The sequence below is a fragment of the Scomber japonicus genome, chromosome 14 (assembly GCF_027409825.1).
Source record: "Scomber japonicus isolate fScoJap1 chromosome 14, fScoJap1.pri, whole genome shotgun sequence".
Classification (NCBI taxonomy): Eukaryota; Metazoa; Chordata; class Actinopteri; order Scombriformes; family Scombridae; genus Scomber; species Scomber japonicus.
The window spans coordinates 9,259,051-9,366,864 of NC_070591.1; the positions used below are offsets into that span (position 1 = coordinate 9,259,051).

A 107,814-nucleotide genomic window follows, 5' to 3' on the forward strand; every position below is an offset into this window, starting at 1 on the left:
GACAGAGAAGGCCGAACACCCGAAAGTACAACAATGCAGCCCCCTCTAAAAGTGTTATGTTTCCTAAGAGTGGAATCAGCCTCAAAATCACCTGTCTGTTTTAGTTTTCATACACCGGGAAGCATTAAACACCTGGAAGCATCATTCTTCTATTCAAGCATTAGATCACATTCGTTGAAGCTGCATGGTATATAGTAGGAGGAGGAGGGGGGTTGGAGGGGTGGAGGGGAGCAGGCTTACCACTCCATTCACCCCCTTCTGTCTATCCGCTCATTGATTTACATGTGGACGGGATATGAAATCAATAGAAATGTGGCGATCATCACTCTATCGCCAGTCTCTCTTTGTATGTGGTCAGCTGCGACAGGTGGAGACACACACACACACACAATCATACAGACACACAGGCTGCCTTTTTTTTTCTTCATTTGAGGCTGTTGCGGATTTCAAAGTGTGCGCGAGCAGAGGAGAGATTGAAGTATTCATAATCACATTATATCGTGGGAAAGGGGAGGCTTTAAAGTGGCCAATTGACAGAAGGGCTGATTATTAGCCCCTTTCTGTTCTCTCTTTGTGGAGGCGAAAGAGAGAAAAAGGCGCCTGTGAAGGACAAATTCTATTAGGGACCGAATTAGCTCATTTTTTAATATGGCTGAAAGAGGAAAGAATTTAATTTGCTCCTGCATACACACACACACACACACACACACCCCATATGTAGTCATACATACGCACACACTCGTTGCATGTCCATAAATGCACACACACACACATATACACATTTATTTAGTTTTTCTTTTGCACATCCTTTATATACATCTCTTTATATTCCCTTTTTCTTTTCTCGCACACACACACACACACACACACACACACACACACGTACGTTCACCCAGGGCTGTGTGTGTATCAGTTATGTGCAGTAGATTAATGCAAAGCCGGAGAAGGTTCGGGCTAGTAGCTGAATCAATGTTTATTGCAGGTTTCTTTAAGTGCTTAATGATTTAGTCATTAACATATTGATGAACTTTGTTGTCTCTGTGTGTGTGTGTGTGTGTGTGTGTGTGTGTGTGTGTGTGTGTGTGTGTGTGTGTGTGTGTGTGTGTGTGTGTGTGTGTGTGTGTGTGTGTGTGTGTGTGTGTTCTTTTTTTTCTCTTTCTCTCTCTAACTTGCCACAGGGAGAAAGAGCACGATCTGGAGAGACGCTTCGAACTGCTGAACAGAGAGCTGAGAGCCATGCTGGCCATTGAGGGTAAGACACACACACATACACACACAAAGGTCAGGGGATTTAGTATATGGTGTCTGCAGGTATCAGGAAGCACAGATGTGTCATTTCTTCTCTATTTTACTTCACAACAGCATCTCACTTACACTTTGTGAGGTACATTTAAATGTGAGACTCAACTTTATGATGCAAATACTTTTTAAATGAACCAGGTCTCACCACAGAGTCAAAATAATCTACTTTATGGCAGATTTAAAAAAATCTCTGCAAAATAAACTAGTCTGATCTCAACATCTGGATAAAGTTTATTTATCTACTAAACAACACAAACAGTTAAAGTTTTATTTTCTGCTTTGTGATGACGTAGGAGAAGCTGAAAGTTTTGGGCTGTTTTTGCAGGTTGATTATCTCTCCTCACGTGAATGATTTTTTTTCTTTTCTTATATTTGGCGTCCAGCCTTCATTGAAAATCCTTGAAGCAGGGGGTTGATTTGAATTCTGCGTCGGCGGCTCCTTGATGAGGATTAAGATGCGAGCTTTGCAAGGGATTTCACTCACTGATACTTGATCAATGCTATCTGTTTCCTAGCTAGACCCGACTAGCCGATGCCTGATTTGAAATCTAGCCGTGGACGCATTGAGAGAGAGAGAGAGGGAGGAGGGAAAAAATGCAGTTATATTATTGAAAGCTTGTTAACTATACCGCAGCCAGAAAAGCAGCCATTGTGTCGTATCAAAGTTGTCAGGAGGCCAGGGAAGTTTAATCCCTTTCGACTGCGTCCTCTTTGGCAAAATGAACCTTTTGCCAATCAATGCTAATTGATTTTGCCATTCGACATTGACCACCACCACCCCTCTACACCCCCAACACCCCCCCCCCCCTTCTCCTCACAGCCCTCGGACACCCATTGTAATTTCAGCGGGCACCTGATAAGCTACCTGGTCCATAATAAATCAATTGTAATTAGCAAGAAAGGAGGTGGGCCAGGCAGGAGGGGTAGGGAGGGAGGGGGAAATCTGAGTGTGGGGGGGGGTGCAGACATGCGTAGCCAAGCAGGAATACTGCAGACAGCACCGCGCTGCCTGCGTCCAGGTTGATTTCCTCTGTCTTCGCCCGGTCATTTTATTTATTTATCTTTATCGAGCTGCCGTGTGTCCACAGCTCCAGTCAAAAAACTGAATTTCACTTTCTCTGGTTCGTGTGTGTGTGTGTGTGTGTGTGTGGTGTGTGTGTGTAAGTCTGCTTTTGTCTTTTTTTGTGTGGCTGTGGGTTTCCTGGTGCTTCTGTGAGTGCATATTTATATCTGATGTGTATCATGTGTCTACCTGTTAGTCTGTGTGTGTGTGTGTGTGTGTGTGTGTGTGTGTGTGTGTGTGTGTGTGTGTGTGTGTAAAAGAGTGAAAAAGCGGAGATAGTGTGGTGCGAGGTGAGGTGGAGAGGTGGTGTGTGTCGTGTCACCGCTCCTCTCTGCCTTCATGTGGACTTGTTGGATTTGCAGCTGACTAACTTATCAGCCGGCCTTATTTTCCTCCCTAAGGGAGGCACTTAACATTCACAGACTCTACCTTTCTGTAGCAGCCACAGATAGTTCTGAGCTGCTGGGAAGAGAGCCGACTGTGTGTGTGTGTGTGTGTGTGTGTGTATATATGTGTGTGTGAGAGAGAGAGAGAGAGAGAAAGAGGATCTGTTGGTCTGTTTTTCTGCATCTGTGTGTTTACCTCTCACAGGTGTGTTTGTGTGTCCACCTGTGTGTCTATCTTTCCGTGTGTGTGTGTGTGTGTGTGTGTGTGTGTGTGCGTTCAGTGCCCATCTTTCCAGCTCTTATTTGGTGCTTGGGCAGGTCCATTGAGCGATGGTCGGGCGTGCGAGTAATTGCTGATTTGGTTGGCCAGTCGATGACACAGAGAGAGAGAGAGAGAGAGATGCAGTGTGACTCAGAGCAGAGAAAGAAACACACATCACTGCGATACACACACACACACACACACACACACACACACACACCCTGCTGAGAAAAATATATACCTGCACTGATAGACACACACCAGTCTATCTTTACTCCTCATTCGGCCTCCATAGTCACATATTGAACCAGAGTCTTCCTCATGTCTGTCCAGGTCAATATACGCCACAGCTAACTGGCTAAGCATGCTAACAGCTGATTCTGTGCATACAATTTGGACAATTCGTGTCTATAATCATTTAAACATTTCAGATTTTGATGTGAATTAAAAGCAGAAGACAAATTAAACAGTTTTAGCTGTTTGGCCGTGTCTCCGGACACGCTGCAGACCAGAAAAGAGAGAGGGAGAGAGAGAGAGAGAGAAACAAGTATGACTGGTGACGTTTTACTCCACAGTCGTATTTCTGACGTGAAGCACAGACACTGCGGGACACACGAGAGAGAGGATGAGAGGAGTGCTTTGAGGTGGAAAAAGAGGAGTCAGTAAGGAGGAGGAGAAGATTCTTCCTCTCAAAAATCAACTTAAAGCTGCTTTTCCTACTTAAGGACACTTAAAAACATGACAAGATAATTTAATTTGGACCTTTGCTACAAACCTCAAAATCACTTTATGTGGTGATTCTTGGACTTGTTAAACATTTAAAACACATAATTTAGTGCAGCTTTGGTCTCAGAAGTTTATTCATTAACCACAGAAGCTCCAATCTTGACATAATGAAGCAGCAGTAACTTATTTATCGAGCTGATTTGTGACGTTACGAGCAGCCTGACGTTAAAACAGTTTTGATTAACGGTGCAGCTGCTGCAGAATAAAACAGTCGGGGGACACGCTGAGGCTGTCGGGCCCCAGCGTTGATGTAGTTTATGAGCGTGCCCGATGATAACCACCTCCGTGTACCTTCTTGGTGTGATGCCAGGCAGGAAAATGCCATCTGTATGCCACACTCTCATCTCCCTGCCACAAAATTGATCCACTATGCCCTCTTTATCTGCTTACCGATTCACACCTATGTACGCACACACACTAAACTGTGTCTTGGCTCACTTTGAGGGCCCGTGTGTGTGTGCGAGCAAGTGTTGTGTGTGTGTTTTAAGGTGGACGCCCTCTCGCCATCTAAAAGGGATTTATGCATAGCCGGGTCCCAGAGTTTTTCCTGTTACGGTTTGATATGATAAGCTTTTTTATATGTTTAAAATCAATATGTAATCCTATGCAGGAGCTTATCCCCTCTCCACACCCCCGACACACACACACAGACGCACGCACACACACACACTCGCTTCCCATTTGTAAATCTATTTGGGCTTTGTAACACATCAGGGCGGCGTGCGCAGACCCTGATTGATTAGGTGCACTGTGCAATCCTATCACATGGGCGACTTTTGATGATGTCGCCAACTCTTTCAGTGTTGCTAGTTGACTGGAACCGACGATAACGAGACGAGTTGTCGGACTCGAGTTTTTGGGAGAATTCGGGGAACCAAGTGTGTTGTTACATTGAAGGTTTTAAAGCTGTTCCTCATTCAGGTTACATAGAAACTGCAGATAAAGTTTATCCTCATGTACTTTTAAAATAGACAAAATATTCTCATCACATCCTCTCTGCTTGAAAGATGTAAATTTTCCAGGATCTGGGTACAAGTAGTGTAGCTAACGTGATATTAAATGCAGGTTATTGTAACATATGGAGGAACAGATGCTGAAACTGTGCATTTTTGTTTACATTGATGCTTCAATTTGTGGATGATTTGATGCTGTCTGTGTTTAAAAAAGTTAGATCTTAGTTTCCAGCTTAGTGGTTTAAACACCAACTTTTTCAGAGCTGCAGTCTCATTAATATTTAGATTTGAAGCAGTGTGTGAGTCAGGAAGGTGGATCAACAAGATTGTTACTTAAACAACATTTTTTCCGCAAATATTAAGCGTGTTCTCTTGTGAAATAGAAACTTTTGTGTGAAGAGTAATGTTTAGTTATATTCTTTTTTCTTTTATAATCAGCATATTCACTGAAAAGGCCAAAAACATCAATGCATTAGCCAGTCTTTCAGTGTGTTCCCAGCATGCCTTGTCTTAAAAATCAGCTCACAAACCTACTTTTTCATATTTTAAAGACCTACATAATATCCTAAAACAGCTGGGTGCTTGAATTTTTAGACATCATGACAAAAACAGGAGTAAATAGTGTATGTGATGCTCCAATGAGTATTCATAACAGCAGGATGATGTGTGTAGGTTTGACTCTAAATAAACTACAGTGTGTGTCTTCATTGTGACTAAGGGAGTGTCACTTAGTGTAGCTGTGTGACTCATTAATGTGTTTTTAATAGTTTTACAGCACAGAGGAGTAAGATGCATGAACAATACTTAAAGATAGTTTTTTATTAGCTGATAAATAATCAAAATATAGAATATCGGCTGATTGTTCAAATATAGTCGTAATTAATTTGATTTTCTCCTGCAGCCCTGAGTGATTATTTCCACTTTTTAACACTTTTCTTTAACCATGAATGAAATCAAGCAAACTTTTTGTGCGTTGCAGTTTTTCCAACATTTGCATGTGACTGAAGAATCCGGCTACGCGTCGCTGTCAAAGACGTTTATCTGTCGACCGTTTTCACCGCCTGTCGACTTTCTTCTCCTCCAGTGACACTTTTTGTCTCTTGACTCCACTTGGACCTCGGCCAAAACCAGCTTTTGGGAGGCCTTTTTTTTTACACGAGAACAAGAGGTTAGAGCGAGCAGAGCGGAGGAGAAGGGAGAAAAAAAACCAACAAAGAAACCAAAGAGGAATATAGATCGGTGTTGATAATCGTTAATTCACGCGGACTTTTAGGTGAATATGTTTAACTTTATGAAGATGTGGATGAGATCTTTTGGATGTGTGTGTGTGTGTGTGTGTGTGTGTGTGAGATAGAGACGGATAGAAAGATGCGTGTAAGTCGGCCCTCTTCTCGTTTTTTTTTTTAGAGAATGAAGCTTTTGGGACCAGTTTTGCTGTCTTGAATAAATTTAGCGATGTAGAGAGAGAGAGAGGAGGGGAGAGAGGAGAGATGGGGAGGGGGGTTGGGGGGGTTCATGGGGATTTGAACCAGCGCATTCTTGTGTGCCTTGTGCAGACTCACATGGTTACCGTTGGCGTGCACGGCGAGGGTTATCTGAATATGCACCCACCATGTGAGTTGTACACACTCCTCAAAGTCTTTCCCCTCTCTTTAACCTCTCTCTCTCATAGAGGAGGCGGGGCTTTTTTTTTTGGGGGGGGGGGGGGGGGGGGTTCTCTGAGTGGCTGCAGGGTGTTTTGTTTGTTCCTGGGTGTCTGGTTACCCAGCCTGCCCCGCTCTGGTGTTGCCTGGTCACGTCTCTCATCGTCTCTCTTTATTGTTTACCTTCCTAATGAGGGGGGCGGGGCTCTGAGACGTGTGATTGACAGCAGCGAGCTTGCCCCCTTACACCCCCCCCCCCTCCCCTTCACCCCTTCACCTCCTATCCCACCCCTCCCTCCTTACCCTCCCTGGGACGACCAGGATTTTGGCTTTTTGGCTGAGATGTGCTCTGAAGGAGAAGGAGGGCAGGATTTTTTCATACCTCTCTCTCTCTGTGTTTTTGTGGGAAGTTTTTTTTTTTCTTCTTCTTCCTCCTTTTTTGGTGAACCCTCCTCTTGTGGGCCGGTCCTTATCACAAAAAAAAAGGAAAAAGGGATTGTGGGATTGTGGAGTTATGGCGGATACACACATTCCTATCCTGCAATTATCTGAGGAAGATGACTCACATGATGACTCATCTTTCTTTTTCTACACTTGACACAGTTTTTTTTTTCATCCTCCTGTTAAAAAAAAAGAGGAAATTAAAACAAAAACGACACACAGACACTCTTCACACACTTCACACACACACGGCTGGACATATTTGGCAGTTTTTGAAGTATTTTGTCGACTCCCGCCGCAGAAGCAGAGGAGAGTAAATTTGCTTCCTTGAAAGAGAGGAAGAGAGAGAGAGAAAAAAAAAAGAAGAAAAGAGGGGAACGTAGAGAGAGCCAAATATTGGGACTGTGTTCATTTCGCTCTGTGGTCGACTTCAAAGGGACGAGCGGGGCCAATGAAGAGAGAGCGCAGACCTTTCAGGACAAACACACTGGGCCCAGCGTGACACACACACACACACACACACACACATAGACACACTGCTGCAATTTGACTCAATGAGGAGGAGGGAGGGGGGGAGAATATTTATTTTTAATAAAGCCACACTTATTTTGGGGACTGACATTTTACAACATGCCTTTTATTCTGAAATCAATAGGCGGTTAAATATTGATAGAGGGGTGAAGTTGCCTACGCGCCACAGAAGTTGCACGCGGCTCAGCTGTGTTTGAATTCTCGCTGGGATTTATTTTCTTTCGCTAATATGAAACGATGGAGGGGCTTTTTTTTTCGGAGGGGGGGACACGTCCTCGCTCTTTGCTGAAGAGATTTCCTGCCTTCTTTTTAGCTGCGGAGGAAATCTTTCTAGTTAGTTTTAAGATGCTAAACTGAATTTTGTTTCACTGATAAAAGAAAAAGTGAAATCTGATTGAATCTGATCTGTAAACAGCTTCAGTTTGAATGATGCTCAGATGAAAGATTGATGTTTCGCTGCTGGTTGTAATGATATCGTTAAAGCACCCTTCAGTGTTCGGGGGTGAGTTTTGTGGGTGATGGAGGAAGGAGGAGGAAGGGGGGTGGGTGGGAGGGGTGCTGCCCCGGTGTTGGGTGTATGTGGAGCCAAGGGCGCCAGGCGGATATTTGAGCCCCAGGGGGAGTGAGTGCTCTCCTGTGGGCAGCCCCCTCCTCCAGGGAGAGGCTGAGGGGATTTGGATCGGGGTCCCACCTGGACCCTGTGGGGCCCTGTGGGGCCCCTTCCTGCAAAGACCCTGGAGAACTGAGACAAGAGTCGAGGGCTCACCTGTTTGTTTGTTTATTTAGCCGAGGATCAAGCAGAGTGATCAGCTGAGAGGTGATATTTATTTTATATGGAAAATACTGAATCTATTAAATTATTAAAATAAAGATAAACTTATAACTTATTTACCAAAATAATACCTGACTCTTTCAAACTGGACCCAAAACAGGACCAAACAGGTGTCTCAAGTTATCATTCTGTCTTTAAAATGTCTGAAAATTGTGCAAAAAAATAGGAAGAAGGTTTCCCAAAAGTGCCACTAAAACCTTTTGTTTACTCCCAACACAAAAAGTGAGAAAAAAAGCTCCATAGCTTCATGTCTGTGTTGTGTTTCATGAAGCTGCACATCAACATCCTTCAGATGTTGGGGGCGACACATCATCACGCACACACACTGGTCCGTACGTGGATCCAGACTCATCTCCAAGAGTCCAGCAGGTTCATAAAAAGATGAACTTTTATCAAACTGTCCTGAATGATCTGAACGAGCAACATGTGTCTTAGTTTATAGCTCAGATGAACGTCCGTCATGTTGAGGCTGAGTCGTCTCTGGTCTGTCCTTTAATGAGACTCAGTTCAATGATGAAGCGCTAAAGACTTAAACAGGTGACGTCAGGTCCGGTGTTTCTATTCCAGGAGGATCGAGGGTGATTCTGTAGAAAAGTTGAACCTGGTGAGGAAGTTCAGACTCTTCTCTCCTCACAGGACAGAAAAACTAAAGTGTTCATCTGGAAGGTTTTCAGAATAAAAAGGTCAGTGTGTCTCCTGGTCTGAAGGAGTCTGTTCTTCTGGTGTCGTTGCAGACTGGCAGAAGACGGAGGCCCAGAAGAGACGAGAGCAGCTGCTGCTGGATGAGCTGGTCATACTGGTCAACAAACGAGACGCGCTGGTCAGGGACCTGGACGCTCAGGAGAAACAGTAAGTTACCCACAATCCTCCATAACCACACACACACAACAGGTATGAAACACAGATGTAAAAACTACCAAAAAAAAACACTCAGTCCTGCTGGAGGGTTTTTCTCTCAGTCACTCTTTGGTAAGTCTGCGAGGGCGGTTTGCTGCCTATCTTTAGATTTCCAGAAGTCCCTGAGAAAGCGCAGACGTAGTGAAAACACATTTCAGGGCGCGCTGCGTTCCAGCAGGCCTGCAGTCGTCCTGCAGCACCTGCAGGGGCGGGTTCTCTTCCAGATCGGCGGCACCGTCCGCCAACAGGGTGCCAGGCGCAGGTGAAAGGTCAGAGCCCGGCCCCTGGTGCTAGGCCACTCCACAGGTGGCATGGCGACGGTTGCCGTGGCACCGACTGCATTACCTGTATATTTGTTTATGTGTGTGTGTGTGTGTGTGTATGTGTGCATGTGTGTGTGCATCCCTCCCCTCTTCCTGCTCCCCCTGCCGACACATCTGACCTTTTGACCTTTGCCCTCCGCAGGGCCGAGGAGGAGGACGAGCACCTGGAGAGAACGCTGGAGCAGAACAAAGGCAAGATGGCCAAGAAAGAAGAGAAGTGTGTCCTTCAATGATTGTCATTTCAGAAAAAAAAAAAAACACAACCAACAAATGTAGCCGATAAAAGAAATGTATCGTTATGATTATTATTGATTATTGATATATTATTATAATTATTATTTGATAGTGGCTTTCCTAGACATTTCCTGACCTGGTTGTTGTTTTGGTGAAACTAACAGCAGAGACTCGGCTGGATTAAAGAGGCCCTGCGATGCTTTTGCACCAACTTTATACTGACTCGAACTGTCCCACTTATATACAATATTTTTTATGTTAATTTGCTTTAAGATCGGTACTTGTATGTGATATGAATATGTATGAGACTAAAAGCAGTTGCAAACCCCTGTCGGACAGATGGGATATTTGTATGTAACGATGCAGCAGCACAGCCTCCTCTGTCTGAATGTGGAGACCAGTCGGATTGAGGTACAGCACAACTGGGTTTTAATGGGGGATTTTTTTTCTCCCTTCCTCTTCTTCTTCTTCTTCTTCTTCTTTTCATGAGGTTGAGAAGACAAGTCGGACTTTTAAAAACAAACACACACACACACAAAAAAAAGAGTCGTTATAATATCAGTCTTTTCAAAGCTACTTCATTACTTGACTGTGTATCTTTTAATTATTTCACTTTAAAGTTTTTACTTGTAAAATATCTTAAAAAAGGGGGAGGGGGGTTGGGGGGGGGGTGCACACCGTTCATAAATCTTGCATAAATCTTAACTTTTCCTATTGCTTTTTTATTGTCTTGGCTTGAAAGCAGTTTACCAAAAGAAAGATCATGTTTTAAAAAATAATAATAATAATCTCATGTTGTATATTTTCATCACTGCTCTGACCAATAGCTTCCAAAATCCTCTTTTTTTTTCAGGATCCATGCAGTCGAAAGTAAAATATATATATATTATTTATTGCCGTTTGTCCTATAAGCTGCTTGTAAGTGAAACTACCATCACATTTCATTTCATGTGCATTTTTTTTTTTTTTTTTTTTTGCTCAACAAACTTTTTTTTTGATTTCTATTTATTGTATTCTGAAGAGGAGAAAATATGCTTAAACACACAAACACACATATACACACACACACACACACACACACACACACACACACATGCATCTCTTAGAGCTCCACATCTGGTGCAGTTGTCCTTTTTAAGTGTGAACATTTATCTGTTTATTTATTCCAGTGTCATAACCCAAGAAGTCTTCAATAAAGTCCTTTATGATTTCATACTCCACAAAGCAGCGTGTGACTTTTTCTTTTTTTTACTTTATTTTTAACCTCCTCTGGAAACAAATAGAAAAAATATATTAAAGGTTTATTAAAGCTGCTGGTATTTAATTTACAAACATCTGGACGAGTTGTTTTTTGTTGTAATTTTCATAATATTTGAGTGATGATTTTTTAATAAAACGGTGGCACAAAAGTCTCAATTATTATGTTTAATTTATATTTTCACTATTTGTCTATTTTACCTCCATATTGTGCTTGTTTTCTTTTTTTTCTTCTTTTCACACAACTTAAAGTTATTGAAATGTAAACACGACCTGCACATGAGTGGCCCATATCACTGCATCCACCAGCGAGCGCAGCGTTCAGCAATGCTTTCTTATTATTCTGCGCTCTGTTCAATTCCCTCTGCGCCTCGTGCGTGTTTATAAATTAAAATTGGCGTTTCTTTGTATGTGTGTGTGTGTGTGTGTGTGTGTGTGTGTGTGTGTTTGAGGTCGGTGCTGAGCAGGTTCCTCTGAGGAAGATTAGAGAAATCACTTTGTACCGAGCAGATGTTTTTTTTTCTCTTCTCTCCTTTTTTTTTTTTTTTTTTTTTTTTAAACCCTGGGCCTGCAGACGGGGGGCAGAGCTGGAGAGGCTCGGTCACCCGCAGCCATGCCAGGGATGGATGGATGGTTGGATGGATGGAGGAAGGAATAAAAAAAACTGGAAGGTCGGAGAAAAACTGTCGATATTCCTTTTTTTTTTTTTTTTTTTTTTTTTTTAAAGATGGCTAAAAATCCCCCCCTTCCTTTAATTACACTTATTTATCTTCCACCGGCTTCCTGACGCGCGTACTGAAATAAACAACAAAAACGTGTCCGTGTAATAAAAATGAGAGAGTCTGTGGTTTAACCCTCCGCTCCATCCCCGCAGGCAGCCTCCCATCCCCGATTAAAGCAGGAAAATAGGTTGTGACAGCAGACGTCCTCCCCGGCCTTTCTAATACTTTGAAATTAATTTGCTGATTCGTTTCTTCTCTGCTTGGGACCGACTGTACGTGCACATTACGCACGGCGCGTCCCCCCCGTCTCCCCCCTGAGGCGCTTTTGTTTTAGTTTGTATTACACTGCGTTTATCACGGGAGGCTGTAATGTTGGAGAATAAAGCCAAGAGCCAAAAAAACGGTGGTGGACGTTTTAGCTCGGTGCCGTCAGATGGCTGCATGTGTGTGTTTGAGTGTGTGAGAGGAAAAGTTAAAAAATGATGGAGCGCCTCTCACTTCTACTTGTATTTAAACTTAGTTTAAATACAGATAGTTGATGTTGAAATGTTTTAAAAAGCTTTAACTTTTACTCCTCAATTTGACTCAAGTGTAAATTATCTTCTGTTAATATCAGTTTAAAATCCATCAGCGCAGCTTTACAGTAAATACAAATAAAATATCAGCTATTAAATCCAACATATTAACATTTTTAACGCATTTTTTAAAAAGAATTAAGAGGAAATAAAATGCCATAAACAGCCCTGTCTTACCTCTGCAGCGTCACTCGGGTCTTTAATGCTCCTGTGGAAGTAGAAGTGAGTGAAAAACATTTGTTAGTTTCCTTCTTTTTTCTTTTCTTTTCTTTTTTTTTTTTTACAGAGAATAAAAGCGAAGCGCTGCGTAAAAAGCGGCGGTGGCTCGGTGCTGCTGTGCAGCTGAGGATCCTTCAGCTGAATGGATTATCTCCTGAGCTTTGATGTCTCCTGGCCTCACCTCACAGGTGCTGGGAGCCGCTCGGCCTTTGCGTTACTTCCTTCCCCGCCGCCGTCCAAAAAACTGCACCTGAGGGAGCCCGGGTCTCCGCGTGCAGCACCCGGTGCTCCTGCAACACTGTGTTTTATGCATCATCGTTTTAATAAGCACCGACAACATCCCCGCAGATCCCCGCTCCCAATCCTGCCGGCTGAAGGGACAAAACTTTTCCCCCTCCTCTCCTCGCCGCCTAATCCCAGGCTTTACCAGCTCAGCATTAAGAAAATTCAACTGCAATTTGGGATTAGACAAAATACTCTTATTACAAAAGGTTGGTGCAACTTGATAACTTGATACTTGTTCAGGGGGTTTATCTCGGGGTCTTACATCGAGAGAAGAAGAGGAGGGAGAAGAAAAAAAAACAAGAAATGGAAGGGGAATATCAGAATAACCCGTCTCTTTTGTGTTGTGAGGGCCATATTTGTTGAATGGCCTTTTTGCATAATTTAACGGGGCCTGTGTGTGTTTGTGTGTGTGTGTGTGTGTGTGTGTTGAGAGGAGGGGTGATGGTATTTCGGTCAGACCCTCCACGGGCCCTCTGACTGCTCGGACTTCAGATGTGGTGGAAATAAAACGGTGCGTAAAAGTGTTTGACCTTCCAGTCAGCAGCCACGCAGCACAAATAAAAACCCTGCATTAATTATCCCCCTCCCACAAAAAAAGAAAAACCTTCAGAAAAACGTAACTTTACGTCGTCTTTTCCTTAATCACCTCCCATTCACACATTTAACTTAACTTCTGCGTTTGATTTTGCGCGTAAAAACAAAGATTTTCCTCATTTCTGTTACCATTAAGGTGCGTTTACGTGCGTTATTTGGTGCGTTCAAGTGCCCTTAACCTCCGAGCTGCATCACCACAGGCCTCCAGACACAACCTCAAACATACTTGTTCTCTTTTTTTTTTTGCTCCGCAGACTATTGATGTCTAAGTTTCTCTGTCAAAGTGCTCTCGTCGATGACTTTTAAGTCCCATCGGCCTCCTCTTTGATACCTCCTCCTCCACACACACACATAAAAATGTAATTTCCATCCCTCCAGTCTCTCTCTTTCTCTCTCTCTCCCTTTCTCTCCCTCCCTCTCTCTCTCTCTCTCTCTCTCTCTCCCTCCCTCTCTCTCTCTCTCTCTCTGTCTGAACATTAGCTCGCTTTCAGCTCAGGCCTCATTTACAGAAGTTGATGTTTTTTTTAGTTTTTTCTAGTTATTTATTTATTTGCAGAGATCCACAAAGAGAAGTGGAGCCGAGCTGCATCCTCTCGACCCTCACTGACACACAAGGCAGAAATGAGAAGACGAAGAAGAAGGAAAAAAAGCAGTTTGTTGTGTGTGATGAGTTAAAAACACATTAAAAACATCCGCATAAAGTGCAGATTTCATTCAGTGACCGCAGCTTCTTTTTTTCCTTTTTTTTTTTTTTTTTTTTGCTGTTGATGATTTTTTTCTTCTTCTTCTGTGGATTCTTTTTCTTCCGCAGTGAGTTGGAGGTCTATCCCTATTAAACTTTACGTCAACCATCCTCAAATGTAATTCTAAATGGGGATTAGACCTCATTAATATTCATGAGACTGGTGTGTGTGTGTGTGTGTGTGTGTGTGTGTAGTGAGAGAGAGAGAGAGGAGAGGAGAGGGGGGGGCGTATCACAATAAAAATCAAAATGTATAAATTTAACTTCTTTTTATTTTCTTTTTTTTTGAATGCATCACAGAGAGAAAGTGTCCGGATAAAACGCAGCTGAGTCTTCCTGTCAGGAGATGTTTGTTCTGTTTGTTTCTTCATAAACTATCATTCAGTTTTCAGCTTTCTGTCAAATTAAACTTAAAAGATTTTTTTTTTATATCCTCGGAACAAATGTGTTGTTTGATTTTTCTACATATTATTTCTCCTGAAACATTCTGGCATTATGATTTTTATTTTTATTGTATTTATAACAAACAATTCAATGTTTAAGATGAAATAGGACGAGATAAGAAGAGGGACAAAAAGCAGAAACACAAAAAATGAGTTTTTGCTTCTGCAGCTGAAAGAAAAACCCGTAGATTTAGTTTGACTTCTTCTTGTTAGTCGCTCCAAAAATACAACCAATGCTTCCTTTTCTTCTCTGCATTCAAACAGCAAAACAAATAATCAATTATTCCTGTAAAAAAATATGAATATATATCTTCTAAAGTCAATTTCTGCCTTTGCGCACTGAAGCACTTTCCTCCAGCAGGCCTGTGTGAAACATTTCCATCTTTTTAAAAAACCTCTCTGTGGTTTCGTCTAGGTCTCGGGACTGGGACCTGAGAGGAGGGAAGGAAGGAGGGAGGGAAGGAGGGAAGGAGGGAGTGAGGAGGGAGGGGGGGAGAATTGAGTGGGAGTGGGCTCTCCTGGATGCCACTGTGCGCCTATAGGCCGCCGCTGCCGTCCGTCAGCCGGGAGAGACGCACGGATTGGCTGCAGGAGGCGGATCCGCAGGTGTCCTCCGCTCATAGAGGCTTGGGGCGGAGAGAAGGTGATCAATCCCCCATCCGTCTCCATTAGAAATCACCTTAACACTCTGACAGACAACGACAAGCCCCCTGAAAGCAAATGAGTTTGATTTATTTGGCTGTAAAAACACCCGGAACCGCACCGAGGACTGTTTTCCTACCGCTGGATAATTTTACTGCTGCGCTCCTCTTGTGGGCCGAGAGCTCAGGAGAAGAAGGGAAGGAGGAAAAAACAAGGTAGCGTCGCTTTTTTTTTCTTTTCTCTTTTCTCTCTCTCTCTCTCTCACACACACACTCTTTCTCTCTCTCTCACACACACTAAACTAAACAATTCACGCGTTTTTGTTTTGGTGTTAATGCGCGTTTCTTTAGACCTACTTCCAGTCTCAGTTTGAAAGCGAGAAACTAAAACTATATGCATCAGTGAGACGAGAGCAGATGAGATAGAAAACTCACTTTTTTATAATTCAATCGTTGCATTCATCTTCTTTTTTTTTTAAACTGATACGTGGTGTGAATGATATCAATTCTCACCGCTGCACGTTTTGTGTGAATTGTGTATTTTTCAATTAATCCGCTTCAGCTTGAACTGGATAAAATGAAGTCAACTTCCTCCCACAGTAGATAATTTTCATATTTCTATTCCGATTCATCCATGTGTGGGTTTCTCTCACTCTCTCACTCTCTCTCTTTTTCTTTTTTTCTTTTTTTTTTTGGAGAGCAATTGGCCATTAAAACGTTTGAACCACTTAGTAGATAATTGGAGAGGCGTGTTTTTGGTTTTTTGTTAATTTATTTTGCTGATAAGAGCCCTTCTGAAACGCTCTCTCTCCCCGGAGGTCTAATCTAAATTCTAATTGAGTTCATTTGCACCGAGATCTCGTCTTTTCTCTCTCCGGCCTGGCAGAGCTGCTGCTTGCAGACGTCGGTGCTGGAGCCGCTGCAGCAATACACGTTTGGCTGGTTCAGGTTTGGTTTTTGGTCAGTTAGGAAACTCATTGTTAAAAATAATCTCCTCTTCACGTTGACTAATTGAATTCAAACTGCAGGGCTGTAACTCTGCACCGAGGAGTCACAATTAAAGATATGATCCAACTTTTTTTTTATCTTAAAACCTTGACCAAAAGACTCAAATCTCCTTTTTAATAAATGTCAGATGAATGTGTTAAATGTTAAATTAAGATATTAGTTTTAAATGTGATATTTTTCATCTTAAATTCAGTCTCTCTCTTATACTGAGAGAACCAAACACACATAAATGGATACTGCTTATAATTAAATAAGCTACTTAAAGGCACAGAGAGGCATTAAAAACCATAGTTGTACTTATATAGAAATAATAATTCACTGCTGATGTTATAATCTGTAGAAAATAAAGTAAAATTTGACCTTTTTTCCCCAGTAGTTTGGTTACTTTAACTCTGAGCGTCAAAATAACGAAGAGAAATGACACTAATTCTGATTTCTGCAGGAATAAAACTATTCAAACTAACTCCTCAGATCTTTATTTGACTTATTTAAAAAAAGAGGAATGATGTTAAATGTCTGCCGCTGGATTTTCTTTTTTCTCTCTCTCTCTCTATTAGAATGTGGGTTGAGTTAATTTGAGCAGAGAGCTGCAGGAGTCTTGTTGTGGTCAGAAAAACACACAAAGTTTGACGACCCGAAACAAACAGAATGAGCCAGAAGAGAAAAGACTTCACACCGGTGCAGCTGTGATTTTATACTTTATCAAATCACATCCATAATCCAGCTTTTTACGCACTGTGTGTGTGTGTGTGTGAGAGTGTATTAGTGTGTTAGTGTGTGTGCATAGGCCTACACACTCACATTCATATTGAACTCAGCTTTTATTCATGTTTCAACTTGCCTTTATTTCTTACCATTAACAACAATAATTCTGCTCTTTTTTACAACACAATGTCAAATTATTTTTCCTTTTTTTGACTTTTAATTGGTGAAATTTGCACCGTTTAAAAGCTTTTTTTTAAAAATACCAGAATTAATGATCTTATGGACATTCAAAGCTTTTACATGACATAATAGATGTAATTGATTTCAGTTTGAATTATTAATCACTGTATGAGGGGTCAAAGTGTTAGTGTGGTGTTAAAGAGAAGCTCAGACTGACTTTTGCATCTATTTATAACAAATGTTGGCAGCAGGAGGGAAAAAGTGAATGATAAATATAAAACAGAGACAGCACACAGGTAAATAAAAATATATATATATATATACCTTCAAGTAAATCAACACAAACAGTTTATTTTTACCAAAGCAGTGATTTATTGCAAATATTCAGGCATCATGAATCAGCTTTTTATACATTGTCTTCCCATTATCAGTAGTTTAATGTATATATTATGGATGTCTGTCAGTTTAAACAGGTGAATAAAATCCTGTTTGATAAATAGAAAAGCTTTCAGTGTGACTTCACTTTGCGGTTTGTTTTCTCCGCTGGAGGTTTTGAGTTGAAGCGGATTTGGCAGCCGGTTGACCCCCTAAAAGAAATCCATCATTTCTGAAGCGATTAAAATGTGCGTCTCTGTCTGTGGTTTTAATATCCAAGTGAAGTGCCAGTAAATTATCACCAGGATTTGTCAGCTTTAGTGTAATAACAGCTGTTCAATTTATAGTGTTTTCCTCACTTTGAATAAAGCTGGAATTTAGCTGGAAAGTGTCATTTTAACAGCTTAACATATAGAAATGGAATAAAACAGATCAGATAATTGGGGGATTTGGTGTTAAAGTCATTTAGATAGTTTTAAATGAGTTTCTTTTTTTAAATGTTGGTTGACAAAAATCATCTTCAGGCCTGTTTTCATGTTTTTAAGGATGCAAACTTTTTCGCAGTGACAGCTTGCTTTTGATATTCTGCGTGTTTTAAGACATTTCTCTCTCTCTCTGTGTGTGTGTGTGTGTGTGCAGTAACTTGGATCGGCCCCCTGTCCCGTCAAGCTGCAGCATCGGGGGAAACCGAACCACTGGCCTGAGCTGGGTGGAGCAGTGACCGCCTGTAGCATGATGTCCTACCTCAAACAGCCCCCCTACGGCGTCAATGGCCTGGGGCTGAGCGGCGCTGCCATGGACCTGCTGCACCCCTCAGTGGGCTACCCAGGTACACACACACACTAATACACACTAACACACACACTAATACAGCCTACACACACTTTTATAGCAGACACACACTTCTTAAAACGTAAATGCAGTTGCACAAAAACAGGAATAAAGTGGTCTGCATGAAGAGAATTAAGCTACTAAAAACTGAATGAATGTGTAATAATGATAATAGTAGTAATAATAATAATAGCCGTATAATAATAATATTCATAATCATAATCATAATAATAATAATAATAATGAGATTGTACAAGTGTGTTATTGGCTTATGTGCGAGTTTATCATAGTATAAAACTAAACTAGGTGTGACAAACATTTTTATTTAACTGAAATCTTAATAAAAGCTAGACTTCAGAATAAAAAAACTAACTATAATAAAAAATGAAATAATAATCTGCAGAAAATGTCATTTTAGTTTTTGTCTGTTTCGTTAAATGTATCAACAAGCATGAGGAAGTATACTGGTGTATGTTTATTGACAGTCGGATGTCTTATAAATATACAGACATTTATTATATATTTATATAATAAGTAAATAACTGTTTGTATTGTAGCCTAATAACTATTCTGAACTTGTTAAATATCGGCCCTGATAAATGTTATAATAAAACTGAAACGAGCAGTAAAATAAAATAGTCATGAAAAATACAAAACTACAATAACTCTGCTTATACGGACAAAAATAATGCTGCACATTTTTCAGAACAATACCAAAAAATACACTTTTAGGAAAAGCAAACGTGTTTGGTTTTTTGTTACGCAATTAAAGTGTGACGTTATTATATGTGCACATTCATGACAGCTTATTATGTGACTTGAAATGTCTGGGGCTTCTTTTTTTTTATTACATGCACTTTGCCTAATTTTAAAAAGTGAACATTTTAAAAGACATGTAGTTAATTAAACATTGGTAAAATAAAAGTGTAGGTTAAAAGTCAATCTGTATTCCTCCACGTCTGCAGGATAAGTTCAGTGATCACAAACATAGGCTAAATAATGAGGAAACGCGCTTTAATTTCACATAACTCCCTTTCATGTTTCAGTCTAGTTTTATATTTATTAACTAAAGATACATTGAAGTGTTTTTATTATGTTCCACCATGCACTGTAATGTTTCAGCAGACCTCACAGGCTGAGCAGAAACCTTTATAAACATCATATAAGCTGTTTCATTGTGTTTGGTCTCGCTTTGCTCCGCAGCGACTCCCAGGAAGCAGCGCAGGGAGCGGACCACCTTCACCCGCTCTCAGCTCGACGTGCTGGAGTCTCTGTTCGCTAAAACCCGCTACCCGGACATCTTCATGCGGGAGGAGGTGGCGCTGAAAATCAACCTGCCCGAGTCCAGAGTTCAGGCAAGGAATTAAAACATGTCTCCTTTTCTCATTTTCTCCTCCGTGTGTTCAGTTAAAGTGAGGAGACGTCCCCAAAACACACAAACCTACCGGGACCGACGGTCGACACTAACGTTAACCGGTAATACTGACGTTAATGGTTAACACTAACCGGTAACACTAACGTTAACCGGTAATACTAACGTTACTGGTCAACACTAACCGGTAATAGGCTACTAACGTTTTAAACCGGTAGCCTAATACTGACGTTAATGGTTAACACTAACCGGTAATACAAACGTTACTGGTCAACACTAACCGGTAATACCTTGACGTTAACCGGTAATACTGACGTTACTGGTCAACACTAACCTGTAATACTGACGTTAACCGGTAATACTCACCGTTAACATAAAAGTTAATTGTCAACACTAACGTTAACCAGTAATACTGACGTTACTGGTAATACTGACGTTACTGGTTAACACTAACCGTTAACTTAAACTAATGGGCAACACTAACCGGTAACACTGACGGTCCTAACCGTTAATATTAGTTAACGTCAACAGTCAACTCTTAAATGTTAACGTCAACGGTCGACATGTTTACCTACCGTGCACTCTGTGGACCAGAGAGGGGCAAACAGCGGCCCGGGGGCCAGATTCGGCCCTGCAGGCTAAACTATTTGTCTCTCTCTGATGAAAACTCTGACTTTTATAGCTTATGTCTAAACTTTTTACATATTTTTTCACAAATCTACAAAAAACAAAATAAACACAAGGCTCCTGTAAATCCCAGTTACTATATCTTTATCTAATCTTCCACACCAGCAGAGACGCTTAAACTGTCGTGCTATCTTAAATAAACCTTCCAGAAAATAAAGTTTTAATACTTAAATTCAGCAACTTTTGGCAGTAGAAGTGTTGATGCCATTCACCTTTTTAGATACAAACTTAACATAGCCTACATTTGTGTAATTTTAACACCAGTTTAAAAAACAACAACAACTGGCCCATCGTTGAAACTAACTGCTATAGAAGTTGGCAACTGTTGGTATTAAATGTATGCTATTAGCTAACAAACAGGCCTTTTTTGATACAAACATAACTTTACCATTAGAAGTTATAGTTATCCTGCTAAATGTAGCTTTCCATTAACATTATAATGCTATAATATTAATAACAAAACAGCATATTTAAAGCCAAGTTATAAATATTTAAACCAGCATATCAACTGTATAACTCCTTGCTAACATTAGCATTGATTAAGCTGATTTACAGGAAATTAATTAACATAGCATTATTGATTTACTTATTTTAAAAGTATACTAGTTAAGTTATTTCTTTGTTTATCACTCTCTAGAAGCAGATTTGTGTTTAAAATGATTTAAATCTTTGTCTGTGTCCTTGAAATCGATGGTTTATGTCCTAATTTGTGTATTGTGAGTGTCCTATCATGACCAAACCTGGACCATTTGTGTCATTTTAATACCAGTAATTACTCAAAACACTACTTTCTCCTTTTAATTTGACATAATTAAGCTGTTGTGATAATTTCAGGCCTGGCAGCTCCTGATTTCAGCCTTTTAAACCCCTTTTTAAGTGGATAAGAACGGGTGTATTTATTGATTAAGTGATCAATAACTGAAGCTTTGACAGGAGTGTTAAAATGATTACACTGGTTTGTTAATTATGATATTGGTAAAGTAGCTTTAATGTGTTGGGGGAAGCTGGATGTTGACTTATATAAGCTCTGTTTCTGGTTTATTTTGTACAACAATTCATTTTGGTGGCAAACGAGCACCCAACAGACCCCAGTGCATGTGAATTTAGTGTAAACAGAAATAAGTGGCACAATTATAGGCCTAAAGATACACCTTTTTTTTGAGAGTCTATTGAAAACAGTAGATTCTTTCATTATTATTTAATGCAATATAACTGAAGGCTGTGTAATCTGATCTGAAATATGGTAGCGAGGGTAATGAAGAGAGGCCAAGACTACTCCAGGAAATACTCCACAAACTCACTCACTGGTGTACTACCATGTTGAACAAATACTACTCTTCAGAGGCATTAGGGGGAAAACCAAGGCAAGCCTCTCTCTCTCTCTCTCTCTCTCTCTGACAATTTGAGTTATTCTCTGAATGTGTGTGTGAAACAAAATGCTCTACATGATCCTACCCTCTCGGTGCTCTAGAGTTACCCTACTGTGTGGTGAAACCCAATAGCCTGTTATCTTAGAGCCGTCTACCAGGTATGAAATTGGACCCCTGGCTGGTCCGAGCCAAGGGGCCGGGGTGGAAATGAACCTTGATGCCTAATAACCCACACTTTTCCTCCATAATGTACTCCCAGCATGACCCAGGAGTATTTTTTTCCTTTCTTTTTTTGGATGAAATGCTGTTATTTGTGTGTGTATGGTTGCTAACTGCTGGCTGTTGTTCTTGGTTTTTTAGGTGTGGTTCAAGAACCGGAGGGCCAAGTGTCGCCAGCAGCAGCAGAGCGGCAGCAGCGCCAAAGCCAGGCCGCCTAAGAAGAAGTCTTCTCCGGCCAGAGAGAGCACCGGATCGGAGAGCAGCGGCCAGTTCACGCCTCCCGCCGTCTCCAGCACGGGTTCGTCCTCGTCCTCGTCCTCCTCCACCAACCACACGGGCCCGGCGGCACTCAGCAGCACCTCTACCTCCATCAGCACAGTCTCCTCCATCTGGAGCCCCGCCATCTCCCCCGGAAACGCTCCCGCTCCAGCCGCGGCCCCTCTCCCAGAGCCCGGACCCCCTTCTAACGCCTCCTGTATGCAGCGCTCAATGTCAGGCACCGCCGCCGCCGCCACCTCCTACCCCATGTCCTACAACCAGACGCCGGGCTACGGCCAGGGCTACCCGACCCCCTCCAGCTCCTACTTCAGCGGCGTGGACTGTGGCTCCTACCTGGCTCCCATGCACTCCCACCACCACCCCCACCAGCTCAGCCCCATGACGGCCTCCTCCATGTCAGGCCACCCGCACCACCACATCAGCCAGTCGTCGGGCCACCACCACCATCACCACCACCACCAGGCCTACGGCGGCTCCGGCCTGGCCTTCAACTCCTCCGACTGCCTGGATTACAAAGAGCAGACTGCGGCCTCCTCGTGGAAGCTCAACTTTAACACCACAGACTGCTTGGACTACAAAGACCAGGCCTCCTGGAGGTTCCAAGTCTTGTGATCAGGCTTTTTTTCCCCCCTCCTCCTCCCTGCTTGTCTGCTCCCCTCATCTTTTTGTTTTCCCAGATTAGGTATTGCTTGTTTTTTGTTTTTGTTTTTTTGTTTTTTTTTAAAAAGACAAAAAGAGTTTATGAACCATAAGATAACAAGATAGCAGCAGGAATGCTTCGCAGCCTGACATTGTTTTTCCTCCTTCCCCTCTCTCTCGTCCTCCTTTTTAAAAATTTTAAATTAAGAAAAGAAAAAAAAGAAGAGAAACAGTCCCTCAAAGTCCTGTGAAGAGAACATGAAATCAGGAGCAGAAGAAGAATGGGTTTTTTAAACAACGCGCCCCCCCCTCCCTTCTTGGATGACCTTAAAGAAAACCAAACTGTTTTTTTTTCTTTCTTTTTTTTTTTAAATTTTCAACCAAACTCCTTTGACCACCAGCTCTCTGGCTCTCTGGATGGGAGGAATATTTTCCCCTCTGATGTACCGACAGGAACTGCCTGCATTGCCCCTCTTTACCTCCAACCCAATCAAAAAAAAAAAACACACAAAAAAACAAAAACAAACCCTGTATAGTTTTTATTTCTCAAAATTTGTTATTTTAGGATGACAGAGATTTTTAGTCAGCTACATCGAGGAGCTGAAATATGTAAATATGTATTTGGGTCAGTTACAGTGACCATGTTTAGTTGGTGTTTTTTCTGAATTTGAAATTGTTTATTACCACTTTGGGAGAAAAAAAAGAAGTTAAAAAAAAAGTGTATGTAAATCTTTCCAAATATTCCAAAGATAACAAAATTGGCCATAAAGTTCAGCTTTTATATTCATTGTTTTACTCAGCAATTTGAAATGTCTTTGGGGGGGAAATCTAAATCTAAAAATATAGATGCAGAAATATTCTGGCTACATTTTTTTTTGTTTTTCCGGATGATATATAGCCTATACATTTTCAAAGCAGACCTCCTCCTCTTCCTCCTCCTCCTCCTCCTCCTCTTGGGCATTGTCGTGATTATTGGACATGTTTGAACCGCAGCACTTGGCTTGATTATTGGAGTCAACATTTTTATTTTTTTCTGGAGAAAGAGAGGAAATGTGGATTTATAGCTCCAAAATGACAGTGAGATGTTGAATGTATCTTTAAGGCGACCACCCTTACATACATGTTCATCCAATAAAGATCCGTTAAGTCATATTTATCCTCCACAGTGGATTTCTGTCTGTTTTCAGTCCTAACAGGGAGTCAAATTGTTCTGTTTTTTCTTTCTTTCTTCCTTTTATTTATTTTTTTGTAGATACGTGTACACCAGCAAGTACAAACTCCTGTTTTCTCTCATTTGAACTAGTCACACTTTTATTTAAAAGCTTGTTTTTTTCTCTCTCTCCTAATTATAACAGGGGTAAATGCAAATTAGCCCATAATTAAAACAACCCGTGAACAGCGTGTAGGCCCCGCATTTCCATTTTAGAAGAGCAGACCAGTTTAATCCTCTCTGTCTCTCTCTCTGTCTTTAAATTGAAACACTAACATCTCTCCCCTCGCTTTAGGGGAGACCAAGTGTCTTATTTTAAACTGCGGCGTTAAAAAGCCTTAAATATTGAGCCGGGAGACATTTGATCGAGGCGTAATTGAATGCAGCGCTGTAATGGCGTGATAATTACTCCTGCGCCCTGAGTTGGTTTCTCCAAAAAATAACCTGCAGGAATTTCTCTGCCTCTGATGCGGTAATTACGTAGGTGGGGCAGGTTAGGGGGTCAGATGTAAGTGTGTGTGTGTGTGTGTGTGTGTGTGTGTGATGCTCGCAGGCATACAAGAAAGGGGGGGGAAGTTTTTTTTTTTTTTTTTTTAAATCGCGTCAGTTTTCTGGCAAGGTTGTTTTTGGACTGACAGTGAAGGCCACGCAGAAAGCAAAGGAGCCAATAGAATAAAAAAAAAAAAAAAAAAAAAAAAAAAAAAAAAAACAGGTTTCATGTTCATTAATTGGTGCAATCAAACACTGCCCTCGTGCAAATAAATTACGCCCCAAAAGAGCAGATTGTGCGCATTTTTTAAAAATGACGAAAGTGCAGTTTAGAGTGCATATTTAGATTAAGACACCACAAGAAAAGCTCATTTAACTTCTGCTTTAATTCTCTTCTGTTTTTTAATTAGGGCTGCAGAAATTATTTTCATTATTGATTAATCTGCTGGTCATTATCTGCATTTAATTTATTCATATTTTGTCAGGTTAACAATCCAAAACCCAAAGATGCGCAGTTTACTTAAAATGAGACGCATAAAAAAGTGGTACTAACAGGAAATAATCTAGTATTTTGTTGTTGTTTTTTGCTTGAAAAGTGACATAATAGCAGGGGATTAATTTCCTGTCTATTGTCCAATCGATTAATTGTTTCATCTCTGGCTCTATTATGAAATTATGATTAAAGCAGATTAAAGCATCCGTCCATCCACAAAAGGATTAACAGGTTAGGAAAGAAAGAGGCAAAGAAGGAAAGAAAGAAAGAAGGGGACATTTCTGCTGCGTTAAAGTTATCTTATCTTGTAGTTCATTTATATTCACATTAAATAATCTTAAAGTAAAATGTGTCAATTTGAACTAAAGGTGGTGGATTATTGTGATTTGTTTTGGGGTCAGAAGCCATAAATTTGAACGCTCACAAATACATTCACACTCACACAGTATATTTAGTGTATTGTTTTCTAACTTGTGTTCAATATTTGCTCTTTTTCTTGTGTAATATTACAGTTTAGCTTCTAAAAATCATCCAAACGAGACAGTCTAAGAGAAAGGAAACACTGCCATAGATCTCCCAAATCAAACTGATCAGATAATCACCCTGATCGATACATATTGGAGGAACCTCGCTGCCTGTTGGAGATCGTGTTTCAGCTGCAGCCGTCTCTCTCTCTCTCTCTCTCTCTCTCTCTCTCTCTCTCTCTCTCTCTCTATGTAAATGATGCTCGCAGCAGCTGAATAAATATCTGCAGACATTAAACATGTTTGCGCCAAGACTCGCAAACAGCGCAGCGAGCAGCGGCGGATTTGTTCGGATTTGCATCAAACAAACATTTGCGACCAATCTTGTGTGGATTGTTTAAGGAGTTTTTTTTTTTTTTTGTGGGGAGCCACAGGTCTCACACATGAGACAGCTGCTCACCTTCAAACACCGACTGAAACACACACACACACACACACAAAAAGAAGGAGAAAATGGGAAGAAAAAAAAGCGATGTAAGCGTTTCTGACAAAAGAGGAGATTATTAAATGTTTCCTGTGAGGATGTGAAGCTGCAGCTAACATGTCAGACACACATGCAGGAAATGTTTCTCTGCAGGCTTCAGGTTAGTTAACTGTACCTGCACAACAAACCCAAACAAATAAATAAAAGTTAGCTTTCACCAACAAATGTCTTGATTTAAGGATAAATGAAATAAGGATAAATGGAAAGCTGGAGAGGAGAGGAGAGAAGTAAAGGCCTTCAACCCTAGTCACAAGTAAAAGGAAAGTCTAATGTGAGAGATGTGGCTGATTAACATGCAGGAAGAAAACAAAAGACACATTTATGATCATCAGCCTCAAATATAGCTTTAAAATCTGAGTTATTTATAGTAAATGTTGTATCTGCTGCTCAGAATAAGTGAATAAATAAACTCTGATTTATATGTTTTGTTGCTTCTGCTGCTGTTTAGATTGAGGAGTTACAATTTTTCCAGATGTTAATGAAATGCTTAATAAAAAATACAATAACTCTGATTGATTAAGATGAATATGATCAAGACAGAGATCACTAATTAAGAGCTGAAATTCACTTTTCAACAAGGAGTTACATTACAAAAACACATTTCAACTATTAAACTAAGTAAATACTGTCTTATAGCTACTTTATCACATTCATGTCAACAGGCTGATGATATAGACTAATACAGCTTTATTTCTGATCAATTAAATGCTGAATTTTAACATTACAGCCAAACAAATTTAGCTTAATTTACTTCTAACTGCGTATTTCATTGCCACAAGAACTAAAACGACCCTAAACTTTAATCAGCGTACATCTCACTGTTAAATCCGACCCAATCTTCACCTGATCTCAGACACAAATGCTGACAGATAAACCATCTCGAACATACTGTATAGAAGTAATCATCGACTTTCTGTCAAGATGAAAACGATTATAAAAACAAAGACAGAGGTTAGAAAAGCTTTAAATCCAAATTCATCTTTTCCATCAGACTCCACGTTGTCTCAGACCCAACAAGTGCAAACGAGTAAATGTAAAATGTGACACAATATTCAGGATTTGTTTCATTTATCAGATAAAGCAGAAGAGTTTAAACATGTGGTGTTCGTCATCACGGCCTCGTCTGAACTGAACTGGAAGTTCAAGAGAAGAAGCAAGAACCGAGAAAAAGCTTCACGAGTGACTAAAACTAAGCATATAATCCTGTCAAATAGTTTATATGTTTGTTTAAAACACCTTATTTATGTGTAAGATTTTAGGTTAACAATGTGGAACCAGGATATAGCAGATATATTTTAGATAGTAAGTTAAAATAATGACATAATGACAGATAATACAATGTTTCTCCACTCAAAAATGTTACAATATATTATAGCAACTGACTAGCAATCAATATTTTGTTATATTGAGCAACTTAAAATGACCAAAAGCTACATTTAATCACTATTCTAATGTAAATTGTATTATTGCAAGTGTAGAAATGGTTAAAAGAGTCACTTATGGATACTTTAAGCTTTAAAATTAGGAGCTCAGATTGAACAATTATACAAAATCAGGATTTCAGCCTGTTTGTCTGATGCTGCATTCAGAGTCACGTCTGACATTTGACATTTAATTTAAAAAAAAAAGAAGGACACTGTTGGAGCAGTTCATCACTCTGACCTTGTGTGTGTGACGAGTGTTGTTTCAACCTGAGCTCGGGGGTCCGACGCCTTCATAGTTTGTTCAATAGGTCGATTGATTGCACCACTGTTGTCGACTGTTGACCTTTTGGCCTCTCGCCTTGCTCCAGTGAAAGGTGTCTGAATGTGGGTGGACTGGAAACTGTTGACATTTTGTTCACACTTGTCCAGGAAATGAACTGGAACCAGCGGCTGGACCGTTTTTGCATGAGCGGTTTGCGATTTCTATCTAGGAGAGACAGAGACAGACAGACAGATAGATAAAGAAGACAGAAACCGGAGTGATCCCTTCAGTATTTGATTTGTGTTTGTGAGGCCTCGATACGTCAAAAGTATGTGTGTGTGTGTGTGTGTGTGTGTGTGTGTGTGAGAGAGAGAGAGACACACAGAGAGAGAGAGAGATTCGAAGGACCAGCAGATGCACTGATAGCCTGCATGCTGGGACTGCTTTCTTGTCTTCTGTTTCCATGCAGGACAAGAAAAAAAAAAGAACAACACACACTCACACTTGTCTTTCATTGGCTGTCGACTGTCGCCAGACCTTGGCATCCTAGTGTGTTCATAGGCCGGTATGAGGAGTGAGAGGTGATACAGAGGAGGATTATATTTACCTGCGAGGTTAATCTGGGGTCAGCTGTACATGGGTGTAGTCCGGGCCATCGTCTCAAGTTTCATCACTTTTGTCTTTTTGGTTTTCTCTTTTTTTCTTCTTCTTCTTCTTCTTCTTCTTGCATCTTGTGTTGTTTACTGTCAAGTCTGGGCACATATAACTAGTGGGTTTATACAGGTACACACAATCTTAAAAAAGAAAAACACACACAACAAAGCCACCACCAAAAACCTCTTGAATCCGTCATCCAGACTCAAAAAAGAAGGTGAAGGTACCTTTGGTTCCTATGAGGGGATTTCACAGTTGAGTCCAGGCGACCAATACAGCCGAGCTGGTGGAGTGAAAGCAGCTTAGTCACCCCTGTGACACCAGGCGCTGAGAGCATTCATGAAATTCCTCGTGGGGTTTGCATACTGTAGGTTTAACTGAGCACACGGAGTCTCTCTGTAACATCGAGCTTCATCCATCCATCTTTGATTAGCACTGTCAGTTTGGATTGATTGACAATTAAATGTAGACTCTTAGAGTATAGTGATGTGGGGTTCATATAGAGAGATCTGTTCACTGTGGATGCGAACACGTACATACATCGTTCTCCTAAAAATGAGGCAATAAGACGCTCTGCTCTCTACACTCTGCCACACTGTGCAGAGTTTAGCACGTTAGCATCTTAGCATTTGCTAATTAGCACCAAACACAAACTAGTTTAGTTAAAAGCAAAGTATTGGGACACATTTAAACTTTGAAACTTATAATGGGAATCTTCAAAGTTATTCTAAATCATCCCATAATCTTTGAGATATTTAACTCTGGAGCAAAGTGGTCGACCAACTGGCGCTGCCATCCCTCGAGCCCTGTGAGTGTGGCTAAAAACAACACAAACAGGGGAGCACTAAAAGCCAATAATTTAGGTTATGCTACTCACTCACTCAAATATAAGTATGCTCCCTACGTGAGACTCAAAGATAGTTTTGGTGCCGACTGTCTCTTAAACCACTCAATTAACTGATCAGAGGGCCAAACTCCCAAAATCCAATATAGCTTTTTTTTAAACAGTGTATCAGTAAATTAAAGGATCTGAGACTTTTCTTTATCAGTGAAAACTTTTCTGAGGTCAGTGCAGCAGTCAAACACTTCCTTCCTTCGTTCTTTCCTTCTTTGAAGTAGCTGATGGGAAATCAGACAAGACTGGACCGGTGAAAGCGGTTCAGTCTGGACTTTGCCTCACCCTGTTTTTCCCGGACTGAACGACCCCCTTCTAAATCTAACTTTAGGTGATCGTTCTGTGTTTTCTGCACTCCTGATGATATCCTCACTTCCCTTTTCCCACTCCTTGAGAACCAGTTGTGTTGGGATAAGGAGGGATGCAGTGGAAAGGTATTTGAAGAGGGTTTGTATTATCTCATTTGGAAACGATGCGGAGGACCCTCGTCCCAAGTCACAACTTGTCTTTCCCTGCAGCCCTCTAGCACAAGGGAAGCTTAATGGAGACTTGTTGGCCTTCAGGCTTTAGTGTTTCCCCATCGAGGACGTCGTCTCCGTGTGTCAACAAATAACTGTCTGACGTGTTGGCTGCGTTTCCTCGTTCATTTAGTTTGCTCTTCATTGACGAAATCTTTCTCTCCGCATATGAAGCCAGAAGGAAGCAACTGAAAAAACGACGCCAATAAACTGACTGTCTGTGATGCTCTTTGTGGTTAATTTAAACCAAATCTAAACCCTATTCATGACCTTTGACCTTTAAAACATGCAGAAATAATCACAGCTGTTGACCTCTGCGGGGGAAAGAAAACATGACTTAACCAAACTCTGAAAAGTTAGTTAAGTTTCAAATAATAAAACTAGATTACGTTGTGCTGGCATTGGCTTTATGCCTCATTATTTATGTGTAAAAATAAACCATTTTCCTACTTTAAATAAAAATGTTAATGACTGTTTCCTCTGCCACAACCGGGACACATTTGATGGAGGTGACAAAACACTGATTTTACCATAAAGCATCATTATTACCACAAAATAAGGAAATATTAGTTTATATATTAGTAGTTTAGGTAATTGGGAAATGCATGGACAAATATATTGAACCCTTTTCTTTGTCATAAAGTCATTCACAGATGGAAAAATGTACAGTAGTGATGTTACCTATTTGGGGATCACTTACATAACTCCAATAACAGAAATAATAAGCATTATTTGGGCTTAAGGAAGGGAAAGTACTGAATAAAAAGTGCAATTAACATCAATTACAGATACAGAGCAAATAAAAATATATTGTATTGTTTTCTAAACGACGTTTCTGAGACCCACAGATCATCTGTGGCGGACGTCTGAAATCTGGTGTCAGTCCAAAATCAGAAGGAGAAAGGTGATAAAACAAAGATAAGTATGTTTTCTTTTAGCTGTTAGAGAGACTGAACAGAACATTATGCACATTTGACCGAAAGTCGACCGCAAATATAACATTTATCTTAACTTTTAGCCTCAGCTGAGTCATGATGTTTCTCTCTGATGGCAATCTGAGGCAAACAAATCTGGTTGTTGTGATCATAGAGAATCAAAATATATGTTTTGTCTCAGAGGCTTTTTCAAGAAGCAAAAACAGATTCAATACAGCAACACTGCACCATAATTAAGTACTTTTTCTTGATGAAACAATTGAGCTGTGATCCTTATGCAAAGTATTCACTGACATTGGAAACCATAACTCCACCATTCTGTAATTTTTCCTGGGAATAAGATCCTTCCAGTTACTCTCAGTTGTGAGTAAATGTGTCTCTTTGATGTATTTAACGGTACTGACATATGTGTCTATAATGTTTTAGGGATCTGACTCGTGGAGATGAGAGAAACAAACCTATAAAACATACAACCTCGCCCTGAGGGTGGAAGCAGTATCAGTCCAATCAGTGCCATCATTAGATGTGATAAGGCCTTCGCAGAAACACTGCACAGCTGTTGCACAGAGGAGAAAAAAAAGATAACCTGGATAATAGCAAGTGCTGGAGGCTTGATTCATTTCCAAATGTTAACAAGGCCGTTTCACAGCTCCAGCACGCCGCGCAGTATGTTAATACCACTAATAAGCCTATCTCTGCGAGTCATCTCGGATGGAAAAGATTTGAGCGTGAGGCGGTGTCTTACAATAAAGCTGCTGGCCACATTTTAAATGAAGCATAACTATTTATGATTTTACAAAGCTGACATAATTGCTTAAAGGGTAACTGAGGAGAGCATTTGGTCTCGTACTTTGTTTTCTGTTTTATGAAAGAAGAGATTTCACTGTTTGCATGTCAAAAAGGCTACTGTGTAGGCCATCAGAGAGATGGGAGGGACTCCTGCTCGGCTGTTAAGCAATTTTGCAGTTTTTTATTCAAGCTGTCAAGTCAAACAATCAGTAGATAATGCAGCCTTGGTTTGTAAATTATGAACGTGTCAAGAGATGCACTAAAGGCAACGACAGATGCCACTTATCTCCAGCAGCCTCTGCAGTGTGACTGTATCATCAGAAGGGAAATATAACATTTTGATGTTTACATAAGAGAAGTATTAGTATCAGTCAGAAATGTAATTCCTTTCACCCATCCCTCTCGCTGGGGATTGACTCCCAAAAAACATACAATGATTTTTTATTTTTTTTTAAAGCTAACAAAACAAAAAAAAAAGGAGCAGAAAAGCATCCTCGCTGATCTTCTGTCCATTTCCAACATCGCTTCTTGTATATTTTTTGGTGGAAATCCTCTTAGAATGCAAAGTAAATAGATTACGATACAGTGAGGGATTAGGGCTCGCACGGCGCTGTCAGATTAGTCGGTGAGCGCAGCGCGTCGACAGCTCTGACATGGCTATGGCTGCTGTTCAGGAAAAGGGCTCCGCGCGATGCTTTAAAGTCGCTGGTTGGCTCCTATTCATGAATAAAACTGTGGCCCGTAATCTCGGCCAACACGCACACACACACACAAGCACACACACACACACACACAGAGAGAGAGAGGAAGCCTGGAACATTCAATATCAGTGGTGATGGAAGTATAATACAAGTCTTTATTTTTTCAGGCTGATTAATGGCAAGGTTTAAAACATTTTCTGTCATGTTTTTTTTTTTTAAGGCAACTAACTGTTTTTTCTTTTAAGGTTCATTTGGTTCAGACTTAACTAAGACAGCAAATAACCTGAATTCACATCCACAGAGCCATTCAGTGTTTTTGACTGGGCTAAAATTTCATGTATATACCATGACAGGTGTAAATAAATAAAGGCTTCCAGCTTCTGTTTTTCAATAGAAAACTAATTTATTAATAATACTCATGTGTGATTTTACTCTGATCAGACATCCATACAGACATGTGCAGTTCTGTACAGTGATAAGAGTATAGAAATAAAGACAAAGTGAGCCTGTTACTGGTAAGGATTTAGTCTTTTTAAACCATTCCTAAATGGACCACATGGAGCGTCCCGAGGTTGTCGTCATCCTGAGAGAAAATAAACAGAAACATCATGTTTATTAAACCTGAACAGCGTGTTAATATAAAGACAATAGAGTCAAATGTGTCTGGATTTGTACTTATAGATCATTTTACTTTTAAAAGCACCTTCAGTTGCTTCATATCAATTGGCTGATAATGATTTAAATCTTCTTTTTAAACTACACTGAACTATATTCTTTAATCTGATATATTTTAAACATTACATTTGACTAGTTTTACATATTGATTTGACTGACTGCAGCTGCTCCTGTTCTGTTTTGGATAGTCGGGCCTGAAAGATAAGGTATTAACTTTAAAGCTGAACTGATTTGATCATTTCAATCAAAAGTCTTCAACTCTTCAGTATTTGTAGGTAATATGGAAACCACACACTACCGTACATTATAATATCCTATAAGCTATTTATCTCTCTTAATATAGAGAATGTAGTGCAGCAGTGGTTCCCAACCTGTTTTCAATGTGAACTCATGACTCCTCATCAAAGTTTGCATGTCTATAAATTGTAAGCAGTTCATTTCACTTACTGATAAATATACCTGTGCAGGAATAAAAGCTTATATTAGATAATAAACAAAAGAAAAATTTAGATTTTTCTTGTACGTGCAGGTTGGGAAGCACTGTAGTAGGAGTATAGTAAGCTGCTAAAACTACACAACTGCCTATAACATGCTTCTAGACGCTTTTGATCGACACACTGTAGGAAGACGTGATAAATCCTCATGAATCCTGTCAACAGGAGTGGAAATGTAGATCAAATTTCAAATCAATCAATCAACTTACATTCCTGCCGTCTCTGTCACCTTCGCTGCTGCTTCCTGCAAGAACCAAAAAAAAGAAGAGAAGAACAGATGACGTTGGAAGATGTCGGACGTTCCTGTAAAGCAGCCGTGACAGTTTAAACAAGTACAACAACCAAAACATTATCCATGCATAATCACACACGACAGCCCTACAGCACATAAACACACACACACACACACACACACACACATGTGCGCTCCACAGAATGCCTGAACAGGTTACATGCTCACTCAGTACGTCGGACACGTCGCCTTTTCTGGGTTTTAACGAATGTAAACCGTTGTCACTCATGGCGATCTCTCTCGCTCTGAGCCCTGCGTTAATAAGGTTATGATTGACATTAAAACCCCGGCGTGCCTTATACAGATATTTAAAACGGTGATGCAAATTCCCTCCAATAGCCTACAGTCCGGATTATCAAATGACAGAGCGATTTGGTAGCGAGACAATTGCTAATCACCCGAAAAAAATGGAATTATTAAAACGGAGAGAGCAGGAAGGAAAGGAAAGGAAAAGAAGGAGGGAGAGGAGGAAGAAGCGAATAAGGAGCGGTGATGTTTTCTTAATGGGTGTTTTTTTGTCCTAAATGACCAGTTAGTCATTTCAGACATCTGAGACCGGGCGGAGACGAGCACTCAGGCTACATTTAGAGAATGAGATAGGCTGAATTGTTGCAGGGCTTAAAAAACGCGGCCCTGAAACCGACGTGCTGAACGTGACCAGCTGTGAGTCAACATAACGAGGGCTGAGACTCTCTCCATCAGCTGTTACTGATGACTGGGATATACGAGGAGGTTGGAGGTAGTTTGAGAGAATTAAGAGCAACATTGAGGGTTTCGATTAAAGGAGAAGGGAAGGAAAGATGTGGATGTAATTTAAAGTTGGGGCGAGATACGAGACAAAACAGGATTGATTGAAAATTCTGGTATAAGGATGAACCCATGTGCCTGACTAAAAATCAAACAGTTTTTTCACAGGTATAAGTGGCTTTGGGTATATTATAATCTATCTATCTATCTATCTATCTATCTATCTATCTATCTATCTATCTATCTATCTATCTATCTATCTATCTATCTATCAATCAATCATCATGTGGAAATTACTTTTTTCAAATGAGTGACTTCTTCAACAAAATAAGAAGGATCCCACAAATTGTCAATCTTCTACAACTAAAACAACCAGTGCAGCAGCTGTAAAAGGACCCAATGTTTCGGCTCGTTGAAAATGACGTTTCATGAATACGTTTCAGGAGGACATTAACTAGTTGCTTAATTATATTCTCAACAAAGGTCAAACCCCAGTCTTTGATCACTCTTCTGTCTTAGACATGACAGAGATACAGATGTTTTAAGCCTGACAGACAGACAGACAGACAGACAGACAGACAGACACACACACACACACACACACACACACACACACACCTGTTTGCCTCCATGACCTGAAGATATCCGGGTTCACGGTCACACGTATGTTCTCTGCCGGTGGCCTCCTCTGATCGGCTCTTCCGTCAGCACTAAAACACAAAAAGACAACTGAGCAACATCTGTCTCTTTTTTTCTTCTTCTTCTTACAGATCACACGTGAAGCTGCATTCATGAAACACAAAACTGGATTCAATTAGCAGTGAAGCAGCTGCACATTCACATTGTAGCTTATCTTTAACCAACAATACAAACTTTTACAGTTTCAGGCATCATCAGTTTGCTGTTTTGAGCTTAACAGGAGTGATTTTTTAAAATATTTTTTGATTCAATTATTCTCTCTTGTCTGCTCGTGTGTCTTATGTGAATTGGTTGAATTTAGCTGCAACATAAACTGCATGTTGCCACAGACAGAAATGGGAACATCAAATGTCTTTCCATTGAAGTAACGGTGTGTGTCAATCAAACCTCAGATTGCACTGCTTACTGATGTACGAGGGCTACATCCAGTTCATTATTTGGTTTGTGTACCTCCTCTCTCACTGACTAACATGAATATATATGTATCGCATACACTCCACATTATGATAGGAATAATCTATTGACCACTGTGCACCCAGTACAACCTTTATCTTTCTTTTTCTAAACATCAGACACAGAAACTCAAGAGCACATTGTGTACAGGAGTAACATCACACCAATGAAACACGCTTATGATATTGCCACCATGCGACTTCATTTCTGGTCAGTTTCTTGCAGTAACACTGGATAGAGAAGCTTGAGAGACAAAAACTTGAAAGATGTCATGTAGACCATCTTTGGGGATCAGTGACTCTTCAACCAGGTGCATTAAATGATCTGTACTGCAGTCTGTACTTGAGCATCATGAATATGTCAACCAGATAAACACGGACACATGAACATCGCTCACGTGTGTCTCAATCAAAAATCACTGTCAGTGCATGTTTGACATGACCTTTGGCTAGTATCATGATCCATGACTATAATCACTATGACTAAGGGTGAGTTTAAGTTAGAAGTAATTCATTCAATTATTAAACTCTTAAATCTCATCCAACTGGTTGTCCTTGATAATCTCTCCTACATATTATTAATACATCATTACAGGCAGATATTAGATTCTTCTCATGGCTCATTACTTTGATACTGTTTATTGGTAAACTATTACAAAACCTCAGCGCTTCTGGTTTTTTCTGGCTCTAGGATCAGGTTCAATCATCTGTCCTTTCACTAGCAAACACAGCGTGATACTGAAGCCATTCCTGCTTACACATTCTGGACATTAATATCAAATAAATATGTAAAAAAAAATTGGAACTTTCATAGTCACATTTAAAAAGGGTTGGCTCCCCGCTGCTCTTGATTTGCCTAACCTTTACCTCGGCCTCGATAAGCAAAAGTAAAAATAGCCTCCATTCTCCTTACGCCGCTGACAGAGGAGAACGTGATAAGCGAGAGAGGCCAGCAGCCATCAAAGGAACGTTGGGATGCGTCCCAGATTCCCGTCTCGTTCTCTCTCACTTCTCCACACACACACACACACAGAGTCGGATTTGGGGAATGCTGCAGGAATCGGCGAGGAGCCCCCAAACTGCCATTGTGCTCGCCTCTCTCTCTGTTTCTGCTCTTTTCTCAGCGAGCCAAACGGGAGAACGCCCGCGCTATAATGCCTCCCCTACTCCATCTCGGCTAAGCTGTCATTGGCTTCACATGAGAAACAATGAAACTTCATCGGAGACCAGATTACAAAGGGAGGGGGGGGGGTGTGTTTCAATATATAAAATTGTTGTAAAGGAGGGGGGGAAATTGTGCAATAAAAAAACAGAGGCTTTTGTTTCTTTCTCTCTGTGGCTATTATCTTTGGGGAGGTTTGGGGATCTGCTTTCTTAGCCTCTGTCAGCGGTGCAGGGGAAGACCTGGGGTAGTACAACCGGGCTTTTGGCTGCCAAATCGCCCTAACCCTCTTTACCACTCTTTTTTTCTTCTTCTCGCTCCTTTTTACTGTTTTTAAAAAGAGCTTAGGACAGAGTATTTCTCTCTGTCTCTTCCCCTCTCTCTCTCTCTGGACCCAGCTTGTTTAAATTGGCCGATAGGAAGGGATTTGGGATGGATGGAGGGGGCTTAGAGAAACGCAGAGTGGAGGGGTGGAGGTGGTGGTGGTACTGGTGGTAGGGGTAGAGAGGGGGGGTACAGAGAGTCATCAGTGTTACAGTCAAACAGCCATGAAAAGCCTATGAGGATGAAAAGAACAAGAGCGCCTTTTTATCTAATGCACACAAATCCCATATAAATACTCCAATATGTTAGTTGGGGTATGACAAGGAATGCCCCTCCATCACCCCCTCCCCTATCCCCTGCACCCATACCCTCCCTCCTCCTCCATCCCACTATAATAGAGATGTGGATGGCTATATTTGTAAGTATCTGTTTGTGTGTGTGTGTGTGTGTGTGAGAGGCAGGGACAAAGAGTGGGATGCTTTCAGTGTGTCTTTAGTCACACTGCTTCAACATGTCATTCAGACAAGTGTATTAAACAATCACTCTGAAACACTGAGTTTGTCAGCACTCTGGAGACTGAACCGTGGGTTGAAAAATGGACTCCGGTGGCGTTTTTAAATGTGGCTAAACAGCTCCGGTTTCAGTGCTGGGACGTGCTCGAAGCGTAAGACCCGGAACTGATGTGGCTTTGACATTTGAAATGTCGCTGGGAGCGAAGGGCTTTTTTTTTTTTAGGCTGCAAGCTGGGTCATTTGGCCACATTTGACACTCTCGTACAATTTATACACAGACAATGGTGAGTCGCTGTGGGAGAGGACATGAAAAAAGTGTAACTGTGACATCCTACGCACACAAAATGAGTCTGGGGGCTTCTTTTATAACAAGTTGAACTAAATATTTTAAGTAATAATGTTTACTGTGACAAAATGAGATACATTTGTATTGTTTGTAATGCTATCAAGTGGGTTTTATTTTCCATCTAATGCACATTTATAGTTTTTAATGTTCATTTTATGACTTTTTTTGAATGTTTTTGATAATTTATTTTGTTGTAAAGCACTTTGAGCTGCTAGGAAAACTTCAGCATAACATGAAAAGTGACACATGGTGTAATATGAGAGCACGGAGAGTACACACACACACACACACACACACACACACACACACACACACATACATATACAGGATGTGTAACTCACTGTGTTGTCAGAGTGCTTGGGTACGAAGGTCCTGCTGCACTCTGGTTCCTCTCCACCTGTCTGTCCCCAAAACTGGAACCACACACACCATTTCTGCCTCTCAGAGGGTCTACACACACACGAAGGGATAAGAGTAAAAAAAGTCATGTCAAATGAGAAATCAGTATTTAATCAGCTGCGAATAGAATAAAGGAACATTAGATACATTAGATGTTTGTAAATGTCACCAACGAAGCTGATTCCAGTTATATTTCAAACAACCTGAGGGACAAAAGTAAATAAACAGCAAGTCGACCTTAGATTATCACAGTCATGTTATTGTTTATTTTGCCTAAATCATTTCTACTTCCTTTCTATGATTATAGCTTCCTTTCTGGACCATTAATGTAACTTATGTAGTAGATTCAATGTAGTTAGTCATCTCCTGTTTTCTGACTGTTTCTAATGTAAAGTATATAAAAAAATGAAGGGGTCTGAGTACTTTGTGAAGCCACTGTAAGGACCGTAATCCTTGTGTTTGTGTACAGACCGTATGTACCAGATGGGTGACAGATTAAAGGAAAAGCCGACATTAAAGTATTTTTGCTAGGGGCTGCTCAACCACAAGCTGCCAATAGATAGCAAAGATTCTTCAGGTCTCCGAGCAGCACTTTTCCAATAGATATTCCCTCATTTGATGCGTTGTTGTTGATGGTGGTGGAGAACGGCGTAAAGCTACATTCAGACTGAAAACAGCCGTGCGTTGGCGGCGTTACAGATACAGATGAATGCATTTAAAAAGGTTTATCAGGCGCCGAAACACCACACAGCAGTTTGTAATACTCTACAACTCCAGATAGTTATCACGGCGGCAACTGTTTTATCTTCAGTCAGCTGAACACATTCAAATGAATAAAAATGGCTGCGTTTCTAGGCGCTGCGTCGGCCAATCGCACATACAATCGCACATTCCTGGTGAACGCCGTGTTTCTACTGGTTTACATTGTTACCAAAGATAAAACAACTTTCCAGAGTTTTAAAATCCTGTCAAACTGTTTTGGAGTCTTATATGCCTTCAAACGCATTAATCCGTTACTTCAACTGGATTTTATGGATCGCTCTGTCTCACTGGTACTCCCACCAACGCAGCCCTCTGCATTGTTTAACACATGGTGGGTTTCAGTCGCTCCAAAATCTCACTTAGGTGTTCAAACTGGGTTCTGAGGACAATGAAAGCCATACTGTATGTATATTTATGCAGGTTTTCTCTGTTAATTTGTCATCCGTCGTGTATATCCCATGTTCTACTTTGTTTACCCAACAAAGGCAGACATCAATCTCTCAATCTGTGAGATTGAAATGTTGCTCTTCTACATTTATTGGCAGTGATTAATACAGGGTGTGGAGATTTCTGTCTGATTTCTGCATGTTTCTAAACCTCATAATTTATCATCTTTCTTTTATTTATTTTGTAAACTACTTTACATATGTGAGTGGAGGTTTTTGCTGATTCGGATTTCACGCCTCGAAAATATCGTTTCATGCCACTGACGTTTCTGAAATGAGACGAGAAGTCGAAACAGTAACGGAGGTTGTGCGAAACAGAGGAACCGACACAGCTGAGAGGGGAGCGGAGGACAAATGCAGCTTTCCTTCAACACACACCGGAGCTAACAGGCTTTCACTATAACGACCAAGAAAAAGAGAGGCAGAGAGAGTGAGAGGAGGTGGAGAAGTGGATCGTCAGATAAAGCTCTTGTCTCTTTGCCCATTGAAAGGCCCAGCAGTCACATCAGCCTTTGTGAGGGGGAGACAGAACGATCAGGCAACACAACTTGGCTTCTCCTCTTGGCAAAAACGCTACTCAAAAGAAAAGAGATAGAGAGGGAGAGAAAAGAAGCCTTCCCTCGCACTTGTTCGCTACTCTGCCTCTCACAATGCCGTATCTATCCAAATCAAAACACTTGTCAGCCAGACAGCTATAAGCGATTTCCAATGCTGTTATAAAAAGGGACCATTTCTAAGCTGAGATGTGTGTCCTCTATTGTGCGCTTTTGTGTACTTGTGAGTACAAGCGAAGGCAGAATCTCCTGTTCATCTGGCTTTACAAAAGATGCAACATGAATATGAGAAGATGTGCATAGAAATCCGGTGTCTCTGCCCAATCTGATTCCAAGTCCAGGACTGATGTCGGTGTGCCGCATAAGACATCCACCTTAAAAAAAAAAAAAGAATCAGTTGATGTGGTATTGAGTCATTTCTCAGAGAAAAAGTGAGAAATCGTGCGGACAATAGCGTGAGATACGTTTATTCCAATGCAAATCAACTTGTTTTGACGTTTTCTTTAAAGGGAAATGAAATAATCTGGGGTGCCGATGGCCTAGATCAGCTGTTTTCACTACCGCTCCCGGAGAAAAAGCACAGCGGGTTGCTTTTCTGTCCTACCGGGCAGCTAATTGCAGTTAATTCCAGGTGTAAAGCAGCTGCAGATTAAATGCTCCGAGTCCCGAGGACATTAACTAAAACCCCCTGACCTCAAGTTTAGAGACGTGGACTTTGCCGTCTGACTACTAAACTGGCAAATGATGTTCCTCAATTAGTGCTGTCAAATTGCCTTTGAGCGAGCAAGGTGTTTAATCCCCATGTGTGAATGTGTAAAACTGTGAGGCAGACATCCATCCATCTATTCCTCCATCCATCCATCCATCCATCTCTTGCTTGCCACAACTGGGTCGTGATGGCAGCAGGATTAGCAAAGCAGCCCAAACATCCACAGTCCCATCCTCCTGCTCTTCCTGGTGGATATCAGGCCAGGTGGGATATATAATCCCTCCAGTGTGCTCTGGTTCTGACCCGGGTTCTGGACGTGCCTGGAATACCTCCACAGGGAGGCAACCGGGAGGTATCCTGATCAGACGCCCAAATCAACCGACTCCTTTCAACGCAAAGAAGCAGAAGCTCCTCATCCTCCTGATGAAGTAGAAGATCGCTGGAAATGAAATCATTTCCTTAGAGGGGCTAAAACAAAAAAATACCTACTTTATTCTATATGCTAAATTTAAATCAATCAGTCTACTGGAAGAATTTTTTCACCCCTTTTTTACAAAATGACTGACTGAATTTAAAACTAACCACAGACAAACGACTACTTCTTGTTCTTTTATTGTATATAATGCTTAAAGAAAGTTTTTTGGTAAATATATAAGTGTTATGCACAACATGAAGGACATTCCCGTCTGTGATTATGGGTAATTCACTGCCTCCAACAGCACAAGTGTAATTGTTTCATCACTTTTGCACACACACAAAAAAATAAACATAATAACTAAATACATAAAGTAAAATGTGTATGGTGCAATAAACTGCAAACTGCTCACAGTTTAAGGATTATAATGCACTAGTTGAAGGACTCTCTGTGTGTATTATTGCAGGTTTAAAGGAAATATGTTAAGAATACCAGGTATTATGTGGAAATGTGTTTGAGAGATTAGTGAGACTGAGAACTAATCAGGGTAGTAAGTCAATTCAATTAAGTATAACTACAATATGTAATGTTTAGATACTTAGACTGCACTTTAAATGACCTCTGCTACTGTTGAGCCCCTTCAATGTTTGTTTAAAGGACTGGTTCACAATTTTTCAAGTCTTTCTTATAAGAGTCAGATACCCAAATGAACACTGATATCTTTTTCTTGCCATGATCATTCCTTTTGTTCATTTTGGCCATTTAACGATTCCTTCATCATGTACTTTCAATGGGATAGGGGACAAAATCCACAGTCCTCCTTTTGTGCAGAAAATATATTAAAAGTTTATCTCAAGCTAATATGAAGCTTTGGCTGTCCAAATCAGTCAAATCAAGTCAGTATCTTTCAACGTGTCGTTTTCCCGATCCTTCCACTGCGGCTGAACAGGAAAACACTTGTCATGACACATAGAAGGACATTTCCTAAAAAGACTGTAACTGAGGAAGATATCTATTTAACTGACTCAGACAAGCCGTACATAATTTTCAGTGACACTCTTAAATACATTTTTGCTCAAAACAAGATCTACTGTGGATCCCCATCACTTAAATAGTAAATGTATTTGGATAGGATGATGTTTCAGTGTTCATGTTGGCACCTGACTATGGTTTTAAATATGCTGACGTATATCTTTACATCGAATGTCAGAGTTGAACAAAAATCTGTATGTTTGTGTTTGTGTGAGTTTGTGTGCAGTGAACGTGTGTGTGTTTATTTGCCTTCATAACGAGAATCTGACCTGATGCAGGTCATTGAGGACGTGTTGGTTCTCTGTAGGGAACGACTGCTTTGCATGAACAAAAAATTCTGTTTAACAATGTATGTGTGTGACACACATACAGTACATATACAGTATTTACACAAACACAAGTGACTCGGAGGTCCACTCTGAACTGGATCTGCGCTGTGTGAATATGACTGAGTACAAACAAATTTCAGTCGCTTGTGTGTGTGTTCAAACAGACAGTCTGTCAGTCTGGGCCAAAGGTCACTTTAACTGCACCGTGGGAACGTGTATTTGAAAAGCATGTGACTGATGACACGAGTGTGTGCTCAGTCCGTGTGGAAGGACACCAATGAGCTCAAACACACGCAAAATTCCATCTACTCTGACGATATGTCAACCAAACATACCTGTAGATGCAATTTGTATTTCAATAGCAGATATCATTTCTACTAATTTGCAAAGCATTCGGTAACATCGGCAGGTTACTGTCCTGAACAACCCCGATACCGACTTATTTGTTGGAAACAAATGTCAGAGATCAAATATTTATCTGAGAGCAAATATTTGTTTTCGATTTGCTTGTCTTGCTTTGAGGAGAAATGCTTTATAATGAGATTTCATTATTTTTCATATTTTACAGAATGTCTTTCATTATAATGATAAATACAGACATTTATTTGCTTTATCCTTATGGAAAAACACTTGAAAATAAACTTGACATTCGTAAAGCAGGCCGTTTGTTGCTATAATGAGCTGCAGGAAGGTGTAATTATTTTCACACATCATGCTTTATTGTACAGTATTTAAAAAATGTTACATTTTGTATGTATGCTTGCATAAGTTGACATGTTTATAAACACGTGTGTGTTGTTGAGAGCCAGATCTGACCCTGGTGATGTGTGACGGCTGTGTGTGTATTTGTGTGTGTGTGTCTGTGTGTGTGTAAAGCGAGACACCTGTTCACTCGAACTCTGTGCTTGCAGCGAGCCTCTCATAATTTATGACCTGGCTTTTCAGCTCTGTTAATATGCTCTGTCTGCTTGTTCGAACACACACACACACACACACACACACACACACACACACACACACACACACACAGAAACACACATGTGCACACACTAATAGACATGTACACACTTCAACACAAACACACACACACAAGCAGAGAGGTGTCATCACAACAGGCTGTGACACGGTGACAACATCCTCATCATGTGTGTGTTTCAAAACACACTCCCAGTCAGACCAGCTACCACGTAATATGTGTGCATGTAGGTGTGTGTGTAAGAAATGAAGCTATATACTTTCATCCTTGCTTTTTATTAACTTGTTGTTGTAACTTTATTTCCTCTTTTCTCACCCTCTATATATCATATATTCATGCATCCTTTAATTTTTCATTTTTTTTTCTCTTGTCCATCTTTCCTCACCTTCATCCTTGCCCAATTTTAATTAATTTACTATATTCATCAGTTATCTCCTCCTTCATTTTCCTATTTTTGCTTCCTCCCTCTCTTAATTTCTGTCCTCCCTCTTTTTCCTCATCCTTTCTTTTCCTCACTCTTCTGTCTCTTCTTCCCTCTTTCTCTGCACTGCTGTTGTCCAAGGATAGGACATGCTTCAGGTGATGGAGGTAAATCATCGAGGACATAATTAAGAGGCTTATGAGGAGGAGTGTGCGTGTTACGCATCACATTAGGAAAAAAAAAAAGAAAAAGAAATTGCATGAAAACAGGCCTCACAGTTACACAAACGCTCATTTTCATTCACCGACAAACACACAGACACTCAGCCTTAGGGGTTTGACCTTATACAGTGGAGTTAAATACCTCTCTCGCCTCATTTGGTTGTCTGTGAGTACACAAACGCACGTGCACCCACGCACACATAAACACACACACACACACACACACACACACACACACACACACACACACACACACACACACACACATAGCCTTCTGGTGTATTTTAAGCATCAATGAAGGACTCATCAGACATGTTCATCTAGTTCCCTCACAAATTTGAATGTTTTCTGCTCCCCCGTTGGCCTTAGACGCCTCTGTTAGGAATTGTGAGTGTGTGTGTGTGTGTGTGTGTGTGTGTGTGTGTGTGTGTGTGTGTGTGTATGCATGTGCATGTGTGTGTGTGTGTAATCTGGAACTCGGCTTGATCCCCTCTGGTATGTGCTCTCGGGAGTGTTTGTCAAAGGGCAGCAGCACAGCCTGAAGTAACGACAAAAAAAACAAAAAAAACAAGGGCCTTCGCTGGTTCTCCTCTCCTTGCTGGTTCCTCATAAACACTGTTGGTGCCTTCAGTGTATTTTATTAGTCTGAAATTAAACACTTGCGTTTTTAAATACAATTTCAGGGGGGGGTAAAAAACGTAACTCACCACTATTCTCTGTGCTGTCAATGGTTACGTAAAGGTTGATGTCACTTAATAAAAGAATATTAATCAGATTTCTTTTTCACACCTTCCATTTTTAATTCTCTAAAACATGCAATGAAAGCTTGTTTCAGTATCTCACGTTTAATCGTGGATATAGATGATATTGTCTCTTTTTAAAAAGGCCAGAGGTTATGTGAGTTTTCCCATTTTTAACACTCTTAATCTGTCAGACATGATCGGATGCAATTCTCCTTGGTTCTATTAAATTAAGGTGAGAGCCTGAGAAAATACCTGTTGTTAGATGTGAGAATAGCGTGTCGGAGTGGGTGAGTTATTGAGGTTATCAAGCGTCCAACCTCCCGTTTCAGATGTGATGAGAAATAACGAGTCACATTTGGTGTCTTTTTTTTTTTTTGGTTTGGACATTATGATTATTTTCTTACCGTTGCCTGCGATGGCCTGGGCCTCGATTTCATTCGCTTTCGTCTTGGCCACATCCGCTAACACCACCTCGCCCTTATCGCTGGCAACATAATGGAGGTCCTTTGAAGGTAATGCAAAACAGAAAGAAACGCAAACGTTAATCTAAAATGAATCTAGGCTCCGATGACAATAGGGTTTTTTCTTTCTTTTCTTTTTTTTTTTTTTGGAGGGGTGGGGTGGTGGGGGCGGTGTTTTGGCGGGAGAAGGAAGAAACAGATGAAATGACAGGGAAAAAAATGAGCCGTTTGAAGCCCAACATCAGAAAGAGCACCAGTTGGATGAAATGCCGGTTCCTCAAAAAACTTTGAAATCAGCCTGCTTGCGCCCCCCCTTTCCCCTCCTCCTCCTCCTCCTCACCCACCCTCCATCCACACCCTCGTCTCTCCGGTTTTGAACCAGGAGGATGTTATCTGTCACATTTCAAAAGTGGGAGAGGAGGCGAGGGACTGTTCACCTTTTAGAAACGCTGGTATTCTCTCTTTACGGAAAAACATATCCAGCCGAGCATATTACTATATCAGCCTGTGACAATATTGGAAACAGCGTGTATCCTCTGTATCTCTCTGTTTGAGTCTCGCACGGCCATAAAGAGAGATAATATTGCTAAATGATGTCTGAGGGTGGCTGATTTAAAGCTCAAGGCTGCCATACTATTCATTAATAACCACACTGTTCCTGTTTTTAAGGCCCTCCAGGCTACAAAGCAAGGCTGAGGTCAGTTCATCTTCTACTTAAATAGTTGGAAAAAATAAAAATTAATTCTCAAACTGTAGTCCGACTAAATCAGATTCAATTCAAATCTTAAGAGAGACATACTTTTGCTTTTACTTTAGCTTTTGAGTGTGTTTACTGCAGTGAATGATAATAGACAAGAGACAAAAGGTGCATTGAAAAAATAAATAAAATATGCATACTCAAAAACACTTGTTTTGATTGATTGATTTTTGAGGGCCCTATTGAGGGACATTATTCTCCTTCTATAAAAAAGTAAAACAACACTCCTGTTAATGTGAATGATCGTGAAACATCTTAACGAAAAACAAAACAAATCCCCAAATATAAGATTTTCTTTCTCTGTATGAAGTTTAGCATTTCAGTCAATCACAGTTTGATTAATGTCTGACTGTAAAAGGTTTTTTTCTGTTATGTTTACACAGTTCAATATGTTGATTTCTTGTATATAACCTGCAAAAACATGATGGAAGTGGGACATAACTTACACACTTATGAATCAATGACCACCAATATTTGAAATGTAAGACTTCTGCTGTTACCTTTAAATGCTCTCAGTGTAAAAACCAAACAGGAGCTTCTTGATTGTATAAAAGTTTCATGCATAAAGGTCAATGTTTGGAATCTCCCAGAGCAGCGGTGAGGCAAATAACTAAATAAATAAATAAACAAATAATGAATAAAAACACTCAATTTTAAGACAAAATCATCATGTTTCCACAGTTGTTGCAGTAGAGCCTGTCAGTAAAGAGCAGTAAACACTGAGAAAGTGTGAGTGTGTCACCTTGATTGGAACAAAATATACATACCATGGATGCTGTAAAAGTAAAAGTTAGAAACATAAAAACTATACATTGTGGCATTTTTAAACAGAAGAGAAACAGATTGTCTGCAACATTCAACTTAAATTGATTGAAGTGAGAGTGAATCAAACACTCATCCTGGCACCCAACGAGGTGCTACTCAGGGTCGCAGGGTTTCCCCAGGCCGAGTGCAGGGCCTGAGGGCCCATCAAAGGGTACAGCGTGTTAAGGAAAGTCTTCCGCCTCAGCGACATCACAGGACATCAGTGCCGTGACTCAGGGCTCGCCATGGATAACCCTCAGCTGGCTAAAGCCAGCCCCCAACTGAGCTTGCACCCGGCCCTAATACCCCCATATTGTAACCCAGCTTTTGTACCCCCAGAGGAAAAAAAAGAGGGGGGTGCCGATTTCCAAAAGAGATGGGGAGCAGAGAGGAATTGAGGCAGGAAAAGAGGGGGGAGTAAAAGAGAATGAGAGAGGGAGAGGTGCTGAAATTGAAGAGTATGAATGGGAACAGATTGGGTAATTATAGTGTGGTGCCTGCCCTCTGTGGCGAGGAGTTAGGAGGAAATGTGAAAATGGCTGACAACAAAATGGCCTCAAAAGGACCTAAATCGGCTCCCAGGACTGAGGTGGTTAATTCAGCCGCTGTGAACGAGGACATGGCCCCTCAATTAGATATGAGTGAGGCTTCCTAATTGATAACAAACAGAGCAGCAGAAGATTAAACAGGAGAGGAGGCATTATAGTGAAATGATAGTGAGGTGTGTGAGTGAGAGAGAAGAAAAGAGCACAGAGAGAGAGAGAGTGAACAAGACATAAAAGACAGGAATAAGTCAAAATTCACAACAAGGGTTTTCATGTGTGTGTGAAGCAGCAGGGCGAGAGAGAGAGAGAGAGAGAGAGAGAGAGAGAGAGAGAGAGAGAGAGAGAGAGAGAGAGAGAGAGAGAGAGAGAGAGAGAGAGAGAGAGAGAGAGAGAGAGAGAGAGATTGTATGACAGACAGAACAGAACAATATGAACATTTGATGCCGGGGCGCTTTATTCCAGCTTAGCTCCTCATAATACTGTCTGAATCTGGAGAGAGAGAGACCCAGAGAAAGAATAAACGAATGAACAAACGAACGTGAAATGAGAGTGAGAGACAAACGGGGAACTAGCAGGAGAGGGAGAGAGAGAGAGAGAGAGAGAGAGAGAGAGAGAGAGAGAGAGAGAGAGAGAGAGAGACACAGAGAGAGAGAGAGAGAGAGAGAGGAGTATCAGCCCGACTAAGAAGGGATAACAATAATACTGCATATAAAACCATCAGATATTACACCTCTTATTCCCCAACGCTCAAACGCGACACTAATCTTATTTATATAAGAGCTTTAGGGGTTGCAGCGCGCCAGCTAGCCACACTGATAAAGAGGGGCGTTTTAGAGGGCCATTTTTGGGGAGGGGTAGAGGGGAAAGGGGGGGTGAGGTGAGGTGGACGCTAAGAGCCCGATATTGACTGATATTTGGGCTACTTCCAAATAAATGAAGGATTAGGTTAATTGGCACACAGCAGCACTTACAGCACATTTAATAGAAGGGCTCAACGTCTGTATGTATGCACTCTTGACACGTTGGCTGTGTGTTACTGTCAAATATGATCGATGGGAAATACATACCTGAAAATATGCTTCTTCTTTTTTTTTCAAAGGCATACAGAGTAACCTTTTGACCTTTTAAAGAATGCTTCCTTCACTTTACCCACACTCTGTAACACTTATGCAAATTCTTTAAAAACTGGGGCTAATTTTGTGGTTATCATTTGATTATTACGCCTCCTCTGACAACTTTGACTTCAGTTTGTGGTTTCATACATTTCCGACAATGCTATTCAAGATTTCATGGATAATTAGGAGCAACTTGTTGCTGCTGGTGTAGATAGGGCGGATGTCGAGAGAGAAACAGAAATGGTGATAATGTACTAACAGTGAAAGAGTGAGACATACATGTCATGTGTAAGAAATTGCTTGCTACTTAATTTGCTGTATTTGAGTGTCAGAGTTATATGTGAGAAATTAATCTACGTATTCATGTGCTTCTGTTGGTAAATGAAATATGATGATATGTGAGGGTCTGAAATCTCAGTGTTGAGTGAATAGTGAATAAGTGAGTGAGGGAGTGTTCGAAGCATAAGTCTGTGTTTCCTCCGAGATGTGTTTCTACCTGTAAAACACGTAAAACATCAAACCAAAAGGTGGCTCGAGAGAGAGTGAAGCCTTTGCTCTTTGATTCTGGGGGACTGACATCAAATCTTGATGATTATTTTTTGAAGTTTGGCCCCTGCATTTATCCAGTTATCTGCAGGAATGATTAAAAAAATACATTAAATACCAATTTCCAGTTCACGGGATAAAATGTTTTAGGTTGGAGTTTTCCTTTAACCTTTGTTAACAAACATACAGTCAAATCAAATATTGACAAAGGAGAGTGGAAACAAATCCACATGAGCACAAGTACGCAAACATGAAAATACATATTCACTAATTAACATAATAATCCACGGACATGAGCGCACACACAGACACACAGACACACACACACACACACAAAAACACGCACACACTTGTTTTCTGACACACCTGTTATCCAGGAGCCTTGTGTTTGACTAACACTTCTATCAGATAGGTGTTAAGGACTTAACGTTTTAATAAGGCAAATTACTCATCTGAGCGACAACAATGAGCTTATTGCAGAAGACGTGCTATACCTCCTCCACCTCCTCCTGCGGCGCCGACGGGCCCGGCGTCAGATAGTGGAGGAAGATAGGAGGGGGGTGAACCTAACAGACGCATGCTTTTCTTACTGCTAGCGTATCTAACAAGAAACAGTACGAGCCCTCATTGGGGAACAAAAGAGCTCGGCATCAGATTCGGCTATCACACAATTTGATTTAATTAACAAGCTACATCAAGAGCAAAAGACCCAAGAAGAAGAAGAAGAAAAAAAAAGAGGGGAGGAGGGGGTGGGAGGAGAAAAAAAAAACTTGTCCTCGGCTTGACTTGGCTGACGAATGACCTAATTGGTTACATTATCAACTCATTATCAAAGGCTAATTAGGGAGCTACAGAACAGCGCCAATTATGAAAAAAAATGCTAACAACTCAGTAACCCCTTACTACTACCACCTCTACGTAGCCCCCCCATCACCCCCACCCCACCCTCAACCTGCACCTCCGCCAAAACACCCCCACTACCACCAATTCCTCCTCCCCCTCAATTTAGCCTGACACTAAAGTGTTTCATTTTAACAAAAGGTTTCTTTTTTGAGGAGAAAGGCTTGGAGGGTCTCCATTGTTAGCTGGGAAACAATGGAGCTTGAGGGGATGGGGGTCGGGTGATGAGGGGTGGTGGAGGTGGAGGTGGAGGGGGGGCATATCATGCTGGGTGTTTCTAGAAGAGGTAAGAGGCACGTTATCTGTGTGTGTGTATGTGTGTGTGTGTGTGTGTTTATCAAGTCAGTAGTGCGTTATTGAGTTCTGTCGGCATGTGGGAAGTTAGAAAAAGTTCGGTGGGGATGGGGGTTGCCCTCATTAACCCCCTCCACCTCAACTCAATCAGCCAACCAGCAGGTTAAAGCAACAACACGTCCTAATTAGAGCGAGGGACAGAGCGTGGGGTGAAATGTCAACGTCCTCTTTTTCCTTTCTCTTTCTCTCTGTCACTCTTTTCGGATGATGTGATGCTGCTCGCTTGGTCGCTAAGTGCTTGAAAAAGCTTGTTGTAACTCAGCATTAACTTTGTTTCAAGATCTGGGATGAAAGGATTAGCAAATATCTGTTGTATCTGTCCTCAAAGGGGCTCAATCACATCTTTTCATGTTCTCTCTTAAATGTTGTTTGTGTAAAATTAACAAGAAAAACAGTAAAATCCTACATCTGATTCATACAATGAGCTTATATCACTGGTTTCATTTTAAACTAACATCACACCAATGTTAAACTTTCAGCTTTAAGGAAAGGTACTGCTTGTTGCAAGTCCACTACATGACTGAATATCAAAGCAAATCATCACTTTGGTTATTTGTAGGCCAATTTTCCCATTATGTGACACAGGGAAGCATCTTGAAAACACAATAAAAATACTTTAAGTAGTTACTCTACTGCAATATTTCAACATCTTAAAAGAGTAGTTCCACCCTCTCCATCACCTGTTTGAACTGTTGCCGCTACAGATCCATCAGAACACGCACCACACCATTTATGAACAGTTTTTATCCCAAAGCCATCACCATGATGAACTCTGAATGAATGAAAAGCAAACCCCTGGCACACATTACAACTTAATGTGCAATAATTTATTTATTTATTATTACGTGCAATAATATCTATGGCCACTTTTTTTTTTACACTGCATACACTGTGTGTGCAATTATTATATATTTATTTATTTATTTGATATTTCAGCCCGGTCCTTGAGTGCACATGAATTTTGTTGTATGTTTTGTACAATGACAAAAAATAATCTAATGTAATCTATATTAGTAATCTATAAACAAAGATTCATTGCACTTTATTTTGTTTTTCTTGGTCAATAAATTGGTACCAAATATGAAAAGAATTTGAGAATATCAATTTATAAAAGTCCCCGAAATGCGAAATTCCTTATGTACACTACTGAAAAAAAGTGAATGAACAAAAGTCTTTAGTTTGTGAATGTACATGTGTTAATATCACATTTATATGACCAAACTATCATTAATGAGGCCAGAAAGTTTTAGGAATTGTTGATTTTTCACATAAAGACATTACAGGATTTGACACATATCATGCATGGATATGATTCTACATGTATGTCCATGAGATGAATCACTATAGCTGGAAGAGTTTTGGCCTGTTTAACCCAGGATGAAAAGCCTTGATGTGGCTTTGATGGATGACTCCACCCATCAAAGTCAGTTCAACCTCAACACTGAGAATTTTTTGTCACCAGGATGATCTCGTTTTTCTTCCTTTCCATCTTTACTTGTCTCTTTACACCTCCAAAGTGACAAAGCAAGACCTTATTTCTTATTTTCTTTTTGCATTTGTCATATAGCTTTCCATCTACACCACAGCCCCCTCTCCTCCTGTCTGCTCCCCCCTTCCCTGCGCTCTTTCAAGGTCCACAGGCTCGACTCCACCTTTTCAATTCGGCTTCCCAGCAGCACTACTTAGTGGGGAGGGAATTGGAACCAGTGCTATCAGTGTGATTGAGGGAGCAAGGAGTATGAGTGTGTGTGTCTGTGTGTGTGTGTGTGTGTGTGTGTGTGTGTGTGTGTGTGTGTGTGTGTGTGTGTATTAATGTCGAGGGTGTTGGTGAAGCATGGAGCAAAGGGGGCCCCAATGAAAAAGGGGGTCAAACACATAGAAGAGCATTTCAGCGTGGAGTGGAAGAAAGAGCGAGTTAGAGGGAAGATGAGAGGAGAGGAAAAGGCCGAGCCGAGGCCATGGAGGTTGTGAAAAGATAGGGGCCCATACTGAGATCACACCTGCTCTCTGACACACACACACACACACACACACACACACGTATAGGTTACAAGTCATGTGCAAATGAGAGCAACAAGGGTACAACAGTGAAAGAACGATTTAAATAGGTTGTATAGCACTACTTAAGCTACAATATGGACTCTTTAATATGTCAGGGCTTTGCATGAAGTAAATATCTTCCACAGTTCATCATTTTAGTAAAAATGTCTCTGTGTCTCAATGAACTGTGTTTTACTTTTCAGCTGCAGTGAAAGGCCAGTAAGAAAAAGAGGGAATTTAGTGCTTAGAAAGAAAATAACATGAATTGATTTTACTAATTTGCAGAACTGAATTCTCATGTTGGCTTCAAATGAACGGTTAAATATATTCTTACACACAAAGAGGGATGCAGATCACTTACATTGAAAGTGTTTTATGAAAGGATCTATGAATGATCAGTTAATAATCAAAAATGTTGTAAGACATGTCACAACACAATCTCATGGTTTGTGATCACTGGGGTCAAATTTATGTGGAATTTTCCAATAAAACTGAATACATCTGGAAATTGTAAGTAGGTGGGAATGAAAAAGAGCTATTCCAAGAACACAGCGCAGTTTGATATCCTCACTGGATCATCAAAGTGGTCCTGGCATGGATCACGTTATGTTGGGAGGTGACTATTCTTTAAAATCTGTAAAACTTGAAATTGTATATCAATTTTGGTTAAATCTGTGCTCCAGCCTGTTAGAGTATTGTCAATATTTGTCCATCTTTCTGGAGTCACTGAGCACCTGTGTTGAGACTTTGTTTATGTGTCTATATTGTTTGTGGTTCATTTTGTGAAGCATCTTTTTGGTCTCAAGCTTTTCCTACTTTACTGACTTTAAAATAGACCAAATAATAGGTTTAACTATATTGTAGGGCTGCAACTAATCATTATTTTCATTATAAGTCAATCTGATTAGTTGTTTGGTCCATAAAATGTCAGAAAATGGTGAGAAATATGGATCATTTGTTTCCCAAAGCCCAAGGCAATATCCTCAAATTGTGTGTTTTGTCCTGACCAACAGTACATAGCCCAAAGATATTTAGTCTTCTCTCATAGAGGACTAAAGAAACCAAAAAATAATCACATTTGAGAAACTGGAATTAAAGAATATATACATTTTTTGTCTTTAAAAAATGATTCAAAAAGATTAATTGATTGTCAAAACGGCAGCTAATCAATGATTTCAGCCACGTTTTATTATAGTTACGTGTCTCACTCACCATAAATAAGTCTCTGGCTTCTAGATCTACAGCGAGGAGGAAGGCCTTCTCAAAGCGTTGGTGTCTGCAGAGAAAGAGGAGACAATTTAAGAGACAACATGACAACATCCTGACAGACTGAAAGAAGTGGAAAGCAATCATCAATCAAAAAATACATGAATGGATAGGTCACTTGTGCATATTTCTTCCTTATACCCACACAAACACAGACAGACACACACACACACACACACACACCTCTACATAATAAACTGTCAATAATTGAACTGAGAGTAGCGAGCCCTCTTCCTATTATCCAGAATTAAAGCTGCGAGAGAGAGAGAGAAAAGAGCTGCATCTCCTGGTACAAAACACCTCAACTTTTTGCTGTCTAGAGCCAACATGAAACAAACAAACACAAGCAGAGAGAGAGGAGGAGGAGTGTGTGTGTGTGTGTGTGTGTGTGTGTGTGTGTGTGTGTGTGTGTGTGTGTGTGTGTGTGTGTGTGTGTGTGGGGTGGGAGGAAGGTGGTGGTGGGGGGCTTCCTTCATTTGATGTTGATGGAGAGAAAAAGAATGCAGGTAGGTGATAAGAGAGGAGAGGAGGAGGGATGCCAAACAACGCTCCAGCTCTGCTACAGAGGAAGAGAGGAAGAGAGGGAGAGAGAGAGCGAGAGAGCGAGAGAGAGAGAGAGAGAGAGAGAGAGAGAGAGAGAGAGAGAGAGAGAGAGAGAGAGAGAGAGAGAGAGAGAGAGAAAGAGAGGGAATGGGAGGTAATTGCAGGAAGGAGAGCGGTAAGCAGCAGTGTGTGGGAACAACAGGGTCTATTTCAGTCAAACAGGCGTTTCAAAAGGCTCTCATGGCAGAAGAGAATATGAAACAACAGTCTAAACAGGTGCATGTGTGGTGCTTTGCCTTATGAATGACTCAAAGCTGCATCTATGCGTGCGTTTGATGACATTCAAAAGCTATTTCCTTTTTAGAAATTTTTAAAATAGCAATAGTGAGCGGTAAATAAGCGGTGTTAAATTGTCTCTTCAATGGATGTCATTTTCTGAAAGACTGTTTTTTTTACTTATTCTGCACCCTGCAGAGTGTTTTTAATAATAACTGAATAAAATCCTTTGGTAATGCCTTAAAATTAAAAAGAGTCAAATCTCACATCAGCAGCTTTAAATCATTGATCAGTCATCTTATCACAGGTGATTTTAATTGTTTGATTCATGTTTTAATTACTATTACTATAATTACTTATTATTTTTGGAACATACTGTTAATACTAGAGCCCGATCGATATAGCAGTCAGCCGATATTATCAGCTGATATTGAGCTATCGCAGATATATCGTATCAGCGTATATATGTTGTCCAATATGTACAAGTGTTTGATAACCACATTTAAAGGATCAATGCAAAAATGTGTGTTTATGTATTCTTTATATACAAAATTATCAGCTGACATATCAGAATTTTCTTTAGTTCTTAATATCAGTATCGGCTCCAAAACTCCAGTATCGGTCTGGTCTTAGTTAATACTGTATGTATTTAGATGAATTAAGCTACAGGACAGTGTGTGTTACCTGAGGAGGTGGTGAAAAAAGCGGCGGGCGTATTTTAAGACTCCCTTCTTGTACTCCAGTATCACTGTGTCAGAGAGAGGGGCAGGTGGGGCGTAAAACACACCCAGTGCTGCTTCTAGTTGGGCTACAGACAGAATAGAAACACTCACAATTAAAACAATAAAGAAAGAAAACAAAAAGAGAAAAATTATATTCATGGGATCATGTGAGATATGTGTCAGCAAACAATTAATACCAAGCAGCGAAAGACAGATATTTAACATGTTTTACAATATCAGATTTCTGCTATAGAACATAATACTGTGGCATCAGTGCTGCTTTAATGCCCCCCTCCACTCAAAAATGTGTTTTTCTTGTTGTTCTTACAGTTTAATATTTGAGCTTCACTGTGCAGAATGACGTGTGTGCAGTTTGATGCAAGAAGGCTGTTTTCACGTTAATCTGTGCAGGCCTATGAGCATGATTTGTGTGCAGTTTGTATGAGCAGTTAAACTTTTGAAATGAAATATATCTGCACATTTATATATTTTGGGATATTCAATGAGAAAAAACAAGTATCTTGAGCATTTTAACAAGATAACTGAACTTTTTTTTTGTGGAAAAACCATGTCAGACACAAATTATCATTCAATAAGTAGAGTATTTTATATTCATCGTAAAACATGTCTGGAGGGGATCTTTAAATTTTAACATAGCTTAAAGTGTTTGACCCAGAACCCCACCCTCTCTCTCTGTGTTCAGCTCCAGCCTCAGCAGGTGGTTGGTGACGGAGCTCAGGCCTCGAAAGCACTCGTCTCCCATGGTGCTCCAGTCCATGGCCTCCAGGATGCCCAGCGCCTCTCTGACTTGACCACAACGCAGCCGCTGCTGCAGAAGCTCCCCATGACCCATCTGGCCCCCGGTCACAGCGCCTGTCACAATGAGCACAAGTTTAATTTTAAGTTTGAATGAATGAATACATTGCATTTTATGATGATGCAGTTAACAAATGATAAAAGGAACAAAACTGAGATGGATGTCATTAATCTTCATGTAACCCTTACTTACTGTGCAGGGTTAAATGTAGCCTGTTTATACAGTTTGAAAGCTGTAAAAACACCTTATACGCATTTATTTTTGTCAGATTTTTCTTAATGTGATCCACAGTTTACAAAAATGATACACATTTTCATATATGCAAATGTACAAAAATGAGAAAAATCAGCATTTAAACATGTTGCTGTATTCATTATATTTTGTAAAACTGTGATTTTGATGTCTTTTTTTCCATAAAATTAATCAATTGAAGGATTAATCAAATAATTAATGACTGATGGGGAATTTATGAATGTGAATAGGTGTAGAGACAAATGAATGAGTCAGAATTTGAACAGTATGTAAAGGGTTAAACTATATATAAAAGCCTCCTGTCAGGATGTATCAAAAGGTTTAGATGATAAATGATAAAATATGAAGGAAAAAATATGCAAAAATCTATCTATTCTTTCAACTCTGTGGAAAATCTGCATTATGGAGTAAGGTACTGTAAGTATAAGGTTTTCGCAGTTGCAGTGTGTTACTTAAGCTAAGTAAGTGTCCAGTGGATCGGTCTAAACTCTGAGGCGCATCACTAGATTGTTCAGACGGGCATCGACTTGTCAATCAATTAGCTGGGAAGTCTGTTTAATCCCTGGTGTGTATTTGTGTGTGTGTGTGTTTGTGTGTGTGTAAATGCAAATGCAACAGCGAACTAACATCTGTTTAAATACATCTAATAAATACTGGTAAAAATATTGAGCATACAGTACGTTCTCGTTCTCCAAAAGTTCAAATGATTTGCTTAAATTTGATTCAAATCAGACTGTCTGGTGCTTTAAGTTTGGTTGTTTTTTTTATTGTGATGAGTGATGATGAGAGGGACGCTGCAATTGATTATGCCTTTTAACCAGAGGTGATATTGATTATGCTTTTGTTTGTTTGTGTGTGTGTGTGTGTGTGTGTGTGTGTGTGTGTGTGTGTGTGTGTGTGTGTGTGTGTGTGTGTGTGTGTGAGGGACAGAGCAGATTAGGACTCTGCTGAATAATGGAAGGACGAGGTTTTGTACTCTTACTGGCAGTGCAGGTGTCTCCTTCTGTGTGTGTAAGGGCAGAGGTGTGTGTGTGCGGCTTGACACAAAGACGGCACATACGGGAAGTGAAGGTGTTGAATGCCAGGGGTGATTATGATCCATTGTGACTAGATCACGATGGTACACGGTACAACAGTAGGAGGATTTGTTGCAGACTTGTTTAGGGAAAAAGGCCGATGTGCACGTGATGAGCGTTGGAGCGACGCAGGAGCGCCATACTTAAATGTGTGCTGCAATAAATGGTAACTAACGTAACTTCAAGTAAGAATTCTGAAAGTGCCACGTTAAGACATTTTTCTCATTCATGCTCCTAGGATCATGTTACGATGTCATATAGTCATTAAACCAAATTTGGACATACTACATCATAATAACTCCCATCCTTCAATCTTCACACTGGCTTCCAGTTACTCACAGAATAGATTTTATGTGCTGCTGCTAGTTTATAAATCATTGTACAAACATTTCTGATCTACTTAAAGAGTGTAAATCCAGCAGGGTCCCTAGAGCCTTAGTGAGTAGTCAACTGGTAGTACTAGAGCCCGACTGATACTGGATTTTTGGGGTCAATGCCAATACTAGGGAATAAACCAATTCCCATATCAATATATTGTAATGATCCCTCAAATGTAATGAAGGTACGATATTTTACAGTTTAACAATAAACTTTATTGTATAAAATGAATTAGAGCTCTATGAATAAAAGAAAACATGCAGAACAAATAAAAAAACCAAAAACAAAATATGCATATATTCAACTTGAATAAAGAAAAAGGGTCAGAAAATGCTGCATATATAACTTAACCCCCCCCCCCCCCAGTATTGGCCGGTCGGGCTCTAGGTAATACCTCGAGTCAGAGCTACAACAGGGTGAAGCGGCTTTTAGCTACGATTCTGCACACAGATAGAATAAACTTAATATATCTTAATTTGAATTCCAGCCAATTTGATAGATCATTTGTTGCATCAGGAGCAACTTACAACTCATTACTGCACTGTAACTCTAACTAGTCTTACTTAACTTGTTAATTAGCATATTAGTGTGTTTATGTGTCTTTTCTAACATCTTTAATGCATTTTATGGAGCACTTTGAATGGTGCCACGGTTCTGGACAGTGTTAGTGATCACCAACAGCAGCACTGTCAATGGACCAGGCTGCAGCAAGTCAAAGTCAGCACTGACTCATTGTTTAATTAATTGAAGAAGTTGTGTGTCTTGTGTGTGTGTCTTTGTAAGTGTGTGTGTGTGTGTGCGCGCATGTGGGTGTACAAGCAATTAAAATGACAAGCTGGCAATTAGCAAGCCCCCAAATCCCCTAAAGAGTGGGCTAATGTGGCTAATACATCAGCTGAGCGTTGAGCGGTTTGTGTGTGTGTGTGTGTCTATGTTTATGTGTGAGTGTGTGTGTGTGTGTGTGTGTGTGTGTGTGTGCGTGCGTAGGGGTCCTTGTGTTGGGCGTGAACGTCTGCTCCTCCAAGCTAACCCTGTGCAAAAACAATGGCTCCTTGTTGATTCGCTCCCACACCCGTCTACACTAACACCTATTTGACCAGCTCAGTCACAACACGGTACACAAAACAACACCAAGCAGGACGAGTTCGGCTTCGGCAGCAGCGTAAACAAACAGCCACGAAGAAAGAGCGCTCACACTGTGCGCTATCAACATGACAAGAAGACTTCAGAGAGGAGAAAATGTCTCTCTGCTACAGCTGACTCTGAGTTCAATTGCACGGATATGAATGATTATCTAAAGCTCAGCATTTAATATGAAAATATCGGCAATTAAAAGTGTTATTATATTGTCAAGAATAGCTCTGTAGATCTTAATATCTGAAATTAAAATGTCTTAAAGTTCCAAATGGAAGGAGTCCTTTGTAGTCTGGTCAAAAGGCTGGTTTTGTATTAGTAAATTTTAAGAATACTAATGGGTTTAAACTCAATTTGTCACCCTGGGTAGGCTTTGTTTGATAAAAGTGATTAACAAATGAGCTCTGTGTCCAAATTAGCAAGAGGAGCAGTGGACAAGGGAGTCTGACTTCATGTTACTTCAATGCCTGTGGAGTAATATTCTGTTTGTTTAATAAAGACGCACCAGCTTGGTCTCACTCTTTTAAAAAACTAGTTACACTCGGTTATGTAATTACACTTTAAACATCAATCATATTTCACTAAATTCTCATCCTCGCTAAAAAATTACTATTTCTTTTGCGTGTTGCAGCACATTCCCTGGTCTGCCCTTCCACAGCCTGTACCGGTGCAGGCCTAGCCACGGCTAACGTGTGCCCAGATGAGATAACTCGGTACAGGCAGGGGGGTAGGGAGGTGAGGGTGGGGGGGGGGGCACCAGGGAGGGCTGCCTCCTATGGAAAAAAGAGAACTTGGAGCTTGGCCAAGTCTTTCTTCCTCGCCGCCTCCCGACTCACTCCTTCTGTCATGTAGCGGGCCTTATGAAACAAGTCAATACAGAGAAGGAGCGCAAGCAAACAAACAAATGAGTTGGAGTGTGTGCGTGTCTGTGTGTTTATGTGTTTATGTGTTTATGCGTTTGTGTGCGTGTATGTGTGTGCGCATAGAAGCACAGAAATAGAAGAATACACACACGTGCGGGGTGGGGGGGGTGGGGGGGGAATTATCATGGAGAAAAGACGTGCAGTGACTTTCTTCATCAAAACCTTGGCAGACCATCAGAGGAGGGAAAGCTATTGTTGGAAGACACCCTCCCCTTTCCCTGTGCACACAGGCAAATGCAGTTGAATACACACAGACAAACACACACCCTCAAACACACAAACTCAAATACACACAATCTTCTACCTACCTCCATCCGCCCCCACACTCACTGCTTTCAAACTTCAGCAGAGAGCTGCGTGCCACTGTCACATCTTCTTTCCAAAGTCACAATTAAAGACGCCGGATGTGTGTATGCGTGAGTGTGTACAAAGCTGTGTTTGTGTGTATGTTAGTGTATGAGCGTGTGTTCGAGGGTTAGGTGGCTGCTTCGGAAAAAAAATTTTGATTGGCAAACTTTATCTGTGGGCCCCGAGGGACTGCGCAGCCACTGTAAACGATTTATCGGAAAAATGCATCCCAGAATGCACCTGGGGGGCTCTTGCCCCAGGGCGATTATTGAATGACCTCTGAGAGCGTGACTCCTGCTAACCTTCCCGCCCGTCAACAAATTAACTTCCCTCAGCAGTGAAGAGGTACTAGGACCGTTCGGTTGCCGTATTTACACAGCGGAGTTCAGAGAGAGTGTCAGATCCAAAACAGAGGAAGAGCTTCTGGAGGGAGGAGGGGAACCTTCATTAGTAGGAGGTGATGGTGATGGTGTGGAGGGTTTATAAATAATTTTCTATGATAAAAAAGTGAATGGAAAATGGAAATGAATTTTAAGGGTTGGCAACTTGTTGTAGTGTGGTTTGAAACTGTTCTTACTGCTGCTGCTTTGAGACATTTGACATGATAAAGAAATGAACGAGTCTGATTTTAAACTTACTGAGTTTTGTTAATGCCTTAATTAAATTATTAGGTGTTTCATTAGGTGATTGAAAGAAAATGAATCAACATTTTTTATCAATAAGCTTTGCTCTGTACCATAATTGCATATCTTTGACTTCCGGTTCGTTAATTATACAAGCAACAAGCAATTTTCAACCCTTAAACAGGCAGGAGTGGAAAATGAGATGTGAAAATTATTATTTTTATTTACTTTGATGTTACTAGTTATTTTATTTACACCTTAAGTAAACATTTCCACAAATAATTTAAAAAATATTTTGGATATTTTGGATTTTATGATTTGCATCTCCACCAGGATACGTTGGCCCCTATTAAGCTATATAAATCTATCTATGTATGTACTTCTGGTGCACGTTGCCTGTTTAAGGGTTAAGACATCATCTTGGTCTTAAGGCTTTTAAGTGACTTAGCTGTTTACCAATCAATCAAATAAATATCATCTGATTGTCCAATAATGGTTAATTGCAGCACTAATGTAGAGTTGTGTACAATTAACAACTTCCTACATTTTATTTCCTTACGCTATTTTATAAGAACAGTAAATTGTTCTTCAAATTGCATTTTCTAATTCATTTTACGTACCTAGTCGGAATCTCAAGGCTGCTAGTGGTCCCCCATGAAAGGCCAGCATCAGTGTATCTGTCCCCTCTGGGCCTCCGTCCAGGCCAGTCCCCCACTGTAGTCCCTCCAGGCCTCCAGAGCAGCGCAGGTGCTGAGATAGTCTTAGTGTGGCAACCGGAGCTACCTCTTCCGCTACCAGTGCCATGCTTACAGGTGCCAAGCCCACATCAAAGCACATCAGCTCCCCGTGCCCTCCCCCTACCATGGCCACGGCCCCAGCAGGATGCCAGGCGAGGAGGGTGGCTGGCACAGGGCAGGAGGCCAGTAGAGATACCCCCCGTCGCTGGTCGTACAGTACCAGTGAGGAGTCACTTAAGCCCAGGAGGAGTGTTGTCTCACATGGGTGACGTAAGCAGGAAACAGGATGGGAAGGCAGTGGGATTCGGGTGACAGAAAGACGGTGCATGCGCCCTCGGGTACATTCATACACACAGGTGTCAGCCCAGGGTTCCTCACTGGATCCTTGGGGTCCAGCGGGGAGCTCCACTGTTAGCATCTGGTAGGGCTGGAGCCGACTGAAGCAGCAGTCCAGAGGGTTGCTTTCAGTCCGGATAGAGCTGAGGACCTGGCAGAGGGAGCAGAGGTAAAGAGAGAGTGTTAATTAAATGAAGCAGTTCAAAAGTTCAACTGATCCACACTTGATCGTTTTCCCATCTGACCCAATAAATCACATTTACATATCCAGTACAAATTGAACTGCTAACATTTATTTATTCAAAGTAATATATTCTTACTCTAAACCATTTACTTTTCGATTCGTAGTTTAGTTTTGAAAACATCTGCTTACTTACTGAGCTTTAAAGGACAAGGTTCACAATTTTTATTAAAACAGGGTTAGGGTTAGCAGCAGGTAACCACTTGATATGAGTTACATTCAAATCACATTTGAAGGTGAGCTTTTAATAGTCAGTATGAACAGGAGGAATGACCTCTTTCAGTGTGACTGTTTTTGTTTGTGAAACTTGTTGAATAAATTAAGCAACTAATTAAGAAACTACGATGCATTGAATGTGCAAGAACTCTTGATTTAGAGGCTGAGAGAGCTCAGCCTCTAAGAGCTTTTTTTAACAATGACATAAACCTGTAAATTATCCAAGACGCCATGTTGAAGAATATATAGGTTAGTTTTAAACTTTCAATTGTGAATCGACATTTTTAATTTACTTCCTGCAATTCCGGCACACTTCATTATGTGTTACCAGGAAAAAGAAAGATAAATCGATCACACCTAGAAGACTGCTGTACATTTTCTATTCTGTCTGTATCTGTTTTTGGTCCAAACATCCCCATTAACTCTACAGTGGTGCAGTTGGTAAACAGAATATAACCATTAAGAAATGAAGATCAAGCCTTATTGATAAGACTGAGAACATTGAACCGGTATCCTCTAAATTGCTACATCTTTGTCTGTTTTGGACTTGGAAACTACTGACTTGTGGCAATAACGTAAATGAACCAACCCATTTTAAAAATAAAAGAATGATAAGGAAAGAGAAAGAAAGAGAACACATGAAAGAAAAACAGGGACAGAAAAATGAGTCATACCATGGCAGCAGCCCCAAATCCCCCCTGGAGATGGAAGAAATATAGCCTTCCACTTTACTCATAAACACCCGACTGTCAATCAAGACAGCTAATGATAAGCACTCCATTTTAACTCAAGGTCAACAACATCTTCTCCCTTAGCATGCTACAGCTTGGCACTCGGCACCCAGTGATAAACAACCTCCTGTTTACCTGTGTGAGGAGCCAAAAGCTCAACACTAGACATGGTCTGAATGACAAGAAACAAGCCTTTTTCTATATAAAGAGGATGATACATGAAGAAAAGCTTGGAATTATCTGACCAATGGTCACATCCAGAATTTATATTATTCACACCTGGATCACAACCAGTTGGTGGGAGTGGGCACAATGGCCCTGCTAAGCAAGCGAGCATTGACACTGAGGGAGATAGGCCGTGTCACCGGTGGTACTGTCGATAAAACACCCACAAGGAACTGGGAACAGTAGGTGGATGACAGGAGACAACAGCTTGTACTAAACAGCAGCCCAACAGTTCCATAGTCACTAACAGAGCTTTTCATGAGGGATTTCACCTTAGCAAAGCCTCTATCAGAGCCCTGCATTGACCGTGGCAGCTTTGGCTAAATGAGCCCATTTCTTTTCGCCGTGTAGACAGAAAGAGGGATCGGCTGCCTGCCTGCTTTCCTTTCCTTTCGCAAAGCTGCCCGGCCCAGTTTTTTGGCAGGCATAGCCAAAAAGGGACTTAGAGGGAGGAAGGGAGTTTATTTTGCCTGCCCATGGTCTACAGCAGGAGAGAAGCAGATGACTGTCCTCCTGAAAGGTTTTTTTTTTTTTTTTTTGCTCTCCATAATCCCCCAGAGCTAGCTCCTGCTGCTCCCCAGGGGGTGGGTGCTGTGTGTGTATGTGTTTGTGTGTATGTGTGTGTGTGTGTGTTTATTTGAAGCAGCAGGCAATGCATGTAAGGGGTGGAGTATCCTTGGAAGGGTGCGGTTCTCTGGATAGCTACATTTCTGCTTGGAAAAAAAAGTGACAATTGCATTTAAAAAACTTGCACACAAACACATAGCAGGCGAGGCACCATAGTCCGTCCACAGAGTGCTGTCACAGGAATCACAAGACCTACTTCAATTCCACAAACCCTGACCCCCCAACCACATCTCATCCTCTCAGCTTTTCATCCTCTGCCCAACTTGCTAGTGCCCGCTGTGCCAGCATGCCACCATGGCACCATCGGGGGATGAGGTGCAGCTGATTCAGCTCTGCCTCCCCTGACAGGTGAACTTCCAAGGAAAGGAGGAGGAGGGGGGGGGGGGCAGTGTCAGCTAAAGCTCAGAGGCAAAGAGCAAATTCTGCATGGCCTGGTGCAAACACCTGCGACAAGCCACTGCTTCACTCTAGTTTGGATTTAAGACCAATCTGTGTTTTGTCTTATGTCTATTTTAACAACATAACACAAAAAAACATGGATGACGTGGGATAATGTCCGCTCCTTATTGAAAAATATAAAAATGGAATCACTTCAATGATATTTGGGTTATTTCCACCCAGCGTTACAGTCAATAAAAGGGATTACCCTGCGAGACAGCTCCACACAGTATGTAATGGGCCTCAAATGTCAATGCATTGATTTGTCATTTCCTCAATGTTACATGGATGTTTGAAGATAAAGTATATTATACAGTGGAGTTATAGCTAGATCGAAAATCCATTAATCTACAAGAAAATCCTCAATCACATAATCATTATTACAGAAATCATATCTCTGACACACACAAAATTTAGATAGTATATTGCTCCAGTTGTGGCCTTATTAAGCTGGCTTCCAGGACATTTTAGGGTTCAGTTTAAGTTTACTTTTATTAATATTTAAAAGGCCTTCAGGTCTTAGATATTTAAAGCCAATATTAAGCAACTACACTACAGCTACATTGTTTATCTCCTAACTTTACAAAAAGACCCTGAGCTCAACTGATTTACTTATTGACTAAGATGAACTTAGTGCTCCACTTTCCATCAATAGCTCTTTTGGAGCGGCTTTGAGACTTACATAAAAGTGCAATATTTAAAAGGACAAATCTAAATAATGCTTCTGTAGACAATTCAATATAGAAAACACCCTTTCCCAGTCACATTTATTAAAGCCAGCACAGCAGCATTTGGACTGTGGGTCATCTTTAAGACCTTGCTGTGCCTCAGTGTCTTTTCCATGTGGACCGAAAAGCAAAGGAAAGCTAAAGGCCACTGAAAGCAACACAGCTGATTAGAAGATTAGAGGATGGCAGCAACTCTTTCAAGGTTTCGGGATTTGAATCTTAACCAAAAACTCTTACAAACTGCAAACATTCATGTTAGCATAAGACAAGTTACGAGATACTTTACCTGCAGCTGATTAATGCACAAACTCTCACAGTCACCTCTTTAACCAACTAATAAAGCTGCATGCTCAGCATTTACTACTATGAAAATGTAAGCTATTCATAATGATATGCATAAATGTTCACAAAAAAAGCAGGTGGTCTGTCAGGTGACTTCAGGACGACTATGAGAGGAGTTTTTCTGTGTATTGATCTCACAACGCTGACTGAGGCTGTTGAGTATATCTCTGCTGCATGAATAAAGTCTCATAAAACTATATTTTGATATCCAAAACATCAGTCAGTACTTACAAGCAGAGAAGAGAAAGGACTTCTGAAATACAGTACCTATGTTTCACTTCAATATATTCACAAAGGCACAGCTTTGTTTGCCTGTGAGCTCTCTGGTGTATATCGTGGCAGCTGAACGTACCGTATTCTCTGGTTCTGACAGCATAAAATGGAAAAATTATGAATAAGGTCAAGAGAGGAAGTGAGCAGGTGACTGAAAAGGAAGTGAGGGACAGAAGGAGAGAGTCAGACAGACAAAGTGTATGCAGAAAAGACAATGAGAAAGAGTGGGAATGGAAGTGAGTAAAGAAAGAGAGAGAGAGAAAAGGAAGAAAAAAAGTGGGGGTGGAGACATGGAGAGAAAGATGCAAGGAGAGCAGAGACAGACAGAGAGAGACAGACAGACAGAGAGAGAGAGGCCTCTGGTAAGTAGCTTTCTCCTGGTTATTGGTTTCAGTGACTGGTCAAAACTATTCTTCTCCATTCTTCTCCTCTCTCTCTCTCGCCGGCACCTTTTTTCCCCCTCCGTGGCGTGAAAGATAAAGCGGACGGGCCCAACTGTGTGGCTGGCCCTTGTTCACAGCAGTGGCCTTTTGAAGCCAATTTTCCAGCTCACGGAGCAGAGAAAGACAGGGAGAGACGGGTAGAGAGACGGAGGGACTCGGAGGAGAGTCGAGGGATGAAGGGATGAGGGGGTTCTGGAGGGGGCGGGGGGAGGGAGGGATGGGACTGGGAAGTTTTAGGTATGTGAATTAGGGTTAGAGTTGAGGTACTGATGTGAGAAAATGCACAGGCACAGCGGGATTACGAGCCAAAATATTCCTCACACCATAACTGCCATAATTGGTACCACTGAACATAATTGTAGTGCGGAGGGAATATTATTCACTGGACCTGAAACTGCAGAACCAGTGTATCTAGTGTGATTTTTTACAAAGCAGTGGAGCTTGGGAGAAATTCTGCACTTTGCATTCAACACCCAACCCTTTCATGGTCCGAATATGATTCCAGTGCATTGCAGAAAAATGTGCTTTCTACTCTACTATGCTTTAAGTCTCCATATGAAGACTGCAGCTTATGTTTTAGAGGCAAATGTTGCTGTTTTACATGAATAATTTAGAACCAAATAACACTTCTTGCATTTGAGATAAAGTAAAGATTGAAATACTTAATTTTCCCTGCAACTATACATTCTTTTCTATGTACCAATGATTTAATTTAGGTTTGTCTTTCATGGACAATTTGTTTTTTTCTTGTTTTACTAGAGACAAATGCCACACAGCACAGTGCCAAAGTCAATAAGACAGAAATCACACAAAATGCCGATCAAACAGCTGCAGAAAAACTGTTTGGTGACAGATAACAGGATAGTCATACGCTTTAAAAAACAAAAACAAAAATAAGTATGTTCGCAAACATGCACAGACACACACACACACACACACACACACAGACAAATGCAAGAAAACGTTCATCTGGTGTTTTCATTTCATTAAGATTATTAAATTCCAGCAAATGTTGTGTGTGTGTGTGTGTGTGTGTTTGTGTTTGTTGGGGGTTGAGGGAGAGAAGCATGAAGGAAGGATCATTAAAAATGTTAACTGGCTGCATAAAAACCCGAACTGTATGTGTTTTTCTCTCCTTCCCACCCTACACCCCCCTGCGTGCCGTGGCTCCACTTATCAGCACGAGGAGTGGGGGTGGGGGGTGGGGGGTGAGGGGGGGGAGCATACGAATTAAGACCACATAGGGAAAGAAATCAGACTTTTTTAAATGCCGAGAGACTGGCTAGAAAATTGGCTTAGTGCGGCAGATAGCGAACTGAACAAAAGGAACATATATATGAGCTTGAAGTGATTGAAGTAGCTGGCGTCTCCCGATGTGTGCCCGGCGTTTGATTCCCGCCACGGCTCTTACATAAACTGCTCGCTTAATTTCACACCGCGCATCTGAAAAATGACAACAAACGCTTTCATTAGAGCACGATGCCGCAGCCCCACGAAGAGACTTTAATGTTCTTGAAGCGTGGAGGAAGGAAGGAGGAGAGGAGGATGGGGAGGAGAGGAGAAGGCGAAGGAGAGGGGAGGGGGGGGGGGGAGGAGGGGTGCTGAAGGAGACAGAGAGAATAAACTAGGTGAAGGAGTGTGATAAATGTGGAGAGTGTTCCAAAAACAAGAAGCGGAAAAAAAGCAGCGAACAGCATCTGCTTTGATTATTTCAATATTCATGTGCCCCCCCACACCTCCCTTCCAATCACCTCCCAACCCTCCCTCATTCTCTCCTGCGTGAATTTGTTTTTCCTAGCATGCAATTGGTAACGCTCATCTTTTTCCTCCCTCTTGCAAACTCTCTCCCTCTCTTTGCGCTTTGGCTCGGTGAATATTTTGCATACGCTTACCGGGGTACGCGGTATGAGGAGTGGAGTTAAGCCCGGTTCGGTAATTTGGGATCTTTCATCTGGTTTTTCGGCGTGAGGCCAATTCTACGTTAACACAGAATCGGGTCATGGGTAGGGTTTTGCCCCAAGGCCATGAGGATGTGTCAACAGCACGTGTGTGACTGTGTGTGTGTGAGAGCTCAACTGTGTGGATGTGTAGGCGTTCTCCTTCACATTGTACCACGGCTTAGCTCTCCTGCCTATTTCATATAGCGATGCATGGAGGAGCAACAGAGAGGTGCCACCCTTGAGGTCACTAACACACCATCCCCAATCTCACTCTCTCCACTCAAAACAGCAGCTTTGTCACTGTGTGTGTGTCTGAGTGTGTGTGTGCGTGTCGGGGAAGATAAACAAACAGCTTGAGTTATGATTTGTGTTACTGAGTTTAAGGCTTCAAAACTGTACTTAAAGGTATTTAAAAAAACCTTTCAAGTTAAGATTTTCTGTGATGGTTATTCACACAATTTTATGCCATATTCCGTGTCCTTACTTTATTTGTTTTGTGTACTCTACTGAATCATTGTAATTATTGATGGCTGATTAGTTGGATTTAGCTTGGCTTGTTCTCTGTAAAGTCCTGTGAGACATGTTTATAATAAGAGCTGATGGAAAAAGGCTTGATTTATCTTTGAAGAACACATAAGCAGGATTTTATAGACAGACAACTCCCCCCATCGCCCTCACATCATCAACTACTAAAGGTGCAACAAGCAAAACAAAAGTATCATTATAGTATATGTCACTTCAATTGCCAATCTTTTGCTGAATATGTGAAACAATGTTCTAATTTGTAAGCTTTGTCTATTTCATGCTACTGTAAAGTGTTGCAGTAATTTGTGGTTTTAAATTCTTGAATGAGCCAAAATTTAGAAAAAATGTGGTGCTGCTTCCTGTTTGAAACACAGGATTTTCCTGAAGTGACACTTTTAACTTAAAGTGACAAAAGATCAAATGAATTCATCCAGATTAATATGCGGTTTCTGTCACTATAGTTTAGGTCTTTTTTTGTAGTTACAGTGTGTGATCCTGGGCGATCCCAAAGTGTTCCCAGACCAGGCGGGATATGTAACCTTTACAAGTCTAACCTAGGTCTGCTCTGTGGTCTCCTTCTGGTTAGACATCACCGAAATACCTCAGGTGGTTCTAACTCGCTCTTGATGTCCAAACTCCGACCCCTCGAAAAACACACTTTGCTGTAGTTCAGCTGGGAAACTGCTAACACTGCACCAATCCACCTGTTGATCTCACACTCCATCTTTAAAGAACAGTGAAGTCCTGAGGTCTCTAAACTGAACTGTACTGAACTGTGATATGCCTGCAGTAAACCCACAAGACTTCTACCATAAAGCCCACAAACATAGATGTAGGATGGATGAGAAAACTCCAAAAGCAAAAAGGAAGATTCATGGTTCAAATCAAGCCCCATGAGTACAGGAAATAATTAACTAACCCGTCCATTTAAACAATACAACACTCCACAACTTTTCATTAGGGAACCCTACATTAGTGAATATTGCCCTGGTGGAAAAAAAGACTCGATTTGTGGTGTTTTGCTGCACGACAATGACACATGTATTAAAGGATTTCATCGTCTAACCTGTCAGAAAACTTAATAGTCATAACTTTTATATTTTTAAGAGTGTGTTTGTGTGTTTCTACCTTGAGGCCTTCTACAGGCGAGCAGCTCAGCAGGACCAGATTGTCCCTGTGCGTGTTTGTAGGAGTCCAGGGCCACAGCTCCTCTCCGGCCTCGTCCAGGTTCCACCAGCACAGCGCCACATCCTGGAGACGGTTGAGACCCACATGTCTGAGGAGTCTACGTCCCCGTCCGCTCACCTCCACACAGGACACCTGATGCAGAGGAAGGATGCACTAAGAACAGGGTCAAGATAGGAAATACAATATAAAGATCGATATGAGAATACCCAGAGACGCCAACAAAGTTAAAATATATCTTATGAAGAAGGGGAAGTTATTAGAATATCAGCTCCTTAACCTCAGTGATTCACCCATGTGGATTCACTCACCTGAGGGCTCTGAAACTTCCACATCTGTAGCTGCAAATATCACTCTCTTGTCCTTCCCCCGTCTTGTTTGTGTTGATGTCTAAGGTTGTTTTTTTTATCTTCCATTATTAATGTCTGTGTGTGTGTGTGTGTGTGTGTGTGTGTGTGTGTGTGTGTGTGTGTGTGTGTGTGTGTGTGTGTGTGTGTGTGTGTTTTGTTCTGTCGGGCTTGTTGTTTTAGTGATGTGCATATTTTTGGGAAGGTCCGCCACGCTCTACGGGCCACAACACAGAGGCGCACAGTAATGAGCTCTCGTGGTGCTTTGGGGGCGCACACACACAGAGACACAGACACACACACACACACACATACATGAATGCATGCATGTATGCACGCAAATACACATGTACATACATGTAGAGACACTGATATGTATATGTGTACAAAAAGGCACACACACACACACACACACACACACACACACACACACACACACACACACACACACACACACACACCATTAAACAAACAGTTCTCTATCCGGAAGCACTTTTAAAGCAGGTGAAATTGCAGGTCTTAGACTGTGACCCTGCCTTTCATGTACACCACAGCTCATTCCCTCTTAAGACACACACACACACCCCAATATTCATACAGGCCTTTCATACACTCCTTATCTCTGGTCACACTCACTAACACAATGAGCTAGTCGATGGCTAACACACACACACACACACACACACACACACACACACACACACACACACACACACACACACACACACACACACACACACACACACACACACACACACACACACACACACGTCCATGACCTCTGTCACAGCACTGAAGAGTAGCTAGGACCTGACAGATAGAGGCAGGACAGAGGTGAAGGAAGGGAAAAGAGGGGGGAATAAAAGGGTGGTAATGAAGAAAAAGTAGATTGTTTGGGTTTGGACAGAGGGGGTAAGAGAGGGGTGACGGCTGTCTTTATGCACTACAGCTTTAGGGAAATGGGAATAGAGGAGAAAGGCATGCTTGAATGAATGAATGAAGGACAAAACAAAAAAAATCATACATAAGGAGATGAGAAAAGAAGGTAGAATAATTGGAATTGTTGTAATAAATCAATGAGAGGTTTGTGTCAAAATAAATATCTGAATCCCAGGAAAGGGGCAGTCAGTTGTAAAATCAGAAATCCCTTTAAATAGGCATTTTGTCATAAGCGGGGAATATGGGGATGTTAATTAGAAATTAATACCAAAAAAAAAACAAAAACTCTTGCTCTGGCAGCACAAAAAAACAAGCTAAGGAACATGCAAAAATTAGTAAATCGACAAGCTGCACTGTATGAGTAGAGCAGATTTGGGGTTCAGTGGTCCATGCCCCTGCACCTGCCACTTTAACCCCTCCTCCCTCCATCCCTCCCTGCCTCCACCCAGCGTAACAGTGTCATCATGACAGTCTGTGTTTTATGTTATTGTTAGATTCTTATTTATTTGTTATATCTTTTATTTTATTTTATTGAGCTCACCCAGCGTAACAGTGTCAATGTTTTTTTTGTTATATTTCTTACTGAATATAAAAAATGCCTTTGCGTGTTATGAAAGCTGAACCAAGACAAATTCCTTGTATTTCTATATTTGGGCAAATAAATGATCCTTGAATCTTTGAATGTCTGCCCTTCTTGCCCTTTCTTCTTTGGGGGTGGGGTGGGGGTGTGTGTGTTGTTTTTCTTTTGGGTGGGGGGGTGAGGGGATTCGCTTTGGACACAAAATACAGAGGCGAATGAAAATGATGGAAGTACATCTGATGATAAAAGGGAACAAAGAGTTGCCCCCAAACAGCTGAACGGGAGATCACTGACAGATTAGAAATGGAAAAGAAGAAAAAAAAATAAAATCTGAAAATCACTGGGTTAATAACACACTCTATCTCTACCCACCCCTGTACCCCCTCCATCCCTCCATCCCTACCCATCTCTTTCCTCTTCTAGATTTTTTTTTCCTGCTGGCGTTTGCTGGTCAGCAATAATCAAAAACCACTTTCTGTGGGCCGGATTAGTTTAGCCCCCCCTCAACGCCCCCCACTCTCCCTTCTCCAGCTTAGCCCACTGGACCAGGGCGATGTGTGTGTGTGTGTGTGTGTGTGTGTCTGTGTGCGAGTGTGTGTGTTTGTGGGGGATGGGTAGTAGGGCATACGTGTGCACACGTGTGTATGTTGCAGGTTGCCTGAGTGTGCGTGTGTGTGTGTGTGTACATGCACTGTAAGAGGACCGGGGTGTACAATATGGCGTGGTGGCTGAATGAGTGTGTATGTGTTGGGGAGGGTGTCTTATCAGGACTCTGCTTGTGGAGACAGATGCACGGCAGGAACGATTGCTTTAACACACAGCAACGTGCACGCCCACGCACACACACACCTTAACAAAAGGCCTGGCAGTAATGTGATAATGCCAGGGTTAGTGGTTAGCCAGTTAGTGAAGGAGGACACAGTGTAGTTTTGTTTTGGGGAAGGAAGGAAGGGCATGACACATAATCAGACTGGTTATGAACACCTATTACCCCCCTCCGCCCCCTCATAGATCAGACTGCCTCTCAATATGTAGAAAACGATGACGTAGAGAGTTAAAGGCGACTTGGGCACATTTCAATCACAAGTCCTTCTCCCATGAACTTACTCAGACTGCATGCTGGATGGAAGACTCTTTAGAGACTATAGTTCGTGTTGCACATATTATACACAATGATACAGACAGGAATTGAACACCAATAATTTACAGATTGTGTAAGGCCTTTTATTAAAGTCTGTCCTGAAACAACAGTCAGGTTCCCCAGTGAATATTGACACGTGTATTTCCTGTCGTAATCATCCCTCCTGTTTGTACTGGACACTAAGAAGTCCCTTCATATAAGCGATAGGGGACAAAATCTGCAGCCCTCCCAGCATGACAAAATGTATTTAAAACTTTATCTGAAAATAATATGAGGCTTCAGCAGTCCAAATGAGTCAAATCAACTCAATATTATTCAAAGTTACCATCATTTTAGTACCATACTCCCTTTTAGGATCCTTCCACTGTTGCAAGACACAAAGAGGGACTTCTTAATATAAGACAGAGAACTATTTCAGACTGGGTCTAATGGCTCAAGCCTCATATTATCCACAGATAAACTTTTAAATAGATTTTTGTTCCACACGACGAGTGTAAATTTTGTCCACCCCATCACTTCCTTGCTTACACATCATAAGCACATCAAGAAGGGATCTAATGCTCAGTGAGAACAGGAAGAATCCATACAGGCAGCAAAACACCTGTTTCAGTGTTCATATGGGCAGCGGCCTATTGTTTTAAGACAGACTTTAAGAACTGCGACTCTACCCTTTAATGACAGGAGGGTTGCAATCAATGACAAGGGATCACTTTGATTAAAAAAGACAAATCATTTTTGACCAACCTTGTTACAATTATAAAGTATAGACACCTTTTAAATAGAAAACATAAAAGTGATCCATTTGAAGGTCATTGGCTTAACACCTGAAAAGGCAAATCTGATAACTATCGATGAGCACCCAGCATCGGAACAAGAAAGAAGGTGGAAACTAGTTTACCACAAAAAATGCATAATTTTGAAGAGTTTGTCGGAGTATAAAAGGAGGGAAGGACTTGTTCAATATTTACATCCTTGTAAAAGAGATTATTTAGGGTCTAAATACACACTGTGGACAAAAAGCTGATCATAAAACAGTGAATACTGAAGGCAAAAATTACAGAGTACTGGTTTGTATTATTCAATCATTCAATTTGGGTGTAAAGTTTAAAGGATATGTGTATCCAGCAGTAATGTCTTTTTACATTTTTCAAGATTTTTCCAACATTACCACTTTCTCCTACTGCATTAGGCCAAATTAATATAATAAATGGATATCAAAAGCCTTTTAGATGTATTTGAGGTCCTTATTTGCATATTTTGTAGGTGAATGTAGTTACTCAGCCAATACACTGAGTAGATTTCAAAGAAGATTGTTACATGGGCTGTCACAGGGACCCAGCTGGTGTCTCAGTCTACTAAACTACTGATTCAAACAAACTTGGATAATGGATTTTAAAGGTATTTCTTATTTAAATCTATTTCATTAGTTCTACCTTTCATTCCATGTTTCTTATAGTTTTTTTTTATAATGGCCATGTATAGAAAAATCATGTGACTGAATTGAATATATTTTTGTTTCCAGACTTCACTAAAAATCCACATTTGAAAGTGTATAAAATGTTGGCAAGCGAGTGGAATAAAAAGAGAGTTGGACAGTGATGGACTCTTTTTTTTGACTCAACCTTTTTCTGTCTCACATAAACACATGCACACTTCATTAATGTGTTTCGACTGTACCTTGATTTCAGAGGGCGAGAGTTTGTCTGTTCGCTTGCCAGCCTCAAGGGAGTCCAGGTTCTTTTTGTTGAGGTAGACTGCAGCCACTTGGCTCTGCTCCAGGAAGGCCAGCACAATCAGCCGATCACTCAGCACCGCTGAGGATGACATCACCACATTTGTCATTGAAAATCATGTTTTGAAACAAAAGACAACCTCTATATCATATTGAGATGACATTTAAAGGTGATCATATTATGCACATTTCCAGGTCTTAAATTTTATCCTAGGGCTCTACTGGAATATCCTTAAATTGATTTATAGTTCAGAAATATCCTTATTTCTCATACTAGCTCTTTATTTAACTCCTCAGTTCGGCCTCTGTCTGAAACAGGTTGTTTTAGCTCCTGTCTCTTTAAGGCCCCCCACTCAATGAGCCTCTGATTGGTTAGATTTATTAAGGCTACATAAACAAATGTTAACAGTCAGATTTCACTTCTTAGTCTTGTTCTTATTAAATATGTGTATATATTTGACCTCAAATTTGATCCGTAATACGGTGGTTAAAAAAAATATACAACTCATAAAACAACATTAGCGACAAAGCATAGACATAACATAACATTGCATCACATTATAACAGTATGATATAAAATTTCAAAAAGTGTGTCATGTCCCCTTTAAAGAGTCCACTGTCTCTTTGCACAGCCATGAATCATGACAAAAATGTCAGCATATACAAGTTAGTACACAGCTGGGTCAATATCTATCTTCCAAATCGTTCTCTATAAAAACATAATGCCTTTAATTGGGATATTTACATGAGGAAATGAAGCTTAAATGACCAAATATTCATGTTTTCTGATGCACTTGATGGTTTGATAGGAGCTGAAGATGTGTGTTACCAATTCAAGTCTTAGAGCTTCCCCCCACTCTTATATTAAGTCATTAAATCTCTTTATTTTGTGTGAGCAGGTGAATATACTGTACAGTTTTCTAATTATACAACAAATTATTTTCTCTATTTTTGCACTTCCTAATTATATTTTTATCCTGATGATGTTTTCTGAATGTTCTCTATGCTTTCACTTCATTATAATGAAGTGTTGCGGTCCGTGTTTACTGTATCATTTAGTTTCGATTAGTTTGGAGTACGATGAGTTTCTCTGCTGCCTCCCATTCCCCCCCTCTCTCTTTCACATCTTCTCTGCTACTTTTCCCACTTTTCCTTTCCTTTCCTCCTAGTCCCCCCCACCCTCTCTTCTCTCCTCTCCTGCCCCCTGCACTCCTTGTATCTCTTTCCTCTCCTGTTCTTGTCTGTCTTCCCCTCCTGTCAGTGCACTGCAGGCTCTGAGGCCTTTTTTGTGGTAGAAAAACACACTTGATCCTGTTCAACTCTTCAGGAGCTGCATGGAAACGCTGATTAGCAATTAAGCCCCCCTCTCCTTCAAATTAATCTGTTTATGAAACCAATTAAATGGAAAGGAGGGGGGTTGTTACACATGTCTCTCAGATATCCTGCTTTGAGTTGAACGAGTAAGGCTGCACCCCGAGATTTAGAAATCTAACCGGCAATTAACCATGGCATGTGTGTATTTATAAACGTGTGGGTATTGGTATGATTACACTTCAAATCGTTCTGTTGTGTGAAAATTTCAAATTAATATGCAAATATTCATGAGGGAAGTGAAACATTGCTTGAAAATACAGGAAAAACTAGCATTTTAAACCAGGTCAGTTGAGTCAGTGCAATCCCTCTGTCCCTATGCTGAAGTTGGATTATAAAGCATTTGTAATGAAAACTGGTTCAAGGCTTAAACCACTGCAAAATACAGCCATTAACGAGGCCTTGGCTTTCTGAAACAACATTTAATGCAATAGTAAGCGTCTTTGTAATAGATTACAGACAAATCAAGTTAAATGCAGTTTAGTATTGATCTCTATGGGTGTCTATAAACGGGATTAGGATTAATCCCATTCAGTCCCAAATGAAGGAGGGGATATGAAACCAGGCTGTGGCCTAATCTGGAACCAGGTGGCTGATTTGGTATTAAGGGCCAGACCTTTATGACCCACCCCGATACACCCCCATGAGACACACACACACACACACACACATATACACACACACACTTTAACCCCCCCAGACACATTAAACACATGCACAGATCACTACATATACATTCATACATGCAAGCCTGCAACCACGTTTTATGCATGCACAGTTCCACACACACCAACACACATATATATACAGTTAATGCATTCACACCCACAATCATAAAACAAACCAACCACATATTAAAGCACACAGACTCACACACCACACACACACACACACACACACACACACACACACACGCACAGAAACATATATACACACAGTCCCCTAAATCCATTTAATGCCATCTCCTCAGCAGCATGTTGACATAAGAGGCCAATGGGCTTAACCAAAGCACATTTAAACATGGGTAAATGAAACCGGCTATGAAAAAACACTTAAGGATGCTTAATCGTGGAGCATATGCGCAGCTTGGCCCAGACATCGTCCAAAGGAAGCTGGTAATACTTTGATGGTGTAAAATATATGTAATCTACTGCTACCTATGATGCAATCAAAGCTCATGGTGGAAACACAGAGGTAACCAGCACTAAGAATACAAAGTTTAAGAGCGGACAGTAAGCCTGCTTTTTGTCACATTGTGAAACAAAAGCGGACCTGGCTGCCGTTGAGTGTTATCTCAGAGCGGCAAACACGTAAAACATACCAGGCCCCGCATTTCATTCAAACCATGCAAATCAAAAAGAGGATTTTCTTCAGCATTCAGAACCTTTCTTCTTAAGAAAGTTGTCAAATCCTGTTCAATATACAGCGACTTATAGTTTCATTTATTATTAAACTGATCTGACACTGCAGTGACTGAATATACAAATACATGCAGACAAGAATAAGACACCTCCACATAGCATATATTACACACACACACACACACACACACACACACACACAGTCACAACTTGATTGTAATTGTAAACTGTTTCGGTAATTGTACATTGTTAAATGTGTTCGACAGTGTGATCTGGTCTGGCTTTCTACTTTAATTGTCTAAGGCTAATTTAACAAGTGACAGATGTGAGAACAGTCTCTAACCTGCTGCCTCCCCCTCCCTCCACCCCCCCCACACACACACACACACACACACACACAAAATCCCCGGAACCCACCCTCTCACAACCATTACTCTAATAATTAGTGCCTCTGAGGCTTTGAATGGAGCGCAGCGGGAGGTGAGTGGGTGTATGTGTACCTGAGTATGTGCCATTGTGCATGTGTGTATGTGTGTATGTGTGTGTGTGTGTGTGTGTGTGTTTGTGTGTGTGTGTGTGTGTGTGTGTGTGTGTGTGTGTGTGTGTGTGTGTGTGTGCGTGTGTTTGTGTGTTTGTGTGAGTGTGTGCGTGAGAGTTCCAGTCAGTATGAGTAATAAGTAAATGCTTGTTGGTCTATATAAAAAAAGATGTCTGTGTGTCTGTAATTACATATGTACTTGTGTAAGAACGAGTGTGTGTGTGTGTGTGTGTGTGTGTGTGTGTGTGTGTGTGTGTATCTGTGTATGTGTGTGTTTGAGAGAGAGATAGAGAAAGAGAGAGAGAGGGAGAGAGAGAGAGAGTGTGCACTATGGGGGCTTTATCAGGTGTCTGGAGACCTCGGGCGGAAGCAAAGAGGGCGGTGTTATGAACAAATAATTGATACAGAAAGAAAGAAATAATTAGCAGATTTGGGCCGGTGTCCACGGCCCCTTATTCTCTCCTGCCAGGTCTGCAGAGCGAGGGAGCGCAGTGCGAGGTGGGGGCGGTACTCCCTTGAGGAATGCGCAATGGAGGAAAAACACTGATGGATGCTCTTAAGGGAAGGCCCCTGGACACACACAGCACAAAAGGATTTGCCCGCAATTAGCTACCAGAGTCGCCTCGCTCACCTGTGGCACCTGTCATGTGTGTGAGTCGGTGCGCGTGTGTGAGAGAGTGTTTGCGTGACAAAGTGGTGAGGAGAGTGGTGTGTGTGTCTGTGTGTGTGTGTGTGTGTGTGTGTGTGTGTGTGTGTGTGTGTGTGGTAGATATTAGGCTGCATGTGTGGTGAGCAGGTGTAAGCACATAGTCGGTGCTGACAGTGTAGGAGAAAGTGAGTGGTAGATGGTTTTGTGGTCTTGAAACACTTAACATTTTAATGCAAATGTCTTGGGTTTGTGTGTGTGTGTGTGTGTGTGTGTGTGTGTGTGTGTGTGTGTGTGTGTGTGTGTGTGTGTGTGTGTGTGTGTGTGGCTGTGGGCAGAGATAGGTAGACCATCAATGTAGTGGAAACAATGATGATTGTGTCCTTAATCTGCTTAAACCTTGGTGAACTGCTCGAATATTCAAGCCACATATTAAACCATAATTTCATTCACTGAATGCAAGAATCGCAACAACACAGAAGAAGGTATTCTTTCCTGCAATAATAGGTGTCATGGTGATGCAACAGCACTAATTAGCATCAGCAGCATTGAAGTGACCAAAATTACAGTCAAAAATGTCTGGAGGCTTTTATGAACTGTGTACTGTGTGCTGGCTTAAAGGGTGAAAACCTTTTTTCAAAGAAATAAATACATATAAAAATGTATACCAAAGGATAAAAATAAGCTCCTTAGCCCCCTGAAAGGTAATCATAAACACACAGAACAGGTCTTGACTGATTAAAGGGTAGCTATTGTTATATAGAATACACTGTATTTGTGTTTGTGTAACTAACCATCTGTCACGGTGTTGGCTGGTAGTCGGCCCACCAATGTTCGGTCTACGCACACTTGTTCGAGTTGAGGTCCATTTAGAGTCAGCGTCACCAGTACTCCATTGCTCAGCATCAGCTGCAAGGTACCACACAAACAAAAAACAAAACATTAGTGTACTCTTGAGATTATAGAGGACAGGAGTCCAGTTTCAAATCTTTTTAACTTAAATGAGAGCCTTAGTATGTTTTTTGTTTCTGCCCAGACATGGACAGAAACAAAGAGTGTGCTAAATTTAGAAGGTTGTTAATTAGAAAGAGACTACACAGAAGGGTAAACAGAAAGGGATTAATTTAATTGTATGTAGGAGAGATGATAAAGTTGGCATCTTTTAATACAATATGAATTATAACCGTAACTTCAAATGTAAAAGGCCTATTACTACTGAGAAAAGCAGCAAAAATTAATTTAAGCTAATTGTTCGCAGTATTTTAACTGCTTTCAGAAACACAACCTGTGGTTGAGTAAGAAGGAGTCAAAAGTGTCACCTCTTATACAAAGTTTAATATCTTAAAAATAAAAACAAGCAAAAGTAACACCTTTCAGGCTCATTTGAATTTCAAAATCTTTTCAAACAACCTCCAAGTTGAAAGAAATGGCCATATTTTTTGGGCCTGATGAGGACCTTACAGATTATTGCAAATCCAACCTTATACAAGTCCAAAGAGGGGCTTATCTTACCTCGACAAGCAACTATTAGCCTGAAGGAATCAGAAAGTGTCACACTGTTGTTATGATTACATAGAAGACATAACCTGCTAACTGGAAGTGACCCGATAACTGGTCCAGTGAATCTCTATATATATATATGCTCTGGAGCCTCCTTTATGCAACAGACTACACCAAAAGTGTATATGCACACAAAAGATGAAAATGGCATGTGCCAGAAAATAATCACATTTTTAAAACTGCACACCCAGATGAATGCATGCATGTATTTTTCCCTTCATAAATCACAATCACCTCATATCCCACCTGTACAATCCCACCATGAGCCATAAATGGTCAATGCAAAAACTCTCATGAATATTGATGCACGTGTTGTTCCTGTGGAGAATGGCGGCATTAACAGAAGATCATGGAGAACATGGATGTTAAGTGTATGGAGTAGTGGATGCACGGGGACACCGGAGCTCACCACTTGGTATTTGTTAAGCATGTAGTGTACACAGACACATGCATGACTGATGAGACCAATATCTAAAATATGATAAACACTGTCTTCATTTATATTTACTCCAGAATCCAGCACACAGGTGTTTCTCTAATTTACATAATCCATATATCAGTGCAGGTGGTAAAGATGTGCCAGTGAGGTGACTGGAGAAAGCTGAGTGTGTGTAGCAGCCACAGCAGTGTCTCTAGTGCGCTCTATGCACCTGACAGCACAGGTGCAAACTATATGAAAACTAAAATCGCATAGTATTAGAAGATAAAAAAATATTAGTGCTCACATTTTCCTGTCAAGTTTTTGTACTGTAACGTAATATGTGTATCTCTCAAGCCCTATTTTGTGAGTTATAAATGAGGCCTCTGGTCTAGGAGGATCAGGGGAGGTACACTCAGCTTCTGCCACTATTTGAAGCTGAAAGAAGTATGTGTGTGCGTGTGTGTGCGTGTGTGTGTGCAGTAGGTGGTAGGCTGAGGAGGGTGTGTACCTGGCAGCAATGCTTGTTCCTCCATCTGGTGTGAACGCAGGTGTTGGTCTGCAACAGTTCCTGAATGAGCACGATAGACGAACAAAGAGAAAAAAAAAGGGGAGACGGTGAGAGAAACAGAGCAAACAGAGGTGTCCAAGCAGTCAATGCAACTCAAAGAACAGACCAGATGCAATACAGATGTTCCCAGCAACACAACAAAGGGTTTGAACAGGTGTTTAAAAGTTTTATTCTGACAACAAATACAAAAACCCATAAATTTCTCATAAAGAATAAAAGAGAGGATGTGGTGTCTCTTTGCCTCTACAGAAGTAAAACTGTGAACTTTTGTGTTTTTGTAATGCCAGCTCTGCTCCTACTTGTATTAATTGTCTTGGTGGGGCACAGTACCGGACACTTGGCACCACAGGTGGCCACTGCAGCAGTTACTGCTTGCAAAAGGGTGGGAGGGAGTTGAAAAAGGATGCAGGTAAGGACTCTGTGTGTGTGTGTGTGTGTGTGTGTGTGTGTGTGTGTGTGTGTGTGTGTGTGTGTGTGTGTGTGTGTGTGTGTAAGGTCAGTCATTCCTACCACATTCCAAACCCAGCTGGGGTGATTGGGTGGGTGGAGAGAGGGACAGAGGAGGAGGAGGAGGAGGAGGAGGAGGGTGGGATGTGGAGGTGAGCTGGGGTGTTTCTAGTTTCAGACAATGGTTACGGGTGAGAGGAGGGAGGTGGATGGGTGGGGAGTGCGTGTCTGTGTGTGAGTGTGTGCGTGTGCGTGTGTAACAGCCACAGACAGGTTCCAGCAAACAAAGCTAGGTCTGTACTGCCACAAGTACAGAGGCGAGGAGGGGGAGGAAAAGGCGGAGGAAGAGGGGGATGAATGAGGGGAGAGGAAGGGAAGGAGGAGGAAGAGAAGGAGGGAGGAAGGGAAGGGATGAGGGGGCAGCCTGCAGCCCCCTGATCCCCTCAAATATCCCCCTCGATGACAGAGCTCGGCCGAAAGAGAGGTGATGAGAGAGGAGAGGGAGAGCAGAGAACAAACGAGAACGACAGGGAGAGTGAAGGGAGAGGGAGAAAAGAGAGAGAATGCCCCTATTTGTTAATCAATCGGCCGTTTCGGAAAGGGAAAACTCAGAAAATCCCCAGAGGGAGGAAGAAGATGGGGTGGGAGGTGATGGGGGATTGAACAGAGGAGGCGGGTACCTCCAACTCCTTCAGCGAATCGCGTAGCTTCTCTGGTCGGCGGTTCCTGGGGGTCCACGAATAGCCTCGAGCTACGGAGGAAAAAAAACACGAGAAGAATTGGGAGATCATGTGACTTGAACTTTTTAAAAACAGAAACTGGAGAAATCTTTTTTTTTTAAAAAGGCATTCATGGGAATTTCAGAAGAATGTGGCAACAAAAACCGGAAAAGGGTGAAAAGGTTGAACTTTATATCTTAGTTAAGATCTAAAAATGAAAACGGGTGACATGGGGAATAAAGGGTGGTGACAGGACGGTCCGGTGCAATAAAGAGCCGCAGGTACATGGGGTAGGTATCCTAAAAGGCAATACTGACAATGTTTTTAAATGTTCACAAAATAATGGCGCAATTTACCTAGAAACTTTGAGGCATTCATGAACTTTTGCTTGAGCACAGAAGCTAACATCATCTCCTAATTAGAGTTGAAACATTTAACTGGATGACAGAAAATTATTAAACATCTACCGTATGTCGATTAATCATTTATTTTGTCATTTATCGAGAATAATTCACAAATATTTGCTGGTTCCAGCTCCAGATTTGCTGCTTTTTTAATTTCCTATCACTATAAATTGATTCGTTTTCAGTTTTATTCTGTCAATTTATAAACTAAACAATGAATCGCTCAATTAGAAAAACAATTAACAGGTTAATCAATTATCAAAGATTTACTAGTTGGGGCACTAGCAAGGGCCTCAATACTAAATACCTGCAATCTTTTAACTATTAGAAAATGAGAAGCTACAACAGCTCATTATCAACAAAGCCGTGATATATCCTCTCAATGTGGACATTCAGGATTCATATCGCCCTATGAGTTAATTTAAGTACTTCTGGTGCCATTAGCTGAATCACTTGTTTACATTTATATTTAAACCCCAATGTAAAACTATAACGGCTCTATAAAAACCACATTAGTGTATTTTTATACTACTGACTACCATATCCCCAAAGCAGCTGCTGCTTTAAGATTGAAGTAGCCAGTAAAAGGAGTCAAAATATCCTACTGAAGGCAAAATGTCCCTTCATAAAAACACACACACAAACTGGTCCTTAAGGAGAAGGAAATACTTAATCGTGAGGACTTTTGGCACTCTTTAGTTATCTCCCAAATGCAACCTCACAGTTAGCAGCACATATCTCAACACGTGCCACGCCGAGGCCCCTTCATTTTAATTTCCCCCTCCATCTCTAGTGGTTAAACAGAGGGAGGGAAGAAGGATATGAAAAAAAAAGAAGAAGAAAAAAACAGCTAATTGAATTTGTGCATCTGCTCTTGCCTACGCATATACATGAACTTCAGTGAAGGAAAGAGGGGAAGGAAGGACTGCTGTTTTCAATATGGTGCAATCACTCACCCTATCTGTTTATTTTACAGTCTCCCTTTTCATCTTTACTGAAAGGAACCATTAAGGAGTGGGGTTCTCTATTAAGAATGAGTGGGAAGAGGAGGTAAACAGATGCATGCAAATGAGGGTGGGGAGGGTGTGTGTGTGTGTGTGTGTGTGTGTGTGTGTGTGTGTATGGGGGGGGGTGTCAGGGGAGAGAGGAGGGAGAGGAGGGCAGGAGGATGAGTGTTCGTCTCCTGATAAGGGTGTTTGTATTCCACTACTGAGTGAGAAGCAGAGAGAGGGAGAGAGAGGGAGAGAACAGAGGATGTGGGACAGTTGATTGACGAGGACAACGATTTCTGGAAGATGGTCATCCACTGGTAAGATGATTAGAGCCCCAAACACACAGACACACACGTTTGGATATGAAGGACAAAATCATCTCTCACAATGAGTTTTATCTGTTGGAAACTTACCCTCACTGAACTGGAGTTTCTCATTGTAGTAGTGATGTTTCTGGGGATTGACTGGGGGGAAAGAAAAAGAGGCCAAATGAAGGCTTTGATTTACAATTCATACATGAAAATAGTAAGGTGTACAGGACATGTGTATGTGATTCCTACAAAAAAAACAGAGTAACAGATAATAAAGCTGGAGCTCAAACATTGCCATAACTCCAAGTGGCCGTTTTGGCAAAGTAAAACCTACAACCATGCCTCATGGCCCGGTCACTGTAAGCAAGAAAGTGGCCAGTCTGGTGGCCGGCCCCTCTGGCAGGCAGGAACACCTCCAGGATTAGTAGTATTAATCAGATAAGGGGGTGAGGGGCCAGACAGGCCCAGACATGGGCACCTGCTCCGGGGCTGGGTGGGGAGGGCTGGGGGGGTTTTGGCTGCTGGGGACCCCCGGAGCCGCTCCAATGAGCCTGGGTCTCCCTCTAGTGGTGAGATGTGGAACTAACATTTTGCTTTTCGCTGAGGCAAAGACATACAACAAACAGATGTTCAAAGGATTTAAATTAACTTGATACCAATTAACTACTGTAGAACAAGACCGTTTCATCTGCAGCCAAACAGTCACAGTGACATATAGGATGTTGTATATATTTTGATATGTTATGCTCATATGAGTGTTTCCTAAATATTAGTTATACATATATGTATGAAAAAAAGTAGAAAACACTGCCTTTAGTTTAAAAGCAATATGGGCCACAGGGATCTTCGCTTGGAAGGAGCCAATATAAAAAGGTAAGATATTGTTAAGAAATGTAATTTTTCACAGTGCAGCTCAACACGACACACACTTTATTCTTCATTTGTTCAAGCTGAATGCCACAGTGCCCATGCAAAATATCAAACACAGTTTAATCTAACATAATCTACTGTATATGCAATGGAATCATGACCTGAGCTATCATTACAATCCTGTGTGAAAATGTTGTGATACTTTTGGATGGTGATTCTGCTCCCCCTGCTCCGTCTCTCCCCTCCTCCTCCTCTCCTCCCCTCCACTCTGATATCAAGCCACACTTTAGTAATCCTCCAAATGAAAGGATTTGGAGCGAGAGCATCGTCTCTCCACTGAAGATTGGAATGAAAGAGAAGGCAGCTTCTCAGATGAGAGAGAAGGGAGAGAGCCCCATGATGAGAGAGCGAGAGAGAGAGAGAGAGGGAGAGAGAGGGAGAGAGGGAGAGAGGGAGAGAGGGAGAGAGGGAGAGAGAAGGGGAGACATACTGTACACAAATGAGAAAGAACAAAACATACGTGGTGAGAGAAAAGAAAAAGACAAAGAGAAGGAAATCAATGAAAGAGAGGCATAAGAATACAAGACAGGCATCGTAACAAAGAGAAAAATGAGCAGATAAGAGAAAGAGACACTGAAAAATACACAGAATTGATGGAGGGAAATGGAAATGAAGAGAGAGATGTCTGTAAGAGGAGAAAGAATGTAACAAGATGGCAAATGACAACTCAACGCTGCTCTAATCAATAATTTATATTAACAATGGCTCAAAGGATTATGTGTGATGTAAAAGGTGTCGCTCATAGTGACAAACTCTCAGAGAATTATATCCAAACTCTACTGCCTCCCTCTCCTCAGCTCAGAGTGTTTCAGTGTCTTTCAGCTCCTTGTTTTGGTTTTTTGTCCTCTACCTTTACTGTTTTGATTCAAGCTCTGATGAACCTGCTAACCACTTTCTGCCAAGCACCAAACAGCAGACAGGTAAAGACAGCGACTAGCACGTGAACATAGTCATTTCCCTCAGGAGTTGGTGGAGACCAAAATAGAGATATAAAGAAGAGTGAATATTATATTTTAGTTTGCCAGATGGCCAGTAACACAACTTCCAAATAAATGCCAGTGCTGCTTCTCATCAGCTGAATGTGTAAATAAGCAACTGTTTGTAAGATTACTTTGAATCTTGGACGTGAAAGTCCAATCATACCTGTCTATGGTACGTACATTGCACTCTACATACTGACAGTACACACTTGTAGTATATCATATTTATACTTTTTGTGTGCAAAATGTACTAGAATTTGGACAAAGCTAAAGTCATCTTATTTTGAACTGTAATTGTGAAGTTACAGCTTGAAAAAAAGTTAAGAGAATTATTGAAAATGCTCGAATAATTTGAGATTCATTATCTTTTTTTTTTTAAGGGTGTTATACAAATAAAACAAAACCGAAAATGCCCCTAAAATGCATCATTTCCATACAGATTAGGTTAGTGATGCGAGTGATGTTGATATAGCGACAGTGTAGCCATATTAATACACACTGGAGAAAAAAAATGAAAAAAAGAAAAAAAGAAAAGGATGAGACAGCCCGTCGCTACACTGCTAGGACCGTGGGGGAGCGATTTGAGCACATCCTGATGGTAAGGGAAGCCTCCTGGCCTGAAGCAATATGAGGCTGGACTACATGGGGCCTCTTGCTATGTGATCTAGGAGAAAGTCAACAGTTTAGTTTTCCTATCGCTGTGTGGCAGGACCCCGGGTCAACAGCAACACAGGGAGTGTAAGAGATAGAACCACGGAGGCCTAATAACCTGTGTGCATGAGTATGTGTGTGTGTGTGTGTGTGTGTGTGTGTGTGTGTGTGTGTGGTATGTGCATGTGTATATAAGGTTTTAGGGTGTAAATCCTACATACTAATAGCCTCTGTGTGGACAAGTAAGTATGTGTGGTTAAAGGGTGTAAGACTCTGAAATACCAATAATACGTAGGACTAATAATCTTTAAATGTTTGTGTGTGTCTGTGTCTGTGTGTGTGTGTGGTTACAGCTTATGTGAGCACAGGAGGCAGCAAAAAGCCCTTCTTCATATATAAGGAAATCACATACATTCCCAAAAACAAGACAAATGCAACTTATCTTAAACACAAACAGACATCCAATATAAACGCTATTTACCTGGCTCTCCTTTATCGTAGTACTGATAGGTGCCAATATCTGTATCTGTGGGGTGAGAGAGAGAGAGAGAGAGAGAGAGAGAGAGAGAGAGAGAGAGAGAGAGAGAGAGAGAGAGAGAGAGAGAGAGAGAGAGAGAGAGAGAGAGAGAGAGAGAGAGAGAGAGAGAGAGAGAGAGAGAGAGATGAACATCTAGCTGTCAGGGAAAAAGCAGAAGACAGATCAGCAATTTCGCACCGTGGGATAAACAATCGCTATCAGCCAGTGGCCTGTCCCGTCTGCCAGCACCATGGTTTAGATAAGACCCTGGGAGGGAGGAGGAGGGTGGTGGGGGTGTGTTAAGGTGGGCTAGGGGGAAGGTGCGGGGGTCCGAACAAGAATGGAGGAGGGTATTAATAAAGACAGGAATGTGCCTTAACCTATCCCACCTGAGGGACAGACTGTGATTTACACACGTGTGATATATACATTTAAAAGTCGACACACCACTTCAGCTGAAACACACACACACACATATGCTCAACATGCACACAGCATGCAAAACGCACATACAGACTGATATACACACATACGCACACAAATTTGCTGAGCTGAGCTTCTTTTTTTTTTCAATGTTATTCCTGCAGGCCCAAAACCATAAGCAGACTCAGATTCGCACAACACATCGTTTCTTTATCACTCCACTACTGTTGCTGCTGCTGCTGCTGTTCCTGAGGCCAGGTCACACTAATACAACAGGGGAGCTGATGGCAGACAGACACACACACACACACACACAAACTGAAACACACACACACACACCATGTATAGTGGACCTGCATACTGATGCACTCCTAACTAATTATGTGTTTGCAAATGGGGATTTTCATAGTAAACAAGTAAATAAAGTTACATGCAGACTCATTCTTTATCCGCACTAGGGCTGGGTATCGGTACTCGATACCTTTTAAGGTATTGACTGAAATAAGTCGATATCAAGTAGAATCGATACGTCTCCTGTCAAACGATACCTGCAATTGATCCTTTTTGCACGAACAGCTAGAAAATATGACTATTTGTGTGGATTTGCTCACAGCCAATCAACAGCAAGCGTTCTTCGATTTAATGCGACATGTGATTGGCTCACTGCCACAGCAGCTACAACCCGTCTGTGGTGGTGAAGTCATGGTGAATTTGAGTTAGCACGCTTAGCAGTTCAGCAGCCAAGATGCCACCTTAACGCTATAAAGTGTGACTACAGTATACGCCTGTTACACCAGATAAAAGAAAGTGCACAATATGTGTAATGGGTATTGAATGAAGTGCTGAAATGGTATCGGTATCACTTTAAGGGTACTTGGATTGGTACTGGTCTTGTAATATTTTAAACGATACCCAGCCCTATACTGCACCGATACGAAACACACACGAAATGGTTCAATGTTCCGATTGATAACGGCTAATGGTTTTAAGCTCGAGTATCTGCAAATACTAATATCAATCAATCACGTTTCTTTGTATATAGACAACGTTTTAAGTGTTTCTAAAACATTTGTATAAAAGCATTAAGCAATACTTTTTGTATTCACATTGGCAAATACTCAGTCATTTTCACACTTACTGAGTCTTAAGTCCCAATTCTTTGCATTTAGCCACTTTTGCCCAGCATGATACAGCAGAGGTAGGGTAACGACGCTGGTGAAAACAGTCGAGCATCTAACAAGATAGAGATGCATATATTTTTCTCAGCACAAACCACAACTATAATGGGATGTTCAACGTCTTTCCTCACAGCTCGGCTACAAGCATTTGCATTAGATATGGCTTCAGTTTTCAGTTCAGTTCAATAACTTTGTAGCTACAGTATATTTGTGGGAACTTTCCATGAACTAAAATCCTTTATTTAACAATAGAGCATCACAGTCAGGCAGCAGCAGCATATAGGAAGGAAAGACAAAAAGGTCACCAGGTTAAATCTGAATCTTCAGTTACCATCTGTGTGGGTTTAATGCATGAATAGCTCTTTTTCCCTCCTGCAATGATTTCTGTTGAGGAAATACAAGAAGTACTGAATAAACTACATCTGTGAAGCTGCTCATTGGCCAACAGTAGAAGGCTTGTGGGAGCTGTATAAACATGGCAATCACATGTAAGATATACACACAAACAGCATAGAAAACATTTGTTTCACTGCATTATAGATGCTGGTGTTATGAATCCATACTCCTGTTTTAGGGTGGATGTATACGATGAAAGGAAGGTGGTGATAGGGTGTGTCACACCTCAGCGACCAGGCTTCTTCGCTCGTATCCATCCACATTTTTCCAAGATAGCAGACGACACACACAGCAGGAAGAAAAAAAAAACAACAAACAAATAAGGATGTGTCACCTAGGATACACACCCCGTCTTACCTTTGTGTATACACACACACAGACTTACACACATACAGTATATGCACACAAATACACACACAGTCAGCCTCAGAGAGACACTATCTTCGTCTAAAACTCAGCAGACTGTGAAAGACAAAACAGAATGGAAGGGAGGAGAAAACAAGAAAATGGAGAAACAGAGCATTTCCGTCTGACACAAGAGATGGACTGATAGGTGATGAGCAGGCTGCACAAAAACTGCCAGAAAAGTCAAACTTAGACCACACCCACTTGGCCAGAAAAGGAACGATTGGTTGCCAGGCTAACGTTCATCTCTTTGTTCACCATGGCAACATGCAGCTGAATGAAATGATCCATGTGCACTTACTGAAATATCTTCTCAAAGTCATGTCAGTACAACGCTGTTTGTAAGAAGTATCCAACAATAGAAAAATCATTATTAGATGTGCTTCAAGGAATTTATCATCAAATGTGAAATGTGTGCTCGATTATTTTCCATATCAATTAATCTGTTGATTATTTTTATGCTAAATAGATTGATGTTTGAGCTATTAAATGTCAGTAAATGGTGAAAAATGTTGACCAAGATGTCCGAACCTACAAAAAACAAACCAACCAGAGGATTTTAGCACTTTTCTTAAGATGATTTACACCAATCAATCAATTATCACATTAGATGCTGATCAATTTTTTCAATCATTGCAGGTCTAGTGCCTACCATTCTTAACATACATTGAATCTGACACAACCTGTTTTATAATGTTAAAAGCACATTGCTGATAGATCAATGTGCCAACAATGTAGGTTTGTTTTTTTTAGACATACCTGTAAAGCTGAGAGCTGAGAGCCAGCATGATGTAATCTAACCCTAACCCTAACCCTAACCCCAGCAATCAACAGATGAACTGAATAAAACATTTTTTTTAATTCTGAGTCCATCAGAGTTATGGGTTATGTTGTGCAAAGGATGATGATCTTTGTTGGTTTACTTAAGGTTTTACTCCTGTTTTGTTCTGCTGTAGTTCATTTTATTGCATGTTAGTCTGACTTATACTTGATTCTAACATGAAACATGAAATTTGTGAACTTTAGTACTAGGCAGGACAGGTAAAGATGATATGCTTGTGGAAATGCATTTTTACTGGGCAACAGATATGAAATGGTGGCATCCCTTTGTTAACATGAGCTCCAGTGTGTGTGGTCTAAAGAGAACATTTCTCATGGGTTTCCTTCCCTTGCTTGTCATGCTAAACAACTACACCTCAAACAATGTATATACAGTAAAATGTTGTAATAATAATAATAAAAAGAATGTTGTGTAATGCAATAAAACACACTGATTGCATGAGAATTTGAAGTGAGTAAAGAGAAAGTGAAAACAGACAGAGAATTGGTGTTGACTGGGAGTCTGATTGTTAGAGCAGATATCAGGAAGGTGGAGAGAGGGTGTGAAAACAAAGTGAGCGATGACAGGAAGAGATGGAGCAAGACGGAGTGAGAGGAACAGGACAATTATCGAGAGGGAGATTGAACTTGTTGATAAGTTCTACCTTTGACTTGGAGTGAGCTCTTGGTGGACCACAAGTGCAGCTCAGCCAGGCAGAACGCCATCTGATGGAGGAGTGTAACCCGAGTCTGCGGAGGGGACGACAGAGAGAGAGAGAGAAATGAATGAAAGGAGGAGAAAGAGACAAAGCAGACCAAACACAACCACAGATGCGTATCTTGACGAGACGACATAATAGATTGACATAAATAGGCCTAAGGGTCAAACAAAGCAAGCATGTAGGCGCACGTGCTCACACACACATATACGATGTTGTATGACGAACAGGCGGGATGGCTCGACTGTTACCCAGATAAAATCCCAAATATTCTGGGTGCTCAAACTATAACGCAAATGACAGAGCAGGACAGGATAGTGTACCTCCGTGACCTCAGAGCTGATGGAGGACAGTGAAAATACAATTTAATGAAAAGGTCACAGAAGCATGAGTATACTTTCTTGATAGACTTCTTCATATCTTAGTAGAGTCTGATCAATATGTTAGTCAGCTGATGTTGGCCTATCAGATACCTATCAGTATTGCTATATATGTTGTCCAATATGCACCAATATAATAGAGAACAGAGAGACTGCACTCAACCTAAAGATGTCTGTGCATTCTTTGCCTGTCCTTGAATTAGACAAGCTATTCAAAAAAATGAAAATATCAAACTGATTTGGGTATGCAAACCTAATGTTGTGCTTTGGATTTTGTCAAGTGTACAAGAGGAAGCAATTAACAATTAAAAATGTTTTCATTTTTCTCTCTAACTGCGTACCAGGTGTGCATTAGACACTGATATGCAGTTATGCAAAAATATTGTGTTCCCATATTCCCATGTTACCACTATGTTCCCATAGTGGTAACAGTATTAGTAGTCATTGTTGCATTTGTAGTGGTTTTAGTAGTAAACATAGCAATAGTAGTAATTATGAAGTATTTGTTGTACCAGTAACGATAAAGGTTGAGGGCTTTAAAAAACAGTGACAATGGTGATGTAACATAATACTCTTCTGCAGCACCAACTTTCCTTTCCTTTACCTGTTGTACCTGTATTACGAGTAAGCTGGAGTAATAGTAGTGGAAGCACTGCGGGTATGCACGCATATTTTGACCAAAAAACTAATTAAAGACAAAGTGACAGAGAGACAAACTGACACGTACATGAACTCAGGCTGACACTCAGCCAAGGTCACGGGCGGTGATGTTCGTACCGTCATTCACACATCACAAATGTGCAACGACGGACGCACACTTTGGCGCTGACAGCTCAGACAAAGCAGACAGCATTCCTCACATCAGCTAATGAAAATAGGACAGGTCCTCAACATGCGCTGGTTATCTTTGCTTCTTTATTTAAGGTTTTATTCTGCAATCTGTTAACTTATGTTTCTGGAGGGTTGAGCCATTGCTTTCTTCTATCCTGGGTTTCCCCTGTACTTTTGATGGTTTGCTTTTGTATGTTGTTGATGTGTTTGGTACAACTACTTGTGGTGTTTCAGTGATAAAGGAATTTCCTGCTGAGGAATGAATAAAATATTACATACATATGTGCATACAACTACTGTTACTTGAACTACCACTTCTACTAGTTATTACCCTATGCTACAACTATTACCAGCATTAAAATAACTACAACATCACTACTCCTGCCACAACCACTGATATTAATCCAACTACTTCAATTGGTACTATTGCAACTACACCTCTTGCCTCTACTGGCAATACATGTTACTGACAACAAAGATGATGATGTTTGTGTGTTGTCCCAAAAAATTATAAACAGATAAGCAAACATGATGTTTTAATACACTGCTGCGGAACTGCAGCTGCAAATACCATTGCTATATTCATGGTATATTAATACTCATATTACTGTCACTTACTGTAGGCCAAGTTCTGTAAAGTTCTGAGTTTTTATGAGACGGTTTGGTTTTGGGGGATTTGTGTTATCATTTGCAAAACAAAGATTTCTATTTCTTTAAATTTTTTATGAACTGGTCCCTACATGCAATCTGCAGTTATGTTGACACCAGAGATTAAACAGTATGAGACATTTAAGGACTTGGTTAGAATTACATACTACATGGGATGGACTCAGATCAGCATAGCTTAATGTGTGTGAGGAGAGGATGCTCAACACAGGCCAGTGCAGAAACTCTGTAGAGAGTAGCAAAGGTGTAGCAGTATTGCTGTGTCGGCCATTCATTTCTCTATCTGTGCAGCTAATGCTCTCCAGCCTCTCTCTCTTATTTTCTCTCGTTAACGCTGAGAGGGGACTCTCTCTTATCTTTCCCCTCTTGCTCCTCCTGGTGTGTGTGTGTGTGTGTGGTGGGGGGAATCTCATTTTGCCACTCAACCCCCAAAACTACAAGTCCCAACAAAAATACACACAGATAACACCGGGTGCCATGGAAACGCTGGGGCTAGCATGGCATGGCAGCAACGGCGTAACGAGTTTACTGACATAAGAGGATTCTTTCATCCTCTCCTAACCAGCTTTTTTAGAGGAAGTCAGCCCTTTTGGAGGGAAAACCTCATTTCAGCCAGCTTTCATTTAGTTATTGCCAGTCTGGCTCGCCTAAAAGTTCTTGAGACCTTGTTCTGCGAAGCTGTTGGGGTCTCAGGGAGTTTATGGCAGAATAGAAGAAACAAGGGGACTGACAGAGATATAGAAAATGAGAGAGCAAATGGGTGAGCGTGTGTCGGATAAGAACGATATGTGTGTCTGTGAGCTCTGTGGCCACATATGTATCCAGGCAGACAAACCAGAGAGACAGAGGGGGGGAGGGGGGGGGGGGGGGGAGGAGAGAGAGAGAGAATCATAAGAGGACATAGAGTTTGGTCAGGGCGAGGTGTTCTTGGTGTGTACTAAGGTAAATGGTAATGACGTAAAGATGAGTCCATTCACAGTGGGTGTGATTCCTCTATGCGGTCACATCATACACATCAACATGTTTGTCTAACAACCCCCCACTCAACAGTCTTTATATGGCACCTATACACACACACACACACACACAAAGCCAAACATATCACTCAAATACTTCAATCAACTTCAGTGATTCAGAGTGCACTATGAACAATTCCAAAATTGGACATGTAGACTTCAAAGCACTTAACAGTTTGGCTCAGTAGCACATCAGTGACCTGCTCACTGTCTACAATCCAATCAGACCTGTCAGTTCATCACCCGATGTTTCTTTAACAGTACCTGGAATACGTTTCAGATATGGCGAACATGCTTTTACTGTTGTTACTTTGGCCCCATTCTCTTTTGTTGAAATATTAAAAAAATTAAGAAATGTGTTTTATTATTTTACTGGATGTGTGTGTATATTTGTGTACCTCAACCATTTACTTCTTATATACTTGTTAAAACATGTAATAACACCAATTGTATTGCATACGTGGACACATGATAATTGAGAGTCGAAAAGTTCATATGAAGAACTTTATATGAAAATAAAAAGTTGAGTATCACTTTATAAATGTTTTTTAAAAAAGAAGCAGGACTGGTACAGTGACTGCACTCACACACTTTCATGAACAGACACTGGCAGACATTACATACAGTACACACACACACACACACACACACAGCATGCCGCACAGGTCCTGGACAGCTGCCACACTCATTCTGATTTCTGGCTGAGGTTGCTGTGGGTTACCTGCGCCCCTGCAGAGCTTTGTGGGGGTGAACAGCCAGTGTACAGAGAGCTTGGGTGAGGGGTGAGGGTGGTGGAGGGGGGGGTCTAGGTTATTGTACCCTGTCTTTACACTAGTAAAGAGGCTGCTTTAACATCAAAGGAGGGGAGGGAAAACATACGACTCCTCTTTCAAAGACAGTCCACAGGAACCACGACCTTGTCTGCTCTCTGCGTCTCTTTCTCTGCTCCTTTCACTGTCCCCTCTGGGTGGTTACTGTGTGCGAGTGTGTGCATGTGTGCGCAAAGAGGACCAAGAGCAACAGACAGTGTCTTTGTATGAGTACACTTTGATATATGTGTGTGTATGTGTGCCAGAGAGGAAGAGCACTTAGAGTCAGAACTTAAAGTAAATATTTATTTGAGACTGCTTCGCAGAGTGAAAGAGAAAGACAGAAACAATGGAGGCCTTTCTAAAGATATGTGGATTGCAGTCCTGTCACATCTCTCACTCTTTCTGGCTCTCAACAGCTAGAAATCAAATAGACATTTACATATTTAAGCTAACAGAATCTAAACACTGAGCTTTTGTTCTATACGTGCTCGGAGTGTATACGTGTCCGGCTGCAGTGGATTCAGGTGAATATACGGCACAAACAGACTTGAGATCCAGCTGATTGGAATCTGACAGCCTTTCTAACGTTTGGGTCCTCCACATCCTGTTCTCTATACTATATAGTATATAGCATATTAACTCCATCTGACTAATCTGACTAAACACAAAGAGAGTGCACATCTTTGCCGTGGTCTCTAAACTTGTTAATCTAATTTAAAGATTTACTGTGTATCCGAATCAGCATCAAAATATTTGTATTTACTTTTACAATGAAATTATGTACTGATCTGTCACATGACTTTATCTGGTCGCACTTTGATTTAACAGGGTCGTTAAAATTATGGAGGAATTTAACAGACTCTCTGAGAGATTTGATGAGATGATGATGGTGAGAATGAATAAAAAATAGAGATAATAATCGAGTTGGTGGGTGAGAGACATGTCGACACATGACAGGAAGTGTATGATGTGGCAATTTTTTTTACTCTCCTAATAGCTCGTTGGCAGGTTGGCTGGTTGGTTTGATAATTAATTCAAGATGAGCTCAATCTGAGCCAGTTGACATGTTCTTGAGCCAGACACTCAAATCCCCAAACTCTACATGAATGCTTAAAATACCTGAGTTACAGGTTTCTTCTCTTTCAACTCTACCTGTGTGCACTCTAATGCAATAAATCTCATCTTAGTCAAACTTGTTGTTCAGTTTTTGTTGACACTGAATCACATCACTGAAGTGTTGTTTCAAATCCTGTGGTCATTTTTAAAGCTGTTAATAGTGGTGTTGTTACTCGCGATCACATTATATTGAGGGGTGCTCTCATGGTTTATATGTAGGTAAATGGGTGTCAGACAAAAACATTAGCCAAACCTCTTATACGGTAGTTTTTGTTTTGTGTGGATAGGATGCATGCCATGCTAAAATGCAGCTACCATAATCTCAATCTGCCAACACATTCTCTTTGTTGATTTCTTTAAACACATCACATCATATGTGCCAAGAGGGTCCTGAGGTTTCAAGCACCACCATTAAGATGGTTAATTAAGATGGCAGATTTCTGAAATACGTTTGGGGTACTTACAGTAGGAGTATTTATGTTACAACAGATGTGAGGCCATAAACAAATTAACTCACATTTGGTGATTACCTCAGTGTCTGTTAAGGCCTCAGTCCAGATCTGCAATGCTTCACTGCAATGAGGGAGAACGAGAGTGAGAGAGAGACAGAGAGAGATTTCAAGAATCCTTTCTCACAGGTGTGAACTTTTCTTCTCCCCCTCTCGCTCTCTCTCTCTCTCCATCTCTCTCACACACACACAAACACACACGCCAGAGGCACTGCTGTCAGCTGGCGCAGTGGTCCCATCACTGTGAGAAGAGTGATGTGGTAAATTACAGGGTTAAAGAGCTGCCATAGGGTGACTGACACAAGGCCATCACAGCTTTGCCTTGCCCCCCCCCCCCAAATATGAACACACACACACACACACACACACACACACACACACACACACACACACACACACACACTTCTCTCTTCACCTACTTGGCTTTGTGTAAGTTTTTCTGTCAGTTTTTTCCTCCCCTATTCCTTTTCTCTCTATTATTTGCCTCATGTACCTTCACTTATCATCTCTATGCCTACTTGTCCCTCTGCTATTTTTTTTCTCCCCTCCCCTCTTTCTTGTCTCTCATGTTTTTCTCAGGTACCCCCTATTAGAAATGCATTAAGCTTTCTGACCCTGCCTGCAAGCTTTCACTCTCTCTTTCTGGCAATTTTTACTCTCTTCATTCTCTGTCGCCTCTCTCTCAAAAGGACAGTTTGGCTGATTTTCTCTTTCTCTCCTGCAATTTTACTCCACTTTTATATTTTATTGTCTCATCTTTCTCCAAGTACAGTGTTTAAAAATTTTCTGACATTTTTCCCCCCGCAAACTTTATCTCTCGCAGACGCTCTCTCTCAGCTACTGCTTGGTCTTGTTTTGGCTTGTGGAGGAGAAACTTGGTGAACATGAAGAACATACAAAGAGCGACCAGGTAGGTACATCCACACAGAGATAGGTCAGGTAACACTGTGTAATTGTGAGTGTATGAGTGCATATTTTTCCAATCTGGAGGTGCCTCGGAGTTCCTGCCAAGTCTCAATCACAGACCGCACGAACAGATTCAGTAAACACGCTCAGGCACTCAAGTCAGTCCTCCATCCCACACTACTGTCCAATCTCCCAAACTCCTGATATGTGAACTCATACGGTGCACAGGCACGTATGTATGCATGGAAACGCATATACACTATTGTGCAGACTCTCCTATCTTTTAACCTTGTGATACCTGAGGAAATGTACACATGCACACACATTTACATACATATGGAACCATGCACACACTGACTCACTCACACAACCGCTTATCTACACCCCTTGAGGGAGAAGTCCTCTGGCTTTCTAGCGTCCTATCAGGGGCAATGAAAGGACGACAAAATCTGGAAACAAAAGGACATGCCTCTGAAGAAAGAGTGAGGAAATTAGAAGTGGAAAAAAACAGATAAAACAAAGAATCAAAGCTCTGAAATGAGTCTAATGTAACTGAGGGAAAACATCTTCTGTGACCACTGAGAGAGCAGATAAGGCGGGTGTGTGCTGGAGAGGAGACTTGTCGTGCAAACTGACAAACACACAGTGACACATTTTGATTCACCTCGAATACGCTGAAAACCTGATATGTTTGCTTCATTCATGCAAGGCAGGAAGTGCAGGAGAGGACAGATTGAAGGATGCAGGTTGAGGAATGTTTCATACAATTGGTTGGTGTTAGCTCAAGAAAATGGATTCCTATTAAAAATCCTGATAAAACACTCATTGAGCCGCTTCATTTAATGAGACTCAAACAAGACAATTATAAAGACAGAAATCAGTTATATCTAGCATATTTTCAGAACACACATTGGATTTTTGATACTGGAGGCTATTTATGATCACCTACTATTATTTACACTGTTTATTTTATTGTTCAGAGATAACTACTTTACACACTGTCCCAGAAAATTGTTCCTTATGAGTTCGGTGTCCTCCTTGACCTTTCATCTCATACCACTGTCATATCAATATTCCCTTGATCAGGAAAAGTTATGTTAAAGACTTATTTCCTTTGCTGGCCAACAAATAGTTACTTTGACATTCATGATCTTCAGAATATGAATCCTTAAGTTTTCATAAGCCTACACATGAAATATCCAAATGTCAAGGACAGCTTGCAATAACTTATTAGACATACTCAATCTCTGCTTGGATACTGTACTTCAGTTGCCTAATAATCAGATATTTCAATTTCACTCATTCAGCCTGGCATTGTGTTTCCAAATTGATTGAAAAAACGTTTGATGATCTCAGAGTTGTTATTTATCTACATGGAGTTACTGTGATCTCATGAATGAAGGCAGCCTGCTAGCTAAGTAGGAAGATTTCTGAATTCTTAATCCCTCCTACTATGCTCTAATTAGTCAACTGTTTCTCTAACCATGGGACCATCAAATGGGCACCACAAAACCAGACCCATTTGACTTGGGTCAAAAAATGTGAGAAGCAATACAGAGGTCTGGAATCAGGCCACTACTTTAGTCCCACCTCCAGTCAAAAGGTGTAATTTCCCTATAAGTGTGTGTGCTCAGCCTAGGAAATAAATGGTCCAAATATATATGTAGCTTTTGTATTGGTGAGGCTCAAAAATAGCAAAACTGTCACTAAATTGTTCTGTGAAACTGTACTGAGTTATGCACACTGCAGCCTGTAGGGGTCGCTAGTGGGGGGCCTCGCAGTTCCTGTCATGTTCTTGTCACATTTTATTTTCTCCCTCGCTGTCTGTCTGTCTCTTCAGTCACTTTACTTTTGTGGTTTTGTGGAGGACCTCAGGCGCCACAGAACTCGACCCGCTGAGAAGAGAAAAAGAGAGGACCAAGAGACGACTCGGTTCTTCAGAGTGGAAGTGCCACGAGGCCTGGCGGGCGGTGTATACACTGACACATGCACACACACACACACACACACACACACACAAAACTACAGGCAAGTACAGTGTATCGTCTCAACTCAACTGTTCTATTACAAGACAGAAGGTTTGGTGGAGAAGAGTGGAGGGTGGGCAAGGTGGCGCCAGGCAGCAGGCCGAAAACCTTTCATTCACACACTCTCTCTCACACACACACACACACACACACACACACACATACATACACACACACACACACGCACACATACACTTAAGAGAGTCCCACAGGAGCCCATTCAAGCTGTTGGCAGAGGAAGAATAGAGGTGATGGACAGGCTGAACAAAATGAGGTAAAGGTAATACTATTCAAGAGAGGTGACAGGTATAGTCACTCTGTATGCATGTGCATATGTGTGTATGTGTGTATGTGTGTGTACGTCTGTGTGTTTTACAGGACATGTCAATCAGCAGTAAAATGAAGCCGGAGTGACATGACCGCTGGGCAAGTCTCATTGTGGAGTGATGTGAGTATGTGTGTTCGTCTGTGTCTTAGAGTGCGTGTGTGTGTGTGTGTGCAAAAGAAACCAGTAGATCAGTTGAAGTCCCGTTCCAGGTTTGGATGGCGTGTGGAGGTAAAGGGTTGAAAAGTTCAGGCGTCCAGAGTAAAAGAGCACAAATTAGTTTTGTCCTTCACGATGAAAGTCACAACAACAACAAAAAAAGCAAAATAAAAACACTTAAAAATCTTAATGTCTGAAATACTCATAATGTGATCTGACAAGGAAACACAGAGAGTGAGGATCATGACTATTGTGATATATGACAGAACATTTTAAAGACACACATCACAACTTCTTAGCCGCTAAAGTGGCATCTTCAAATTATTTGTTCTATTTAACCATCAGTCCCAAAGATACTCAGTTTACTATCATGTATGGAAAAGAAAACCTTTGCATTATTTGCCAGAATTACGTAATTCTTAAAAGTGGCAGATATCTAAGTTTGAAACCAAAGAGAACATGTACTATGTTTTGAGGGTGTGTGCACATCTTTGTTCTTTTTCTCAGAATCTGCTAATCAAAAGGTGTACTATGTAAGATTTGTCAGTTGGTAGTTGTGAACACACAGCCCCTCCACCCTGGCTCAACTAAACAGAAAGAGAGAGCAAATAAACACACCCACACCTCCGCACGACCCTGCAGGAAGGTGCAACATTGCTGGATTTTGTGTGAATGCGGAGCTTCATCAGGTCCGTTGTGGCCTCTCTGCTCTGCGTGTGTAGCTCAGACCTACTCTTAGTTAAACAGACACACAGACCTGCTGCTCTTTATACATCCATGACACAGAGACAGAGAGCAGAGCGGAGCAGAGGAGAGAGAACCTAGTTACTACATGTCCTGACCTTGCACCCTACGCACTGTTACTGGTTGGGGGCTACATACCTACTTCCCAAAGGGTGACACCAAGAAGTGTCATGAACACAGCAAAATAATAAGAAAATACAGAGGGCAGAGTCTCTGTAGATAAATACACTGCCACAAACTTGGAATTACTTTTGTATGAGCCTAACTCTGCATAGTATACCTTTAAGTGTCTTTTTTGTGCATTTATAGTGAAAAAACATTAGGTGCTCCTGAATTGTACTAATTCCTTGAAATGAGGGATAAATGTCAGTAGCCAAGAAATCGAGAATTTCAAGCATTATCTCACAAGTCTCTGTGTCCACATGTTGGTGTATGCAACAAGAGTGAGTGAGAGAAAGACAGGCGCAGGGAGACGGAGAGATGAGTGGAGGCTCTTCTAAGCAGATGTGTAAACGTCATTAGAGGAGGTAATGGAGGGAGGAAGGTGGGAAATGGGGGCGGGGGGGCTACTCCAGCAGAGGTATTTACCCAACGCCTGGAGCAGAAACACAAACACAGCAGCTGTAATGACTGAGACAGACCGAGAAAAAGACAGAGAAAAAGAGATATTTGGTGGAGAATGTTCAATCAGGTCTTGATTAGGCCAAAAAAAATGTTGGAATAGACAGCAAGAGAAAGAGAGACCTCTGGCCTGATGCCTTCACAATCCCACCCATTAAATGAAGACTACATTTCAGCATTCAGACGGTTGTCTTTCCCCACTGTTCAACTAATAGGCCTAATCCTGGCAAGTGTTTCACTAAAAGCCGAGTGCATCTGCCCTACAGCAACGCCCAAGGGCAGGAAAGGCAATACCGCCAAACCAGCAGCACAATTGCTGGCTGACTTCAAAGAGATTCTCGGGGACTGTGTGGCTCTCCGGTGTCTGTCCCCCGTCACAGCGAAGGTGACGCGTGTCACAATGTCCGTGGTTTTGTTTATGTTGTTGGATTTTCTTCTTTTAAAGCCGTTTGGTACCCTGTTGTTTGCCCCTCACCTTCTGACCACGAACACTAGTATAAACATTAAAACGCACACGCCGACTCACACACACTCACACACATATGATGAAATATTAGTGCACAGATACATGCATAAAAGAGATGGATAAACATGATCATACAAACACAAATACATGTCCATAAAGAAATGTTTAGTACTTTACAGTACATTATATATGTCGATATGACTGATTTAAAGCCTAAAAGGTGTCCATCTATATTTTTATACTCTTATCTATTCCTTCAGATCTTTAATCAGTTTTTCTTTAAGGAAATATAGTCCAAGAAGAAAAACACACTCTCAGTAAAAAGAAGAGCACAATTGTACCTGTGACAGTTTTCACTGTGTCCTATCCAAGTAGCTTTTGGTACCATTTCTTGTCAGTCATTTTTGAATTTGTATCAACAAAAGTACAAATTGGCTAAAATTAACATTTAAATCAATGATTAAAGTAATGGTTTAACCAGTAGCCAATCCTGAGATATGATACCTCACCGGGGTCCCAGTAGTAGACACTGTTTAGTGGAAGCCCGGGTCTTTGCAATAGTGGTGACCACCATGATATAAAATTGATAAATTTGTGGTTTAACTATCAGGTATTACTTCTTATTAGGGCAGTCATTTTTTTCGATATTCAAACATTTTCAAACTATAATTAACCCATAGCACATTTTTTATTTTGTTGTTTGCCATTTCATCCAGCAGTGGGCACTCTAGAAGTGTTGTAGGCTATAGTATGCCCACTCGACCAATCTGTAAATTAAGCGAATGAATGAAGACACAGAGAGCAGCCGCAAAGCAGAGCAGATAATTATGACTCCAAGTCATCTGAAAAGCAATGTCTAGAAATATTTTGGGTTCTACGCCGTGGATGGTAAGGTCACGGTTAAAGATAAGGTCATTATCTTACGCCTCCTCAACAAACCCCGACTGTGTGTGTAAAATAATGTTAATTCGTCTGAGGCACTAATTTAGTGGTTTCGGGATCTGGTATTGCAGATATTCTAATACATTCAAATGAATTGCGTGACATTTGGTATTCGTTCAAACTTGATTTTGTACAAAAGTGACAGCCCCTCCTTCTTATCATGTGTAAACGTAGAGTGCGTCTTTGCTTAGTGAATAAAACAAACACTTTTACTCAGAGGACAAAGATGCTCTTTGGAGTCAAGCACCGTGATGACTGTGAACGAGGCAACACCATGACGAAGACTTACTTACTTCAAAACACATTGCTGTCAGCCAAGTAATATTAACAGCTCTTTATTATATTACCTCCTAACCCAGAGTGCTTTTAACCAAAATCCAACCATAAATTTGCCTTTTTGGTGGATTATCTGTCCGCACATATAGATAATTTTACCTTTTAACACAAAAATGTCCTGTGCATGCACACAGCAACATACAGCTCAGATCAAGCTTTCTCACTACCAGTGTACTCCACCACACATACAAACAGACACACACACACACCTGTCAAGGGCTCAGGGAGACGAGGTCTTTAAAAGTTGTTGTCAGATGCACAGAGCGAGATGGACCCTGGCAAAACGAAAGGTCACGATGAAGGTCCCCTACACTTCTCAGCAGTCTTATTTTCCCGTCACACACTCACACACGCGCTGTCTGTCACCTCCCAGACGAGGCCATGACACCTCGGACACCTCTCAGCGGGCAGTGCCTCCCTCTGTCTCTCTCTCTCTCTGACAGGTTGACATGGCACAGAGTGTTTGCACGTCGATGGCACTCGGACCAAGAGGCTCGTTCTCTTTGCCGTGACCTCAGAGATGGACGCCGGTGTCATATCTCCCCTCTCCCACTGGTGCACTGCGCTTCTGTCTAGAAGTAGAAATAAAAATCCTTTCTGTCGTCTACTATCAGTTGTTATTTCCTTTACCTGGCAGTTGTCTATCATACTTCATCACTGCAGGGTCAATGACATTTTTTGGCCTTTAGTCGAGGCTGTAAGGGCTCTGTCGAGGCTCTTTCTACTAAAATAATCTAAAGATGTAAACTAATTCTACGATGGCAGCTAACTATGATTCTTACTAACCAAATCCTCATCTAAAATGACCAAAAACTACTATCTTAAAAATTGTTTCTTTGTCGAATCAACAGTCAAACATCATAAGCTACTCTGACATTGGTATCGGAAGAAGAAAAACATGCAAATCCTCAAAATCGGAGAAGGACATATATTTGTTTGTTGTTGATATTAGACAGAATTGTCAACTTGAATCAATCAGCTCGACTTGGTGGAGTGAGAGGATTCAAAAGCGCTGTCCCCAGGCAAATATTTGTTATTTTACTTGACAACTACTCATTTATCACAATTGACATTTATTTTCTGTTGATTGACTTATTGACTAATCATCTCGCTGCGAGCCAGTTTTCATGTTACACTCATCATATCTGGTTGAATAATTGGCAGAGGAAATGGCAGTGATGGATTACTAGTAGTTGGATTTTGAAGACCTACATACCAATAAATTAGTGCCGTCCAAATTAACACTTTAATGTTTTACTCTTACATACTGTTCTTATTCTGAGCTGTCACAGTATTTCCTCACATAATTAGTCTCTGTACCAAACTTCTGAACAACAAATCATTCAGTATTTTTTACACCTCTCTGAAGTAAAAATGGGCCAAATTTCAACCCTCAACAGTATGTAAGGGTTAATTTGAAATATTAAAACAGGTTAAAAAATAATGTGAATAACACATGACTGTCTTTCAGAAGCTGTAGCAGACTCACTTTAAAGCTACTAAAACTAAACGACCTAAGACATCCACTGGTACCAACCATGTCAACATAGCTAGTTGGGAAAGGGGACAAATAATGATCCAAAGTTAGGCTAAACTTAGCTGAAGGAATATAGGTCCCTTAGAAGGTTTGCTGCTGTTTAGAAACAAGTTTTGGGTTTCATTCTTAAATTAGAAAGCTAGATAGCTGGTTAGACCCAATAAAGGCTCCATTTCTGTGAGTGTTCCAGGTGTGTGAATGATCAAGAGTTACTGGGATATCGCTTCTGTAAAGACATGCTCCCGTAAATAAAACATTTTAATGCAAATTTCAAAGCTAAAAACTTATTATTAAAATGTTTGGCTTGACCGACAGTTATAGCAGTATCAGTAGCATCTGATCTTTAAGCTGTGCATAAGATCTGACCTTGACCTGATGTGCTTTGTCAGATTATTTAATTAATTTTTTTTTTTTTTTTACAACAGCAATCATGATTTGATGTCTTCCTTGAAGTCACTGCCAGGATAAAGGACTCTGACAGACACAAGTTGTTCTGTGCCAAAATAATTTCCATTTGATTTCCTCTCATCGTTCACATATCTCTCTCTCCATGATTGACAGACAAACCGAATGCCAAATACCATCACAGGAATCTCCAAAACACTAAACACACTGTAAAAAGAAAACAGGATTGACTGCCAACTTCTGAGGAGTTGACATAATAAGTAATAAAACATAACTTCCTCCTATCGTGATGGAGTCTGGTTATTTTGGGGGTCAGAGGAGCTGCTCCTGAGGTTTATAAAGCGTCACAATAAAAGCACAAAAAATAAGACAATTGGGCACAGAAACAAAATGCACACATCTGGCTATTCTCCATCTGTCAAAAGGCCCAAACACCCAGCCTTGCGTGAAAAGAGGCCAGCCCTGCCCAACACTACTCTTCAGAGTACAGTCATATGGTCGGCACCCCATGATACACACACACGCACACACAAAAATGTACACACACTGACATACTCACACTTACACAATGCTTATGTCAGTGTTGTGTTCCGTTCTGCCCCGAAGACGTTACATGTTCACTTCATTTTGAGAGACATGCATAAAAAAGACTCTCTCACATACCACACACACACACACATACACACACACACACACATACACACACGCCGAAAGAAATAAGGGGAAATTCTACAATACTGATTTCTGCTGTTTATTCGAGACAATAGCGGGCCTCTGCCTGTACCGCTGGGTCAAGTCATGTCTTGTCAGACCCTGTATCCTCTTTCCATTGAGCCTGACGGTTACGAGTACCAGAGGGGCCTCCACCGGGCCCCATGTTAAACACAATTCACCCTGCAGTTAGAGCTGTCTGACTTAAAGAGAACCAGCTCATCTTTCACATCAAATGGTCACAAAACCTTTAAAGCCCCAACCCCAAAGCCCACAATTCACACTGAGTTCACATCGTTTAGGTAAATGGTTACTGTTGACTGCAGGAAATGAGACAAACTGCAAAAAAGTGGCTATAAATTACACACTTATACATTAAAACTGACCTATTTAAGATTCTGTCCAACCCATTTCTTATCATCTTCTTGCTGTTAGATGTTTTTTGACCCATCATTGCATATTTGTAGTAAATCAGTGTCAATCATACATAATTAGTCTCAAGCTTGAAAATAATATGTTGTTACATCTGCTGATCAGCTGCTGTAAATGTTACAGATTTCTTACAATGTCAGTGTCTTATACTGTTGCCCATCTTATTGATGCATTCGCTGCCCATCACTTCATCACCAAGTCTGCTGCTGACTGTACAAAATTCAAAGTAAAAAAGTAGAAATCACAACTTAAAATACAGCTGGATTTCCCATTTCACAGTTTTGTTTTTTCCCACCCATACGTCCATCTGTACATTTAGTCGTCTTCATTAGAGGCACTGTGTGACAAGCGATTGAGTGCTGAGCAGTTTGAAACAACAAATCCCATTAAAAAAATAATCTGAGAGGGTAAAAGCCTTTGCTCATGTAGGGGGGAAGAGTGATTTTGACAGATTATGTGAAACTATGAGGCACTGCTGGTTTTAAAGCATATATATGTGCTTTTTTAGTACTTGTCATGCATCACAGACGGAGAAATGTTGTTACAGCACATGTCTGAATCTGTCAATGAATTAGATTGATCATAAAGTAATAAATAGATCTTGTCCAATCCATCTCAATCAAAGCTGTGTGTGCATATGTGTGTGTGCGATGACGATCTGAGATGGCGTAGATTAATTAGTGTGTGGCCCCTATGACAAATTTCCCACCGCTGTTCTCTTTAATGTGAGACAGCGCCCTCACTCATCCTCACACAAATCCCCTCCTCCACAACCACCACCACCACCTATCCCATACATGTACATAGGCTTAACGTCGTCTGGGCGGGCCGATCCCGCCGGCTCACTGTCGGCACGGCAACGAGCGCTATCCTGGCTAACATCTGCTGCACGACCCGGGGCCACTCAGAATGGGCCTTAATCCCCACACAGCCATGTTGTGGGGGGAAAACATTCTTTCCTTTTAGTGAGTGCAGACAAACAGGGACAAGCGGTGTTGCTGGTAACCTGCGGGCAACCGGCCTGTTGGAAGGACCCTGAATATTGTCGGTTACGTGGCCGCCACCCCCCACTCAATTGTGCCGCGGCCCATTATGGCTGTGCATAGGGGTGTGACCGCCAGCGTCGGCAGAGAGTTGCCGTCGCTGGTCCAGTTGGATGGATTTGGGTTTTGAGGTTAATGAAAGGTGGTGCTAGTGGACAAGGTGGGGCTGGACAGGGGTAGTCTGTCAGCCAGCCTTATTATGCTAAAACAACAGTTGCTTTGATGAAAAAAAAAAACAATCAAAAAACGTGAAGCACCCTCCACTCTCGGCTGTGGATCCAGGACACTGTTGCTGCAGCATTTCTGGTCATCCTTCAGTGAGTTTAAAAAATAAAAAAAAGTGTGTTTGTGGCTGTCCACAGCAGAGGGAATAGAGAATGAGGTTTTAGTTAGGACAGATGCAGAACATGTAGCAGCAGTTTGGTGCCCCCTTGTGGGTACTATCAGGAGTGCAGTTGCGGCAGGAGCACACACAAAACACATATTTCCCACGGAAAAACCCAAACGAGTTAACACATCAACTCCTCAACTCTCTCTCTGAAACAAGCCAAGCCACGATCCTTCATCATATTAGTGTTTCTGATAAAGATCTTCATTGGTGGTGACACGCAGAGGAAATGAAGACACAGCCCCATCAATCAGTCCATCAACAGCTATGAAATATGTATTTGTCTTAATATGGAGTTTGATTCCATCAAACCCATTTCACGGACCATTTCCCTATGCAAACACCTCAGGGAGAAAGAGGGAGAGAGAGAGTGGCAGAGTGTGAGTCGAGGCTCGCTCAGAAGAAGGAACACACCTCCGAGGACGGTTCGGTGTGTGTACATTATGTGATTTAATTGAATAGTTCTGCATCAGTGCCAAGAAGTTAGTGTTTGCAGAGGTCTGCGTTCTTTCTGATTGAAGGCTTGGTTGCCTTTTTTTTCTCCCCCCCTCCACATCAAGCCAACACTTGGCCAGAAACAAAGTCCTTCTCTGGTT

General features: G+C 41.1%; 3 protein-coding genes across 9 annotated transcripts in view; 2 read left to right on the top strand and 1 right to left on the bottom strand.

Annotated features, from left to right (window-relative positions):
- Window positions 1–10,896, top strand: part of ehbp1 (EH domain binding protein 1) — a 167,907-nt gene extending 157,011 nt beyond the window's left edge. For both annotated transcript variants that reach the window (XM_053332881.1, XM_053332882.1), the window contains 3 exons: window positions 1,179–1,252; window positions 8,934–9,048; window positions 9,562–10,896. In XM_053332881.1, coding sequence (XP_053188856.1) covers window positions 1,179–1,252; window positions 8,934–9,048; window positions 9,562–9,652 — 280 coding nt within the window. In that variant the 3' untranslated portion in view covers window positions 9,653–10,896. The remainder of the gene's footprint in view (window positions 1–1,178; window positions 1,253–8,933; window positions 9,049–9,561) is intronic.
- A 7,235-nt stretch (window positions 10,897–18,131) lies between these two features.
- Window positions 18,132–22,769, top strand: otx1 (orthodenticle homeobox 1). Of its 5 annotated transcripts, none has more exons than XM_053332896.1 (4): window positions 18,132–18,228; window positions 19,434–19,585; window positions 22,020–22,192; window positions 22,253–22,769. In XM_053332896.1, the coding sequence occupies exons 1-4, from the start codon at window positions 18,132–18,134 to the stop codon at window positions 22,767–22,769; spliced, it is 939 nt and encodes a 312-aa protein (XP_053188871.1). The 5 variants fall into 5 exon arrangements, with proteins under 5 accessions (XP_053188871.1, XP_053188869.1, XP_053188870.1 ...); XM_053332894.1 differs by having other exon boundaries at window positions 22,020–22,186; window positions 22,232–22,769; XM_053332895.1 differs by having other exon boundaries at window positions 22,020–22,180; window positions 22,235–22,769.
- A 9,641-nt stretch (window positions 22,770–32,410) lies between these two features.
- wdpcp (WD repeat containing planar cell polarity effector) lies at window positions 32,411–103,153 on the bottom strand. 2 transcript variants are annotated; one of them, XM_053332883.1, is made up of 18 exons: window positions 102,912–103,153; window positions 90,793–90,877; window positions 86,871–86,915; window positions 83,931–83,981; window positions 82,083–82,153; window positions 80,896–80,955; window positions 79,201–79,315; window positions 74,436–74,572; window positions 69,695–69,886; window positions 61,385–61,988; window positions 55,898–56,086; window positions 55,176–55,299; window positions 53,619–53,682; window positions 45,289–45,388; window positions 38,219–38,327; window positions 35,001–35,092; window positions 33,553–33,587; window positions 32,411–32,757 (listed from the first exon to the last, which is right to left on the bottom strand). In XM_053332883.1, exons 2-18 carry the CDS (start codon window positions 90,851–90,853, stop codon window positions 32,707–32,709), a joined length of 2,100 nt encoding a protein of 699 aa, XP_053188858.1. In that variant the 5' UTR covers window positions 90,854–90,877; window positions 102,912–103,153; the 3' UTR covers window positions 32,411–32,706. The 2 variants fall into 2 exon arrangements, with proteins under 2 accessions (XP_053188858.1, XP_053188859.1); XM_053332884.1 differs by lacking the exon at window positions 102,912–103,153 and adding an exon at window positions 101,253–101,378.
- Between the last annotated feature and the right edge of the window lie 4,661 nt (window positions 103,154–107,814).

Excerpts from the sequence above, each read along its gene's own strand:
- otx1 (XM_053332892.1), top strand. The coding sequence starts at position 18,132 with ATGATGTCCTACCTCAAACAGCCCCCCTACGGCGTCAATGGCCTGGGG. Across the intron at positions 18,235-19,415 it reads AGTGGGCTACCCAGGTACAC|TCTCGCTTTGCTCCGCAGCG; the intron begins ACACACACTAAT and ends CATTGTGTTTGG. Across the intron at positions 19,586-22,019 it reads TGCCCGAGTCCAGAGTTCAG|GTGTGGTTCAAGAACCGGAG; the intron begins GCAAGGAATTAA and ends TTGGTTTTTTAG.
- wdpcp (XM_053332883.1), bottom strand. The coding sequence starts at position 90,853 with ATGGCGTTCTGCCTGGCTGAGCTGCACTTGTGGTCCACCAAGAGCTCA. Across the intron at positions 69,887-74,435 it reads TCTCGCCCTCTGAAATCAAG|GTGTCCTGTGTGGAGGTGAG; the intron begins GTACAGTCGAAA and ends CCTCTGCATCAG. Across the intron at positions 33,588-35,000 it reads CAGGTCATGGAGGCAAACAG|GAAGCAGCAGCGAAGGTGAC; the intron begins GTGTGTGTGTGT and ends TGGTTCTTGCAG.